A 133,901-nucleotide genomic window follows, 5' to 3' on the forward strand; every position below is an offset into this window, starting at 1 on the left:
AAGAAGAAGAAGAAGAAGAAGAAGAAGAAGAAGAAGAAGAAGAAGAAGAAGAAGAAGAAGAAGAAGAAGAAGAAATCAGTAGCCCTACTATATACAGACAATAAAGGAAGGGACTGAGGAAAAAAAATCAGAGAAACATACATCACCTTTTACAACAACCACAAACAACATAAAACATCTTGGGGTAATATTAACCAAACAAGTGAAAGACCTGCATAGAAAGAACTTTGAGTCTTTAAAGAAAGAAAATTAAAGAAGATATCAGAAAATGGAAAGATCTCCCATGCTCTTGTATAGGTATATATAGGTAGGAGCAACATAGTAAAAATGGCAATCTTGCCAAAAGCAATCTATAGAGTCAATCCCCATCAAAATCCCAGCACAATTCTTCACAGACCTTGAAAGAACAATACTCAACTTTATATGGAAAAGCAGAAGACCCAAGATAGCCAAAATAGCCCTGTACAATAAAGGAACTTCTGGAGGCATCACCATCCCCGACTTTAAGCTCTTCTACAGATCTATAGTCCTGAAAACACCTTGATATCAGCACAAAACAGATAGACCAATGGAATCATATTGAAAACCCTGATATTAATCCACATACATATGAACATTTTTTACAAAGAAGCTAAACTTATACAATGGAAAAGAGAAAGCATCTCCAACAAATGGTGCTGGCATAAATGGATGCTGGTGTGTAGAAGACTCCAGATAGATCCATATCTATCGCCATGCACAAAATTTAAGTCCAAATGGATCAAAGACCTCAAGATAAATCCAGCCACATTGAACCTCTTAGAAGAGAAAGTGGGAGGTATCTTTGAACAAATTGGTACAGGAGACTCCTTCCTGGACATAACACTAGTAGCACAGACACTAAGATCGACAATTAATAAATGGGACCTCCTGAAACTGAAAAGCTTCTGTAAGGCAAAGGGCACAGTCAACAAGACAAAATGGCAGTCTACAGAATGGGAAAAGATATTCACCAACCCCACATCTGAGAGGGGGCTGATTTCCAAAATATACAAAGAATTCATGAAGCTGGTCACCAAAATACCAAATAATCCAATTAAAAAGTGTGGTACAGAACTAAATAGAGGAATCTAAAATTGCTGAAAGACACTTAAGAAAGTGCTCAACATCCTTAGGCATCAGGGAAATACAAATCAAAACAATTCTGAGATACCATCTTGTTCCTGTCAGAATGGCTAAATTTAAAAATTCCAAAGACAGTTTATGCTGGAGAGAATGTAGAGAAAGGGGAACACTCCTCCATGGCTGATGGGAGTGCAAACTCATCCAGCCACTTTGGAAATCAGTATGTTAGTTCCTCAGGAAAATGAGAATCAGTTCACCTCAAGACCCAGCAATTCCACTCTTAGGCATATACCCAAAAGATGCACATTCATACAACAAGGACATCTGTTCAACTATGTTCATAGCAGCATTATTTGTAATAGCCAGAATCTGGAAGCAACCTAGATGCCCCTCAACTGAAGAATGGATGGAGAAAATGTGGTACATTTACACAATGGAATACTACTCAGTGGGGGAAAAAACAAAAACAAACAAACAATAGAATCTTGAAATTCGCAGGTAAATGAATGGAACTAGAAGAAACCATCCTGAGTGCGGTAACCCAGTCACAAAAGGTCAAATATGGTATGTACTCACTCATATATAGATTTTAGACATAGAGCAAAAGATTACTAGCCTGCAGTCCACACCACCAGAAAAGCTAGGACTCTGAGACATACATGATCCCCCAAAGAAGGGGAAAAGGACAAGATCGCCTGTGCAAGTTAGGAGCATGGGGGGGGGGGGGAAGAGAAGGGGAGGAGGAGAGAGGAGGACATGAGGGAGCAGGAAGACTGATTCAGGGCAAAAATACAGGAGAACAAGTAAAGAGGTACCATAATAGAGGGAGCCATGATAGGTCTAAAGAGAAACCTGGCACTAGGGAAATGTTCAGAGATCTAGAAGGATGACCCCAAGTAAGATTCTAACCAATAGTGGAGAGGCTACCTTAAATGCCCTTCCTTGATAATGAGATTGATGACTACCTTATATGCCATCCTAGAGCCTTCATCCAGTAGCTGATAGAAGCAGAAGCAGACACCCAGAGCTAAACACTGAGCCAAACTCCTGAAATCCAGGTGCAGAGAGGGAGGAGTGATGAGCAAAGAGGTCAAGACCAGGCTGGAGAAACCCACAGAAACAGCTGACCTGAACAAGGGGGAAGCTTTTTACCCTAGTCTGATAGCTGGGGAACCAGCATAGGACAACCCAGAGCCCCTGAACTTGGGTGTTAGTTAGGAGGACTGGGCAGTCTATGGGGCCTCTGGTAGTGGATCATTATTTATCCCTAGTGTACAAATGGACTTTGGGAGACCATTCCACATAGAAGGATACTCTCTCAGCCTAGACACATGGGGGAGGGCCTGGGCCCTGCTCCAAATAAGACAGACTTTGAAGATCACCCATGGAAGTCTGCACCCTCCCTGGGGAACAGAAAGGGAATGAGATAGGAAGTCAGTAGGGGACAGAGTAGGAGGGGGAGAGAGAGAACTGGGATTGACATGTAAAACAAGACAGTTTGTAATATAAAATTAAAAAGATTTTGGGGAAAAAAAAAGGAGAAGTTCCCGGAAGCAGAGTCTTCAAAGGAAGGCTCAAATGTTACTAGCCATAGAAGCATTTATGCTTACTGCCAGCTTGGTGGTGCCTTTAATCCTAGTACTTGGGAGGCAGAGGCAGGCAAATCACTGAGTTTGAAGCCAGCTTGGCCAGGACAGCCAGGGCTACAGAAAAACCCTGTCTTGAAAAATCCAAATCAAAAAAACAGAAACAAATAAAAGGAAAAGTCATGTTCTAGGAGAGTTTGGACTTCAGAGATACCCTCTGATGCTTGTGAGATGGAGATAACATTTAGCTATGTGGCCAGCCACATGCTAATATAGTGCCCCACTCGGGTATTAACTATGCGCTTGGGCTGATTTGCTTATGGTTGGGGGCAGTTCCAGACCCTCCTCTCCCCCAATGCTTCATTTACCCCTCCAGTACAGAGACCTCCAGCGACAGGCATGTGCCAGGCTCAGTGGATACATTATTGAAGAAGACATACACCCCTTCCAGGAGCTTCCAGAGAACAAAGGGTTCTGACCCCAAAGAGATGAGGTACACTCCATCAGGGAACACAGCCGAAAACTAGTTTAGGGATTCTGGATTCTACACAGGCCCAACTACCTGGGTTTTCTCCTTTGGCTTTGTCCAAATTCCAAACCCCTGTCCCTCATCTTCCATGTCATATAGCAACTGCAGTGGTTGTTGCCACCTCTGCCTCAGAGATGGAGAAATCCCATCACTGGGTAAACTGATGTCACATGCCTGAACCCAAGCTGCCCATTAATTGAATTCTCTAACTATATATGAAATAGAATTAGCTGATTAGAGGGCCTGGAATCTTCATTTAATTTTTCTGTGTAAGTTTAAAAACCCAAGCAGTAGAAAATATTTCTCATCTCAGAGGAACTTGTTTTGTTCAGAACACATTTTACCCCATCTGTTGATGGAGTCCAGCTTAGTATTGGGACTGAGGCGTGCTGAGTGGACAGATGTTGCATTTGAAATGAAATGCCATAAAAAAAAAAAAATGTAAAAACGGATTGTTCCTTGCTTTCCTATTGCTTACGGGGCGATGTGATAATATTTTGAATGTGTCTGATTAAATATATTTTTAAGTTCTGTTAGCAAAATTAAGTTCACCTTTTTAATGTGGTGCAAGAAAATGTAAAATCATAACTGTGGTTCTAATTGCACTCCTACTGAATAGCAGTGTTCTTGGGTCTGCCTGTGATGGGAGGCACTGGCCTTCCAGAATCTATATCACTCAGAAAAGGACAGGTTTGGGTCTGTTTATGTGTGTGTATGCCACTCATATCTGACAACCCGAGTTCAGTCTCCTGAACCCATGGTGGGAGGAAAGAATCGAATCCTGAAGGTCATGCTCTGACCTCTACATGTGTGCTGTGGCATGTTCACACCTGCCCTCCCCCTGTCCTCTCTCTGTCTCTCCCTCTCTCTCTCATCACTATCATCATCTTGCCCTTTTCTCCTGTCTGTCCCAAACCCCATGCTTACACACTTGCTGGGCGCTATTGGGTCCTGCTAGTGGCTGCCCTGGAGCAACAGATGCCCATGGCGGGGCTCCCAGTCTGAGACTTAAGAAGTCCCCTCTGTCTCTCCCACCTCCCCACAGGGAATATAGATGACATTCCCTAAAACCAAACTCACATTAGGGTCTCCTGACATCTGGGCAACTGCTTTGGTACAGGAAACTACTTTAGTCCCTTTTCTATTGGGAACCTGAAAACTATTGTTTCTGTAGATAGACAGACTTAAGAGCTGCGAGTCATCCTAGGCTACTGGGTTGGGGTGGGGGGGTAGCTCTTAACATGAAGCGGATGGGATCTGAGACAAAAGGAGGAGAAATGTGACTAGAAGAAGGCAATAGTATGGAGACAGAGCTAGGATTTGAGGACGCCAAAGTTTACACAATTGTAAGAAATACATGGGAAGAAAATGATGTGCAAATGTTTCATATTTTTAAAACTTTACAAAATACATTATTTTGTGAATATATTGGCAAGATCCTCCTATTACTTTAGAAGGAGCTGTTGTGTTTTGGGGTAACTCATTAGCCAGGACCACCATATGACACAGGGAACCCCAGCAGGAACAGCAGCAGGGAACTTATTGTGAATGCCAGTTCTCAAGGCACAAGCCAGAATTACTGATCAGAAACTCCTAACCTAGGCCTAGAAGCCTTACTTCCATCAGACTCCAGGAGACAATGGCATCCACTCAAGCTTGAGAACTGTGACACAGAGGTTAAATGTGTGGCTTCTGGGGTAAGACTCCAGGAGCTGAAAGCCTGGTTTTGCCCCATTCTGAGTTTACATTTATTGCTCACCTTGGCAAACCATTCAACCATGGTAGATCCCGGTTTCACCATCTTTAAAATGGGACAATAACATAATGAACCTCAAAATGGTCACTGTGTAGATAATGCATGCAGAATCGTGTTCCCATCCTTCCTCGTGTGCTTAGTGAGTTTCATGTGGCTATTGGGAGGGTGTTGAATGTAGCATTGAAGGGAAGGTGGGGGAAGAGCAGGTATCACAGAGGGAAATCTATCCCTACACTCACATAGGAGCTCAAAGGCAGCCTTAGCCGCCTTCTTGAAGATCAACTGTATGGATGCTCCAGTTTGGATCTGTTCTCCTGAGGAATATTCCTTAAAGGCTGGGTTTCCAATACGGTGATAGTGGGAAGGGGAAAGGACTCTAAGAAACAGTGTCTAGTAGGAAGTCTTCAGGTCATCGTGAATGCCCTTGAAAGGAGCCGCAAGACTCTAGCCCTTCCTCTCCATCCCTTTTCATTTCCAGGTCGTGATTCCACCACGAGGCATTGTGCTGCCATGGGCTCAAAAGCGGTAGGGTCAACCAAACATGGCTGGCTGCTCTGAAACTGTGAACTCTTTCCAGGCTGGTTCTCTCCCTCACCAAACAGTGGCCTTAAACCAGCTTTCCTTCTGGAGCAGCAGGTCGTATCTTGTATCTATCTGTCCTGTGGTTATCCTGTCACCATGACAGGATCTCAAATTGTTGCCAGTGGTCCTAGTCAAGTTTGGGAGCTCCTTGGTCCTTGGCCTCTTAGTCAAAGGACTAGAATAAGGACTTACATATCTACAAAATAGCAATGACACCTTATTCAAAGCAATGTGATGGGCCAGGTCAGATACATAATCAAGAGTCTCAAGAGAAGATACTCAAGGGCTCCTGGTTATTGTTTGTGGCTTTCTTTAATGGGATTCAGAAGGGAAGCATGCGTAGTTTCTTATATTGATTGACATATCAAATTGTATAATCTCCTTTTTACTGCATATGTTCTTTCCCAGGATGCATCTGATTTTGATCATATGCATGCCCAAATACACCCAGGCATGTGATGTTAATAGGAGAGCTCTCCAAAGTTCACTTAGAGGACAGAGTTTGCCTTATTGTTCGCTCATCACCCAAAACCAGTTTAGGCTGGATCCTACCCCCAACAGATTTAATAGAATCTGAGTTTGATGGTCATTTAAGGGAAAAGAAACTGCATTGTACAGAGAGACATGTTCACAGAGCTTGATGCACATGGGGATACTAGGTTGCTAACACATTGATAAGTGCATTGTGTGGCATGGGGTTATGTGGACAGATGTGCAGGTAAAGGTCTGAGGCTTACAAGAGCATTATTAAAAGAGGAGTGTGTGCATTGTCCAAGCCAAGCAGAGTCCTAGGAAGCTAAGCTGTTCCCTATGCTTGTCTGCTTCAGAATCATAAGCCTCAGGTGAGGCACATCTACAAGGGACTTTTTAGATGAGGTTTAACCTTTGGCCCAGCCTGTGAGGGATTATTGTGATTAGGTTTATTGAGGTGGGGCCTCACCAGTACACAGTCTGCTCTCTAGATAGAATAAAAATTAAAAAATGAGCTGAGCTCAAACATTCATCGCTCTCTGTTTCTTGACTATTGCTGCAATGTGACCAGCTGTCTCAAGCTCCTGCTGCCACCGCCATGGTTTAAAGATGGACCACACCTTTAAACTCTGACCCCAAATTATTCTTGTTACTCTTCTCAGGGCATTTCATTACAGCAAGAGGAAAACCAAGACAATTCCTGCAACCAAACCCCTGAGAAAAGCAACTTAGAGGAGGAAAGACTCATTTTGTTCATGGTTTTGGAGGGTTCAGTCGGCGATTGCTTGGTCCCCATGTACTTAGGCAAAACTGCATGGTGGCCAGAGTGTGTGGTAGAGGCTGTTTCTAACAACTTGGTGAACAGGAAGTGGTGGAAAGATGCTAAGGGGGCTAGAGAGAGATTAAGAACACTGCCTGTTCATCCAGAGGTCCTGAGTTCAATTCCCAGCAACCACATGGTGGCTCACAACCATCTGCAATAAGATCTGGTGCCCTCTGCTGGCCTGCAGAGATACATGCTGGAGGGACACTGTAGACATAATAAATAAATAAATAAATAAATAAATAAATAAATAAATAAATCTTTAAAAAGAAAAAGACGTGCTACAGAAGATACAGCTCCTAAGGACTTGTCCCTACAAATAGATCCTGCCTCCTACCTTTCTCCACCTCCCTATAATGCCATCATATTAGGAATCCATCAAAGGACTGGTCCATTGATTAGGTTGGCCTTTCATGACCTAAATGTACTGGAATATCTCTCAGTAGTCCCAGAGCATGCTGCACTAATGTCCTAAACACTTGTCAATGCAGTCACACTGGCATGATAAGCTCCTTCCAGGATGGCTGACCAGTGTCTCTCTTTTTCTGGTCAGGTGTTCTAACCTGATAAAATTAGTATAGAGTATGCAATGGGATTTTTCCTCTGGGGAGTCACACAGTGGGAGGTAAGGGTCCAGTTCTAGAGGACTGCCCTCACATACCCTGTACTTACTAAGTTGGCTTCCGTGTCATGGAGCCACTGAAACCTGGGCCTGAGGTTAGCATCTCAGAGCTCTTGGGGGTCGTACATGCTGGACACTCAGGAAATAGTAAAGAAGGAAAAGTGGAAAAGGAAGGGGCAGGGGAGGCTGGTCAACCATATACCTTTGGGTTATGTTATTGATTTGTTACATGTTTTCTGAACCCAGAGTCATACTCAGGCTCATATTCCCACTAATGCCTTCAGTTGTGCACTTTCAAGCCTGGTGGCAAAGAGTAAGATTTGGGACAGGGACCACCTTTCAGCATCTTTCACATTACGAAGAGTTTTCAAACTTCTCTTTTACATAAGGGAAGCTCTACCAAAAGACATTTACGATCCCAAAAGGCCCATTTAGTGACTGGAGATTATCTAGTGCAGATAAATGTCTAAATGTGGTTTAATCAGAAAAGCAGACAAGCCAGGGGCATGTGCATGACATATTAATTTCCAGCCTGCTTCTGCTCATCACTGAGCTTATGAGGTTTGTGACATGTTTGTGTTGCATCTGTCACCCAGCTGCAATTTACAGTGATTCCTGGAACCCTGCTTTGAGTTGACTGAGGCAGAAAGAGATTCACGATGACAGCCTTTGTGAATGTGGGCATCTCTAACCCCACTGATGATGGAAAAATGAATTGGAAAGAAAATAAGAACAAAGAATATCTCTTCTCTGGGATGAACAGAACGGGTGGGGTGTGAAAGGCAAGACATTGCCGCCAACGTGGAGACTGTTGCAGGTCTATTTTTGGGATTCTGACCCTCTACTCCTATCAGAGCTGGGGGACTGTGCCTGAGTGCACAGCGGTCAAGTCTGTCTGACCTCTAGCCCTGAGTGTCCAGGTTAACTAGTGTGCTCATAGGAGAGGCCAAATGTCAGGTGGGCATCCATCTAAGCAAGAGAAGAGACAGTGGCCACGAAGACTCTGGGGGTTGGGCTATCAGTGTGTTCTCAAGTCTTCTTGGGTCTGAGTCCGCTGAAGTTTGGGAAGTACTACCTGCATGATTTCCAGTAAACTCAGGGTCTCATTTCCTTACCCGTCTACACAAAATTGACTACAGCTGATAGCATCTTGTTTGGGAGGGAGGGTATTGGAAGGAAATTGATGGAGAATATTGATGTGGAGATGAAGCGGGGCTGGATGGGAACACAGGGGCCTCCTGGTTCCTCCTTCCAGTTAGAGAAGAGAACCACAGGCGCCAGGGAGAAACCCGGCCTCAAACTGGCCTCTTCCCCGCCCCTTGCCTTTGACCTGCTTATGCAAAATGTGTTCGTAAAGCCTCTATTAGATCTCTGGCTCCAAGACAGGGCCTCAGCCATTAATAATGCAGTCCTGCACAAAACGCCTGGGTGCTTATTTTATTCTTTTTACACACACGCTCGCGCGCGCGCGCGCGCACACACACACACACACACACACACACACATCCCAGGTCTATTTCTGGAACTTTTTAAGTCACTAGTACGTCTCAGGGCTGCTCTGTGAGTCAGCGCAGGCTGTGCCTTGCACATTTCAAGAAGACATTCACAGACACAGCCTTACCTGGCTCCTGGAGTTGTGTGACACTGTGACCATGATGCTGGTAGGTGTTCCTGCCTCTCAGGACCTGACTCCTGCTGGCAGCTTCCCTGTCTTCCTCTCAAATTGGCATCACTTCATTCAGGCCATTCACTCACTCATTCATTCATTCATTCATTCATTCCAAGGCTGACCTACTTCACATTTTGCCGGTCAAAGGGTTGCCTCTTCCTGCTTCCCCTTCTCCAAGGAGCCTTCAGGCTATACCATCCTATACTTTCCTGCTTGGAGAGCCAAGAACACTAGGTTTTCAAGGTTGGGAGCAGAGTGTCCTGTGAGCTGTCTCATCCTTAACTGTCCTAAATTCCCTCAAGTAGTGAGGAAAGGGAGAACCTTCTGGATGAAGCCCTGCATAGTCATTAAATGGGTTCTCATGAGAAGCCACAGCCTTGAGTTTGTTTGAACAGAGTGAATTTGAGAATTGCCTGGGAGGGGCATCTCTGGCGCTAGACACTGGGTAGAGGGGGCAAACAATGACTCTGGCCAACTGTCAGGCTGTGAGCCTGGTGAGGGGCTGAGCAGGTGGAAGGAGGCAACCGGATGGGCTGAAAGCCACACCCTAAGTAACTCCCAACCAGAAGACTCCAGGCTTCCTGCCCACAGTACCTTTTCTGTCTGTATTTCTTGCATGGGCATAGCTTGTGAGTGTTCTGGTTGCCATTGGAAGGAGACCAAAACCTTCGCCTTGAATGAAACTCAGCCTTTATCCTGTACCCCAAACTCTACAGTCCCTGCTCAGTCAAGAGTCCAATGCATAGGCCTAACACAGGATGTTTGTTGCTAGTTCTAAGGGACAGGTACTTCCCCCCCATTGGGACCTACAAGACAGGGTCATTGAGCCCAAAAAGCACTTTCAGAGAATACACTTCCAGTGCCTACCCCTCCCTCCCTGAGAGGAAAAGCATCTACCACAGCACTTCATTCTGTGTTTGGCTGTTCCGAGCCACTAAGGTTCAACACACACACACACACACACACACACACACGCACGCACGCACTTACATACACACCACTGCACAGCCCCCATCCCCATTCTCCTTTAAAGTAAGAAGCTTAAGATTTTAAAGAAGTGAGACACTAGGCTTGTTGGAAGAGGCATTGGATAGTGATTCCCTAATCGCTACCCAGATCCCCTAGAGTGCTAGGGAAACATGGACATGTTCTCAGAGTTTTCGGATTGCAGAGGTATGGGAAGGGACCAGGGGTTAGCCTTTCCTCCAAAGCCCCAAGTCATGCTGACTCAGTGCGTGGGTCCAGGCCACACTGAAACTGTCAAAACTACTACAATAGAGAGCTTACGACACTGGCCGTTTTGCTCCAGACTGCAGCTGTTAATCCCCATCGCCCTCCTTACTCCCGTGACCTGGAGTGGGATAGCGTGTTAGTGGGTAAACTGTGTGTTTCTGCAATTTGGCTTATGCATTGTGAAAATAATGATGACAGCTGCATCTGCCCCGAAGGACTTTCTGTGAGCTGGACAGCTTTTCTAGGAAGCACCAGAAGTGCATTTTCTTGGCTCTGAGGGCCTGAACAGTGGCGCCACCTTAGGAAAGCGCCTTAGGTCCTAGGAAGTGCAGGGCTGGCCATGTTCCAGAGATGAAAATAGACACAGAGCTGGCTGGGTTCAGACCTTGGCAGCAGGTTGCCAGCTCCTGATTTAGCAGAGACAAGAAATGTCTGTGAAAGTCAGCTTGCTGCTAAGAGCTGTCTGGAGAGGGGAGCGGCCACTGCCCAGGCTGTGTGGTGTCAACACAATGCCTGGCTCTCACCTCAAAAAGAGTAAGAGGGACTTTTAGTCTAGAGTCAAATATGTGTGACCGTGGCCCAAGAACACAGCCTCGGGTTAACTCAAAGCCCATGGTCCAATGTGGTGACATCAGGTAGATGGGTTGCCCCAGAGTGGGCTAACCTCTGCTGTGGGCCTCAGATGCTATTGGATGACATATTTAGCCTTTAGGTTGCCAGAATCCAGGGCTCTGTCAGTACATTCTGAAAGGACTGCATGAGACTGAATGGCCAGGTCCAGCACCATAGTCCACTCAGACAGCAATGCCTATGGGTTGCGTTTCACCCTGGGACTCAGAAAGAGACATTTAGTGGGCACATATTCCTGTACACCCAGGGTGGTTAATTTTTTACGTGCGTCTTTGGCTGGGACACGGGGTGGAGGGCAAAACATTTAACCCTCCTGGGTGTTTCTCTGAAGGTAGTTTCCTACCTTCCTACCAGAGGGAGGATCCTGAGTGGGTGGGCCTTGTATTATCAGTTGAAGGCCTAAATAGAATACTGACCCTCCTGGAAGTCGCAGGGAATGTCACTTGCCTCAGGCCTTGAGCTGAGCCAGCAGAGGTTTTCTTTGCCTTCAAACACGGAGAAGCTAATTCATAAACCAAATGTTTTCAGAATGAAGAAATTAGGTAAGATCCTTACTTAGGCTAAAGTGTGGGTGTTCAGGTAAGACCCCCTAGAAATTACTGCTAGGTTGGAACTTAAGAGGCGTGTTGTAAGGTCCATGCATTATCTGTGGCAAAGGGAGAACATGGGCCTCAGGGGCATGTCTCCAGATAAGGGCTCAGCCTGGATGGAGGGCGTGACGCCTAGCTAGGGAAAGTGCCCACAGTTTGATGAAGGGGCTCCATTCTGAGGCATGGGGGAGACAGGGTAAGGAAGGTGGGCCACCAGCCTGGGGCTCAGAGAAGGCAATGCAGAGGCTTAGACAGTTAGTACAAGAAGCAGATGTGGGCTAGGAGATGAATCACACCACTTCCAAATGCACAGCCACAGGAGAAGAGCAGAAACCTCCACCTTGTGTGTGTGCACACGTGTGCACATCTGTGGTGTGCACAGACCCGAGAGCAACAGCGTATGTCTTCCTAGATCACTCTCCACTACAGTATTTGTGATAGAATCACTCACTTAATATGGAACTCACCCGCTGGCTAGGCTGGCTTGTGATAGAGGCCCAGGGAGGATCCTATTTCAGCTTCCTCAGTATTTGGACCCGAACTTAGGTCTCTGTGCAAGAACTTTACCAACTAACCCTTTACCAACCATCCATCAGCCCTAGAATCTTTTTGCACCCCCTGCCCCCAAGGCCTGGCTCTCATTCCAACCACCACCATCCCTGGCCAAACACAATCCTGACACCTTGAAGTATAGGGGTAAGACATTCACCCACTCCCCAACCCACCATACAGCAGTGAGCTAGGCACATGATGCTGAAGAGCTGCTGCTGTGCACAAGGGTAAGAGGGATGCAGAGGGATGCATGAGGGATGCAGAGGGATGCAGAGGGATGCAGAGGGATGCATGAGGGATGCAGAGGGATGCATGAGGGATGCAGAGGGATGCATGAGGGATGCAGAGGGATGCATGAGGATACAGAGGGATGCATGAGGGATGCAGAGGGATGCATGAGGGATGCAGAGGGATGCATGAAGGATGCAGAGGGATGCATGAGGGATGCAGAGGGATGCATGAAGGATGCAGAGGGATGCATGAGGGATGCAGAGGGATGCATGAGGGATGCAGAGGGATGCATGAGGGATACAGAGGGATGCAGAGGGATGCATGAGGGATGCAGAGGGATGCATGAGGGATGCAGAGGGATGCAGAGGGATACAGAGGGATGCATGAGGGATGCAGAGGGATGCATGAGGGATGCAGAGGGATGTATGAGGGATGCAGAGGGATGCATGAGGGATGCAGAGGGATACAGAGGGATGCAGAGGGATGCATGAGGGATGCAGAGGGATGCATGAGGGATGCAGAGGGATGCATGAGGGATGCAGAGGGATGCATGAGGGATGCAGAGGGATGCATGAGGGATGCAGAGGGATGCATGAGGGATGCAGAGGGATGCATGAGGGATGCAGAGGGATGCATGAGGGATGCAGAGGGATGCATGAGGGATGCAGAGGGATGCATGAGGGATGCAGAGGGATGCATGAGGGATGCAGAGGGATGCATGAGGGATGCAGAGGGATGCATGAGGGATGCAGAGGGATGCATGAGGGATGCAGAGGGATGCATGAGGGATGCAGAGGGATGCATGAGGGATGCAGAGGGATGCATGAGGGATGCAGAGGGATGCAGAGGGATGCATGAGGGATGCAGAGGGATGCATGAGGGATGCAGAGGGATGCACGAGAGAGTCATAGCCCATAGGAATTCTAAAGGACACTTGGTACAAGCGGAAATTCTCTGTCAGGACTTGATACCTGGGACTCGCTCTCAATTATGCTTGATGCCCCTCTCCAGATTGCCCTTTGTTGTTGGTGAAGTTTCCTGTCCTGACAGCTCTCAAATAATCACTCAGAGGCTTAATATTAATTGCAAATGCTCAGCAGATCGCTCAGGCTTGTTACTACCTAACTCTTACATTTAAATTAACCCATATTTCTTATCTATGCTTTGCCATGTGGCCCATAGTTTGTTACCTCATTTCCTCCACATCCTGCTTCCCTGGCAGCTGGCTGGCTGGCATCTCCTGTGACTCCACTCTTCCTGCTCCCAGCATCTCACTGTACTTCCTGCCTGGCTACCAGCCTGTCAGCCTTTAATTAACCTATGAGAGTATGTATATTTACAGTGTACAGAAGGGTTATTCCACACACTTCATCTTCTTGGACAAGTAGTTTCTGTTTACAGTCCACAGAAGATCGAGGGTCCAAAGAACTTTTCAAATTTTGTGTTTTCTTTGTGCCAGTCAATTCCAGTGTTTCTGGCAGTGTAACTCCCAAAGACTTTCAAGTCTGCCTCATCTGCGTTTGTTTGCTTACTCATGAAGGAGTCAGAGAACAAAGACCCTGATCCTGGATATGTGTGTGTGGATGCGTGTATGTAGAAACATGCTCTGGGCAAGGGGTGAAGGCTGTATTGTCTGTGTTTATGTGGTGCATGTGTGCATATGCATCCAAAGGTATGTGCTTATGTGTGCAAATATGTAAGTAGGTGCATCCATACATATAAGTAGGTACATGTATATGAGTTCTTGAATGTGCTGAGTGTGTGTATGTGTGTGTGTATGTGTGTGTATGTGTGTGTGTGTGATGTGTGTGCGTAGCTTCTTCAGGGAAGAAGCTGTGCATGGCAGGCACAGTTGTATGATAATGAAAGAAGGCGAGGAAGTGCAAAGCCCTGGGAAGTATTTCCACAGGTTCAGTTGTAGAGAGTGTGTGAGTGTGAGTGTGTGTGTGTGTGAGAGAGAGAGTGTGAGTGTGAAAGTGTATGAGTGTGTTAGCAGCAGGGGACTGCAATTCAAGCTCATGAGCAGGACCTTTGCTGAAGAAACGTGAACATCTTGTGAGAACTCTTTTCCATCAGAAAGTTGAAGACAGCCTGGGTTACATAACAAGTTCCAGGCAAGCCTGGGTACACACAGAGATGTCTCAAAAATGAATAAATAACATTTTTCAGTAGTAAAATTTATGTATACATATCATTTAAAAACTAACATAAAGTGGCAACTGAAATTAAGGACAAATGGTTTATATAAAATGCTGTGTCAACATGTTTACTCACAGCTGCTCTAGAAGACACAGTGGGTGAGAGAATGTACTCTTGGTGGGGCTGCAAGTGTGACAGCCATGTGTTACGCTGTCAAGTCAAACAGCAGTGCTAAGCATTTCTAAAACCTTGGGAATATTTCAGACAAAATCAATTGCAAATCATTCCTTGATTTCCAGAACTGTGATCTTGAAGTTTTAGTTTGTGAAAAATAAAAAGAAAAAAAAAACCCTTTTGTTTATATATAAAACAGAATATGGATTTAGTTAATTAAGGGCCAGAGATATGGTTTGATGGTTAAAAGCACTTGCTGCTCTTGCAGAGGACCAAGTTTGGTTCCCAGTGCCCATATCAGGAGGCTCACAACCACCTGTTACTGTGGCTCCAATGCCCTCTTCTGGCCTTTGTAGGTATCTGCACACACACACACACACACACACACACACACACACACACACACACACACAGACCAATTTTCCACCTTCCATTTGGCCTGTTAGGACACTCAAAATGATGCAGGTTGTGGACTAATTCCACTGTGATTTCTGGAGCTGCTAACATTTCCTCATGCCCAATCTGCTCCAACGCAGTAGCCCCTCCTCTGATCAATACAATTCCAGAGTCTCCTAAAGTTCCAAAGGGTTCCCTGAGGGCCTTAAGAGACTCCTAGGCCCAGGCCCAGCCCAACAACCAAATAGAGAGCTACCACACAATGGTGTCTTGTGGGAACCATGTGGCTAATGGTTCGGTTGGTAGAGTGCATGTGCACCTTGCCTTCACGGAGCTTCCCGCCACTGGCACACAGTCCTGTGTGGTGGCAGGCACAAGTGTGTAATTCCAGCACAACAGAGACCCTGTTTCCAAAAAGAAAGTCTGAGCAGTACTTGTGCAACTTAAAATTCTCCAGAAGTAAAATGAAGCGATTAAAAGTGACTTTAATAGCATCTCTTATATAACCCAGTTTGCTAAAGATATTATCACTTCACCACCGTAGTTCATAGCAAATTGCTAGGGGTCTTTATACTTCTTACCCAAGTCTTTGAAATCCATGGTGATGTGTGTGTGCCCATGCATTTCAGCTCAGGGGAGCCACACTAGGGGCTACATGCCACAGGTGGCTGGCTGCTGACTTTCACATTGGATCGTGTGGTTCGTGGTTCACTAGCGTCTCATGTCCCCTTCTTGGCACAAAGACATCATTTTGAGCTCTTTGTCCTAGAATTTTTTTTTTAACTTAGAAAACACCGAGTAAGGCTTCTAGCCAGGCATGTGGGCCTTGCAATGAAGGGCACACACTGTTCAGAGGAGCTACAGGGGTGAGAGCTGGACTGAGTCACACTGTCCATCTTTCATGGAGAACCAAAAGTCACAATTAACACATGGCGGAGGACAGGCTGCAAACTGAAGGCCCCTTGGAAATGATGGAAACAGATGTTCTGAAGACGGTGACCTCTCTTCATTAGTCTCAGAATATACATGCCTGTTAATTTCCCCCATTTTATTGCCGAGCTCCGTATAGCAGCCTATTCAGTGTCAATGGGAATATCCTTTGGGGATACTCAATATATCAAATATGAAGGTCCCGGGAAGTCAGGACACTGAGAGGAAGTGGGGGTGGGGACAAGAGAGCGGGGTGAGGGGGCACCTTGGGGTCCAGGGAGAGGCTGCCTTTGCCTCTAGCTATGGTTGAGGTCTGAGAAAGCACCAGCCTGGGGCACATACAAAATAAGAACTCTGAGGAGGGCAAGAGCCCGAGGAAGACAGTGGGATTTCCAGAACATGATTCCCTCTGCACATCTCATGACCTAACGCTAGCCATCAGGCATCAGTCACCAGAGGGCATGCCACGGAGACTCCAGTCGGGCAAGCAGGTTCAATTTCTTTGCACAGTGGGGACTTCATAAACTCCAATTTTCATCCCCTCTCTGACCTACTCCCACATTCCACAGACTCGGTTGAGGGAATTTATAGTTCAGTGACTTCAGGGACCTCCCGGCACTATCTGGGAAACAGAGAATGCAGTCCGCCAGGAAAAGAATCAAGGTGACTTTCTACATAGAGCAGAGGCTCCAGAAAAGCATCTTGGCTGAGGACAGCCCAGCTCCTCATATGTCCATGCCTCAGTGTCATTGATGATTACTATGAGCAACCGAGGGAAGGAGATCGGCAAATACAGAGGTGACTCCGTGGATTCTCTGTTGTCACCCTAGCATGATTGCAGAGGACAGTGGCAGCAGCAGGAGCACATGCCGGCTGGGCCCTGCGGGAGAGGTGCACCTGCCACCACCAGTTACCTCAGGCACACAAGGACATGTACTCACCCCTTCTCATTGAGCGTTTGCTGAAACCCTGGCTAAGGACTGAGATGTCAACCATTTTCATGCAAAAGCATGATTTATAGTCAGTACTCCAATAGGAGAGGACTCAGTTTCCTCCACAAAAGGAAGCTCTCCTGGGCTTTTAACTTTCCTCCTTTATGGAGGAAATCAAATGCCCTCAGCAAACCTGCAGGGACTCAAACAAAGCTTTGGAGAATGTCCCAGTCCTCCTGCTATCACTTTTACCCTTGTCTCCTGGTCTACTCCCTGGAAAGGACAATAAGGAGAGGAAAGACCTTCACCCAGAGACCCAGCATAGACTCACTCTACCTGGGAGCTGCTCCCCAGTGGGGTGCAGATGCTGCTTGTGAAGGAAGAAGCTGCCCTCCACACACGAGCCTTGGGCCACCTTTCCTGACTCTGCCTCTGCAGAGGGCAGTGCTCTGCTCAAGTCCTCACAGGGCCTTTCCTTGCTGTATACACAGCGGGAGGCAGGCCTGTTCCATTTCCTTCTGAGCTTTGTTCCTGATCATGAGGGTTCCTATCTTTCTTCATGAGAGATGGGGAAATTTGCAGCTCTGATTCTGACACGTTGCCTGGTTGCAGCAGAGCTGGGAGAATGGGCCAGCCTGGTCACGCGGAGACTGGCTGCCTCGGCTCTGCAGTCCAAGCCACTGCCCCCGACTGCCCGCTTATGAGCAGGAGTTTCACTTTGTCTTCCCTGAACTGAGGCAGCCTCCAGAGGGACAGCGAGTGACAAAGCATTCCATAAACTACACGAGAGCTGGAGAAGAAGGGAAATGCCCAAATCATGGTAGTTCTGGAAGTGAAGGAGATGATTTGTCACCCAGGGGAAAGAACAAAACTGAAGGGTGTCCTGTCCCGTCTCATCTGTGATGACAAGATCATTCCTGGGGTCACTTACTGTCAGAAGCCCCACTTGATAAATGAAACGCTGCCAAACTCTGTAACACAGGGCAAAGGAGAACTGAGCCCAGCTTTTCTCTATGGAAGACTGAAGGAAAACTGGAACTACTCCACTACATATGGGCCAGGGGAGGGGTATGATGGTGCAGGCTCACATTAAAGATTTGCTTTCCATATGGCAGATTCAATCATGGACAGGTGCAGGCCCATCAGGGCTCAGACCTATGCAGTCAGACCTATGAATTCCTAATGTGATGTCGCCATCGGCAGATGCTGAGAGGTGGAACCTGGTTGGAGGAAGGAGGCGTCTGGGAGAATGCTGTTCTACCTTGTGACTCTCTGATTTCCTGCTGCTGTGATGATGTAAGCAGCCTCCTCTTCCAGAATTCTGCCACCACAGTGTTTGGTTTCAGCACAGGACAACTAAGTAGGAGAGCTTAGCCAATAGCTTAGGTGGTTCTTAGCTAGCTCTCATAATTTAATCCATTTCTATTCATCTATGTGCTGCCTCATACCTTGTTTACCTCATCTATGAACTTCCCATGATGCTTCTTGTCTGGCTCAAGACTCCCAAGACCCTCCCTGCTTCTTCCCAGAATTCTCTCTGCTACTGGCCAATGGGCGTTTTAATAACAACGAGAGCAACACCTTTTCACAGTGTACACAAGGGTTATTCTACAGCATGATGGGGCTGGACACAGGGTTAGTGATGTGTGCAAAAAGGGTGCTGTATTTATCCTATACATGCTCTAAAATGCAGACAGTAAGGCTGACCTAAGGGTATAGATGTAGATTCTCTGGCCTTTGAACATATCCAGAACAAAGCATCTAAGACGTGCTGTCGAGTTTACCGTGGTTGGATTAATCTGTGTATGAGCTCCCCTCTGCCACATTGAGATGATCCTCACTGAAAAGAAGAAGAAGAAAAAAAAAAACTATCTCTAAGCTAGAGGAGGCTGCATAGAGGAAAAGATAACACTGAAGAAACAAAAACTTAAGGCATGGGAAAAAATCCAGGATAAAATAAATGTAATTAAAAGTACAAACAATAACAAAAATGGACACTCAGACGAAACTACAAACCTTTTCTTACAAGATTTTATTATTTCTGTATATACATGTGTGTCTGTGTGCGTGTGCATGTGAGTGCAGGTGCTCACAGGTGTCAGAAGAGGGCATCAGATGCGCTGGAGCTGGAGTTCACCAGTGTTAGGACATGAACTTAGTTCCACTGGAGAGCAGCTGTTGAAGGCAAGGCCAAGCCACGATTTTCCCTGGGGCTCTGATGTATGGAGAAGGAACACAGTTCCGTGTCCAGAACCAGGAATATTCTTAGAAAGGCCAGTAATGGCCTGGGGCCTGGGCCTTGAGGGAGCAGTGGCTTTGGATCCTGAGAACCCAACGCTTCCCCACTGAAGGGATAGGGTTATCAGTCCCAAGGCCACTGTGAGCTGGATCTGGTATATACTGTGTTTCCCTGTGCTGCTGCTTGATTAGCTCCCTGCTGACTGTTGTCCACTGTGGGATAACTCTGTCGTCTCTGTCTCATTTTCCCTGGCAAACTGTACATAAGATGCTGCACTTAATAAACTTGCTTGGCATAAGACAGAGATAGTGCAAGACCTCCTGACCCCAGCTTCCTCATCTTTATTTTCTCATCCCCTGGTACTTTCAGGAATCTGTCACTGCAGAATGATCTGCTGGTTCAGGTCAAGCAGCAAGTTCTCTGAACTGCTAAGCCTTCTCTCCAGGGAAATCCCGTGCCTAAGAAGCAATGGATCGTCCACCAAGCACCATTTCCCTCACCTCTAGAAGGACTCCCCCAGTCTTTCTGGAGAACATGGACATGGAGATGATGTTTTAAACCCTAAACTGATGGCAGGAGATGGCTCAGCAGGAAAAGGCATTTGGTGCTAAGCCTGAAGACTGGGGTCCAGTGCATGGAAGCCACGTGGGGGAAGGGGAGAGCCCACTTCAGCAACTTCCTCTGTCCTCTGACTTTTCACACGTGCCATGACATACTCACCATAACATATGCATGAACACCCAATGAAGAAAACACTAAAAACTTTGAAAAATTAAAACCATAAACTGTTAGAGATTGTAAAGAGAGACTCCACTCCAAAAAAAAAAAAAAAAAAAAAAAAAAAAAAAGATTGTGATGAGAGACTGCAGCGGGGACAAGGGGCTGACCACAGGTCTGCGAATGCCTCAAAGGCTCTGTAGAAGGGTTTTCTTAATTGGAAGAAAAGGACCCACCAGTGTGGGGACTGAGACAGCAGGCAATGGGATGGAGCAATCGAGCAAAGGATTTACCCTTCAGCCTGCCAGTTCTCAGGGCGGACTGTTCCAGAAAGGGATGTTCAAGGTTGTTCATGCTCGTAGGTGAGTTAAGATCAGGGGTGTGGGGGAAGCCTGAAGTTTATTCAAGTTAAGTCAATGGCTCTTTAGTTTGCTTGGTCAGTAGGGGCTGTGGAACCCACTAATTGGGAGTCTACAGGGCTAAGGCTGCTCCACCCTCTTGGGTTCCCACACAAGCTTAGGGTAACACACTCTGTCTAATGGAACAGAACTCAAGTTGGACCAGTCAGAAGCCACCAGCTAACCTCTAACCAAGATGCCCTGCTTTAACCAATCATATGCCTCCCAGCCACTGTGAGATATTTTAGGATCCCATTGTTAAGAGTCTTTAAAATCAATTATGACTTGCACTCAGCAGGCTTATTTAGATTCTCAGTATTTAAGCTGTTCCCACAATGAAAATACCAAGAAGGTTTATTCAACATTATGCACCAACCGCAGGGAAAAAACATTTTCATAATTGAAGTGACTTCCAGTTTATGTGTTCAAAACACATTCAGGATGAAAGAAATGCCTCCTGCCCATCCTTCATATCATAAACAAACATTTCCTCTTCCCACATAGAAAGACAAAGAGGAGAGAATGAAGTCTCCACACAGATGGGTTTTGCGGCGTGAGTATAAAAGAAAGGAAAGTGTTGTTAAAGGCCAGAACTTATCAGTCTCCCCCAAATAGAAGCCTCTGTCCTTCTTGTCCACAGCAATAGGAAGAACTGAAGGCTTGTTTCTCAAATAGTTGAAAATTGACTCATTTTCAAGCAACACATTGAAATCTCTGCATGTATAGCCTAGATGGGTCAATAGAAATCTGCACATATTTGTTCCACTTTAAATTCACAAGGGAAAAGAAACAGCAAAATAGTCCTGGAACACACTGTATACCTACTGTAAACTGAAGTTTCTAGAAGAAACCATAGTTGTAATTCTACTAGGCTAATAAGAGTCACCACTGTAGTCTAAGGCTATTCCACACCGAATGCCTCTGATCTGACCTTGGGAGCTAAGCAGAGTTGGAACTGGTTAGGACCTGAATGGGAAAACTTTGGATTGTAGAACATACGTATATCCAAATCCTTTAGCCCCTTAGCAGTATTCTGCACCCATTTTCTGTCTGATGTAATGGCCTTGTTTTAGGTAGCGAGTCATTAGCAGGCCTAGAAGTCATTGAGTGTGGACACTTTGCCTTGGACCATACCTGGCATGTCCCTGGTAACACATTAATTTTAAGGACAAGAAAGTCTCACAAGTGCCCTCCTTGAAATACCTATGAAATGAGGGAGGAAACCATAGTTGACTTGCACCAAGATTTAAAGTGCCAAACAAATGGGGGAGGGCAGGGCTTGTTGAGGCCTGTTTAAGGGAAGACCACTTCCTCTTGGTAAACTGTATTGTTTCATAGATTTCTTTTTTTCTTTTTCTTACCCGCAAGTGTTACAGATCTGGAGGGAAAGGTATCCTGACCTGTTGGGAAGTCAGGCTACACCTGAAGCTGGGGTGCAGTGGGGAAAGGTCTCCCGCAGGATGTAGCAACCTCGCTCCTCTCTGAGAGAGAGCTGTTACAGCTGAGCTCTGCTCTGTTCCCCCGAGGGAATGTTCTAGCAGAGCTACCTGTTTCTTCTGCTCCAGTCCAAGATGTTATTTCTGCTTCACTGTGCTAAAGGGGGAAACCCTTGCAGAAGTGAAGCAATCTCCGCCAACTCTGGCAACAATTTGTTACTTTTTTTTCTGCTCAGCTTCTCAGCAAAGGTTGTTGTGGTATTTCTGATTTAGTAAAGCTTGCCTGAAGATTCAGAAAGCAAAGTCAGGGTCAGGGTGGGTTTCTTTGGCTGGCCCTTTTACCCCACACTTTCTATTGCACGATTTTTGGCCAGAAGAATGAGATCTGAGTCCCTATCCTGGTGACATTCTAAATTGTTCAAAAGATTGTTAAGCCTGCAAACACAATATTGTCCTTTCAAGAGTTAATTGAAGTGGACCTGTCAACGACTTACGCAGGAAACCACCCTGTAAGAATGCTCTCTGGTTTGTAAACTTCAAAAAACACAACACAACTGAAAAGAGGCTAAGCTGGTGGGGAGAATAGTTATCCCTTCCTGATGAACCCTGGAAGTGCCTCCCTCCATGTGGCTGCTTAGAGAGCTCCATGGCTAAGCCTGTCCCCTTGCAGTCAGCCAGAAAACTATGACTTTTTTCTTTTCCCTCTCTCTGTCTCGCCTTTTGGATACTGGCCAACATCCTAAACCTGCTTGCCCTGACACTTGGGGCATTTTCACTGACCCTGAAGACTGGCCCCTAACCTAAGTCGGCAGCTCACAGGCTCGCCAAGCCCGCCTGATTTTCTGAACACAAAACTCAGAGCGCATGACTCTCCTCCATCCCCCTCTTCCTGGCAGGCAGCTGCCGGAGTCTTCACCCAGTCTGTGCTGTTATTTTTCTCTCAAACCCTAACAGAATTGTCTTTGAGTCTCTTTTTGAGTGAGTACATTTAAGTCTTTTGTCTTTGAAACTAACTGGCAAAAGTGCCCTGCCTGGGAACACTTTCAAATATCAGGCAAAACCTTTGGAAAGGATTAGTTAAGCAGTCATTGACTTCTGCCAACCCTAAATCTAACAATATTAGCTGAGACCCCATGTTAGTGTTCCTACCCAGTGTTACCACCAATGTATTTAGTGCCTTGTTTTATGATTTCCTTTGGCTCTGTGTTTATAAAACCTCCAAGCATTTTACTTTCTCAGTGGAACCTGAGAGCATCAGACAAGCCAGTGCAAAAGCCAGGAGCCCTGACTCTTCTGACACTGTGGAAAGACAGCGATTGTGTTCATATTGTTTCTGACATAGTTTGCTATGGCAACGGTGCTTTGCACTGACATGAGTCAACGGTATCCATGAAATACTTGACCAGCTGAGGTAAGGGTTATCATCTCTCCACAGAGCCTATGAGAGCCAATGTAGGATAAACTGAATGCTTCCCTCCTCTCTCTCCACCCCTGCCGCTGCCTGCTTCTTAGAGATGAATGTTTTAATTTTGCTGCACCTGAGGAGCCCTGATGGGAAATAAAAGCTGGCATCTAAGATACTTAAAAGTTGTAAGAGCTTCAGAAGATCTCTATGTTAACATCTCACATATGGCCACTAGAGATGCCATCATGCTATTTCACAATTATTCGTTAACCCTTTATACTTCAAAAACAACTAAAAGACTCCTCAATCAAGTGGGCAAGTTTAAGAGAAAACCTGGCTATGTTAACCCTTTAAGGGAATTCACAGTGATTGTGAACATTCAGATTCAGGATTGAACCCATTTAGCATTGTCATTAGCACAGCATGAAGATTAATTAGGCAATAATCTCTTTACCAGCTGCCCAGGGGTGGATGACAGGTTCGCTATCTTAAACTACATCTTTACATTTAAGCTCAATCTGTGATGGGGAAGGTTCTAGGCAGTTGGCTGACAGCAGCAGCAACTTTGACAAAGCTGATTACTGCTTCAAATGGCTCTTGATGACTTGTGACAGTTGAAATTCTTAAGGACTGCACAGGAGGAAGCAGTATCTGGCTCCTCCAATCTCTGTCACATACACTAGCCCAGACAAATCACGTGGTGTGAAACTCCCATTACCCACGGAAAGGATATAAAAGCCAGATATTCTTTCCTTTGTTTTAAAGCAGTGGTTCTCAACCTTCCTAACACTGACACCCTTTAATACAGTTCCTCACGTTGTGGTGACCCTCAGCCATAAAGCCATTTTCCTTGTGACTTCGTAACTATAATTTTGTCCATTATGAACCATAGTGTAACTACCTGCCTTTTTCCAGCAGTCTTTTTTTTTTGGGGGGGGGGGTCATGACCCAGAGGCTGAGAACCACGATTTTAGAGGCTTTCTTTGGAGGCTCTCCTCGCCCCTCCCCCATCGCCCTATCCCTGACAGGTCTTTCATTACTATTATTTTAAGCTAAGTCATCTCTTCATGCAGCTCCTCTCCAGGCTTCAGGAAAAGCCTGTTCATCCTGTCACACTAATGTATTGTGTGTTCCCATCTCAAGGCCCAGTATCACAGGCTTGAGCCCCTTCTCCCTAATGAGGCTAATTCAGAAGGGTAATTATGTGTCTGTGCCTTTCCAGGAGCCCACTCATCACAGTTTTCTTTCTCTCTACACAATAGTTCTTATCTACATAAAACAAAATGGAACCCAGAATTTAAAAGGAAACAAGACTTCAGCTCACTCCAGTGGCTCACGGAGAGGCCACTAAACTGCTAAACGGGCAGCCCAAAGAGGCACTGTCTCCAACCTGAACCAGCAAATTCCTTCTCTGTTGTGTTTTTGAGCCACCTCTCCTGGAGGTCTCTGCCATTTCCCACGAGAGTTGCTCAATTCATGACTTGGTCAAATCCATGCTTTGATGGTTCAAATTTTGAGGTTGGGGATATTGCTCATTTTGTAGAATGCTTGTTTAGCATACATGAAGCCCTGGGCTCAATTTCCCCAGCATGAAACCAAGTCTGGTGGCATATACCTTCAATCTCAACACTTGGGCGATGGAGACAGGAGTGGAAGGCCGTCCTCAACTACATGTCTAGTTTGAGGTCAGCTCGGGATACAGGAGACCGTTTCTAACACGCAAACAAAACCAAGCTGGTATTTTAACAAGTTTGGAAAATAAGCACCTAGTGTCTAAATATAGAAAGATGTCACAGCATGACAGGAATATAATGTACTGTTAAAGATGTGCTAACATTAAAAAAAAAAAAAAAGGATAGAGACTGAGAAATAGGATGAACAAAGTCATTTTGTAGAATTGACATTTGATGGAGATGAAAAACAAGTACACACAGGGAAAGGAGGCTTTGGGAGAATTGTGAGCAGGAGACAGTGTTCAGGGTAGAGGGAGCAGCAGTTGGCATTCACACAAAACCTGTTGCGTGAGCACTGTGCTGTCGCTACACCTTTGTGGTTATGGCAGCACTGAGGACGGACAGGAACCCTCCGAGTTCACAGACTGTCAGCCCGAGGCAGGAAGATACAGACTGCAAGAAGAACGAGGACATGATGGAAAGGGGAACTAGGGAGAAGGCCCATTTGGGAGCAGGCTGAACAGTGTCCAGTGGAGAACATGAAGCACCCACAGATTTTTTAACTAGAAGGGAAAGTCCTGGGAGCCTAACATGCTGCAGCCAGGGTCCCTTTCTCTGTAGCTAAAGTGATGCTCAGAGGGGCAGTTTGCACAGTGTCCCTGCGACAAAACTGAGAACAGGGGAAGATGATAGGACTGTGACATGCCTGGGTATCACACAGCAGCCAGTGACTACGGAACGGTCCACAGAAAATGACAGCAGGAGCAGGTATTGTCAAACACTCAGTTGAGTTTGCATCCAAAACATGGGTATTTATAGAGAAAACAAGTAGCAACGGTAATGCATTATTAAGTATAAAACAGAAATCCGTGAGTTCATACTGGTAAGAACGAAGAAACAAATGGCCGAGGAGAGCTGCTGGAGTAGAATTCTGGCAAATGTGGGAACTAGAAAGCAGCACTTAGCAACCACCACAGCAATAAATAAGAAATAGACAACTGGTTTCCTTTTATGTCTATGTATCTTTTTATCTCCAGTTAGTTTCAAATATTTGTTCTCTCATATCTTATAAGTAACATGGGGTTACTTATAATTACCGTCTTTAACTGGAATACTTAAATATATTATCATGTAATATAACTTATGAATATACTTGTATTTTATTAAAAAGTTTTGTTTTGAGACAGGGTGTCACTACGCAGCCTTAATTGTCTTGTAACACGCTATGTAGACAGGTTGGCCTAGAACTCATAGAGATTAGCCTGCTTCCTGAGTGCTGGGAGTAAGATGTGCACCACCATGCCTTAGACCCATCCTACCTGGCCACAATTCCATTTCTCTTCTGCTTGCCTTTTAGAACATGCTCGAGTATCTCTTATCACTCTATTATCCCACGCTGTGCCTCCTGGCTTCACAGTCCACACATGGTAAGGCCAGTTATCTCTACAGCAGTGTTTTGTCCTATTTCAGTAACACCGGGCCTAAATTTAGTAACATTTATTCTAAAAGCCTTGCTGTGGTAAATTCACACTATCACTTGCCATAATGGACAATCACTTAAACATTAATAAAGGTTATAGCCTTGGGGAAAACGTCCACATTCTGTTCCAGATCGCAACACGGAGCTAGCTGAATGTAAGTACTTACGTCAAATAAGAAGTCAAAAATTCAGTTCCGGTTTCAAGTGTTGACCACATTCCCATGAGGCTACTGCATCAGGCAGCATACATACTACTGTGATAAGAAAATTCCAGAACATGCTTCTAACAGGCAGTCCAAGGAAGGAGTGTAGGGTCACAATGTTAAGGCCTGGCCTTCCACAAAGCCTCCAGTTTTCTTCTAGAGGAAATCATAATTCTGCCAGATGGGCAAAGAAGACCCTGGGTTACAATTATTCAAAAGAACAACACTGGTACACTTAATAATCCTGGCAACATCTTTGCTGTGTAAACCTCCCATCTGCCCAAGTAGCGAGACTTCAAGTCTCCTGTCCCTTTGCAAAGTATAACCTGGGGCCAGGACCTGAGGAGATTTAAGGATGACTGCGAATAAAACACAGAAGCCTAAGGTACGCACAGGCTAGCAAAACCTTTGATTCCAGGCTGACTCTTATTTGGTCTCCAGCTTTAGTGAAAAGCTCTTCCTTCTCACTGGGAAGCATGTTATTCCTAGAACAGCAGCAGCAGGCATGGCCTCCCAGAGTCCTTATGCAATCTTCAGAGAAGGAAATATGAAACCAGAGACAGTCCACACAGGCTCGTGGTTTTAACAAAACCCCATGAAAATCCAAGAGCAAATTATAACATTTCTTTTATTATCACCTCAGTACCACTGGCCACCCAAATTCTTTAACCTGCAGGCTATTCTAAGTCTTCCTAAGAATCTGCTTCGTGAGTTAGAGATGTACAGGGAACAAAGTATTCTAGAATTTAAAAAAGCAAATTTTACATAGGAAGGAGGGACAGAGGAGCTCAGCATGCGATGCGGTTAGAGCTTCACCCTCGGAGGACACGCTTGCTTCCACAAGTGCAGAGCTGGATGGGAAGCACACCCTCCACTACCTTCACACGCATGCAGCTGTCCTATGCTGAGTACAAAGTAGGAAAACACCGGAAGCACGTAACTATACTGCTGACGGTACATGCTTCTAGGTGTCTAGAGTTTGATTAATAAAGAGCAAGGTAAATCTACAACAAGGAAAGGGAACATACATTTATTAAAAATAAAATAGCACAGTCTCTGATAATGAACAATTAAACCCCATTCAATAGTCCAAAGACTTCTAATATACAATGTAGCAATGTACATGTGTAAAAAAAATCCCATGGAGTCACTTATTTTAGAATTTTCAAAAGGAGAAACGAAAAACCCCACTCAGGCTTCCTCATGGTGGAGACGGCCTCCATCCAGGTGCACACCTTAGACCTGCGCTCCTCAGTGCTCTGTACACAGCACCGCAGCATGAGCAGCAGCTCCCATCAACGCTGCCTTCTGGACTACGGTCAGTTCTGTATGATGACCCTAAATAAAAACCAGTGCTTTTATTTCATAGAAAGTATTCACAGGCTGCAGAAGCAGGCATGACCTGGTTCCCTAGAATCTTCAATTTTAATGAAGATGCAGACGGAATTACTAAATCTAGATGCTTTCACATTATTTTGGCTGAGTGTCCAGTACTGTATAAAAATTAATGTAAAATTTTAAATGAACCAAAACCGATGTCTCTAAAGATCAAAGTTCTTCATTCCTGTCTCTATATTAGCAATGCTTTCAAACTGAAGAACTTCAAGGAAGATTCTGCACTGCTGAAGACAGAACCAAAGAGCTGCCCAGACTTTCGCCTAGGACACACACAGCTCCTGCTGGATGCTGGACGGTGCTAATTTACTGTCTGCAGTCTTTTCTTGTCCGGGGGCTTGACAAGTGGTCTTCCTCTTAAATAACCGAAGGCTCAGCCGAAGAAGCTCATTGTCTACCATCGGGGTGTTTGTGTACGCCTGCTTCACAGTTCCCTATTTGGAGAAAACAAAAGCAACAAGCTGCATATTGCTGGGCCACAATGTGGGAAAAGACAGGCAGGGCAGCTCCACCCCAATCCCAACCCCAGTGTTAGCTGAGCACTGACTCTGGACTCTGCTGATGTTAAAGCAAAATTAGGACTCTGTTCAAGACCAAGCAAGCAAGCTTCAGAGGGCACCCTGTCTAGCTTTCACTAGAGTGGGGCTCTTCAACAGTTCCCAACAAGTAATTTCTAAGGAGAAGACCAACACTGGAGTGAAGCAGAGGCAGTGTGTGCGGAGCCTCCGCGTCTCCCGAGGAAGCCCTACTGAGCAGCACCTGTACTCAGTCTTGCTATGGCCTGGCAAAGTGAAAATTCTGAAACAAGAATCACAGCTTCTTCCTCATTTTTCCTTCACAGGTCAAACATTCTTCACTGCTTCCTGGTCTCATTGCACTTGGGCCTTAGAACTGAACACATCTTCTACAAGACTGTCATCACTATGCTAAGGAGCTAGAGCTACTGCCTCATACAGAAATGTGTGTCTGTTCCTGCAGCTTAAAGTTACGCTGGCTGGGACAATTAGTGTCAAACAGTTTGTTCTGTACCCCTAACTACATATAATGAAAAGGGCACTATACTATTTATTACTCTTATTTTCTAGGACCCCACATACAAATGACTGTGGATGGTTTCTGAACCACGTTTGCTTTCTTTCAAAAAGTATTTTATTTCCTAAGATATGGTAGAGTAAAAGTAAAATTTTATATGCATTTCTATGCGGTTTAATATAGATTCATGCAAACACAGCAATAGTCAGAGTAGACAGGGTCTTTACTTAATGAAGCATTCACACCAAACTCTCAATGATGTCTCCCATATTTTACAGAAATACAGTCCAGGTCTAACCTCTAATGTTAGTTCCTCTCTTCAGCATAATGCCTTTAGGTTCACGCATGCTGCCCAAGGTGCCAATAGTCCAGTTATGTTTTGTTGATAGTAACTATCAGGGTTGTGTTACTGTTCACCTACTGGATAATGAAGGACACTAGAGGTGGTTTGGAGGGAGTGTGGTCAAGTTTTAAGAAGTAAGTTTTTTTGGCAACTCATCTAGGCAATTAATAGGATTTCACTGCAGCCTTAATTTACATTCCATTCATGTGCTTAATGCTATCCACACTGGAATAATGTCTATTTAAATATCCCACCATTTTGGAAAAACTGAGTTGTCTCCTATTAATTCTTGAGGGTATGTATCTTCACATATTTAGGGTATTTAAGAAGTATATTCTGTAAGTACTATCTCCCACTGTTTGTCTTTTCATTTTCTTGCTAGTCTCTTAATTTATGAAGAGGATGGTTATTTCATAATATGAAACAATTTAAAAAAATCAAAACTATTTTATACTCTCCCCTGCCTCTCTTAACTGGTAAATCTGTGTCTCTCTACTTGTGAAATCAGCTCACTTCCATTGAACTGAAATGACATTCTTTCACCAATACATTATTTTAAATACGTCTCATAGAAACTCTTGAAAGAGTAGGTAAATTCTCCCATTTATTTTTTTTTAGTGGTTTTGTTTTGTGTAAAAGACATGACCAGACTCCACATAAATTCTAGAATAAGCTTGTTCATCTCCACAAAGAGATCCTGATTGAAGTTTTATTAGAATTCTGCTAAATCTGCAGGCCAGTCTTGAGGAGAACAATAATCTTAGCTAACACTTGATATGATCCTGTATTTTTCTTTTCAGTCTGATATGTAGTTCACACCGAGTTATTTTAAAACACTAGTCAGTCACTCATTCCCAAGGTAACCCGTATTTGATGGTGGTACAGGGTTCACTTCATATATCACTAGATTAATTTCCCAGCATTTTTGAGCATCTTAGGACCATCTTCGTGAGAGATGAGCAGTTTTCTTGGTGTGCCTGCAATGCCGGAGCTGTGACATAAGCTCCTGCTTCTTCACCCTTTTGGAAACACTGTGTGGAATCAATGTTCGTTTTACTGCTTTTTAATTTTTTTTAAAGCTATTTAGCAGATTTGCAAGTATGACTGCCCAGGAATAGAAATTTCATTTTTAGAAGGATCTAAACCAGAGGTTTTCAATCTGTGGGTCTTGACCCTTTGACAAACTTCTATCTCCAGAAATATTTACATTACATTTCGTAACAGTAGCAAAATTACAGTTATGATGTAGCAATGAAATGATTTTATGCTTAGGGGTCACTATAACATGAGGGACTGTATTAAAGGGTTGCGGCATTAGGAAGGCTGAGACCAGTGATCTAAACTAAACTGTACATATCTCTGTATTCTTCTAAGGCTATTTCGAGTTTGAAGCCATGTTAGCCCTGTCCCTTCCTTCCAGCTTGTGCTGCTATTTGTAACCAGGATCTCAAGACCGCCCTGAGCGGAATCCACAAGCCTGAGCTTCCAAGCTCCACTAGTGCTGCTGACTTCATCACTGAGAAATATCAACACTCAAAATTCTTTCTGCAGACGGGTTAAAACATTTATAACGAGTAATTAAAACTTCACAATGTGCCCTACAGTCTGTTAATTATGTGCACTTTCTGTAACGAGTATGAGGCTCTAAGTAATTGCCATGAGATGTCTTTCAGGGGTGTTTGAGGTGCTACCGTTTTTGAGGGACACAATGGTGTATCAGGTGAGGGACCAACAAGTACCGTAAAATATTTTTTACACAGAGTGGGCAATACCCTAAAGATACCGGTACTCCTTACTGGAACTAGCTTTAACATGACACGAGTGATCATTTGCAACTGAGTAAGGATGATGGTGACTGTTGTTAGTGCCCAACTGCAAAGAGGACTCACTACATACATGTTTAGGGATGGGGGGTGGTAATACTCTCAAGAGAAATGCTGAGTTGAGAAAGGCTGCCAGGAGAGATGGCCACCTAGGCAGAAGAATGAGGAGATATTAAGTATATGCAAAACAGAAATCATAAAGGAGAATGATAAACTTTGTCAAAAGTCATTTTGAGCCAGTTCTTTTGTGAGGAAGACAATAGATAGACAGACATGAAGGCAGACAGAGAGAAAGAGAGAAGGGGGAGGAAGAGACAGACAGAAGGTGGGAGAAAGGGAGAGACTGACAGAGGGGTGGAGGAAACAGGAAGATAGACACACAACACACACACAACCCGCAGAAGCCACACACACAGACACACTCACCCCACAGGAGCCACGCACATTCATTCATACACATACACCCCCACAGAAGCCCCACCACTCACACACACAACCCACAGAAGCCCCCCCACCCACCCATAGAAGCCCCATGCACGCACGCACGCACGCACGCACGCAATAGATGGCTATGAGCCACCGACATAGGTCCCAGGAAGTGCACTCTGGGCCCCTGGAAAGCAGCAAGTGCTCCTAGCAGCTGATTACCTGCTGAGCCAGCTCTCCAGACCTGACTTTCTAAACTGTCTCCCACTCCCTACATATGTGTCCATACTTGTCTCCAGAGAAGACGTCACTTATTCTCAGTTTATAGATTTAATCCTCCCAAATCTGCCTATTTTTTTTATAGCGATGTTAAAGAAAGAAAACACAATGTTTTTCTACCTACCTACTCCTGTAAAAATCTTAGTAACTTTTCTAACTTTACAGAACCAATTTCTTTGTCGTATTGCCCATATCCATCACACTCAACTATAGTCCCAGCTCCCCAACTTTAAAAAGCCCAAGACTCTTTAATTGCCCATCAGCCCCTTCTTAAATCTCACTTTTGACTTTTAAGGCCTCTTCACTAGCCTCTAGTAAGTGCTTGTATAAACTCTGATAAGTCTGCTTATCCCCCAGAAGCTTTTTCACATTAAAACATTTCACATAACAAATAAACTTTTTATGTATAAAGTTTGGAATAATTATCATTCACAAAAATTATTAATACTACTGAGCATGAAATGTGAATTCTTCCTTTACGTGTCTGGCAGGCAGACTAGGAAAGCAAATTCACAAGAACAGTTAAGATGAAATATGCTATTCCTACCACCCACTATGTGGTACCTTTTCATTCTTCACAAGCTGCTTCCGGATTGCAGAGTCCCGTCTGAAACATAATGCTTTACAACATGGTCCCAGGTCACTAAGAAGACTCGCTCGCTCTTCTTTTCGAAGTAAAGCAGCCATGTTGAGAGCCCCTAGTTCATGTTCGAAAAGGCTGTCTGCATCTTTCAATCAAAACAAGCATGTGTTAAGTCTCCCTAAATGAGGGAAGTATCTGCCAGGCATTTAATCCCAGCACTCAGGAGGCAGAGGCAGGCAGATCTCTGTGAGTTCCAGGTCAGCCTGGTCTACAGAACAAGTTCCAGGACAGGCTCCAAAGCAAAACAGAGAAACCCTGCCTCAAAAAAAACCAAAAAAAAAAAAAAAAAAAAAGTGTCAGCACTGACTTAACTTTAACTGAACTGGTTAGCAAACTCAGTGAATGACTTACCAAGGCTAGCAGCAACGGTCCCTTGTGAAGAACTTTCAACACACAGCTACACTGCTAGTCTTACATGGAAAGCAGCAGAGTGATGCTGTTTTGAATTTAAGATGTATCAAAAGCAGACTTCAGAGGGACAATGAGGTCACTAGTCAGGCGACTGCACCAAATGAAATTCTGTGTCTTGCCCAGCATTAGATACCACATACAGTCCTGTATTTTATTTCAGGGCTCTTTTACAACAAGACACAACAAATGTAGTCTCGCAGAGACAGTGAACTCTATAACCCCAGTAAAGAGCAGTTAGGTGTCAGCCAAATGTCTAAGTCACATAAACACCTGGAACAACGCGTTAAGACACAATAAATTAGTTTTAAATCATATCATGCAAGAGAAAGAGAAAGCACTTAACTTGACAAAAAACAAAACAAACAAACAAAAAAACCCAACAATAACAACAACAACAACAGTAACAACAACAAAAAAACCAGGAAAGTTTTTATTAAAAACTTGCTGGGATAAAGGAAACAAACACCTGGAGTTAGCAGGAGTAGCTTTCTGAGGACCACAGACCTAACCAAAGTAAGCCAAGAAGCCCCGGGCACTTTTCAGATTACAAAGTGTTCAGCTACAACTTAGTAGTAGTATTAAAATTGACAACTTTACTGATTATGGGGACAGGCAAAAGGACATGGACTATGGTACTTTAAAAACTTTTTTTCTCTCTCAAGTACTTTTTTTTTTTTTTAACTTTTAGGGACTTAACATAAAACTGTTAAAGAACGGTGTCTTCACTTTCTGCCTCCCTCCCTGTGTTCAGGCACCCTCTCAGCCTCTCACTGACAGAACTGTCAGTAAGCTATAGAACAACAGAACAAACCCAAAACACCAGACTCCATAAATTAAAAAGTTCAGATTTGCCAAAAGTTATACCAACGTGAACCACAATTGAGATGAAGTGTTTTCTGACAAAACACTAGCAGTCCAGACACAATTCTATCCCAGCGTCCTGCCTGTAGTACCAGCCTGCTGCTCACTGCAGACAAGGGACAGTGGTGACAGAGCAGAGGGAGATTAGGTGAGGGTGGAGTGCTCTCGGGAGCAGTCAGGGACTCTCCCCACCACACCTAAGGCTCAACCTAGACATTCACATTTGGGTACAATCCTCTGCTTGTCACCCACACTTGGCTTAGAAACAAACTACTGATTTCATGAATAGTTTTGTTAGCCCTGAGCAGACCTCTATGCATTCTGACACGAACTCATCTGTTAAAAGGCATCTTCTCTTTTCTGCAGTGCCGGAGTTCAGCCCAGTCAGTGCCTGTGCTTATGCTCTGCATCGAGCTAAACCTTCAGCCCTCAAAAATATTTGATACAGGAAATTCATTTTCTTTTCCAACTTTTTTTTTTCAAGAAAATTAAGCCTTTCTTGAATTTAAGAACTAATATAACTCCTTAAAATAGTTCCTAGAGCTCAGGGTCTACAAGACAACCAAACGGACTCCTTTCCCAAGGGCACACTCGTGGTTACAGCATGTTACACAGGTAAAGCAAAATGAAATTACCTTTGGGCTTTTCTAGAAGTTGTTGACATGTTTCTTTCACTTTCGCAAATAGCTCAGAACCTGCCAACTTTTTAGAAATCCCAACCCGCAGAAGAACAGCTCCGGGAGTAAACTTTAAGAGCGCTGCCCCAGGCTCTCTTGGTTCTTTTGGATGCTTTGGCATAAGTCCAGACCAGTCCACATCTATCACATCTAGTGGGTCTGTAAAAAAGAAGAGCAGGACTTTACACCAAGAAACTGCTGTCCTGAGGCTCGCGAGGCGACTCAGCAGGTACATGTGGCTGAAGTCAAAGCCACCTCAGTCTGATTCCTGGAACTCACATGGAAGAACCGACTCTCAAGAGTTGTCCCTCTGAGCTCCACACAAATCCCGTGACATACGGCCCACCCCCAACAAATGAATGAATGGATGAATGGATGAATGAATGTACAAGAGTAATACAGTGGATATATTATGCACACAGCAAATAAGCTATTGGAAATGGTGTGACAAATTGCACCTATAAGGACAAATGAAGTATATTTTATATATCCAAACCTGTGATAAAAACACCAAAATAAAAATAAACAAGTGTGGCAGCAAATGCCACAGGGCTTGGGGAGGTAGAGGCAGGAGAATCAGAAGCTCAAGACCATCCTCAGCTACACAAGGGGTTCGAAGTCAGCTTGGGCTACATGAAAATTAAAAACAACAAAAGAGAATCAAATGAGAAGTTGCACACTGAGCCTGACTGAGGCAGTGGCTCCCTGGGTGTCACGGGCACTGCCTCACAGCACTCACAAGCGAGCCGGGCAGTGCACGGACCACAGGAAGGACAGTCACAGAATGGACACATTTCAGAAAAGGAACCTTATCAACTGTGTTCAAATACACAGACTGTCTGTTTTTGAAAGTTCTTTATAAAGTTGGCTCAGGACACCACACTTGTAAAATCCTCTACCACACACCTACCATGTTGGACACCGGCAAGCAGCTGGAATTTGGTGAGGTTCTGGGTGAGTTAATAAGAATCTTAAACTCTGGAAAAGAAATGGTCCAATTCTGCTTTTCCCTTGGACACTCTTTCACAGGCAGAGTGATGAAAGAATACAGATGCATGCATTATAATTATTCTTTCCAATGGCTTCCCTTAATTAAGACCTGAGAGTCCAGGTGACCCCCCTCACTGCTTCTTAGAGCATGGAAGAGAGCAAAAGACACATTCACCCACACTCCAGTTCTCCTGTGGACGCTGCAGTGCATTACCTGGCATCTTCTCCTCTTCCTGAGGGTCTTCTCTCTTTTCTGCATCCCCGGCCAGAATTTCGTCTAGTTCATCGTCACTGATGGGCTCGTACCCTTCCCCAGCACCAGACCCCAATGAATGTGCGTCATCTAACTTGGACTCATCATCTCCTGCTAAACAGACAATTTAAGCTTATGTCAAAATAAATAAATAAAATAAACAAACAATAAACAAATAAATAAATGGGAGTGATAGTGGAGCTGAAAGGCAGAGACTATTGGGCATAATCAAAGGATGTAAAAAACTTTTTTTTTTTTTTTTTTAAACCAGAGAACTACATTTCTTTGGCAAGCATTTGATAATTTTAACCTGAAAGGTAAAATTTAACTAGTTATATTTTTCATATTAAAAACACAGTAGCAGTATCCAAACACCCTGTAAGGTCACAATTAAAGTACCAGATGCAATGTTGAGTATGTATACTGTATTAGCTGCCAGTTTCACACATGTACAGACTGAATTTATGCCATTTTCACCCTGCTTCCTACCTCCCCTGCCCTTTCTGTTCGAGGTCTTCTTCAGCAAGTTCCCTTCTTATTTCATGTCTTCTTTTTTGTGTGTTAATTTCCAACAATAACTTTTAAACATTCAGAAAAGTCTAGCTTCAAAAAGGTACACTAATATTTTACCTAAATAAACCCATTTTAAAATCTCGCAATTCACAACAACGAATCTTAAATCTATGATACTCAGCTCATAATATGAACTTTCTAATAGGGAGGTACAGATGTGAAAGTTGTTAATTTCCCTGCCCCTCGCTCCCGCTTCTCTGTCTCAATGCTATCATTTCCTTACTGAATGAAATTTCTGGAAGAATATTGTTAATAATACACTAAGGGCTTTTGATGGCATCAGTAGTATAAATTCTATTTTGCTATTTTATTGACTTTTCCCCTCAACTGTTCCTAGGCTAAGCTTTTATTTCCTGCTGAGCAAGTTGTAAACCTGGTCCCCAAACTGTAAATATGCTTAATTATTTCTAAGCTACATATTTTATGGATTTATAACCCTTGTTTTCAAATGGTAACAACAGGCTCATGGGTATGCATCTGAAGCATAAAAGTATGAGACTATGAAATATTTCTAATCACCCTAATAGTTTTCCCTACATTTTAGAAGAACTCCCCATATGTACTCTATTATTCCCAGTAATAACACCCCATGCTGGTTTATGACATCACTGCACACCACCTTAGTGGGCTTGCATACAGTGAGAATACTTCCCTCTTTGGCTGTGCTGAGCAATGAAGCTGCTACTAACAGGAGAAGTGTAACCCAGGGTTTTCACCTTCTTGGTCAGTTACAGTTTTATGCTATGTAACTTGATTGGTCATCAGGGCTGATTTCAGATTTTTTTCAGTTTGAAAATCTTGACTAGATTAACCCATTTGGTCACCCTAATTCTGGGCACACCCCAACACCCGTTTTATCTCTGAAATCAATGGCCCCCAGACTGCTACTGCATCAGCTGGTCTCTGAGCCCCTGGTATATGGTGAAGGCCTTCTGAAGACCTCCACCAAAGCCTCCTTTGATGGTGATACTCAGCACGTGCTCTGGGGCACAGGCCATAGGCACACCAGTTAGTGCTGGACTCGGTGCTGCTCTCCGCTGAGCACACCACAGAAGCACTGGTGGGTCTCACACATGGGCACTGTGGAAAAGCCCATGCCAGCATGGGCAACTTAGGAAGCTGCATCACTGTGGCCCTCTGCACAAATCTTCCACAGAAGAGCCTCCTCCCCCAACAACAGTTTACTGATTATTCTTTACTATAAAATGCTATAATACTCTCCCAATATCCCCACCAACACATCTCCAAGGTAACAACTCTAATATCACCATATAAATATATTCCTAAAACCAAAATACATAATATTAGAGTTTAAGTTTTCACATTTATCTAACACACTTTTTTCTATACTGAGTGAAATATTTACATGATACAGCAAGTGATTCACTTCTAAATGTTTATACTGTACTATCTGTTGTCACAGTAAAGAAATGGTATATTTAAGATGAAGACAGTGACTCCAGTTATAAAGGATCTATTATAAAGATTAGTTCAATTATATTCAGTTACACCCCAAGGTTGGACTGTCATTAGAACCATAACCTGTGACCTGATGCTACTGAAACTCAAAATTGAGATGAAAATTTAATGTGATGAAAGCTGAGATAGATGCTTTTGTTAAATAAGAAAATAGTCGAGTCAGACTTAACAACAACCTTTCTACAAACAAACAAACAAACAAAAATCAAAACAAAACAAAACAGGGATTTGAAAAGAAAGGTTAAGTCAGAACAATGATGTAAATCCTGACTGTGAAACTGGAGAGTCCTGGGGAGACAGAATTTTCAAAGAATTTTCAGAAGCCATCCCTTGTTAACCTGGACTACACAGAATCCAGGCAGGGATACTATGTGGAGAAGCACACAGGCAGAGTATCGGCAGCACAGCATGTCCTGATACAGTCCTGATGACAAAGGAGGGTATGGGGAAGAAGACATGGGGAAGACATTCTATACAGAGCAAGGATGCTTACACAAGACACACAGCACAGTGAAAACTCACAGAGCAGCTGCTTGTACAGAAAACTCCAGAAAGCAAGTAATATAATACGGTTTTGATCTGAGTAAGAAAGAGATGGTAACAGGGAAAAGGAAGGATGAAAAGGTGAGAGACTGGAAACACCTGTGTCAGTTTGTCTATGGCCTGGGGATGAGTACATGAACAACATTTTATTGTTACTGAATTGCTGCAGGACAACATTTAGCCTACAGTAAAATGCAGTGACTTAAAAAGTGACTGTTTACATTTCTTGGCTATCTGATTAGATAGCTCAATAACACACACACACACACACACACACACACACACACACACACACACACACACGACTTAACGACATTTCTACCTTAGCTTTCTTCCTACTACATTTCACCTCAGTTTTGAGTATAAATAACATGAAATCATTAGTCATGGTTTTAAAGGAGGTTTAGTTTAGACTTTCTGCATAACTACACTGGATTTACTTGAACTGCATGCAACAAACTGAACTGATCGTAATAACTTTCTTTTTACTGAAGTCACTATCCCTACTCTCTAAAAGAGTCAGTTTGTCTGGCACAGTGGAATGAAGGGTAGAGAGGAGAGGACTTGACTGGCTCCGACTGGGCCAAATGGCTGGTAAGGCCCTGTGTTCTTACTGGAAGAAAGGGAGCAGCATCAGGCTTCTATAGTCAATCTACCATCAAAGAGTGTGTGGAGTGATGTTACGACACGTTCATTTTTAACTGCCCTGATAAAGAGGGACCACTAAAAGCTATTTAATTACTCACTTCTATTTCTGTCACATGTTTAGACAAGGTCTTGCTATGTAGGCCAGGCTGACCTGGAACCTGATTGTCCTGCCTCACCCTACCTGGAGACAGGCCTATAGGTATGAGCCATCATGCTCAGCTGATTTTTTTTTTTTTTTTTTTTTATGTGTAAGAAAAAGATGTGATGTTCAAAGCTACAGGTAATGCACTTAAGTGAGCTATCAGTTCTATTTTTAAATTTTTAGGCAGCAACAGAAGTGCCTGTTCTATCTTTTAATGCTCTGCTCCCTACCTTTTACTTCAATCATTACTTCTTTATTTCATTGAGGGCTTTTACAACATTACTGAAATGGATATACTTCTACTCTCACGGGCCTTCCTTATTCATCTACTTCCACCATAACAGAATGGAGTCACTTCATCTACTTAATCACGGACGACGTCAAAGGAGAGCACGGCCCTGTAGGGAACTGGGAAAGGAGCGGGCAACACAAGAGAGAAGAGCGACGCTCTCACCTTCCAGACTCTCTGTTCTCTCAGCTCTACTCACATCTTCAAAGCCCTGCACAGAACCCAGGTCTCTATCCATTCTTTCTTTGTCCATGGCTACCGAGTCCCGGGAACTGCCATCCAGGTCTCTTTCGTGCTCACTCTCCAGTTTGGCTTCACTGCGTTTCACAGATTCTGACTGGGAAGTCTCAAAAGTTCTGTCTCGGTCTCTGTCCCTGTCCACAGGTTCGGCAGTCAGTCTCTCTCTCTCTCTGTCCAAGTCTCTCCTTTTGTCTCGCTCTCTGTCCCGTTCCCGCAGTCGATCTCGGTCCCGGGTTCGCGGCCACTCTTTATCAGCTTCCCGGTCCCATTCCCTCTGCCTCGGGTCTCTCCGGTCCCTCTCTCGGTCATGCTCATACCTATCTCTCTCCTGAAGTCTGTCTCGACTGTCAAATGACCCAGACCTTGAATGGACCTGCCGATCCGACTCAGGGGAGCTTCTTCTTGAGCTGTGGCTTCTGGAATCCTGGCGATCTAAAGTGAGTATGCATATGAAAGTTAACACAAGAAACAGAATGCTTCATTTTACAGTCCCTTACATTTATGACTTCTCTATTCTCTCTCTCTCTCTCTCTCTCTCTGTGTGTGTGTATATGTATGTATGTGTGTATGTATATATATATATATATATATATATATATTTGGTTTTTTTTTTTTTTTTTTTTTTTGGCTTTTCGGGACAAGGTTTCTCTATGGCTTTGAAGCCTGTCCTGGAACTTGCTCTGCAGACCAGACTGGCCTTGAACTCATAGACATCCACCTGCCTCTGCCTCCTGAGTGCTGGGAATATGTTTTTGATGTTGTTTATATACTCTGTATTTCTAGATTCTGTAATCCCATATATACAAAGACTCAATTAAAGTACTAATTAAGTTTCACTTATAAGTTTTTATTCACTATAGACCAAAACACCAAAACACCAATACAGAAGACCAGGCACTAATACGGCTCTTGTCTTTGATCTCTTCCCTATCTTACTTTCTATGGTGGAAAAATAGTTCTGGCTTCAGGAGGGAGAACGAGCTATTATAAAATACATAAGCTCACTTCATAAAACACGTCACTAAGATCCTGTCCTGACTAACACTTCACTGCGCATACTTCATTACAGGTATTGAAGGGCCACAGAGGAAATTTTTAATGAAATGGTTTGAAGTTTTTGATCTGTTTTGAACTTCCATGCAATTTCAGGCAGCACGTAAAATAACTAGTTTGCCACTGCTTTAGAGTTATAATTTGGATGCAATACACTACCACAGAAAACATTAACTTTATTACCTGAAGAAGTACTTCGACTCGGTTCTCCACGCTTTAACTGATCAATCCTAGATTTTCTCTCCCCCGTGAGTTCCAGGCTTTTTGTTTTCTCTCTGTCTCTGGAGCCACTATGCAGCACTCGCTTTCGACTACCCTGGTCATCCCCACTTCGATGGGCAGAATCATTAGATGGGGAGCGCAGGCGGCCAGAGGTGTGGCTACGGTGACTTCGATTGCTTCCAAGGCTGCTGCTCCTCTTTTGATCCAGCAGCTTTCGATGTGGTGTGTCTTCTAGGGTCACATGAGGGGCTTCTGCTTTCTCCGCTCGTGTCCTGTGGCATTTTCTATGTGAGTCCTCAGAGGCACTGGCATTGGAGGTGTTGGCAGAGCTGGGAACAATGGCAGAGGTGGCGGCGGCAGCAGCTGAGGAGGCAAGAGCAGTGGCTGAAGTACTGGCAGCAGCCACAGGAGGCGGGGGAGGGAGAAGAGAGGACAGAGGGGGAGGGGTGCTGCCAGGAGTGGCAGTGGCTACGGAGTGTTCAGGGTCCATGCCCTCTGTGCGCTCAGGCACGTCCTCATCCGACCAGTCACTAAAGGCTGTATCTTCCTTCTTCAATGGATCCTCGAGCATGCCATCCTTATCGGTGGAGATGTCAATCAGTTCCTCCTTGACGGCCAGAGGGGGCGTGCGTGGACCTCTCTTCTTCTTGCTCTGCGGGGCCACCTCTTCATCAGAGACATCAGAGTCACCTTTGGATCTTTTACGCTTTTTCTCAATGCTTTTCTTCTTCTGCCCTTTTTTTGGTGAAAACACTTGAGTATCTTCGGATGTCTCAAGGCTACCCCTTTCTAGCCCATCCTCCTCCTTTTTTTTCTTAATAGGCTTCTTTGGAGCTTTTGCTTTTTTCTTTTCATCATGGGCTCGATCAGAGCCGTCTCGGTCTCGGTCTCGGTCCTCAGGCTGGCGGTGGCTAACCAGGTCTTGTGTACGCACTCTTGAGCTCTCCATGCTTTCAGCTTGCTCTCTTTGCCTATCGCCAGAAGAAATCCTGTCTTTGAGTTCTTGCTCTTCATAGCGCCTTGAACTCTCTTTTCTTTCTGATTTACGATCCTCCTCTTTCCATCTACTCTGCCTGTCTTCTGTGAGGTGAGATGGGCTGAGAGAACGAGAGTCTTGTGGTCGTACAACCTGGCTCAAGAGTCTATGTTTTTCATCTATATAAAAAAATAAAAGCAGTCATATCTCTATTAGGTCAGTAAACAGAACATCACATTTAAACTACAAACTCACTTTTCTTTTCAAAACCTTCAAAATGGCAATAAAAATAAAACCCCATCTCTAACAACCGAAATAAGGAAAACATAGTGGCCTTGTGTAAAATGGATTCCTGACACTCTTAGCTCACACCAGGAAACATTTAGCAGCATAGGAAAGGGGCATTTTTCAAAAGCTCGACTCATCAGTTGCAATTAATGTCAAAGGATGGGCTCACACCTACAACGAGCATGCGCAGACAGCAAACAGGCACTCACTTTTGTCATCCCCACTGTGGTAGGCGTCACTGTCCGGAGAATGCTCCCGCCGGCGCTTAGGGGACTGCCGGGGGCTGGGACTCCCTTCATTTCTATAGCGTTTCCTAAATTTGGAGAAATACAAGTTATAAAGTCCCACATAGGAAGAAAGAGTTCTACACTCTGCTCTTTACTGGCATTTCTTCACTCAAGTAGAGGTACAACCTCAGGAGGGCAGCTGTCAGAGCTGTACCCACAAAGGGCATGTGCGGTTATTAAAATTTCTTTTACTTCATTTGCTAAAATGTAAAACTGAGTTAAAAATCCACAGGGACATTTCTCTCACCACACACATGAGACACTCAAGGGAAGCTTGCCAGGTCTAAATGTTACAAGCAGAAAAATCAATACAACAATGTATTCTACAATACAACTTGACAAATCTGGAATTACTTTGGAAGTTAAAAAAGCTGTGAGTTTGACTTATAGCCACATTACTTTCATGGAACCTAAGTAAGTTCCTTGAGGTCCCCAAATCTTAAGTTCTCTCACCTGAAATGGGAGAAAGACCAAAAGCCCTTTTCATGAGGCTAAAGGGAATTATATCAGTTATAAAAGTCCAACACCAAGAGGGCACACTGTTCCCTTATTTTCATATAATTAAATCACTTGCTTAATGACAAATCAAGAGATAATTCACATACTTACTGTACTTGTTTTTGTAACTAAACTTTAACTGAGTAGGAGCTTAAGCACCTTAGGTAAACTATCCTCGTGTGTTCTTATATGCTCATGCATAAACTCTGACCTTTTTTCCATTAAATTCTAACTCTTTAAGAGCTAACACTTAGATACCAGGGTCAAAAGCTGAGAAAGAAGAACAGCTCCTTTCACACGAGTGAACATGAGAACAGGGGCAGTCTCAGGAACAGCATGACAACTCACAGGACCCAACGCAGGCAAGTCACTGTGCAAAGCTTCTTCTACCAAGAGTTGGCCTGTTTCCCTGTGTTTACGTCTGTGTTGGCTCAAACTACATTATACACAAGAAAATGGAATATAAGTCACGCTATATGGGTATGGAGAGGACAAAGGGCTTGGGGTTTCAAGCCTGTGCTAGTGCAGGCTACAATGGGTCATGTGGGGGAGAAAGGAGACCCTAGGATTGCTAGACCTGCTACTGTGGGCCCTCCAGGCCTTGGTGAACTTTCAAGTCAAGAGCAGATGCATTCGCAGTGCTGAGTGACACCAGCAGAAGACACTCTGCTGAGCCCAGGTGACAACCAAGAGAAAGCACCTGCTCACTTTTGGGGTAAACTGTTAACACAGCAAGGGGTAGCTGATGTATTTGATAAAGCAGAATTTAAAACACAAGAAAAACCATTTAAATTACTTTTAAGAAAACCTGAAATCAGAATAAAACAAACACTATGGTAGGCAATTCAGCAATCCTACATAGAAGAATGTTTGCTTTTTGTTTAAGTTCTAGATAAGACCAGCACATTGAAATGAGAAATCAATGAAAAAAAGAAGTTATTAGTCTCATTTAACTATTTTTAGTTATAGGTAGCATCTTTTCTAACTTTGTATGTTCAATTTTTGAGTTGGTTAGATATGAAATCAGAAAAAAATTGCTACTATAAGACAGTAGATACATGAAAAAAAATTCATCAAAGCATGAAACATAAGACTTAAAATTTTTTATCTTAAGAGACAAAATTAAAGAGAAATGTACATTTGCCTACAACATCTGAAGTTTGCATTCATTATTCTTAATGTAGAGAGAGGGTCAGAGAACAGAAATAGACAAATGTGGAAAAATATAGCCCTGGCATCCACAAATAGAATTCAGAACTATTAAAACACCAAATAAATACAAGTACGGAATGTGCATGCAGTGCATACACATGAAGCGACTGCAGGACTGCATGTGGAGCTGCGGTGCAGCAGCAGGCACGGGCGGAACACGGGACTCTACGGACACTGAGGGCCCCGCCCTCCTTACTTGGACTTCCTGTCCTCGTGGCCGTCTCTGAGGGTCCGGTCGTCTCGGATGTCCTCGCGCTTCTCCCTGCGGTCATCGCGGCCCTTGTCTTTGTCTTCCCATTCTCTTTGCCGCTCCCGTTCTTTCTCTCTCTCTCTTGCCCTTTCTCGCTCCCGCTCCCGCTCTCTCTCCCGTTCCCGTTCTCTTTCCCTCTCTCTCTCTTCTCTCTCCCGTTCCCGTTCTTTTTCCCTCTCGCGCTCCCTCTCTCTTTCTCGCTCTCGATCGTGGTCACGATCCCTCTGATCTCTCTCTCGTTCTCGCTCCCTCTCCCTCTCTTTTTCTCTCTCCCTCTCCCGCTCTCTAGCTCGCTCTCTTTCTAGTTCTCGTTCTCTTTCTTTCTCTCGCTCTCGATCTCGTTCCCGCTCTCTCTCGCGCTCCCGTTCTCGCTCTCGGTCCCTGTCTCTGTCTCTAACCCGTTCATCTCTTCTCTCATCCAATCTGTCTACTCTCCGCTCTTCTCTTCGCTCATCGCGCTCAAGCTCCTCACTCCTTCCCTGATGTCGAAGAGGTGAGCTCGGTCTTTGATCTACAATAAAAATCAAGTTTTTCAATGATTGATCTGTCATATAACCTACAAGTAAGTCTTAATTCTTATCTGAGTACAGAGTGCCAGGTCATAGTAGCAACAAATTATAGCAACAACAAAATTGAACTTTTAATGTTAAAAACTCAACCTTTACACACTATTTTCTTAAACACGATTTTCATTTGCCCTCTAGTGACCCTGCTTTCTGCTTCCCCTCAACCCCACCCTGTACTGATCCAACTTTGATCTTACCCCATGTTCCCTGCCCTGTCTGCTGACTACCACGAGTCTGCTCTGTCCCCCAGCAGAGAGAACACTGCTGGCCAATGACAGGGGCAGCGGGAGGTGCAGAACATAGGCATCTCTAATTTCAGCCCCAATTATACACACCCCAAAGTACAGCTATCACCTGAGAAAATAAAGACAAACCGATGTTTAAAACTTGTGGTTGTAATATTAATTTTGAATAAGCTAGAACTAAGGGTGGTGATGCCCCCAACTCAAAATAATCAAATTTACAAAATTCCATACTATTGATGTATTTAAAATGACTGACTCATTGCCTCTTATGTATTTCTCCCTCCCTCACTCCCAGATCTAGTCTTCACACAAACCCCATGAACAGAGAAACTGAATACATGTTGCTCAAATGCCTGGCTGAACAGGAAACCAGTCTGGGTCACGGCTCCAAAGAGATAGCCACTTTTAACAGCAAATAGTAATCTAAGGGACTACTCTCATATAGTAATGCCTACTGGCTGGTTAATCAATAAATCATGCCTCAGTATGTTCGTATGTTCTACAGACTGGCAACTAGAAAGTCTATTAAGCAGATAATTTTAGAATATTTCTAGGTTCAATACAGAAATGTGAATTTGCCATACCCTTGACAGGACAAAAAAAAAAAAAAAAAAAAAAGGAGGGGGGGGATAAATAGATAAATAAATAAATAAGGTTTGTCTACATTTACTCCTTAAGAGTCTCTAGGTAGCTTTCAAAAGTTCACAGACTTTTAAAGCTCAAACACAATGAAATCCTACTTGGTCTCTCTACTGTTATTTCTATGGAAATGATTCTGGTACCTTTGCCAGAGTTAATCAGAAATATCAAAACCAAAAGTCTGCTTTTTCTCATTCCTATTTACTTCTGCTGAAATCCACTACAACTTTTTTTCCCAGCAGACCCATATTCAGGGGGAATTTCTGGTTGAGTGACTATAAACAAATTCTTCATTATGAAATAACCTAAAAAACAACAACAAAGCACCCGATACGGCAATTCCCAGCAGTTGCCACCTGTGACCTCAGATGCAGCAGCACCTGAGTGTCCGTCACTTCTTGGCAGATGAAACCTTCATGATACCAGCCAAAACTTCCATTCTTAAAAACTTACAAGTGCCACAGTAGCACACTAAACTGTTACCTTTCTATTGTTCCCCTAAAGTGTACTTTTCAAAGGTGTGCTGCTTCACCTGCTTCCCAGTCTACACAGGTGTACCCACTTCATTCTAACACCTCCTTCTCTACAGCCCCATCTCTACAGTTGCTACATGAATGCAGGCGATGACATCATCAACAGTCTAAGTGGTCAGTACCTTTGTCTTCAGTTCCCTGACATGATAGATGCACAATGTTTCTCATGAAGACCCAGACCCACATGCTTAAAGGCAGTAACAAGCAATGGAATTAGACCATTCCAGTCTGGCCTGGTGGTTATGCATAGCTGTGCTATAGTCCCTTTTTAGTCTTTTCCTCCAGCGGCTCTGCTACCAATTTCAGGAGCCCATACTGCAAGCCCTTAGCTTCATGCTTGCTACTTGGGAGCAGACAAGTAGCACAGTGGGAAAGTGTAGAACTGGTGCGTGCCACCAGTGCCAATTCCACACGCTCCCACTGCTCCCTGCAGCAAGCTTACACTTTCTCTGTGCCAACACTGGCAATACCGCTTGACTTGAGGCAGCTTTCTTGACATTCCACAGATTGTTCCTTTGCCTAACAGAACTTTACACAGTCCTGGCAATCCCCCATCTCAGCTGTCTGTGTGTACTGTACTCAGACTGTGAAAGCGAGGACAAGATATCCCTGGGCACACGCCCACCCTCAGCCTCTCTTGCGCTTCCTCCTGCTCACCATACTACAGCCACACCAGTTTTCTTTCATACTCTGGGACATGCTAGATTAGCATTTCCCATTTCAGGGAATTTGTTCCTGCTCTTTACTCTCAATAGAATCTGTTCATCACGTTGAAAAGCTAGGTGCTTCTCTTGCCTTTACATCTCTGCATAAATACCTTTCCTTGATGTTTAATAAGCTCTCTAAAGTAAGAAGAGTGTCTCACAGACTGTTCTGCATCCAATCCTTATGCACTTCCAGTAATTCTGCTTCAAAACTGATTTAAAGGTCATCTCATAGAGCATGAGGAAACTTCTATAAGATGTACAACAGAAGTTAGCTGCACCAAGTATAGCTTCTCAGGACAGAATATCAACATCATGTCCTCAATGATCCTCAGCCCTATCACCACCATAGCCCCCTTTTTCAACACCCCCCTTCTCTCATCCCCCCCACCTTTAGCTGATCTCTGATACTCTGTAAATTACTGACAACAGCTAATTATTGAGTAGCCAGGACCTTTGGCTACAGGGGTTTAACTGATAATGATACATAATAATCTACATTCTTTAAAAAGCTACTTACCATATGCAATAAGGCAACCCCAGCTCTTCAGATTTGCTTATTAAGGTGCTGGTAGCTAGTTACATAACCACTTTTGTACCACACAAATATTATGTGAATAACTTCAAATATGTTACCTGAACCATATTTCTGTTAACAGTGACCTATCAGTTTGAAGAACAATTCCCCCAGCTGTTGAGCACGAAAGGCTATAGCGCCATCTGACCAACCTCGTTCTCGGTTGTCTCGGCGGTCTCTTTCTCCATGCCTTCTCTCAAAGGAAGAATCCCTGACTTGATCTCGAGTGTCTCTCTCAGGGTATCTGTCTCTCTCAGGGTAGCTGCTGCGAGTTTCCCAGCTGTCGTGGTAGTTGCCGCTGCTACTGTGGCTATCCATTTGGGAACTTCTTGTGCCTCGACTTCCTACACAAAAGGATGTTCAAAAATATTTAACAGAAACATTTTGGTGCAACAAGTATATCAGACACAACCTTTCCTAAAAGCAGTATGAAGTTTTAAATTTTTCTTAAATTCTAAAATGTTGTAAACACTGTCAAAGAAACCAAAACAACAACAACAAAACCCTATGTGGGCCAGAGAACCCAATCTAAGGGCTGAGTACCCCACAGTAAGCTAAGCCATAGTTTGTCCTATCTGTAAGGAAGTCATCTGATAGGAACATAAAGCTGTAAGACTGACTTAAACTAACGCCAAAAACAGTTAAAACAAAACAGCAGCAGCAACAACAACAACAAAAAAACCCTTCTTCATACTTAATATAGACACAGCATAAAAACTGAAAAAATGGGAACATATGTTATTACTTTAATTGTACATTTATTGTGAAAATATTCTAATATAGAACCAAGGCAATTTGACAACATGAAGTAGTAGCTAAACTTTATTAAAAGATATGGTTGAACAATCCTACAATCCCAGCACCTGAGATGATGAGGCAGGAGAAGCAGGAGATCAAACCCAGCACAGTGAGACCCAAGCCTCAAAACAAAACAAAAACCCAACAAGGAAGATGTGAAAAAGTACATGTTCATTGTTCCCAGTAATGTAACTGATGACAGTCACTAAACTGGAAGGTACCTGACCTTCTCTCAGCAGCAAAGGGTTAAACAAACAATGTACATCTACCATACTATCACACTTTGTCAGAAGAAAGAAGACTGGCAACAAATTGGGTGTACCCTAAGAAGACTGTGCTAGGTGAAGAAAAAAGCCAGCGTTGACAAAATGCATTCATGAACCAAGAGACCCGTTAGAGGTTACTAGGAGTCCAGGATGGGGAAGGGATGGGTGTGGTTACAAAGGAGTAACATATGGCACTCTCCCTCAGCAGAGTAACGATTAACCTTCTTAGAAGGCGGTATGACTGACCACTCATGTGACAGTATGTACACACTCGCACATGCACACAGGCTCTGTGGCCATGATAGTTTCTTCTCTTGATGTTATGTTAAGATGTGAACACTGGCAAAGACCGTGCACAGACGCTTCCCTTTCATTTCAGGGTAATATCCTATGAATCCTTGATTCCTTCAAAGTAGATTTTTAGTATTTATTTATTCAGGTTTTTCCAGGCAGGGTTTCTCTGTGTAGCCCTAACTGTCCCGGAAATCACTCTGTAGACCAGGCTGGTCTCAAACTCACAGAGATCCTCCTGCTTCTGCCTCCCAAGTGCTGGGATTAAAGGTGTACACCACCACTGCCCAGCTGTGATTTTTAAAATTTAAATATGCATAAAATCTTAATGGGAAAAGGTATGAATTGACATGCTAAATATATTTTAAATAAAAATTCAACAACTTTTCATGATGTTGCAAAGTTTTCTAATATTTACACAAAAAAAGTAAAGGAAGAAAAGCCAAGAGGCTAGGCATAGTGGTACATGTCTACACTTCCAATACTGGAGAAAAAGGGGCAAGGAAGATCTCAAGTTCAAGGTCACCTTAGGCTATATATCCATACCATAACAAACAGAAAATTAAAACAATAGCCAAGACAATTATAGAGAAGCCAAAAGACCTTCACGCTTGATTGTGAGTCTACCCAACAGGCCTAGAGCAGAAGCCACCAGGAGAGATGGGAGTCTGTAGTGCTTGGGAAGAGGATTGAGGAAGGGAAGAAGAAAGAGGCCAAACTAATTAAATCTCAGTAGTTTGGAGACAGTCAAAAATATTTCACAGTTATTTGCTGGACAGTGGTGGTGCATGCCTTTAACCCCAGCTCTTGGGAGGCAGAGGCAGGCAGAGCTCTGTGAATTTAAGTCCAGCCTGGTCTAAAGAGCAAATTCCAGGACAGGCTCCAAAGCTATAGAGAAACCCTGTCTCAAAAGCAAACCAACCAACCAACCAACCAACCAACCAACCAACCAACCAACCAACAAACAAACAAAAAAAGGTTTGAAGCAAGTAATAAACACATAAATCAATTATTTTGACATCAATTTTGAAAATACATTATTTTAACTCCACTTGAATGATCATTTGATCACATAAGCAATACTAGTTTATTACAAATAACCTTGCGATTCTGTTGTATTTGTATCAATTTTCATAGTATTTATTTTACATTAGTCAATAGAGTGGGCTTGACTCACCCAACTCCATTTAAGTTAGTAGTAAGGTTTTCCCACTCAAGTTGGTAATTCCAATATGGAATTCAACTGTAACACAAGAAATAAAAGACCCAGAGACTGGTATTGGGGTTCAAGCTTCAAGGCGAAGATCAGAAAAGCAAAGCAGCCGGTCACTAGCTCTTACCTCTACCTCAGCTCAGATCAAAGGGGTGATCCTCTCAGACTGTTCCGGACTTCACTGCTCCTCAGATTCACTCAGACTGTTATATTCTCCTCAAGGTGGCTAGAGACTTAACGCTCAGACTGAATGCCAGCTCTGAGACCTTGTTCCTGGCTTATATACTTTCCTAATGATGGGATTAAAGGCCTGTGGTCCAGGTGTTGAGATCACCTTTGTGTTAGCTGTTTCTTTTAGGACTGGATGGATTTCCTATAGTCAGTGTGGCCTTCAACTAGCAGATTCATCTACCTCTTAATCCTGAGCCCTGGGATTAAAGGTGTCTGTCTCCACTGCCTGATCTCTATACCTTGAGGCTGGCTTTGCTTTCTGAATCCATCAGGCAAACTTTAATAAATCATAACTATCACCACATTCAACTGACTGCAAATTACTCTCATAAAACACTAACAATAAATACATAATAAGGCATTTAGAAAAGCAACATTAGATATTTAATGCTTTCTATATGAATACTCAAGATACAATTCATTAACATGCCAAAAACCTTACCCTTTTCAGGCAATTCTGGACCTCTCCCCCTACTTCTGCCCATCCGGTCATTTCTAATTTCACTTCGAGACTCATTTCTAGAATCATTCCTTAGCTCAACTCGAGAGCTCTCCTCTCTCAGGTGGTTTCTGCTGTAACTGCGGGCTTCTTCCTGGTATATATCCTCCTTCCGGTGACCATCCCGAACGTCGCGAACATCCCGTGCATCGCGTGCATCGCGAGCGTCCCGTGAGTCACGAGCGTCACGAGCATCCCGAGCTTCCCGAGCATCCCGAGCTTCCCGAACTTCCCGAACATCCCGAACATCCCGAGTTTCACGGATATCCCGAGCCTCACGGTCTCTGTAGTCATGCACATCCCGAGCTGACCGGGAATCTCTGGGATCACGGCTCTCCTTGGTATCTCTGCCATAGTCCCTCAACTCTCTGGAGTCCCGGATGTCTCTGGAGTCTCTCAGTTCCCTGCGATCTCTAGTATCTCTCCGGTCTCGGCTGTCTCGAGGTTCTCTGTCATCTCTGTGGTCGTGTTCAGATTCTCGGTCTTCTCTGGCATCCTTTTCTCTATCCCTTTTGCCTCGAGTTTCTGTTAACAGTTTAGGAAACAACTCTAATTCTGTTTACTATTTCAGGGAACTAGATGATACATTTCACACACACCTTTTAAGATTGCATTACAAAAAGAGATTTGTGTTTTAAACAGAAAAAGAGAGAATAAGGGTAAATGTCAACATTAAACCAGAGGTGGTGGCACATGCCTGTAATCTTGGTGATGGGAGGTGAAGACAAGAGGATCCCTGGGGCTGTCTAGACTACTTGGTGAGCTGAGGTTCAGAGAGGGTCTCAAAAGAAGACAGAGGGTAATAAGGAAGATGCCCGACAGACATGCACTCTGGCCTCCATGTTCACACATGCACACCCAACTGCACATGATGTGCACACACAGGTGAAGATGTATGCATGCAGACAGAACAATACACAAAGCATGCAAAGAGATGAAGGCTATTATTCTAGACCTCATTCAGCCTGAACTGGCAGAGCACATCAGCCTGAATTTTAATTTCAGGGATCCGGAAAGAAGACTTCTCTTACCGGCTGCTGGGAATCAAGCTTAGGACTGATTGACACACAGGAAGGACTCTCACCCCTGGGCTATACTCCCAACCCTAGAGATTCCAGGAGTTAACTGCACCGATCTTGTGGGAGCTTCCCCAGCCCTCCCTCCTTTATCACACCTTCCCAGAGCTATTAAACTTAGATCAATTATCTGCTGCTTTCCTTCCTTTGAGCTTGCTTGCGGTTGTCTGTTTTGTCTGTCTGTTCTGTGGTGCTGAGGACTAAACCTTATGGTCTCACAAATACTAGGCAAGTGTTCTACCACTGGAGTCCCCACCTCACTTTTCTCCTTGTTTAAAAAATACAAAAACAAAACGTAAAGTAGAAGATAATACATTAACACTCCAATGGCCAAAAGTACTCATTAAACTTCCATCCCTCTAAGTGCCTACTTGTGCATACTTAATATTTTACACATTTCTGTGTCTAAGCTTTGGCTACTGACTCAGTCTGCATTGTTACAGAAGACTCAACACAACAAACCCACTTCTATTCCTTATGTGATGATGAATATGGGATACAATTTTAAAATAAAGTATAAGAGCTCTTTAAGAACAAAAAGCTCAAGCACAGAGTATACCTTCCCTCCTTTCATGACGCCGGTCATGTGACTGTGAAGTACGTTCATGATCATGCCTCCCTTTCTCTCGCATCGGAGAGCGATGTCTTGGAGGACTCTGCTTTCTCTGAGGAGATGACAGACAATGTGTTGGATAAGGAGAGGCAGAACGTCTTAAAGAAGGAGTTAACGTCCGCTGGTAGGATGGGGAAGGAGTCCTTTTCCGACGAGGAGAAGGAGAGTGTCTCTGAATCGATGACCCTGACTGTGAGGAGGATGAATGATGTCTAGAAGACAGAGGAGAATGGTGCTGTCCTGGGGAGGAAGACCTAGGAGCAAAACCAAGAAACTTGTGTAAAGTTTTCAATTCCAGCCAGGGAAATCCTCAAAAAGCTGGAAATAGAGGTAATAACCCAGGATAAATTTTAATTCACAATGCTATAAAATTACCTTTTAAAGATATGTGATTTAGGAGTCAAGTGCAAACAAAAGCTCTAGGAAAAATCTTGGAAACTGTAATTGTCACTTTACTAAACCAGAGTTACTGTATTCTAAATATTTGTCAGTATACCCACAAGTGTAACAGAGAGAGAAAGGGTTTGTAATGACAGAAGACCACAACCAATCAAAATGCAGAGTTGCAGAGCCCAGGCCCAACAGATACATTAACAACACAATTCCTGTATCTAAGGCTCAGGACCAGTGCAGGAGGAGTGGAAGTTTTAAGAGCCAGAAGATGATGGAGTTTGCTGTGAGACTCTATCCCCTAGAAATGTCGTAAGTTATGCACATAAAGTCTCATTAACATGACTGTCTAAATATGACCTGAACAAGGAAGATACCAAGAGACATGCTAACACGGACAGGGGTGTAGTGGCATCTTGTCACAGCACACAAAAGGACATTCCCCATCACAGGAGTGAGCTCATGAAAAGTAACATTATACAGACTTAGAAGGTTGTATTGCATGCACAAGTATCAAAGAAAAAGAGGGCATATTTTTTTTTTTTTTTTTTTTTTTTTTTTAAAGACAGGGTTTCTCTGTAGCTTTGGAGTCTGTCCTGGAACTAGCCCTATAGACCAGGCTGGCCTCAAACTCATAGAGATCCACCTGCCTCTGCCTCTGCCTCCCCAGTGCTGGGATTAAACGTGTGAGCCACCAACGCCCATCGAGGACATGAATTTTAAAGAGAGCAAGAAAAAGTCATGGGAGGATTTGGAGAAAGAAAAGAATAGGGAGAAATGATATAATTATACTATGATCCCCAAAATAAATATTGAAAAAATAAAAAAAAAATGATGTGTGGGAGAGAACTGTGTGATGAATGCAGTTTCAGATGTACAGAATGACATTCTGGAGATCTGTCTCACATTGCCATCTTTATACACATGCAACTTTATACATCTAACATGGTTATCATTGTCAACTTTCACTTAAAGTAAATACACCAAAATTAATTTGACATTAAATTATAACTCATTGTAGAAACTAGTAACTATAATACACATGATTGAAAACAACAATAATTTTAAAAAGCCATCCAACTATGACCCACAGTTTCTGCACAGTCAGGAGTCTTGGTTTCACATAAATATTGACTAAACAATACACTACTTACCTTGGCTTGTCTCTTTTTTCTCTTTGTCTTTCAAAATCCCGTCCTCTATCCTTTCCATCTCTTGGTTTTTCTTCTATCCTGTCTTTCACTTTATACTTTTCTTTGTATTTTTTCCCCAAAATGATATCTTCTAGTATAGGAGGAGGTGGACTAGGAGTACGTGGTCCTTTCTTTTTACTTTGGTTGCTTTTTGAAGTCCTGAAGGTACACAAAACTATAGTTAGAGGTCTCAATATTTCTGGAGCCCCACCTGGATGATTTTAAAGTGCTTTTAAAAGCAGCAACATTCTTTTCAATTACTTGCTCTTTTACTATGCTGTATACTAATAACTAATATCCAGAGGGAAAAAGTGAGAAGGAGCAAAGAATTTAGTTTATTTTTTAAAACAATGCTTATTAGTTATATCACTCTAAACAGTTTCTAAGAGAAGTTAGGGACAGTGGAAGAGTTTCAGGAAAAGGCATTATTTAAAAAAAAAAAAAACTGCTAAAGTTGCATTTTTTTTAATAGCTCATATAGAAACATACACGAAAAATGTAAGCATCACAGACTGGTGATGTATGCCTGTAATCCCAGCACCTGGGTGCTATGGTGACATATGCCTGTAACCCCAGTACTAAGGAAAGACTACTATGAATTCAAGGCCACCCTATGCTTCACAGAATACTAGGAGTGCCATGACCACAGAGCAAGACCCTGTCTCTAAACATTCTTCCTATATGAAACCAAATACAAAAGGAAAAGCACTACACCAATAAAACTACTGTAAAGACCGTTAACACACCCAGAACTTCTGTGTCTCTTCCTTTGCATATGTAGTCATTTAAAACCAGATATCCATGTATAAAAAATGAAGCTCAACTTTTATCTTGTATTATATACAGAAGTTAGTTCAAAACGTATCAAAGAACAAAACATACGACCCAAAATTTAAAATTCCTAGGAAAAAACCACAAAGGATAAACACTTCACTTGGCAATGATTTCTTGGCCACAACATCTGTGTTGTCGAAAAGCAACAGATGTGACTATAGCAAGCAGCTTCCAGTTGCTTCTACCAGAATCTCAAATTTGTCTTTGAGTTGAATATTTTTAAGTCACAACCATTCTACTAGTTCCATATTTAATAATCTCAATGTACATGAAAATCCTTTCTCGCAAAATGTCTTTACACAGATTTTTTTCCAATAAAAAAAAAGCCTGTCAATGCAATATTCTTATGAATGTATCTAAATTTATTCCTGTTTTCTGTGTGGTTACGCCATCTGCTCTTACTGTCCAATGTTGACTTAGGATTGTAAGGAGCCCTCGTCTTCCACTTCTAGTGAGGGTCCATTGGAGCGTATTTTATGTGACCTTGAGTTTTCTGCAGTCTCAAGATTCATTTAATATACTATTATAATGGAAAGCATAGTTCTCAGAATTGCCAGTAACAATTTTAAGAAAAATAAAAGCATAAAAGCATCTGACTCATGGTTAGCCTTCAGAAAATTGAGCTCTCTTGGTCTATACCCTTTTGTTATTAGTGTAGAAACAGCCACTTCCATAAGAGATTCTTAAAATCTGATAACTGAATCTTTGCATCCTTGTCTTCCACCAACAACCATAATAGCCATAAACTTCAATATATTACTTATGAGACTATAGAAATCCTTATGTATAATATGCTAATAAATATCTCTATTTTTAAACTTTTGTCCATTTTAAAGACTAACTAGACAATACTTGTCATTTGTGCTAAGATTTTTAAAGATGAATATATGGAGGAATGTCTCAAAAAGTTATTTCCACATTACTGCACATCATATAGACAAGCTGGATCTTTACCAATGTTCCTCCTGGCCTCTCACTGAACCATACTCTCTGAAATGACACTTCAAGGATTTCCATATACCAGGCTACTGTACACCACGTGTGGAGGCTAGAGCTCAACCTCATGTGTCACCCACTGCCCACCTTCTTTGCAATGGGGTTCCTCATTTGCATGTAGCTCACTGATTAGGTTAGACTGGTTGGCCAGTTAGCTCCAGTTAGTTAGGTTCACAGTCAGGGACTACAAGAGCACACTACTATGCCTGTCTGTTTCTGTGGGAGCTAGAGATCCAACTCAAGTTTTCAAGCTTGCAGGCCCAGCACTTTAGTGACTGGGCCATCTCTCCAGCCCAGAAACATCCATTATGATTCTATATTCCATTTTGAGTCTCTATGCCTGAGAAACTGCTGCTGTGTTAAATCACTAACATCTTAGGATTAGCTATTAGTGTGGCCAGAAATGCCTTAAAGAAGTGAATAAAATAAGGGTAGCACTAATGTGTATGTGTGAGGGAGTTATGTGTATGAAATAATATAAAAGAGGTCACGGAGTTGAGAGAGAGTGAGAGGACATAGAAGGGGGGAGATGAAATGGTACAAATATAGTATACTCATGTTTGAAATTCTCAAACTTAAAAGTAATAAAGTTGAAATTTCTTCATACTGCCTTCAAAAACACAGGGTTGGAAAACAAAACTTTATTATAGTGCATTGTTTTCCAAACGAAGGACTGAGCTCAACAAGATCTTTCACCATTTTAAAGTCTATTGCTTATTCTTTCAACAACATTAAAATCAATATATTTTCTATGCATGGCATACAACCCACTGTCTACTTTTATCATTTTTACACCGCTCTGTAACTATTTTTAAACAACTTTAATCACATTTCATATTTTTCTTTACAAAATTATCTATACAAAAAACTTCTCCTAGGTTAAAAAAAGCAAATGATCAAAACAGAGAATGCATTTGATTCTAAATCACATTGTAATGCACACCTCCAGGTATTATCATACTAGACCTTAGAATGAGCACCAAAGAAAGAAGTCAACTTTCAGAGAAAAGTCTTATTTTGTCAGTAATTACATTTGTCCATTGCTACGAGTAGTTTTCCCTCCAGCCTGGTCCCACAGCCATGTCAGCCCCAAATAACACTCAGAGATGCTGTAGTATAGCCTGTTACTAGCGTTTCTTATTGGGTAGCTCTGTCTTAAATATTAACCCATTTCTATCCATCTAAGTGTTTCCACATGGTCTGATTGTACCGGAGAGAGGGTCTGGACCTCTGCTCTCTTGGTCCTACATTTTGAATTTCCCTCTACCTCTCCCTGAATCCTCTTTGTCTCCTACTCCTGCCTACCTTGCTTTCCTATTGGCCAACAGTGCTTTATTCATTAACCAATAAGAGAAACATATTTACAGAATGGCATCTCCCATCAGTCCCTCATGCTAAGCTAAAAAGATCAACAACTCTGTCAATTAGCTGATTTAGTACTGGCATTGGCTTAAATAACCTATTCGATTTTAACACAAAGTCCAATCCTGGATTTTAATATGTCTTCCAAAAGTATAGTATGACTCAGCAATGGTTACAGATGTAGCTCAGAGATACAATGATTACACAGTACATCCAAAGCCCTCCATTAACTGTTAGCAATACACGCACATGCGCATGTACACACTGACCATCTGATAGAGTCAAGGAAATTTAATACTACACAAAGGCTGACAAGGTAACTCAGCAGGTAAAAGTACTTGCTGTATAAGCTCAATGATCCCAGGGACCCATGTGATGGAAGGAGACAAATAACTACCAAAAGTTGAAAGTGGCCCTCTGACCACCAAGTGCTTGGCATGCTGGTATGAGCATGCCCACTCTCCCATACACAATAATAATAAAAACTAAAAATAAACACTATACTTGTGTGGGGTGTGTTGATACACATCCATGTGATCCCAGCACATGGAAGATAGGGGTAAGCCCTGATACCAGTTCAAGGAAGCTTCAGAGGGGAGCAATTATAAAAAAACAAAACAAACAAACAAACAGAAAAAACAAACAAAAAAAACCCCTTCACTTAGGGCAGCAACATACTGGAATACAGGAAATATAGTACTTAAATCACTATGATGAAATTCAAATCAATAAATCAAAAGGCGATTTATTGATTGACAGTAAAAGATTATATGAAACAGGATAAAAATCAGCCCTTTATATCTAAATAGCTATTAAAAATTACTATGAAAAAAATGAACTTCAAAGAAATATAAAAAGAAAGGTAAGAAAATAAAGGTTGCTTGGGTGATATAATTTGTTGGACAAATGGATGAACATAGGGTAAGCTGTACAACTAATAGTCAGGGGAAGAAGAACAAGCCGGGATGCCTCACATCTTTCACAGTATCACTGAAACCAAGGAACAAAGACAGGATCCAAGAGCGCTTGCTACAAAGACAAAGCTCTAAGCAAAGAAGAAGCCATAGGAAGATGGAACAATGAACCATCAAGAACCAATTTTCAAGAAGCTTAAATTTAATAAGGGTTGTAAAACACACATGCCATAGCTGAAATAGAAAGCAAACATCAAATAAGATGTAAAGAAATCTGCACAAATTTGGATAGGGAAAAGAAATTATGTAGAGTAAGGGAAAATGGGGAGACCTAACAGAAAATTTAGAACTTGAGCTAAAGCCTTCAGGATTGAGTACTGAGAACTAGGCAGACAGGACAGAATTAAATAAAAATATTAACAAGGCAGAAAAGGTCAAAGCATAAATGTCATTCTTAAGGAATTTGAATTTCAGTTTGAGAAGAGAAAACCAGTTTTCAACAGCATAAAATTTACCTGGAATTATTTATTTATTTATTTATTTATTTATTTATTTATTTATTTATTTATTTTAAAGATTTCTCTTACAACATCTACAAAGCAGATGGTTTGGGGTCTCTGATTGAAAATATGTATAGCCTGTTCAGAGGTGGATGCCACATTACATGGGCAAAGTCTGAGTTATGGTCTGAAAGCAGGAGGTAACATGACCTTTATTGTGGATTCAACTAAACAGGATTTACCAAATAGTCAATATTAGGGCATGATTTTAGTAAGTAAGTAAGTAAATAAATAAATAAATAAGAATTACTATATGTGCCTTAATTCAAACTTACATTGTAGAGGGATATTTACATGTCTCCTGTCTTGTTCTTAGTCCTTGATGCAATTATATTTCATTATTTCTATTTTTATTTCTTTAGCTAACTGCTATATCAGATATATAATACATTTAAACAATGCACATACTGCTGAGTGCATACTTTAAAACTTCTAATCTCCTGACATATAAACAAAGAAATGCGAAGAATACTCCCTACATATAATTTATAATGCTTAAAAACCAAAAATAAAAATGTTGGACAGCAAAAAGATAAATATGTAATATAAATACTAAAAGCTAAACAAAGTTAAGAAAAAAAAAGGAACCTAAACAAAACAAAGAAAGTTGGATAATATATTTGTGTTCCAATTCAATACACAAAAACAAATTACTTTGCAAGATGATATATCTTGGCAAAAGCATAAAAAACATAGCATACATTATCACACACACAAAATCCCAGAATTAGAAAGCTCTGGTGTGTGGATGTGACATGGATATTTGTTTCATGTCTCTACAACTCTAAGAAACAAAGGGATTAGACTAATGCATCAGAATCACCTTCTATACCAGGTTAGGTAGTTCTGTTAGCAGAGACATCCTATTCCCCAGCACTGCAATCACCCTACTGACCTCTGCTGGTCCAGCAGTGGGGAAGCCACCACAGCAGCCTTCCGCTCTTTCTTGCCAGCTGAAGATGCCTTGGGGCTTGACTTTCGCTTTGGCGATTTACTGGACTTTCTCAGAGAAGGCGATGGAGACAATTTTGATCTAACCACTTCTGGGGAAACCTGTCAATGTAATTTATAAGTCATTTCAGAAACTCATGGGGGGAAAAAAAAATCACATATCTTAAAATAGTCGTGTGTGTGTGTGTGTGTGTGTGTGTGTGTGTGTGTGTGTGTATAAAAAGCCTGAGTAAAAATTAAAAACCAGAGCAATCCTACCCATTGACATGAGTCCAACTCCAGGATCCATGCTTATAAGTTAACTAAATAGCCCTAACAGACACAGATATCAAAAAAAGACACTTTAAAGTTAAAATTTTTCAAAATTTCCTCAGGAAAACCAGAAATCATTTCCAAGTGAATTCTATTTCCATACTGGACAGGGCCATCGAGAAACAGTACAGGCCTGACATGTATAGAATTCACTTTGTATCAGGCTGATAGGTACAAGAAGTGGAGTGTTAATTTGGTTCAACTGCAAAAACATTTCCAACTTAAAAAAAGTCATGTAAAGACTGAATGATTATCTTTTACGGTACAGCTGGTATGTGGGGAACTGAACAATTTATCATCTGTTAGTATGAGTTATGCTACAGCATGGAGCTGATCTGTGATCAATATCCATGTCTATGTTAATAACACACTCACTTAAACACATACCTCCTTTTGAATGATAATTTCTTCTCTCTTATCCATGTTTTCTTGTTCCAACTTCATTAATTCTCTCTGTATTTTCTGGCGCTTCATTTCCAATGACAACTCATGAACATAATCATAATTAATGTCGCCATTGTCAGAATCTTCAAAATATAAATTTCATTATTTGTTAGATACTATTATGTGTAGAAGATTAGACTTTTCAGCTAATTTTTATAGAACTTTTAATAGTGTATTCTTTCCTTAGAATAATAATACTTCTATGAAGAACTTAATTGCTTCTGAAACTAATACTAAGGTTTCTATATTTTTCTGAAAGTGACTTACGGTTATCAGATGTTTAGGTTTTTGTTACAAGAGATTTTTAACAGCTAGTTCATACAGGATAAGAGGACCTCTGTCTTTGCTAGACTCAATTTACTAAGGTAAAGAAAGGTTAAGCCAGGTGTTTGGAACATTAACTCTCCAATTCTGTCCTTTCTATTGTGAGACAACTGATTTGTGTCTAAAAAGAAAGTTAACTAATTTTAACACTAATGTGTACTAAATCTAGCATTCTTATTCCATTGACTTAAATTATCTCTTTATAGAAGAAACAACCTTTCATTCAATAGATTTGGTGTCATCTTTCATGTCTAGTCTTTTCTGATGAAAAGGATGAGGACTGTTTTTGTTTTTAAGAGAGGAATGTGTGTGTGTGTGTGTGTGGGGCACTATTATAAAGATCTTCTATTGCAGCAAACAATAGTTCTCAGTAGTTACTGGCACTCAACCCCTCACCCAAGAAATCTGGAGGAAGGAATCCATTGAATTCCAGTCTAACCCTTTACCATATTTGGCTTGGCTACAAGCCAATGTGCTTCCTCCACACCCTTCACACTTTAGAACATTTGTCATCTAGAGGTAAATAAAATGAATTTTTAAAAATAATCATTAAACATAATCACACTTGATTTATTTTAAATACAAGAAAAATAAATAACACTGCTGCACTTAGTTCAAATGCATTACACCACCAACTGTCCATCCTAGTGTGGGGGGGGGGGGCTAGTAACTGTGTTTACTACCTGAGTGATTGATTGCACAGCATATATATGGAGGATGAATCTTTTTTTGTCCTTTCTCTCTCTCCTCCCCTCCCACTTTGGTTTTACAAAACAGGGTTTCTCTGTGTAGCTTTGGAGCCTTTCCTAGCACTTGCTCTGCAGACCAGACTGGCTTTGAACTCACAGAGATCCGCCTGCCTCTGCCTCCCCAGTGCTGGGATTAAAGGTATGCGCCACCACCGCCCAGCTGGAATATGTTCTAAGTCATTGGGAAAATAGTATATGCAATGACAATAGTATATTTAACACAGCAGAAAAAGTTAAAATATGTAACAAAAAAATGCCAATACAATAAAGGAAGGTTGGCTTTATTTAAATAGATTCTTATTAATTAATGGAAAAGAACATTGAGGCCATGGACAAATCAATTCACACAAGCAGAGACATATAAATGAGTTTTCTATGTGTTTGTTGAACATTTTAATTACATCATTGTTTGGTAAGACACAAGTGGGCATCTAGCGGTAGAATGGAAGTTAGTACATCTAGCCCATAAAATGATTTACTAATATGGGTATAAGTCTTAAGAACACTCATATTCTTTAATATATCAAAACCGTTTCTATTTATGATCTCAAAATAGGTCTTATAAGACCTTAAAGACTAAATTTCAGATTTCCTTTTCTTTTTATGACACATTCTCACTTAGTCTTAAGCAAATCTGAGTACAAAGGGAAATATGACATTTTTTTCAACTCCTCAATGGCCATTTTCACACTGTCACCACTGCTGACAGCTTAGTGTTGTGTACATAAAATTCTCATTACAGCAACCAAACTGCCAGGCATACTGGTTCACACCTGTCAATCCAGCACTGGGAAGGCTGAGGCGGAAGGGTAATGAATTTGAGGCTAGATTGAACCACTCAAGATCTTGTATCAAAATGAAGAAAGGAACAAAACCCCCAACAGAACTACAAATATTGCCATATACACAAGGTCTCCCCAGGTCATACATACAGCTCAACTATCTCCATTTTAGTATCTGCAATGCATCTCATAAGCTAAGTACATTATGGCTCACATGGCCAGTCTCCTAAGGGATGCCATGTTTTGCTGCTATACACAGGGCTGCAGCAGTAATTGCCTTGATTCGGAGTGCAAATATTAACCTATAAAGTTTCTCAAACTAGGTTTGCTAGAATCAGCATATAATTTCTGTTTTTACTATGGCCAAACTGAACTCACAAACAAATTTACCAATGGAAACTACCACTTAAAAACATTAGTATTTTTCATTTCTGTGAAACTGATGGGTAGACAATTCTCTTTGCTTTTATGAGCCTTACCCTGCAGTAAAAGCTGAACACTTATTAACTATTTCTAGTTCTTAGGCATTAACCATATAAAATCTCACTTTTTTTTTTATTTTACATGTCGATCCCAGTCCCCCCCCCCTTATCCTCTCTGCCCCGGTGTCACACGCACCCTGGCCACCCTCCCATACCCCCACCCCAATTCCATATGTAGGGCAATGCCATCCAGGTGGGGTCATGTAAATCCGTCAAGTCATTTGGAGTAGGGACTAGGACTTCTCTCCTGTCTCTAGGTTAAGGGAGTATCCATCCATGGGGGATGTGTCTGCAAGGTCCTTTTGTGCACCAGGGATACATTCTGGTTCCACTGTCTGAGGTCGCTTACACTGCTCAGTCCTTCTGGCTGAGACCCATATTCAGGGGGCCTGAGTCAGTCCCATGCTGGATTCCCAGCTATCAGTCTGGTGGCCCATTAGCTCCTCCTTGTTCAGATCAGCTGTCTCTATGTGTTTCTGCTGCCTGGTCTTGTCCTCTCCCTCTGCATCTGGATTCTAGTTCGACTCAGTGTTTAGTTATGGGTGTTTGCTTCTGTTTCCAACAGGTACTAGATGAGGGCTCCACGATGGTGGATAAGTTAGTTGTTAATCTCACTATCCAGGAAGGGCTATCTTCTTTATCATCCGTGATAGTTCATTATGTATTTATATGGTATCTTTATTAATGTTTACTATTGTCAAATATTTTCTTCTGGTATAAGATCTACTTTTAATTTCTTCATTTAGTTATAGAACCATTTTTAATTTTTATGTATTGAAGTCTTTTGTAGCTTTGGGGTTTTATAGTCTACTTTAGGATGATTAATCTCTCTCCAAGATAATCAAAGTACTTTCATGTATTTTCCTCTCCTGTAATGATATGTTTATTTTTTTATGTTGTTCTACATGATGAATAAATAAGGGAAGAATTAGGAAACAAGAAGGAAAAATCACAACCATCATGGGAGAGGGAACAATGGCGGCAGGCAGGCACAGCGCTGGAGCTGACATCCTTACCCACAAGCTGGAGGCAGAAAGAGCTAATTGTGTATGGCCTTGGGCTTTTGAAATCTCAAAGCCCACGTCCAGTGACACCTCCTCCAACAAGGCCACACCTCCTAACCCTTGCCAAATAGTTCCACCAAATGGAAACCAAACATTCAAATATATGATCATATGGGTCATTCTCATTCAATACCCTTCTCCATACTTGCAGAAGAGAGCATATAATAAATGCACTAAACTGATGAGAAAGGAGAAAATCAGGTTTGACTTTATATAGTAATAGAAAGGCTTTTTACATAGAAGAGAAATGAATCCTTCAATATATTAAGTAATTCATCAACTACCAACAGGGTATTATATACCTTTCCTGCTATTTTATAGAAGAGGTATTATAAAACCCCAATGAATTAATCATAAGCAAAACTTCTATATGTTCTTAGAAACAACTTTTTAATAGAGAATCAGTAAATACTGATTTTCTAATCAGAGGACCATTAGAGACTTTTCTATCTTAGTCTAATAGCATCCTGAAATACAGTCGTAAGTACTTTAGTCTTGTGAATTCTTGGTCCTTGTCACAGGACTCCACTCAGCACTGTAACTCAAAAGTATGTAAGTAAACGGGCAGGGCCTGTGCTCTGGGGCAAGTTTACCTTCAGTCCACACATTGTAGTGTCTAGCACTGGTCTGCTTTCACCTTATATTGCAAGAGCACTATAGTTCTTAAAGCCAAAATTCTTGGGTGAATATATGTCATATTAAAATGCATTCAACAAATGTTGACTTCTTGGTTAGTGTTCACTCACCAGAACATCAAAGAAGTAGAGAAGACAGATTTTTATGAGGCTTATTTGGCAAGACAATGAGTCAAAGATGATTTTTCTAATTTTCATAAATAAATATCAGGATTCAATTTTTATGTAACTTCACTGTCTTCTGAAAACTTAAAGCCAACAATTTCTTGAAAATAACTTTAACAGTTTGATTTAAATTATTTTATGTAAAAATTTAGAGTAGATTCTCATTTTTAAAACTTAGTATTCGGAATTTGTAAACTTTAAAGTTTACAAATAGAAGAAAATCCCAAAGGATGCGATAAAGTTCTGGAAGTGGGGGAGAAAGAATGAGCAAGTTGAAGCAGGGAGTATTTTCTGCCCCTGAACTGCTACTATATATCCGTTTCTGCCTGATAATTCAGTTCTAACCCATAGGATAATCTGAAGCAATGTGAAGACCACAGTTGAAAGGTATCTCAAAACCCACAGCAGGCTAGGCCGGTAGATAATGAAGATTCTATAAGCCAAGCAAAGACTTTCAAACTCACCATCTCTGTTAGTCTCCCATTCTACATTTTCTTCTTCACTCTCTGGAGTTCTCTCCTTAACAATTTTTATGTCTTCCTTGTCTCTATGTCTCCCTCTTGAGGATTCTTTCTAGAAAGGACATATGTACACACTCAGGTTACTATATGTTTAAGACACTATGAGGTCATCATTGGGTACACAGCACTTCCCTCTCATGCAGCTTTGCTTCTGGGGGGAGGAGGGTTTGTAAGTGTCATTATCTGCAAACTCCAGTGCAGCCACAGGAAGAGAATTTATTTACTAAAGAATAGCAAATGATGAATGTAAGAAGTATCTCAGATATTTTAAAATTGCAAAGAAACCCAATACCTTGATGTTCTGCTCCATACTAAGATTCTATGTGAAAGTTCACAGGTAAAAACCAGTTTGAAATGAATAAAGTACAATGGAAAGAATAGCTAAGTAACCACATATAAAACCCAACCATACAGGACTAAACCATTGAGCAGACTTTTAAAATAACCATCTAAAACAAATGTCCTAAATCACAGCTACTTTTCTAATACCAAAGAATGCAATCAAATTAAGTTTAACTATTTTATAAAAGCTTTTTTGGTTAAAGCAAATGGTATTTAACACAATTACTATACAAATCTTTAATAAAGGGGCAAATCTGATGGAAAATATCTAATTTCAAGTAAGGGATTTTACTGATCAAGGATACAGTCCATCAAAGAAATAATTCATTAAGTGGCCTTCATGAAAATAGAAAAGTTTCACATTAGGAAATATACTGTCAAGAGAATGAGAAAACAAATTTTAAAAATGAGAAAAATGTTTGCAAAAGACATCTGAAAACATACAAAGTATGTTATCTAAAATACAGAAGGAACACTTAAAGAGTCAACAACACAAAAACCCGATTAAAAGAAAAGTGTATCATCAAAATGAAGACACACAGATGTCAGACAAGTATATAAAACGACGTTCAACATGGAAAGTCACTGTTAAAATTACAAGGAATAAAAAAGTTCATACTAGGCACACATTTCTGAAAAGATAAAATTCTATATAATACACCACTAAATGCCAGTAAGCTGTGGGCAACAGAACTCATTCACTATCAGTGGGCATGCAAGATGAAAATCCGGGGGACTGTTCGGCAAAGGCAGCTTTTATTGGGAGAGGGTCTATTTCCTCCCCTGATCCCTGCCGTGTGAGTGTGCGTGTGCGTTGGGGGAGGTTACTGAGGACTGTATCTACGGTAGCACATAGGCTCAGCTAAGCAAGTGCTATGCCAGAGATATATCCACTCCATTCTTTTGTTTTCTTAAACAGGGTCTCACTAAGTTACCTAGACGGTACCTGAACTTGCCACTGTCATGCCTTAGCCTTCCCAAGAAGTTTGTGTGAAAATCCTGTGTTGTCAGACTGGGCTAAACTAGCTTCTTCCACTACCATCACCAAAAGCTCTTCCTTTCTTTCTTTTCTTTTAATTCTTTTCCACACAAATCCAGCAGCAACATTTCCTGGTGTTTAACCAAAGCATTGTGTCCACATAAAAATCAGCACCAAAGTCTACAGAGGACTATTTACAATTGCCAAAACTGGGGACAATCAGTACACCTCCACTGGACAAATGGTTAAATAGAGTATGGGCATCAGTAATGATGCACAGATACATACAGATAGTCACAGCTGCCACTCTGGTGGGACACTGACAGCAAAGGGCACACAGCTAAAGTGAGACACAGTACTCAGGTCATCTCTACACTTTCTATTCAGTTTTCCTGTGAACCTAAAGTGCTCTAAACAAACATTAAGTTTTGAAAAGAGAAATGAAAATTATTATACTTGCTATCATAAACAAAATGTTATTGCAGGCTGAGCATCCCTAATTCAAAACTCCAAAATATGAAATGCTCCAAATTTGATCCTGTAATTAATCACTAGCACAGGCCATGTGGGAACCTACAACTGTCCTCACATCCTCATATAAAGGTTTCACTAAAACCCAGCAAAATTACCTTCAAGTTTCATGCATACATTACATGAAATACAAATAAATTTCTTATTAAGACGGAGTTGTCATCCCCAAGATAGCTCATTATGTATAAGCAACTATCCTAAAATCTGGGGAGGGACCTTAAAATTTGAGACACTTCTGCTCTCTAGCTCTTTCGGATTAAATCATATTCAACTTTTATCCCTAAAACGTGGAGACTGAGAAACAGAAGAAACTGACAAGGGGTAGGGATGATGGAAGAGGAAGAAATATGGATAGAGTTCACAGAAAAACCACATTTAAGATATATAAGGATGTCTAAACTTCACAACAGAAATATAAAAGCCAACCCAACACACCATCATTTCCCCTATCTTGCTGGAGAAACAATTATGGCAAGACAAACCAAAGAAGCAAAGGAAAACAAATAGGCCCTGCACACACCAGCAACAATACAAGACTGCCTAGCCTCCTCGGCCTTGACCCTCTAGCACAGCAGCCCTATTTCTTCAAATATATCTTCCTCTAAGACACTTTTAGTACATAGTCACTCAGCACAGACCTACAGCAGGAGCAACCCTGAAATAACCTAAATTCCCATGCACAGAAGACATGGCCTAGTCAGACAATGAAACAGCACACAACTAGGAAAAAGCCTAAGGAATCCATATATTGCTATGGAATAATCACCTGTAAGTTTAAAAAGTCATGTGAAATCTAAGGTCACCTTTTATGTATGAAACATATTACACACAAATTTATATGACTATACATGTGTCTATTAACATATGCATTTAACATATGTTTTTAACATATGTAAATACACAAGTGCACATAGATACACATTCAGTATATTTACAAAATCAAAAAAGAAGCCCCAATACTTAAATTAAAATGACACAGATTAAATTATGCATGTGTTGATTTGGGGTTTAAAATACAGTAACTAGATAAACCCCTATCAATAATATTTAACAAATAAGGTATATCCTAAGAACTGTTACAAAGAACTTTAACTCTCTATGACAAAGTCTAGACAACACACACACACACTCACTCACACACACACACTCACTCACACACAACCCCAAACACTGGCGTTTCTTCTGGCTCACAGTTCGAGAGTACAGCTCACAATAGCAAGGAAGGAACAGAGATCCAACCAGAGACCAGAAGTGGAGACCACACAGGAAGCAGGGATGGGCTAGAACCCACTAGGCCCACCCTCAGTGACCCACTTTCTCCCGTGAAGCGCTACCACCCAGCTCCCCATCGGGGCGTGTCCAACTTGCCGGACAGAGGTACAACACCAAATCATGGTCCGCATACCCGGGAGCAGTGGCGCATGCGCATGTTCATAATGGCAGTGCTGCATAGGCTGAGGCAGGCTGGGCGAGAGCTCAAGGTAGCCTGGCCTACACAAGAAGGAACAGGCTTCGCCCCCGCCCCATCATAAACTTCATTGAAACACTATAAAAGGTTTTTTGTTTGCTTGCTTGCTTGTTTGTATTTTTAATTCAACTGCCTGGCTCTGTGATGAATTTTGTAAATGTTAAAGTGAGCTGCAATGTCAAAAGGCCAAACACCCTACAATCCACCAAAACTGCCCCCAGCTGAGGACCAATTTTCCAAATACATGAGCCTGTACAGGACATATTACATGCAAACTGTAATACCTTACTGGTAATAATAGCATCTAAATATAATATAAAATGTGTAATAATGTAAAGACGGACTAGAATTTTCTGCTAAGAAAGCAACCCAACTGTAAAAGTCCTGAAATCCCAAATGTGAATGATTAGAACTTGTCTGTTTTTAAGAGAAAATACAAACACACTTCCCGATGTTTAGTGAAAGGAGGCCTTGAAAGCCATGACTAATCTAACAGTAGTAAGCCTCTAAGTGAACACATTAATGGAAACAAAGGAACTACCAGAGATTACTGAGGAGAGAGGTGTCAAAACAATACAAGATAAATGACAAAGAGAGCCACACACTGGGAAAACACATTTGCAATACAATACATATATTTCCACAAAGGTCTGGTATCCAGAACCTAAGATTTACCAGCATGTACTAACTGGTGAAGAAAATACACCACAAAAATATACCACAAAAACAAAGGGCCAATAAAAGGTAGGTAGGTGTGTGTGTGTGTGTGAGAGAGAGAGAGAGAGAGAGAGAGAGAGGGAGAGAGAGACAGAGAGAGAGAGAGAGAGAGAGAGACAGAGAGAGAGAGAGAGAAGTTATTAACCCTTGGTACCCAGCCTTCAGGTGAATGGAAGCCCAAGCTATCCACATAAAGAACTGAGGCTTCCAACTTTTGAGACATGTGAATAGATGCCCTTCAAACGATTTCAATCCACATTGTTTCAGTCCTTTGCTAAGGTCCATACACCTTAGCAAGTCAAGATGTTCATTCTTGACCTTTCTGAATGTGGACAGGATTCACTAGTACAGCAAATGTTCAATACTATGTAACCATGTGGGATTTCTTGTGAAAGGAAACTATGCATGATAAAAACAATGTCATAATTATCCCTGTACTGTTTGCTATGAAATTTCTAACAAGTAATGTTTTTATAACTCTGCTTACATGCTTGCTCCTAGCCTCCTCTTCTGTCTTAAACACTTACCTGATCAATTTACCCCACAGCAATCAGCTTCCTGTTACCTTAGTTTCTTTTCCACTCCATTTTGCACGTGGTTGTTTCATTCTTTCTAAAGCCTTCCTACTTGTATTTGCCCACTTAGTTTTTATATAACTTGTGGCATGTGGGAAAACAAGGTCACAGGCTTACTGGGGATATATATGGTCGGTAACTGTTAACCTTCTACCTTAAAGCTTTCCACTACAAGAGTCCTCCTTAATGCAGTAGCTATGGAACCATCCCCTCCCTTCTCAAACCAGGGTCACACCTACCTCAGTGAGTCAGAAATATAAAGATGTAGATAGAAGAGGAACAGCATACATGGCTGGGGTTAGGGGTGAGGAAGACAGTTAAGGAGAAGACTGTAAAACAAAACTAGTAGTGAAAGAGTGCATTCTTGAAGAAAGCTCTCTGAACACAATGCACTCCATAGTAGAAACACAGTTTTAACTCAGGATAGGACAGAACATGCAACTAAGAGTAGGAAAAGATCTAGTGTAGTATGTGTATGATGTCAGAATAGTGCACTTAGAATAGGCTACATGTTGGCCAATCATCATGAGCTCCACCTCCACAGTGAAATCTGAAAAAGTAATTGAAATATTGGCCAATTTAAAATTAGCCAAATATTAAACTGACCTACGAAAATATCAAGTCTAAAGCAGATTCTCTATCTCAAGATAAGTAATCAGGTGGAGAACAGAAAATTAAAGCAACTGACAGCTTTGGAGAGTGGAAAGGATATATCACTCTAAGTTCCAGAAGAAAAATCTCTGAATTGTTCATTGCAGGAATTAGAAATGGTCATACAAATGACAGAATTATTGAACATCTAAATTAACATCAAAGCTGGGCATGGTGGCATTTGAGGGGTTGAGGCCAAAGCACTTTGATTTACAGTATCAGAGCCCAGCTCAAAACAAAGGCCACTAAGAAACACGACAAAATAGAACAAGCTTCAAATGACAAAGTTTTGTATTTTGCCACAATAAAAAATACAGAAAAAAACAATCAACATGTAGAAGAAAAGCTAAACCACTGCTTTTGTTCATCTGTCCTGAGGAACGGGTCTGTGTAAACAAAGGGAACACCCAGTGAGGGTCTCTAAACTCTAGCAGATACTTTCCTATTGTGATGAGTTAGTTAACCAACTCTGAAATGTGGCTACACAGCTTCTCTTAAGAGATAGCTCCCAGGACACATTTGTGCCTTTATCATTAACAAATCCTTGACAATTCTCACTGACTATAGTCAAGGGTCAATTCTGCTCTCAGTAATAACTTTTTACTGTGTTCAAATTCTGTAAAAAGTATGCTTCTGTTAGATAACAGAACATAATTTGAAAGGTTCTCTAGATTCATTAAAGTATGACTAAGCCCCTCACTGAACTTCAGGTCAACTGCATTACATTCAATTCAGATCAACAAGGCTGCCCGCTCTAACAGAAACACGCAAGCACCCTGGCAACCTTACAGCTGTTCACTGCTGTATCAGGGAAAGAAAAATAAAGCAGGTAAAATTAAAACACTAATATATTTCATTTAATTCAATGTACCCAAATCAGTCACTTGTAATCCAGTAGAAACCGAGATTTATTTACTTTTCATACTAGGTATCTGAAACTCAGTACACATTTTATACTTACAGCACATTCCAATTGAGACTGAGGCTGCCCCACTTCTGCTTAAGTGAAGGGACCAGTACCTACTCAGCCCCCATCTTCTGTATCAATGCTGTAGCGGGGCACAAGCACACAGCATCCCAGCTCCTCAAGCACGGTTGTAGTCCTTTAAAGCTGTCCACAGTTAACTGCATCATTCCCTCCCGCCCTCCTCGTCTTCTCACCCACATACCCATCCCACCCTGTGCCATGCTCTGATTCTGCAGGGTGTTGTTTACTTTGTCCACTGTGCACTTTGCTTGCATCTCTGACACTCTATCACATACTATGGAATTACCCTTTGTTTACTTATGAAGCTGCCTCCCCACAAAATCAAGTGTGATGTAGAACCCTTATAAATTAGACATATTAAAGTAAATATCAGGAACAAGGAAGGAGTCAATCTGTTACACCCTGAAAACTCAGTCTACCTCAGCTCTGCCTGTGTTATCCATAGGATGCTGTCCTTAAAACCAATCTGATCTCTGACAGGAAGCCCTACATGAAGATCAGCACCACACTGCTGAATACATCAGTGATAAAAAATCATTCATTGGCATGCAAAACACCAAACAAAGCACAAACCTGAAATTCTACCAAATTACAAGATGCAAGTTTACTTAAACAGTGAATTCTCCCAAGCCTGACCACTCTTAGGTAAATATGAAGCTTGGTGCTTTTGAGGACATCCTCATCTGTAGAAAGCAAGAATCAAGCTTTATTTGTTTTTCCTGTACGGTTTACTAATTTTATGCAAATAAGTACATCACTTGCATGACTGGTGCTCTCACAGGCCAGAAGAGACTGGTGTTACATTCAGTAGTGAGTATCATGAGGGTGCTGGGAATTGTACTCAGGTCCTCTGGAAGAGCAGCCAAGCTCTTAACTGCCAAGCCATCTCTCTTGCCTCAGACTTTAAATTTCTTAACAACCAATTTTGCTATCTAAAAACATTATATAGATAGATAGATAGATAGATAGATAGATAGATAGATATAGATATGTGCTAACAACCTAAATTTATGTTCACATCCAATTTCTAGTAAGAGACTAAAGTTGATTTAGAGAACAGAAAAGGCCATTTTACCATTAAATCATTAAGAGTCAGCATAAAATGGCCAATCCTGACCCTTTACCATAACATACCAACAAAACCAATTCTTAATTAATAGACGAGGAAACTGATAGCAGAGTTTAGCTAACAATACCTAGAGGTACAGTATTCACAGTAAATCCTTGTGCCTGTCCCGTACACTAACTAATTACAGTCCATCTAGTCAATGTGTGTCATGTGAACTCACACACACACACACACACACACACACAGGAGGAGGTTCAGAACACATTTCTTTAGTATTTTAGGACACTTTACTCTTGATATTATTTACATTTTAAATGAAACATATAGAGAACAGTCATAAATCTTTATGATCCTGTATAATCAGTTTCTCAAATGACTCCCAAAGAGAAAGCAACATTAAATTAAACAAACAAACAGGTAAGCTGAATTTCATAAAAATCAAAAACTCCTGAGTTTTAAAGAGCATGGTCAAGAATTTGAAGACAAGGGACTAGGGGGATGGTTCATACAGTGCTTGGTGGACAAGCATAAAAATCGTGAATTCTGCTCTCTAGCAGTCATGTAAATACTGGGCACAATGGCATACATTTGTAGCCCAGTACCATGGACCAGAGACAGGTGGATCTCAGGGGCTCAATGTCTACCAGTCAAGTTACAATGGTGAGCTGTGGGTTCAGTGAGGAACCCTATCTCAAAACCAGGCTGTAGAAATGCCACACAGCACTAAGTGGACTTAGTGGGTCAGAAAAAGAGCACATGAAGTTGGGAAGGAAAGGTTATGTAGAAGGGTGGGGGAGACAGAGAAGAGCGGCTGCTGGAAGAGATCGGATTAAAACGTAAATGTGTTAAAGAAAGTCTTAAACAATTTTTAACCTGCTTTTTGTTTGTGTTTTGAATATAATGGAGAATGACAGAGGAAGAAACCCAATCTCAATCTCTGGCTTCCACACATGCCCACACAGGCAAGTGCACAGCTATGTACACAGACAGACAGACAGACACACACACACACACACACTAATGACAGCCGTGTCTGATACTGACAGCCTATACAGTACCAGCTGGAGAGGCTCAGGCAAGGTCACCTGAGCCAAGAAGCCTGGTCTAAGCATAGGTCAGGTGGCATAGTAAGATACTGCCCCAACTTAAAAAAAAAAGGAACGACAATGCACAGATTGGTAGAAAACTTGTTTTAAACACCTTAAAGATGAAAGCAAACATAGGAATTGTATGTTAATTCAGAATAAAAATAGGTAAAGGAATAAAAACAAAATTTTAGGATCAGTAATCTTATTTTTTGCTATTTTTTACTTAAAAGGAAATTTGATGACATATATAGTTATTTCAAATTATTACTAACTATAAAAAAAGTGGGAAACTTGAAACTTCAAAGAATATATTTTACCTGTACTCAAAATATAAAGAACTCTTACAACTCAATAAAGACAGTCCAATTTTAAAAACAGGCAGAGTATTTTCAGATATGCATGTACACAATGCTCAACATCCTCAGCTATTAGGGAGACACAAAGTAAAACCACAATTACATTAGGAGTTGGCAAAAAGTATGGGGAAACCAAAACTTTTATATCCTACTGTCTGGAAGTAAAAAGGATGCAGCCTCTACATAACAGTCTAGCGTAGCAGATCTGTGGGTAGATCACATATTTACATTACAACTCTAACAACAGCAAATAGGAGCAACAGAAAAACTTTGAGGCTGGGGGTCTGCACAGCATGAGGGACCGTGCTACTGTATGACAGGACAGCTCAGAAGCTCTGCTTTAGCAGACCCTCAAAGGTGGAGACGGCATTCACTCTGGCTGCTAACACTGACTGTCACCTGGAGACGCGGCCGTGAGGGAGTTTCTAAGCTGGCCAGCTCAAGTGGGGAACTCCATCCTACGGACTAGGGTCCTGAACTAGACGACAAGAAGAAAGGGGTCACAGCACAGCACTCACCATTCTCTGCTTGCTGGATATGGACGCCAATGGCCTGTGCTCCTGCCTCCACATAGCCCTGACATGGTGCGCACTTCACCCTCAAACTCTGAGCCAAAATATAACCCTTCCTTATGTTGTTTCTGTCAGATATTTTGTCACAGTAACAGGAAAGTAACTAACGAACCACATCTTCAGCAATTCTGTTCCTGAAGATTAAGGCATGAAAAAATGAACTCATATGCTCACCAAAAACTTATACATAAATGTTCTCACTCACATTCTGGTATGGGGTGGAAAGAGCCCAAATATCCATCGATGATAAGTGAAGAAACAACATACAGAATACTAATACACTGGATTATTTTTTGAAAAAAAATAAAGATAAGAAAGTCATGTACCTTATAACTTTCCATAAATGTTAAAAACTAGGTGCAGGAAAATAGTCACAAGAGATGACGCATCATACAGAGCATGAAGGGCGGACAGTGTATAAAACAAGAAATGACGTCATGACTGACTACCCAGGGCTTCTGGGAGGAGGGACGACAGCAGTGACTGCTAAAAGATATGACGTTTCCTTACAGAGGCGTGAAAGCTGGCACAGGGTTAGCCACACAACTGTGTATGCCCCTAAACCTATAGCAGCTACTTGAGCTCTGAAACTGTACATTTAGTGATTCATTAGTCCCACGAGTGTACAAAACCTTTTGAGTTCAGCCTGAACTTTGCTGATCAATCCTGTTCCTTTTAAATACACACAAGAATGGACATTTTTTCCCTGCCCCTCAAATTACATTTATTCCAAGACCAGCCTGGTCTACAGAGCAAGTTCCAGGACAGCCAGAATTACACAGAGAAACATACTGTCTTTAAAAAAAAAAAAAATTACATTTATTCAAACAGGACATTGTAATATCTAATATGGATTTACCACACTGTGTAATATTTAAAACGAACATTATCGACTAAATGACCAGCGGGATTGAGGTGGGTTAAATTTCACGCCTACCCTAACAGGTGAGGAGGACTCCTCTGTGTTCCGCTTCTGGGACTCAGGGTCCACATCCTGACGCTTATTCTTCATTCTTTCTCTGAGGTCACCTGTAGGTCTTTCTGGTGACCTTTGATACAAAACGAAACAATTAATAACTGTATTTACATTATGTTTTATAAGAACAATATAAATAACTTTATAAATACTGATGTAATTTAGCAGCTTGAGCTACCTCCCTGTTCACCACATAGATGGAGCAGTCACATTATAGATAAAGAATAATAAGAGAAAGGTTAAGTTATAAAGTAGCAAATTTATTCCAGAGGCCACAGGGATATATTACCAACTATTTCATGCACCTTAAAAATGAAAGACAACGGCCATCAAGATGGATCCATGGGTAAAAGTGACTGTCATTCAGGCCTGAAGGAACAGACTCCCCAAAGTTGTCCTCTGACCGTCACATTAAAACATGATGTGCTTGCACACAAACACACTTAAAAAAAATCTTCAATGGCAACTTTCAATTTTTTCTAATGCTGTGGCAAAGGAATTGGCACTCACAATTTCAGGACTAGGTAAATTCTGTTTACTGATGAAATTATTTCTGTAAAAAATAATGTATCTATTACCTTTAAGAGTATTACAAAATCATCATAAAGGGACTAAAAAAATCTTTGTTATGCAAATTCAGTTTAGCCAAGTTTCTATAAAAGGCAAAATTATGTTCTGCATAGGAAATGTTTATCCACATATAAACACACTTAAAATTATTTGTTTGTTTGCTTTATGTGTTATGGGTGTTTTGTATGCAAGTACATCTGCATACCAGTGTGCCTGGTGCTTAGATCCCCTGGGACTGGAACTACAGACGGTTGGTAGGCACCATGTGGTTGATGGGAACTAAACCCAGATCTTCTAGAAAAGCAGTCAGAGGTCTTAACCACTGACCTATGGTTCCAGTCCCTATATTAACACAGTGACCTATGAGGTTTGGCAAATAGATTCTATAACAAAGCTTGCAGAAGGTACAAATTTAAAAGGCCTTTAGAAAATTACAATCAAATCTTATTTAAATTTTACTGAGTTAAGAATGAGTAGTCTAAATTTACTAAATTTACTAAAAGTGAATTCTCACACCTGTAAGCTCTGCTTAAGCAGATATTTAAATTGGGGCAGTATAAAATAGGGGACTTTTTAGGAGCTGTTCATCCCCAGACTCAGTCTCCTCACGGGTATGCACTGATTTGAATATACATTTTGAAAAAAAGACCTTTTACCAAGACATGCAAACACGTACACTTTAAAGCTGATGTTTTATTAATCTTAAAAGTAGCAATGAAAAGATCTTGCTAATCTATGACTGTTAAAACTACCCCCAAACAGAAAATCTGACCAAATACATGGTTCAATTTCAGATTTTTACACTAAATTGTAAAAGGTGATTTTTAATACTCTAGAAACTGTTTGCATTTGCAGTTTACCTTCTGTAATTGCTGCTGTAACCTTTCCCACGAGGTGAAGGGCCATGTGCAAACCTACAAGTGTTTCCATAGAGGCAGCTGCCAGTCTTCAGCCAGTTACGGCACTGTGTCTAGGAGGCAGATATTACTATGTGAATGTCTGAAGAAAAGATGCTACCAGGACAAAATCAAATCAGAGCAACCCAAATGCCAACTAAGCACATGCTACTCCAATAATAATAGTACTATCATAAGGGAAGGACAAACCACAAGAAAGTGTGGGGGGGGGGGAAGGTGGTGGTGTTACTGGAATGAGGCATGGATAGGGACAAAATACATTGTATATATAGAACAAACAATAACACTGGATAAGAACGAGAAGTTGCAAACTTTAACTCCTCTTTCATTTCTCTTCTAAAGTAAAATCTGCCAAACCAACCCCAGGGAAAAACAACCTATTTTCCTTTATAATAACAATTAGCATTTCAATAACAGTATTTGAGGCCAGGCATTGGTGGTGCAAGCCTTTAATCCCAGCACGGAGGAAGAGGCAGGGAAATCTCTGTGAGCTGGAGCCCAGCCTGGTCTACAGAGCTAGTTCCAGGACAGGCTCCAAAGCAATACAGAGAAACCCTGTCTTGACCCCCCACCCATCCCTGTCTCCCAAAAATAGTATTTTAAATGTTTCCCCTGTGCACAGGATCAAGGGCTGGACCCCTTTGTACAGGTTAGATAAGGGCTCTGCCAGTGACTCACACCCCTAGTCCATTCCAATAAGCACCCTGTGTCCACAGTAGGGACAACTCACCTCTGCTGTGCTGCCAGTGCTGGGTCCAAGCCTCTCAAATACACTAGGTCTTCTGGATGTACTCTCGGATATGGTCTTGGTGTTTTCCACTGTGACCTTCCTCCTAATTTTTGACATTTTGAACTACTTTAACCAAAAGAGAGAGAGTTAAAACTGTAAAATTTTGCAATTTTACACACCTGAGTCTAAAACTTATAACCAGTCAAAGCTATGGGTAACACTCTAAAATCACAAGTGTTTTCTTGAGGCCAGGGCACGGACAGGAGAATACAAAAATAGACACCAGTGAATACGTTGCCTGCTATAGCTCACCTTCTAAGTCTAACAACTCTGGAATCTGTGCGCTGGACCTGTACCTCCTCTGCACTGGACATTGTACTACAATTGTTACTTTGTGAGTTAAAAAAAACTGTTGTGAGTTAAAAAAAAAAAAAACATAATTAAGTCAAAGTACATGGGAAATAAAATCAGGTGAAATATTAATTGTGAGTAGAAACATCTGTTTATACTGTTTAAGTGGCTATAGAAGTACTGTTTCAAATGAATATGGAAATATCTGGGTGTGGGGCTGCATGTCAGTAATCCCATCCTCAGGAAGCTGAGGCAGGAGGGTCTCCAGTTCACAGCATGACCATGTCCAGAAGAAAATCAAAAATAAAACAAACAAGCAAACAAAAAAACAGTATGGAAGAAAAGTGGGTAATATTTAAATATTCTTTGTAGTGGAGTTCACAGAAAGGCAATTTGATCAACAATGTCAATTTTTCAGTAATACAAAAACAAAACAACAAAAAACCCCTCTCCAACGTATTTCTATAATACAACACACACCATGAAAGTCAAAGGGCTAAAAGTAAGAAATGGGTTATTATTAGCAATAAGAAAGAAAAAAGAATATAAAAAGCTAAACAAAACATTAAAAAACTAAGACTATACTCACAGCACATGTTAGGAAACAAATTCTAGACCAAGTAATAATTGATAACGATCTACTAAAGGAAGAAAACTGTCTCATGAACAAAAGCAAAAACAAAACAAAAACCCTAAACTACACAACTTTACACCACTTAAGCATGAGCAGAAATCTTAATTGTCAAATCATTAGAAAGAGCCATGACTACTAAAAAGAAGTAAATTCTACTTGGTATAGTGTGTGTGTGTGTGTGTGTGTGTGTGTGTGTGTTCAGCCATCTCCAGTTCTGCAATTCCAAGAATGTACCACCATGCCGGCCTGGTTTGTATGCAGTGCACAGGGACCAAATACAGGACTTCCCTACATTTTCGACTAACTGAGCTACATCCCCAGCAACAGAACCAGCCTTTATAAAGGTTACAGGTGCTCTTTAATATGGCTTCAAATAAAGATATATTACTGGACATGAAATCACATTAGCACCAGCTGGGTGTGTGACAGGGCGTGCCTGTCAGCCTACCAGAGCAGTGTGCTGTGAGTTTAAAGCCAGCCTGGAATAAATAGAAAAATCTTGTTTTGAAAACAACAATAGAAAAGGAAAAATATCCTGGAATAGAATATCAAAGCCAACAATTCAATAGTGATTATAAAAATATTCCATTTAACTAAGTCATTCAAGCCATTTTCTGATAAAGATTCAAAAAGTGAGAACAAAGTTTGGCAAGTAAAAAAAGATAGCAAATCAAGGAGAGGAAACCATAAAATGATACATCAAGGTGGATTTAATTGGTAAGTTTATATTATTAACTCTTTAGCATAAAATGTAACCATTCTGTTACTACAACAGAAGTTGAGAAGTAACTCAGAAGTAGTAAGATACTTTCCAACAGTGTAGAATGCCACATAGGTGAGCAAAATCAGTTGTATCAGTCATTCTCCAAGAAAAGAGAACAAATGAGCCAAACATATATTAGTATCAACATACTGTGTACCTTTAATTTTTCTTGAACTCATTCTGAGCCCAAGCAAAAATGTGCAGGGGAAGATACTGCAAAGCCATGTCATGTGTTCAGTTGATTATGGAAAAGAACATAAAAGAATGGAGAACTTAGAGAAGTGGTTCAGAAAGAGATCTAGGAAATAAGAGCTTTGATTAACTGAGAAAAACACCCAGAAATATACAATTTCTATCTATGTAGAAGGTAATAAGAAGTAAAGGTATGTTAGCTAGGTGTGGTAGTTCACACCTTTAACCCTAGCACTTGGAAGGCAGAGGTAGGTGAATCTGAGACCAGACTGGTCTACAGAGTGAGTTCTGGGACGGCCAGGGTTACACAGAGAAAATCTGTGTTGAAAAACTGGAGTGGGGGAGGAGGAAGATGGGCAGAAAGGTTTGAAGATAAAAAATGCATCTTAAAGTTCCATTATATTACTATCAATCGGTATATGAGTACACATCATGATCCTCGACCATTTAATAAAACTAGACAGATTCTAAGTTCTCCGGTGAACTTGCTATTCAGAACCTAAAGAATGAAAATCTTTTTCCTCATAAGTAGATGGTCTCATCCTACAATACTACCTCAAAAAAACCTCACTTTTGAACTTTACATTTCCCCCTCCATCATCACTATCAGCACAAATAGGTGAGTTCTGTCCCCAAATTCTTACCCTCAATGTGACTCTATTGCCCCCAACCCCAAAAATAACATTCTACCAATACACGAAGCTATCTGTGATGGCTATTCTTGGTTGTCAACCTGACTACATCTGAAATTAACTAAAACTTGGGGGGGGCTGAATACATCTGTGATGGATTTTTCTTGACTGAATTACATGAACTTGGAAGACCCGTGAATTATATGAAGTTGGAAGACCCATCATCCTAAATCCAGATGTTTTGAAGTGGAAGATCCACCTTAAATGTGGAGCACGCCTTCTGTTGGCAGCTACACAAAGGACAAGAAGAAAGTATCTGCTCTTTGACTGCTTGCTCTCACTCTTGCTTCTCTGGCAACAGATCCGACTTCTTCAGGATTCTGATGTATACTAAAGACCAGCTGAGACATCCAGCCTTGTGGTCTGAACTGGTTTCTTGGACTTTCTATTGGGAGACAGCCATTGTTGGCTAAGCTGGACACAGCCCATGGACCACTTTAATAAACCACACTCACATATATACAAACATGTGATACACATATATCACACACATATATTTATTCTATCAGTTGTTCATCTAGAGCAGTGGTTCACAAGTTGTGGGTGGTGGCCCCCACAGGGGTCACCTATCAGATATTTACGTTATGATTCAAAAAAGTAGCAAAATTACAGTTATGAAGTAGCAATGAAATAACTGAATGGTTGGGGGTCACCACATATGAGGAACTTTACGAAAGGGTCACAGCATTAGGAAGGCTGAGGACCACTCTCTAGAGAACCCTGATTAAGACACTATTTATGACTACATGTGAGGTACTGATGGCCTGCCATCTCCTTTCTTGGCCTTTTAAAGAATCCCGAATCCTCTTGCTCTACTATTTTCTCTATACGGTGCCATCCCACTTAGATCAGCTACTCTCCTCCCTTGACTACTGGGAATGCATGGCTACATCCCGTTGGAATGTTACACCAAAATGAAGTAAGAACTGCAGATCGCAATTTATAAGTACTCTAACCAGGAAAAAGCCACTCCCCATACAAACAGAAATTATTTGCTTTTACAGACAGCATGAAGAAATGACTCAAGATTCATCATTCACCTGTAGGGGCTCGTCAGTTAAAAGAACACGTTACTTTTGCAGAGAACCATCATTCAACTCCCAGCACACACACGGTAGCTCACAACCGTCTATAACTCCAGTTCCACAGGATCCAACACCCTCTTCTGGCCTCCTAAGGTGCCAGGCACATAGATAGTGCACGCACATACATCTGGACAAAACATTTATATGCATAAGTCAAAAATAAGAGAAACAATTAAAAGAAATTCGCCCACAGGGTAATTTCCAAGAATTTTTATTCCCAGCTACTACTTAGCCTTCCAAATGAAGGGGGAAATACAATGAAGTACAAGATATATTCTCCTTTTGCCTCAGAATCCTACAATGCCATGTTTTGTCCTATAATTACACTTTATTTTGATGACAGGTCTAGATTATAGAGATGACTAAAATATGAGGCACAAAAGGTAAAAACAAAACAAAAATTAAAGATAACCATCTGGAATGAATTTTCCTGCATCAGCTTCTCAGGTTCTGGTATTACAAGTGCATGCTACCACATGGTTCTGGAATGAGCACCTTTGATCATCTGCTAAGATTTGGATGAGTGCCCTCCCCCCAAAGGCTCTCAGTACAGGCTTGGGCCTCAAGGTGGTGGTAGCAGGAGGTGCTACCTTAAAGGTGGACCTTTTTAAGGAATAAAGCATAATGGTAAATCCTTGCATCATGAGGCAAAGGAATGCTTTCAAAGGGAACTGCAGAACCTGTTTGTTCATCTCTCCTTATAACGCCACTTCCTAGCTTGGGACACCCACCCAAGAAGCCCAAAGCAATGGATGCAACCCTGCACACAAATCTCTAAAGCAGTAAGTTGAAACTGGCTTTCCTTTCTTCATAATTCCTGTCTCAGGAATTGTATTATAGTAATACAGTTGATTAATACATTGTCCACCTAAGAACTCCTGCTAGCAGTCCACAATACAATATTGTCCTCAACATTAGAAGACACACAGTTATGATTCTGCATGAATAAACACTTTGTTTGCACAGGAAATAATGTACCTTAAAACCTCATTTGTCAGAAAATAAATACATCTGCAACACATCAGAAAAAAACATTTCTTTTTCATATTAAACTATGTAACTCAAAACCATGTAATCAACTGATGTGAAAGCTCAAAAACTTCATTCCTAAATGCTGGATTCAAGGAAAGATAAATACCACAACAGAATACAGATTTGATTAAAGGACAAAAACCATTAATGAGATGGCTATGAATGCTTCAAAGTGGAGGAGAAATAGTAGACACAAAGAACTAGAATTGTAGATGCCAATGTCTTTCCAATCACAGAAACTGTAAACCAGAAACTTATTAGTAAACTGACTCTTGTCTGAAGATGTTCCTTCATTTGGTATTCAAATTATTCTTTGTTTTAAGCTGCCATCGCCTATATCATGTCTTTCTCAAACATGAGTTACCAAAGCCAAATGACTATGCTGCTATTATTTTCTTTTACCTATTCTCCTTTGGATTGTAATAAAATATAGCTCTCATCATCTCCTTTCAATTAAAAAAAATAAAATTCTGGGGCATTAAGCTGAGCCTATTAAGACAAAAAAAAATTTATCTCAAATATGAGAACTGTTCCCCTTCTTCAGGAACAATGTACTCAAAGTTCCACACCATAAACACAGCTGAGAAAGGAGCATCTCAGAGGTGGCTCTTCTTGAACAAGTAATTACTTCCAAGGCCTGTTAAAATGTTGCCAGTAAAACATGCTGAGACTCCCCTTAACCTAAATGTATATTTTATACTCAAAATTTGGAAATTTAAATATCTCAAGGATGTGATCTAGGTTTAAGTTCAAAATTCATACTTATATAACACTAATGATTGAAAAAAATGTATTGATATATGTTACACTGTGCTTTAGGATTTTAAATTTATATTAGAAACATCAAACTGAGGTATGCGTGTACATCTCCAATCCAAGCATTTAACCAGGCCAGACCCTGCTTAGCTTCTGAGGTCTGATGCATTCAGTGTGGTGTGGCTGCGGACGTGGTATATACTCAAAATAAGAAGTTAATGTTCACTTTGATTCACCAGTAAACAGAAAGCAAATAAAAAGCCAGTATCCCTGGATTGAAATATTCAGGAAAAAAAAAAAATACTACATTAAAGTTTAAAAACCTTTACTTACATTATTCCTAAACAATCCAGTATAAAACTACTTATATAGTATGTACATAATACTATGCATTAGAAGTATAGAAATGATTGAAAGAACATGCTATGTGGACATATTCAAAGACTGCACCATTTCCTAGAAGGATTTGAGTTTCTGCCCATTTGGGCATCTGAGCCACCTGCTATGGGTGGATGTCACTCTGTGTTTTGTCATACAATTTCATCCTACCAGACTGTCACACTAAACTAAGTTTCAGAGCACAACCTTTTTCACACAAACTGCTACATGCCTACATCAACTTGCTAAGTCTGCAGTTGAAACTGTCATCTGATACACTGAAGTCATTTCGTACTTGGGAGTTGTTTGAAAATCTATACATTGTGTTGCAAAATATTGTTGCTTTGATGCTAGCAATGTCAAAATTACATAGCAAAACTGAACACATAGGCAAAACCAGAGTCATTTAGATTTAACTGAGCAACTATATCACAAACTTTTCTAAAGGGGTTTTGGTTGTTTTGCTGTTATGGTTTGTTTTTCGAGACAAGGTTTCTCTGTGTAGCTCTGGCTGTCCTGGAACTGGCTCTGTAGAGCAGACTGGCCTCCAACTTACAAACATCCACCTGCCTCTCCCTCTCGAATGCTGGGACTAAGGATGTGCGCCACCACTGCCCAATATCACAGACTTTTAAAGCCTTCAATGCCAGACTTTAAATTCCAAACTTCTCAAATAACTTCCTCAAAAACCCAAAAACCAGAAGAGATTCCACACGTCCATAATAATCAAAGTTCAAGCTAACTGAAGACTCGCAATAAAACTAATCCTTCACACACAAGACCCTACCAATATCATCCAAAACTTCTCAACTCGGAATACTTGTCCAGTCACATAAATGTTAACCTACTTAGAAAATGATACCGTCAGACACACATTCTCTTTTCATTCTACCCTCCCCTGCTTCTGATAAATAGTTACCAGAACTGACTAAGGACTGTAAAAGTAGCGCTCCTACACTCCCAATTGTATTTACCACAGTCGGGAAAGAAGCAAAACCAGAAACAATCAAAAGTTAGACTCTCCTTTCTCCAGCAGGTCTAGATTACGTGACGAAGATAACTCTTAAATCCAAGACCACACCGCGGCACCCTCTCATCACACACCAATGAGACCACCGCGCCAGGGTACCCAGGTCCGCCAGCCCTCTGTCACCGACTCCAGAACCACAACTCGGGCAACAGACACATCGAAGCACTGGGAGCTACTGCAGAGTTAAGAGTTCAGAATAGCAAGGAGCACAAGCCGCGAGGGGATGCAGGGCTCAGCGCCAACCTCCCACCTGAGCCCGGCGCAACGCCTCTCCCCATCAGCTCCTAGGACGCTTACCTCCTCTCCGGGCACCCTTAGTAAGCGCAGTCCTCGGTCGTCCCTGCTGCGTCCGCTCCAAGGAGCTGGGGAGCCGACTGTCCCCGCGCCCGGCCCCGGGAGGACGACGAGGAGGACGTGCACGCGCGGCTCCCAGGAACCGGCCCTCCGCAGGCGGGCGGACGCCGGGAACAGGGGACAGCGGGGCCGCCCGGATCCTCGCCAGGCTCCAGAGAGCTCGGGACGCAAGACGAGACGCGCAGAGGCCGCAGCAGGGCTTCGCGTTAGCAACACAACCCTACCAGGCCGCTGGACAGGCAGCACCTAAGCACTGCCGGAAGTCGCTAGTTTGCCCCGCTCCGCCACAGGCCAAGCGGTTTCCGGCCGCCAGATTAGACGTCAGCGAGTAAGTCCCGCCCTTCCCAGGCAATTGCCCCACCCCCAACTCCACCCCCCAGGCGGCAGGGGCGCGGTGCGGAGTGTGGGCACCTCCTACCTACTGACATCTGGGGAAGGGAGCTGAGAGTCTCAGTTAACTGAGAGGTTCTCGATTTAACGGTTTTCCGGCGCGTAAAGTGCCACTTTGTTTCTGGCACTAACCACAGCCTGACAAGTTTCTGAGCTGCAGAATTTGACATCTGCCTTTCCCCCGCCTGAGCCTATCGCTGGAGCAAAAAGCTGTGCGTGCCTTGTGCTTTCAAGAACACGAGCAGAAACTGACTGAAATTTTGGAGTGGAAATCCTTAAGATGCTTCAAAGTGCCTTTGCTTTGCTACTTGGATCCAATGATCTGCATAAAATTAGTATTAATGTTGCTTAAGAGGAGCTAGAGACCAGGTTTGGTTCCCAGCACCCAAGTGGCTGCTAATAGCCTGCTGTAACTTAAGTTCCAGTGGAGCCAGCTCTTTCTTTGGGGTCCAACACGAACTAGGTGCTTAAACTCGCGCAGGCGCACACATGCACACATGCAAATCTTAAAACTGCTTGAGATAGCTGGTCATCATAAATCAAGGGGCGAGGGTGTTGTGGGTCAGTACTTGGCCCTTTACAATAAAAAGACTGAAATACACATGAACCATTGGCATCCTTAAGCTCAAAGTGTTATGCATTTTATTCTTTGACAAAACCAAGAAACTGATTAAACTTAGAAAGCTAGTCCAACAATTTGGTATTAGTAAAATAAAAACACCCGGAGCAGAGGCAAGGGCATTAAACATTCCTGATGACATGCCAAGCTATTTTGGAGACTGCAGCCAGAGCTTCCGTACAAGTGGGTTTGATGTATCTTTCGGGTAGCAAGAATCCATATCTGCCTTTATCTCGAAGTTCAATCGTAAATGAGTATTTGATACCCAAATCATAGATCCAATCATCGGAACCTCCAGGAGCTAGGTCTAAAAGAAGACGAAAGAAAATATTTTGAAAAAAAAAATGTATTTATTTCAATTCAACAACAGTGAAACATTTTTTTTTAGAAATAAAAATAACTTTGCTTTCTTCTGATTAAGTTACCTAAATTTCCTATCCGAAAATTGCAGACTCTGAAAAGAAAACAAATGTTGCCCAGAGCTCAACAATGATTGATCTGATCATTGAGTAATAAGTGCCAATAACATTTTAGTGCATTTTACAGTGCATGAATTTTCTGACTTAATTTTTATTACATAAAGTCACACAGTGCCTACTTGATATTTTGTAACATTTCTAGAGGTAATTTTTATTGTAACATTTCCAAACGTACTGAGCTTGAATCTACATCATTTGTAATTATTTTATAGGATTGTTTTGTAAAGCTACATGTGAGATATTTAAATAATTTTGTTGATAAATAACTTAGTGTCTTTAGAATGAGCACCTTGCTTATAAATCAACATTTATTATTTCAGAATATTTTTTAGAGGTAGAATTACATGTCTAAGGTTGTGCACCTTTAACAGTTACCACACTTGCTACCAAGTACTATTCAAAAGAATGGAACCTATTTCTCCTAGCAGGGTATGAGTACACTCATTGCCAGTTCCTGCAATCATTGACAAGAATCATGCATCCTGGCAATTTTCTGAGAAAAAGTAATGTGCAACTGTCTTTAATTTAAATTTCTTTATCAGCGAATTGTATGCTCTTATATATTTGTTGTTCATCATTATCTTTTTTCCCATCAATTTTCTTGATTACTTTATTACACAGTTCATTTTTATATACTGCTTATAAGAACGGCATTAATGTTATAACATCCATGTAATGTGTGAAGTTTTTTAGATTATGGTGGGGTTTTGTATTTTAATATTTGATCAATTTGGCATTTATTCCAGCAAAATATATGTTAATAATTCAATTTAGTTTAGTTTTGTTTTTTTGAGACAGAGTTTCTCTAACAACTCTGACTGTCCTGGAACTTATTTTGTAGACCAGCTTAGCTTCAGATTCACAGAGATCCACCTGCTTCTGCTTCTTGGGTGCTGGGATTAAAGGTGTGCATCACCACGACCACCTAGCTTAATTCGGTTTTTATTCTTAGTGACTTGTCAGTTTTTCTAGGGCTGATAATTGAATAATTCAACTGGCTTGAGAGTCTCCCTTATGAAATACTAGATCTCCCTATATTTTTAAATATCTTTCGGTGCCAATTATTTCCTTCTAATATCTGTCTCTTCCAGGCTGTTCTACACTATCCTAATTATCCTGTGCTTATAACATGCTTCAGTACTTCAGTAGGGCAAATTGTTCCTTATTAGCCTTATTTTCAACATTTTACATATCCTTTTATCAAATGCTTCCAAATTAACAAAGGTTCAGGCAGAAGGCTTACAGGTAGGTAGGGATTGGCCAAAGATGTCTGAAGGCAAACAAATCAGTTCATACATACATCATTTTTTTATGGCTCTTTATTCTTCAAAACAGTTCTTCCCCTTAAGTTCTCTTGAAAAGTTTCTCTTCAAAAGTTCTCTCTCAAAAAGCTCTATTTAAGATTTCTTCTCAAAAGTTCTTTCTAAAAGTTTCCCTTGAAAAGCTCTGTCTTAAAGTTCTCTTTAGAAGTTTTTCTTAAAAATTCTCATAGATCCTATAAAGTTCCCAGTTTATATACCCACAGACACTATTAGCAAGGATACCAGGCATGCATCTCTCTGAGTCAGGAAGGCAGATAAAGTCTTGACAAAAGCAAGGAGACATGACTTGTAAAATGTCAAGGGAAACTTAAGTCTCAAAGGGGACATGACTTGTAAAAAACAAAACAAAAAACTTGTAAAAACATGAGGGCAAATTTAAGAGGTAGGCTACATGAGATCCAGAAGCTTCAGCTCTTATTGCTGACACCCTGGTGAGAAGGAATTTCCTTTCTCTGGGGACTTTTTGAAAATATAAAGCACCCAGTATATATTCTGCATATCAAAGTATACAGCCAAATTTATAGCAACATATATTCTGGAGTCTGTATTTCTTGCAGACTTTATGAGGAAAGTTTTCTCCATCAGAAGATAATTCTGGTGGATTGATACCTAGAAAATTAATTGTTATTTCTGTAAAATAATAAAAGCTCTCAGCACTAAATGAATTTCAAAATAATATTTATAAAATTACATCAAATGTACAAATCAATTTAGGAAAATATTATGGTATATTATTTTAAGGTGTGTTACATTTGTTTATGCTATGGAACATTTGTTTCATGATGCAAAGACATGTTGTATTCTTTTATGTTGCATTTGTTTAACTCTGTGAAGTTATGTTACTTTGCCTGTCTAAAATACCTGATTGGTCTAATAAAGAGCTGAATGGCCAATATCAAGGCAGGAGAAAAGATAGGCAGGGCTGGCAGACAGAGAGAACAAATAGAAGGAGAAATCTGAGAGGAGAGGTCAAGGAATGAGAAAAGGAGGAGAGAAGGACATCAGGAGCCAGCTATCTAGCTACACAGCAAGCCACCGAGAAAGAAGAAAGGTACACAGAAATAGAGAAAGATAAAAGCCCAGAGGCAAAAGACAGATGGGATAATTTAAGAAAAGCTGGCTAGAAAGAAGCCAAGCTAAGGCCAGGCATTTACGTGTAATAATTATATCTTCGTGTATATTTATTTGGGAGCTGGGTGGTGGGCCACCCAAAAGACCAAAAGGAAACAGTAAAAAAAAAAAAAATCAACAGGAAAATTTACCCACCACAAAGCATGTAGGCTTCCTTCAATATTATTGAAGTGTCCATGGAATTGTGCCAACTATACAAATCAATTAGAAAAATTTTAATAGTATTTTCCTATTGCCCAAAACATGAAGAATTTGCCTATTATTTGTCTTTCTTTAGGTAAAAGTTTTAGATTTTCTTGTAGGTGCCACAGATTTATTGTGTGTTTATATATACACATACACACATTTAACAACCCATATGTATGTGTATGCATATACACATATATATTCATAAATGTTATGGCAGGTAGTCAGATCTATTCTGTGTGTGTGTGTGTGTGTGTGTGAGAGAGAGAGAGAGAGAGAGAGAGAGAGAGAGAGAGAGAGAGAGAGAGAGACAGATCTGACTATATAGCCCAGGCTGGCCTGCAACTCACCTATAATTCAAGTTCAGCTCAAGCTAGTAACCTTTCTGACTTAGCCCCCAACCTACAAGTGTTGAGAATTCAGGGGTATGCCACCATGCCTTTTTTTGTTTTCTGCCTGGAGATTATATATATATATATATATATATATGTATGTATGTATGTATGTATATATATATGTATATATATATATACATATATATTCTGTAGTGCCTCATGAACTATATTACAACTATTTTGCTAATAGTTTTGATTGATTTCCTAAAGTTTTCCAATTAAGAAACGATATAATGTGCTTCTTTCTGTCTGTGCTTGGATTGTTTGTGAGGTTTGTTTACTGAAGCATACTTATACTTTTGAGACACAGTCTCATGTAGCCCAGGCTGGCTTCAAACTCTCCATATAACCCAGAATGTCCCTGAACTCTCGGTCCTACTGCTTCACCTGCTGAGTGCTGAGCGCTGATATTATAGATGGTTTGTGCACAATTTCCAATATTTTTAAATACCCATGAACAGTGGCTTATTTAGTCATCCATAAGTATTTCTGATAATTATGAACAAACAAATGCCTAACATTTATGGTTCCAGCTTCTATCTTGTGCTTACACATGACAGAGAGAGAGATGCATCCTGAATGAATGAGTGTGTGAAGAAGATGGTCTGTGTCAACAAAGGCATCCATGGGCCAGTGACTCCAAAGGACAGCGGTATGTGTCCCAATCTGACAGACAACCCCACAGATGCCTGAAGACAAAGGAAGAGCTTGGACTTCCTGCTAATGATACTTAAAGGGGTATTGAAAAGAATTTGGATGTAACTTGTTATAGCCTTGTGTCAATCATATTTATTAAGTGAGACCCTGGGCTTTCATTATATTGTCTCAAAATCTTTTTCACGACTTTATACAATGTATTACACTATCATCTGGCAGCTACTTAATAGTTTTCCAAGGACTGCCTTGCCAGGCCACATTAGCCAAGTAGCTCTTCTCAGCTACAATAACTCTCAAACCTAAAAGTCTACTTTATTTTCTTGAAATCACTGAGGGAAATTGCACTTTATTTTGCCATGTGTTTCCATCAGGAATTGGCAAGACTTTTTTTTTTTTCTTCTGAAAAAGACAGGATAGGAAATAGTTTGTTTTGTGAGCCATCTGGTCTCTGTTGCAATTATCTTGGCTGTCATGAAAGCTGCCATAGATAATATGCAAATGAGTGAGCACAACTGTGTTCCAATAAAACTATCCATGGAAACAAATATGAATTTCATATAATTTTGATGTGTCGAGATTTAATTATTTTCATGCTTTTTTCAAACATTAAAAAATAGGAAAACCATTCTTAGTTCAAAGACTATGAAAAATATGTGGCCTAGACTTGATCATTGAGTTATAGTTTGCTGACATTTGTTTACATGCTTGTTTTCTATTCTCCTAGATACAGCATTCCAGCAGTGTGCTCCAGAGTTTCAGCTTCCCAAAGCCATCACCCATGCTGGGGTGGGCTTTGTGTGATATTTCTTTTGAGTCATTTATGCCCCTATTAGTAACCCTCCTCCATATTTCTGCAAGCAACCTCTAAATTCTTTGGCCCACCAAACTGGACAAAGGCGATACCTCTACTTTGGTCAGTTCCCTTGTCTAGAGTGAGTAGACCTTTGTTCCTATCTCCCCAGGAATTGTGTCACATGACACCATTTAGCCTTCAGTCTCAGAAGAATAGAATGGATGTTTGCCACCTATGCAGGGGTTTCTCAATAAATATCTCTCCTTAGAGGTGGGTCAGAAACATTCTTTGAATTTGCCACAACCAAGCTCTCACTATGATCCAGGAAACAGGCTGTCACTTAAAAGTCATGCATGGTAAATGATATCTTTTGGTTTACATATCACAGGCTAGCTGTGGGCATCTTACACATTCTTTTGACCCTGGATGGCCATTTCTTCTTCACATAATTACTATGATTACTAGTTAGATAACCCCTGCTCTATAATGTTAAGCTTCATGTCTTAAATACCACTTTGGCTTCTTTTGTTGTCACACTGAATGGATACCTCTGTTGTGCCTCAAGGTTTAAGCTTAAAGAAGGAACACTGCGCCACAGGTGTCCCTCAGTACCAGTGTGCTCATCCAGCATACCTAAGACCATGGGTGTCATCCCCAGCACTGCAAATAGAAGGCAGAGATGGAGTAGAAGGAAGAAAAGAAAGGGTGAGGGGAAGAGGAAGAATACTTACATAAACTTTCTGAGCCACTGCCATATGTATACCTGGTATTTCTATTAATAGTTTCAATCGCATGAGCTGCTTCACTGGCCACTAGAGACTAGAAGTGATGGGATAGAGGTGTTGGTCAATTTGAAGCTTTAAAACAGGCGAGACTGAACTTTCTAACAAACATAATCACATGAATTGAATCCAAACACACACACACACACACACACACACACACACACACACACAAACACACATCCTGGATTTATTGTAAATTAAAAAGAATACATTAACTTAAGAAAATGTTTTCCCCCTATGGAAATCGCAACTGAGTGGCTTAAGGAAAAAAATTCTATCTCTGCCTGCCAATACATCGAATGTTTTCTTTAATTTGCATTTTAAAAACCTGACAGAGCTTTTCAGGAATTAATTTCTTCTGTAAAATGAACTAGATATTTATAATCCTGGGAGCTATCCCATTCCTAGACAAAGTTATCACCAGACTTCAAATTCCACTTCTCTAAAGTACACACATGCTCCTGCTTGTACACACAATTTGATTCTCACAACCTCTGTTGTGTGTTTGTCTAACAACTTCCAAAGACTCTTCAAATGAAGGGCCACACCCCTGATATGAAGCAGGTTCCACTACATGTAATTCCTAACTCTTATAAATAGTTTCTAGGAGCTGGAGGGATGGTTCAGTGGTTCACTGGCTGCTCTTCCAGAGGTCCTGAGTTCAAGTCCCAGCACTCACATGGTGCCTCACAAACCATCTGTAATGAGACCTGGTGCCCTCTTCTTGTCTGCAGGCACACATGCAGGCAGGACAGAGTACATATAATAATTAAAAAAAATTTTAAAAAAGAAAAGAAGAAGTTCCCACTTAACACTTACTTTTTCTAAAATTGGAGCTAGCATGATGGTATCATCAGTTGCTTGAGGACCCAGAGGAATATCCAAGGCTGGTTTGTTATACCTCTGTGTGTGTGTGTGTGTGTGTGTGTGTGTGTGTGTGTGTGTGTGTGTGTAAATGGTTTTAGAACCCAATGGGATGGCTCTATGGGTAGGTGAAGGTGCTTGCTGCCAAACTGACTACCCGAGTTCAATCCATAGGACCCCCATAGTGAAAGGAGAGAATCAGCTCCTGAAAGTTGTATTTTGCATGTATACTTTCATGTGTGCATTGCACACACATGCCCACACACACAATGAATAAATGTAAGAAAAATTAAAAATGAGCTTCAGAAGCTGGAGAGATGGATTAGCAGTTTAGAGCAACTGGTTTTTCTTACAGAAGATCTACGTTGGATTCCCAGCTCACAGCTGCCTGTAACTCCAGCCCTAGTGGAGTTTATACACATCAAATAAAATAAAAACTATTCAGTGGTACTTCATTATCTATATAATAAAATGTAGATTGGCATTCAAACACCTTCACACACTAACTTCATCTACTTACTTGGGTCCCCCACAGTCCCCTAGTGTGTTCCCTGGGAAACACCATCTCCTCACAAAGGAGTCCTCCCTTGCCCATAGATATCCCTCAGTGCCTGGTGGCAATGGTGTCTGCCCCTTGATATCAATAAACTTCATTATTCTTGTTTCTGTTCCCCTTAGTGAACGATTTGTTAAGAATGGGGCTCATTTTTTCCTCTTACTTTCTTGGCATTCCAGACAGCAATGACTTCTATCATTGTTGCACTCATGTAGTAATGGAGATGCATCATGTATGAGTTCAGCTGTCTATGACACTCCTCTAAGCATATGGAGTTATCCTTAATTGCAGGGCTTACTTAACGTTTCTTTGAATGCTGACAGAATATATAAAGTTTTACCCAAAATAAGTAGTTGTGCTGATAGCAACCACCAAAGAAGGCAAAATCAGACCAGCTCTACATCTAAATCATAGTAAATATCCTTTGATTTCTCTCTACCCAGTGCTAATAAATAAATTAATAAAATAAATAATAAAGTGATACACATTTCTTTAAAATGTTTCCTTTGAGAATTAAAAAAATAAATAACAAGCATGTTTTTGTTTCAAATAAAAAGTATTTGTCATAAGTTGAACCTACCCAGGCATACAACTATAGCCTACCTAATACAGTATACTTTCCTCTGTTAAGAGAGCCAGGGATCAGATGCAACAAGCACAATCCTTTAAACAGAGATCAGCCTTTGCCCATGCCAGGGCACATCCATTGTCTGGAAAGCGCCTGGGACAAGGGCTTGCTTGAGTCTAGGTATGAGTCACTGAGAATCCTGCATTCTTGACTGTCAATCCCAATAGGGCATCTGGGACCAAAATGTCATAAGAGAATAGCAGACTGTGTAGGCCTTCATTGAATATCCTGTGCTGCCCACTACATTCCAAATAGGTCCGTCTGAGAGTAGACACTGATGATTCTTGGGTAGCACCAACCCTTGGGAGTTGAAAAGGGCAGTACATAACTAGTTCTCATGGCTGGCATCCAAACGAGTGAGGGGCTAGGAGTTAACCAGAGGCAAGTTGCCTTCTGGTGTCCAAGTTAGTGACCACCATGTAAGTCAAATTGAAGAGTTCCCTCCTGGCCTCTCCAAAGTTCATCTAACATAGAGCAGCCATTCCCTGGGAATGAAGTTCCCATCCCCAGGTTAACAGCAATTCTTGGAATTCTCTTAGCGACCCAAGCTAATTCCTGGCAGAGTTAGAATGTAGATGAAAACACCTACCTATTGTTCCCTAAGGGAAAAAAGGCTTTCCTTCTATTTTGAGTCTTGGACAGAATATTGTTTTATTTCTAAATGCTTATAATACAATCAGTAAGTAGTGCTTACCAGTTCCTCATGGTCCCTGCTTTTGCTTCTGTTATAGGAATAGGGAAACAGTATTTGTTGGGAGTATGAGTGCATGCTGATGTAAGCTTTGATGTGATTGATATTCCTTCTCAGGAAGTTGGCCACTGCCTTCACCTCCGGCTCTGACTCCGGATAGAGTCCACAGTAGGTTTCAGAGCAGGAGAAACTTGATGCACCTTCCTCTGTAGAAAAATAGTTAAGGTGACATTATTAGAAGTTGTGAGTTCCTCTATGCCTTGTGCTTCACCTTAGATCTAGAGTGTAGCAATGCAGAAAAATGGACAAGGGAAGCCCTATAAGGAATGCATTTCTGATGTTCAGTAATGTTATCTGTGTTTCTTTTGAAGTCAAGCATTTATAATAGGTTTGCTAAGGGCCATCCTAAGTGGGTCTCCTTTACCAGGAAGGTCTCAGCTGTTACTTACTCCAAACATTTGCTTAAATGAGGAAAAATGAACCGAATTTCTTTAGTCACTATAGATGATTTCTGATGGTAATGGCTCAAAAATCAGCATACTTCATAAAAAAAAGTCTCCAGGTCTGTTTTACAGTTAGATACATGGGTTGTAACTTACAATATGACTACGACCGTGGTATTTGGTACCAGACTAAGTTTTACTAATTCATTTAAGAGGTCATAGTATGTGTCCTTTTGTATGGTAGACTGCTACAATGGCTATCCTTTGTTATCAAATTGACTACATCTAAAACCCAAGGGGCTGGGTACACTTGTGAGGGACTTTTCTTAACTGAATTATTTTAAGTAGAACACACACACACACACACACACACACACACACACACACACACACACCTTGTTTTTATCATTCTATCAGTTATATTCCTTTAGAGAATCCTAACTAATACACCCATCTTTCAGTATTTCTCCTCATGTCCCTAATTCACAGGAGTGAAGCTTCAGAGAGCCATGTTTTACCCAAGCCACGTGTATATAATTTCAATATGGCAGAGGGTTGAAGCTTATTGTATAATTTAGAGACTTGTTTGTAGTTTCTTACAGGGTCATGCTATATGGCCCAGTCTGACCTTGAACCCTGACACCTGCCTGCCTCAGCTCAGGATGCTGGAGTAACAGATGGACACCATCCCTCCTGGCATAATGAGCTATAATGTTGGGTGCAGTGAGAAGAAAGGGTGAGCTTACACCTGCCTCCCTGAGAGCAGACTGTTTCCATGACCATGCTCACTGAGCGCCTCTGTTCATTCAAACCAAAGGATGACAAATTCCCACTGTGCCTGTCTTTGTATCATTTTTAAAACATTTTTGTTATTTCTTATTTTGTATTATTCATGAAATGGTGAACTTGTTAAGAAAGGCAACATCTGAACATAGAAGAAAAAATTTAAAACACTACAAAAATACACATGTACCCCGTACAATTGAAAATGAGAGGGTATCCCCTACCCTAGTGTTTGATGCCCTGATGATGAAAATGACATGTTAAAGCAAGATCTCTGATAAGTTCCTTGTTAGTCTGAAATAGCATTTTTTTTTTTAAATTTAGAAGCTGAAAGAGACCTTTAAAACTGGTCCTTGTTGAGTTCTCACCCTTCAGTTCTCATTTATGTCAATTCCTGCAAGGAACAGGGAATATTGCAAAAGATGCAGGAGAAAGAATGTAAGACCCCAAGGATTCAGAGAGCTCGGAAACACTGTCTTCTGGACTGGACAGGGACTCACAGCAACCATGGTTGGCTGTACACACTTGTACAAGATCAAACCAGTCAAAACTCCTATCATGGATGTGAGCAGGACTCACCGGTTCCCATTTCCTAGCTGAGGAGCCATTTGCAATTGATGGCTGCAGGGAGAAGGTTGCCATTTTTCTTTGTGGGTGTGGCCATTGGTAGGTTCCCTATCCTCATGCAGGTGGCACTAATTGGACTCTGAATTAGGAAGAGGAGGAAGGCAGAAGAAGATAGGAGAAGCACTCGTTTAGGGCAGTTTGGGGAGAGTGAAGGGAGTTGAAGATGGATATAATCAAGACACATTGTCAATATGCGTGAGATTATGAAAGAATAAATAAAAATTAACTGGCTCAATTTCCTTATTTAAAGACGAGCCAACAGCTGGCTCCAGTCACAATCATAGCACTATATTGATTTCAGATGCTCCTTATTAGATTTGTTCCTGATTCAGGCACACCTCCCTGCAGTTACTTTGAATTTGTGGACATCTCTCACCATTTTCATGTAGAAACACATGAAGCAAATGCTTACCACACCAGTGTTTGGAAGCAAAGTTCCTGTTCAGGTCTGTGCCCACACATCGGTTGTTCTTGTGGGCCGAACGGTTCTTTCTCCACATTCGGTTCTATAGGAACCAGATGGGGACAGGTTATCAAGCTGGCCCATCCTGTCTGGGCCATGGTCCTCTCACACAGCCCCATCTCCATCCAGGTCTCAGCCGCACTCACTTGAACTGTTGGCCTGAGCCAAGTAAAAGTGATATCTCATGGATTTTGACATCTACACATATGAAAATTCATTGGTTTCCACTAAGCTGCTCACTGAACTTCTCATTTAGCGCCACCTCCTTTAAATTAATTTCATGGGCAATTTTGAACTCTTCAAAGAAAAGCAAAATAGCTTGTACCTCAGCTTGAAACTATGAGCCATGTGTTTCAGTGATCTCTCTGCACTGTGTCTTTTTGTTTGGGATGTGTTGACTGGTTATTTGTTTGGTTGGTTGTTTGGTTGGTTTGTTGGTTGGCTGGCTGGTTGGTTGGCTGGCTGGATGGCTGCTTAGTTGGCTAGTTGGCTGACTGGTTGGTTGGTTGGTTGGTTGGGACAGGGTCTTACACTGCAGTCCAGGCTGGCATACAGAACATGATTTAGTTGAAGCTAACCTCAGACTCCCATCGATCCTCCTGCCTCAGCTTCCCAACTGCTGGGATTATAGACATGAGTCACCGCTACAACAATGAGCTTTTATTTTTTTTTTAAGAGTTTCTTTCTTTTTGAGATTCACAATGAAGTGTTGATTAATAAAACAATGGTACAGTGTCTTGGATTCTCTTTAAAACAGTATGGGTAAAGTAGAAGGCAGTAGAGGCACAAATGAAGCACAATGGACCTTGAGCTGTGGGGTGGTTTGATCTGAAACATTCCCCATGTGTTACAGGGTTGGCTGCCAGCCTTCAGCTTTATCAGGAGGCAGGAGAAGTGGACTCTAGCAGGAGAAACTGAACTCACTGCAGAATGTGTGCTTGCAGGGGACATTGGCTCCCCCGCCTCCACCCCCACCCCAGTCTCACTCTTAGCTTCCCAGCCTTCATTACAGGAATAGTTTTGTTTTACCAAGTGCCCCTGCCATGACCTCCTGTCACAAGGCTTTCTTCCTTCTAACGTTTACTCTCAGATATTTCGTCACAGCAACAGAAAGCCAATCGCCATCACTGAGGCTGTAGTCAGATGTCTGGGGGTATGCAATTGCATTTGTTTTTATGGATGTTTGAAATTTCCCTTTTTTCATAGCAAAACCTTGTTACCAAGGTCCAGGATTGCATGAATAATTCACACTGCATCTCTGTATGCCTCAAACAGGTATGTTTTGCATCCCTTGTCTTAACCCACCGTTTTCCACGTGTAATCGTAGCCATCCACATTCATCACTGGCATAATGTAGAAATCCATGTGCCTCAGAAGACTGGTATACAACGTTTCTTTCCCGTAGAACTGGGTTACCTGCATGTTAAACCAGGTAAGTTTACTGGCTCGTTTCAGGTCCTTCTAAGCTTGCTCCAGACATAATACCTTTTTCACAGAGCTATTCCGTTGCCTGCCTTCATCTACGTCTCCTTCTCTTAACTGAGATCTGTGTGACAATCACAACTCCTTCTGAAATCTCAAAACACCTTGCTGTGGATACCAGTTTCTTTAAGTGGCTGAACTTAGGGCACTCTGATGCCACACGAGTCAACAGAAGCCTTCCTATTTAATAACAATAGAAACAGAGAACTACCCATTTCTAAGTTCTCCTTCAAATTCCAAGAAAGAAAATCCTTTAAAGTCATAAAGCTCACAACAAGGATTTAAAAAAAAAAAACCTTGTATAGTCCAGCTCCTTTTCAATAATCCATAGTAACCAGAGCTCTTCCTAATCTTGTTTTAGACTATTTAGACCAGTGGTTCTCAACCCACAGGATGGGACCCCTTTGGAGCAGGGCAGAGGAGGGGGAGGGTCAAACAACCCTTTCATAAGAAATGCTTAAGGCCATCAGAAAACACAAATCTTTAATTTATGATTCATAACAGTAGCAAGTTATGAAGTAGCAATGAAAATTATTTTATGATTGGGGTCATCACAACAGGAGGAACTGTATTAGAGGGTCACAGCATTAGGAAGGGTGAGGACCACTGTTTTAGACCCAGACTTAGTTAGATGATTATCTAACAACCCTTAAAACTTGTCGTAAAGTTTGTTTCCAGTTCCTTTCCCTCACATGTCGTCCCATGGCTTTAAGACCGCAGTCTGAGTAGGCACTTGTTCTGAGTTGCTGAGACTCATCATCTGGCCCTACTGCCCCCTCTGCTGTCTCACACCCAGCTTAGAAGTACATCTTTCAGCACAGTCCAAGGGTATCCACAGACCTCACTCCAAAATGACCGAAAATACAGGCAGAACGTTCTTTGAAGTTCTCTAGTTAAATCAGTTGCCTAGAAAGCTTTGGTTTAAAATTTTCATACTGTGGTAACATCGATACATTTTAGTGTGGGTATTAGTTTAGAATTGGTTGTTGTCTTAAGCACAAATCAAGAGATATTGACAAGAAGCAGGTTTTTTTTCTCATTATTAACTTTTACAAGTGTCTTTTAAAACCTACTAAAGGGCTGGAGAGATGGCTCAGCACTTCAGATCATATACCCGTGTCAGATGCTAGCATCCACATCAGGTGGTTCACAGCTACTGTAATTCCAGCCCCTAGAGCATCTGGCACTTCTGACTTCCATGGGCACCTGCACACATGCTAACACACACACACACACACACACACACACACACACACACACACACACAGACCTACCAGCAGTCTTGCAAGGACACTTATAGGTTATCCAGTTCCGAGTGATCTTTCCTAAACATATACACATATAAGCAACACTAAACGAACTCAGCAGGTTGTGTGTGTGTGTGTGTGTGAGAGAGAGAGAGAGAGAGAGAGAGAATAATGATTAAAGAATAAAAGCCTATGAAGTTGAGAAGGAGTAGGGGGAGGAGACAGAAGGAGTTGGGAAATAATGCCAGTATAATACTCATATATGAAAACTTAAAAATGTATTTATATAATTGTGCTGTGCAATAGCATCAACATCCTTACACACACACACACACACACACACACACACACACACACACCTCCTATTTATTTCTCTAGGGAGGAGAATTCACAAGTGTAATGGCTGTCAGAAGTAAATTACTTACATATTAACGGTTGCTGCCAGGTTGATTCCTATGAAAGGGTCAGTGAGTACAAGAGTGAGCTGTTGGTGAAAGCACCGAATGAAGTGTGATGCTTAGTGTGTTTACTGGGCCGCTATGATGATCAGACCATGAGTTGGGGCTCAGCTGTGATGATGCAGGCATGGACACACCAGTCTCAGCTTCTGCTTTCGCAGAAACAGAACGGATCCAGTGAATTAGTGAGGGGCATGACTGACCCCGGGCTTCTCAAAGTGAATCAATACCTTCACTGGACTGGGTTTTACTGGGTTTTACAACAATTATTAAGGTCTAGGAAAAAGTAAAAGACTTAAGAGCTAAGGTGTTGATTCCCCCTTTGACTCTAGTGACTTTTAAAAGTAGCATCTGCCCAGGCCAAAACATGTTTTGAACCTAGAGCTATTGGAATAATTAACCACCGAGTTACAGCCTCAACCCCACTCAAACCATTTGAAAGTATTTGAATCGACTTTTCCTCCTGCAGAGGTTTGAGGTATTGTAAGAGTCAGTGAACTGGGTTTGTTTTAGGCAGCCCAGGCTGGAACGTCTTGAATGCTCACTCACTCAGTGGGAATCACTGATACGATTATTGACTTGAGTAAAAAAGGATCTACAGAGTACTATTAAGATAAAATACTTGATGGTAAAATCCTCAAGCCACAGTTTGTTCCCCATCACTCCACAGTGTAGGTTCTCATGGGCAGTTTTTAAATATTTGTAAGCTGGAACCGGTCTCATTTCCTCCAGATATTTTCAGCGGTGAGTAGAAACTGTTCAGTAGACTCAGGTATGCTGCAGTGCTGTTGGGTAACAGTATCCTTAGAAGCTCTTTGAAATCCAGGAAGTTCGAAAAGAAGGGTCAAGCAGGGCTGGAGAAATGGCTCAGTGGTTAAGAGCAGTGCTTTTCCAGAGGTCCTGAGTTCAATCCCCAGCAACCACATGGTGGCTCACAACCATCTATAAGGAGATCTGGTGCCCTCTTCTGGCCTGCAGGTGCTCATGCAGACAGAACTCTGTATACAAAATAAGTCTTTAATCCCAGCATTCAGATAACTCAAAAAATGTGGACACACAAGGTCCCTTACTTGCCTAGTAAGAAGGATTTCTGGGGAGACAGAAACCAGATGAACTACCTGGATGAAGATGAGACTAGACAAACTCCCCACAAGAGACACTTTTCAACCCGTAGGGCTCCCTGAGAGGTGGAAAGGGAGCACTATGTTCCAGGTCGTCATGAGCTGTCAGTGCTGGGGTGAACTTTCAGTGGTTCAGTGGTAATAGTTGTCTTTGTGTCATTCCTGTTTGTGGAAGTAATCCTTCACCTATAGTCCACCCATAGCCCCACAAGGAACCCCATTCACTCGTTCTTTTTTTTTTTTTTTTTTTGTTTTTTTTTGTTTTTTTGTTTTTTTTTTTTGTTTTGTTTTGTTTTTCAATACAAGGTTTCTCTGTATTGCTTTGGAGGCTGTCCTGGAACTACCTCTGTAGACCAGGCTGGCCTCAAACTCACAGAGATCAGCCTGCCTCTGCCTCCCAAGTGCTGGGACTAAAGGCACGTGCCACCAATGCCCGGCAACTCACTGGTTCTTGAGTCATATCCTTATGTTGGTCTGTGGTTGCTTTGATTTCTGGATTGTGTAGTCATTTATTCACATCTCCCCAGGAACAGTTTCCCTGAGACTCCTAACAAACTCGAATTTATTGGAAAGGGGAAGATGTAATTCGGGTGACAGTGGTTAAGAGTGTCACATTTGTTAGGACCCAGGACAGGCAGAAATAGCTTTACATTTGATGTGTTCCATTTGTTCAGAGAGATCTAATCAGTGATGCCTTAATGTGCTGACTGATCTATTTCATGTTACAGCCTTTGTGAATTAGTGTTATCAAAAAGGTATGCAATTTGAATTTCCTAGTACAGGTCTCCTTGTATTAATCAAAATGGATGGTACACTTGCCCATTTTGTAGGACTTGAAGCATAATCTTACTGTTTTTATTCATTGTGGAGGTTTATAGCCTTCCTACTTTTCATTTTTATGGCATACTCTTTGTCTTATATATGGCTTTTTCTTAATGCCAATCCCTTCTTCAAGGACAGCATTCTTTATTATGACACATGCAAAAGCATTATCTGATCTGTAAGTGTGGGCCTCATGTTCGGTTCCCAAGGGTGGGATGTGGCAAAAGATGTCTAGACAGTTCAAACCAAAATGATGATTGATGATGATGAGGAGGGCCAAACAGATAATTCCAATATTTTTTCTAGTTTAGGAAGCTTCTCACTTAATACAATATTGTTTCTTAATTATAACTCAATGTGAACACCGCATTTTTTCCAAGCTTCACTGGTAAAACTTGAACCAATAATTCCAGGATGTGATGTGGGAGAATGCAGCTTAATCATAAGCTTGAAACCCTGACCTATGAGGAGTACTTACATAGCCTATGAACCACAAGCAGAAAGCAGGTGAGATCCACTCTCTGGCATGGATTCCACAGTCGATCCAGATGGCATTTTTAGTGGTTCTTTTATCTCCTGAAACCTGCAGACACACAATAAATAAATAAACAAACCGACACACAAGTAATATATCCCCATCCTGTCTTTTCTTTTATTCAATCCTTTTAATGGGCTTACTGCACATGCATTGTTCTTTGTGTTACTTAGAAAGTTTTCAGAGCAAATTCAAAAGCTGGTGAGTTGAAAGGGCAGTTGCTAGGTTTGATGCATATGTAATTGGGAATGAAGCTGAAGCCAGGACTCCCACCCCTGCACAACTTAGGCATGGGGGTGAAGGAGGAGTAGAGACTGCTGTTTAAGTATGTCTTTACTCCTTAGGAATAATTGCTGTTTGCTGTGGGCAATTGTCTGCAGGAAGGATAGAGACTTCGGGAATACAAACTTCCTCATAATTTCCCCCATGGAATACATTTTTATTCATATACTATTTCTCCACATCACCCCCAAAGGATAAACATATCACCACTTGATTCATAAAACTGGTCCTATTAGACTGGGGACAGGAGCATTGATATGACATACAAGGTTGAGGGCTAGTACAGTGTGTCAAATCTGTGGAGCAAGGAGAATCAGTTTTTACACAGTGAATCTTTAGATGGATTCTCAAGGTCAAGTCAGCCAAACTCCCAGCATGGATGGAGGCTGCTGATGTCCATTGAAGAAGGGAGAGTAAGTTTTCTTCAGGGATGAGGCCATGAAAATCTACCAGTAATGAAAATCATCCAGTAGATGACCCTATATCCATGCACATATAGGCAGCACTAAGTGGTGACAGAGAGAGAGAGAGAGAGAGAGAGAGAGAGAGAGAGAGAGAGAGAGAGAGAACATGAAGCTAGGAAGGAAAGGGGGAGAAATTGAAAGGGAGGGAGGGGTGGATTTCACCAAAACATGTTATATTCATGAATGGAATAATCAATGAAAAAGAATTCTCAAGAACATTTCCAAAATCAATCATAACTTATTTGACCTACAATGTTTTTCCTTATTTTTATTTTATGTGTATGGGTTTTCCCTGCAAGTATGCTGTCTGTACCACATGTGTGTCTGGTACTACCAAAGGAGAACATTGACTTCCCTGGGACTGGGGTTGCAAATGGCTGTGAGCCGCTGTGTGGGTGCTGTAAATCAAATCGGGGTCCTCTGAGCAGACAGCCAGTGCTCTTTATCAGCAAGCCAGCAACACAGGCCTATACATTCATTTGAGTCCTTAAAATTAGTTACAAAAATATATATTCAGGGCATGAAGAAAAGGGGAAAGAAAGTAATTTACATCATCCTAAGAAGGTTTCTGTGCCGGCTAGTCTTAAGTCAACCTGACACACAAACTAAAGTTGTCTGAAAGTAGGGAACATCAATTGAGAAAATGTCTTTATAAGATCCATCTGTAAGGCATTTTCTTAGTGATTGATGGAGTAGGTGCCGTCCCTGGGCTGGTGGTCCTGGGTTCTATAAGAAAGCAGGCTGAGAAAGCCAAGGGAACAAGCCAGTGAGCAGCACTCCTCCATGGCCTCTGCATCAGCTCCTGTCTCCAGGTTCTCATCCTGTTTGAGTTCTTGTCTTGATTTCCTTCAGTGATGAACAGCAATATGAAGTGTAAGCCAAATAAACCCTTTCCTCCCTTGCTTTTTGGTCATGGTGTTACATCATAACAATAGAAACCCTAACCAAGGTGCCTTTCCTAATACAATATCTAAATAAAGAAAAAGGAAAATGGCCACTGATATTCAAATTATGTAGTCAAACAGCTGTGGATGATTCCATCTCGTCAGTGTCAAAGTCCTTACTTGTCCAGGTTAGTTGCCTTACTTGATCTTTCTTTCATTCATTCATTCATTCATTCATTCATTCATATTTACACACTGCAGCTTTAGGGATAAATTGTCTGTTGGTTCAACACTGACGACATTGTGGGTCTGCAGACATTTACACTGTGTGCACATTCTCAGTTAAGTAAAACATGATGCAACAAACCAACATGTTCATTCAGCTTCCAGACATCCAGTTGCAGGATGCACACAAGAAATTGTCATGGGTGGGTGTGCCAGGACGGTTCCCATGGAACTAACCTTTTAACTAACTGAATAGGTCCCATCTCTGCCTCCAGTCTGCACCAGAAATCCCTGGGCAGGACATCCAGAACCTGAGCTATCCTGATTCAAAGTCTGGCCTTTGAGCAACTGCAAACGCTTACCCATTACAAGTGATTATGCACCAATTCTGTGCCAATAAAGCAAGTGTCTTTTTCTATTCTGCAGAGTGTTTCCTTAAAACTTTAAGTGAGAGAGTGTGGGAGAAAACAGAACTATGGAATTGGAAAGCGTTCCCAGTGAAAGTTGTCATGGCCATGATGCCTATGACTTTTCTAGTACTCACATTCACTGATCTTCCCTAAGCAACACCTCAACCAGGGCCATTTTCCTCTCTCCTTAATTTGGATATTGGTAACTACAGGTTTGAAAAGAAGCCCTCCTAGAATGGCAATATTTCACCCTCTTCTCCTCTTGTTTTAGTTACTCTAAGTATGTGTTAACTTTTATAACTCTTGTCTCTTATTTACATATCCTGTATGGTGATATCTTGTTTGAGCTCTAACAAATAAAGCTTGTCTGGAGATTAGAGTGCAGAGCTAGCCACTAGTTAACCATAGAGGCCACGAAGTGGTGGCACACACCTTTAATCCCAGCACCTGGGAGGAGGAAGTAGGAAATGAAATGGCTGAGCAGAGAGAGGAAGTGATAAGTCAGGGTGGATACAAAAGCTTGCCCCTTTCCAGTTGAGAAGTTGGTGAGGTTAAGAAAGGTGGCTGTGGCTGGCGCCTTTGTCTCTCTGACCTTTCAGAATTTACCCTGATAGCTGATTCCGGGTTGTTGTTATTAAAACCAATTAGAATTTGCACTACAATCTTGAAATTATTTTTGCACGTACCTAATTTTTTAAAAACCAAATGTTCTTCGACAAGATTCTGCAACTGGAAGTACGTAGCCACATGGGTGCCGACCCAGGCAGCTGCTGAAGTATTGCCCTGCTCCCTGTGTTTAACTAGATGGCGGTTCCGCTCCTATTTTGGTTTCAAAAGCTGGGCTACTGTTTATCTAAGAAAAACTCAAGATAAACAATCCTGCCTAGCCAATCTGAGGTGGTGCTGAATAAAAGCAACAAGGACTTGAGGATCCCAAACTACTCCCGTCATTTTATGAGTGTGGCCACTGAAAGCCACAGAAACTGACACACCTGGTTGTCTAATGTAACGCGAACACAGGTGAGTTTGACTCTAGAGGTGTTTTTCACTCATGAACACATTACTCAAAGGAAAAAAAAAACATAAAGGTCATTTATTCCTAAGTAGCTGGATATTAAAGTTAAGATTCACCTGAAGTAAAATATTTCCAGAATTCAAAGAACAGTAGAACTAAGCTATAGCAAACACCATTGCGTACTTAATACCCCCCTCTAAGCAACTCTCCTTATATACCTTTAAAACGTATAGTGGGTACTTCTCATATGATGAACCAATGTAGATTTTCTGGAGCATTCCAGGATACCGTTCCGTTATAACGTCTATCCAGGAATATATCTATGAGAAGAGAAACCACAGGTTAGTCACAGGACGCGTTCACAGGACATCCCTGATCATAGGAAGTAGGCAGCTTCCTTGCAGACAGGAGATTCCTCTCCATTTTCTGTATATGGGAGAACTGAAGAATTAAAAACTCTCGGGAAATTTCCTCTGCTGAAAAGAAATAAAACCAGAGTTTTGCCGAGTTCTAAGTATTAGGGGAAAAGTGAACCGGCTCTAAGAAACGTACAACAAAGAGTGAATCTTTAAAATGTGGTCTTGGAAATTATTGGCATTTATTTAATTTTATATTATGTCTATGGGTGTATGTCTGTGCACCACTTGGGTGCTGGTGGAGGCCAGAAGGGGGCATTGGATCCTCTGAAAAGAGTTACAGACAGTTGTGAGCCACTATGTGGGTGCTGAAATTGAAGCTGTGTCCCATGGAAGAGCAGCCAGTGGTCTTAACTGCTGAGCTAGCTCTCCAGCCCAGACATTATTGTTTATTTATTTTCTAGTGCTGGTGATCAAATGCAGGGCCTTGTATGTTGTAGACAAGCACTCTACCTCTGGGCTATGCCTTGTGCTATTTGTTGTTTTGTCTTTTGAGACAGGATCTTATTATGTAATCCAGGCTGGCCTTGAACTTGTGATCTCCCCACCTCAGCCCTCTGAGTACCTGGGTTATGGTCTTGAGCCGACATACCCCATTCCAGAGTTCTTTTAAGAGGCTTATCACCTTCAGAATCTTTGTGGGGTCTTCCTACTAGCATCCTGGAGCTACCATTATGAGGCCTAAAAAAAGAAATTCAGGGCTGGGGATTGCTGTTACTATGGTGGTTGCTGAGCAAGCTGGAGGACCTGAGTTCAGATTCCTAGCACCTGTGTAAAACTTGGGGGCTACAGTATGCATGTGTAATCCTAACACTGGGGAAGGGGAGTATGTTGGGAGGGACAGAGTTAGGCAGATCCTTGGAGCTCACTGGCCAGCTAGTCTAGCTGAGGTTCAGAGATTATGTTTCAAAAATTAATGTGGAAAGCAATGGGAAATGATAATAACAAATGTAGATCTCTGGCCTCCAAATACATACACATGCATGGGCATGTACACACACACATACACACACACACACACACACACACACACACACACACACACGCTTGCACACACATGTGAGCACACACACACACATCTATAAACTCACTTTTTAGGACCAAGGCAACCTTGGCACCATTTTTGCATAGGAAAGATGTCAACATTATTGTTTCCCACCACAAACCTAAAGCAATTGTTGTGATGACTACCAACAAATATGAGGATAAGCTGAAGAACACGGCTCCACCATGAGATCCACCATGAGAAGTGGCTTCATTCTGGGTTCTCTTCAGCACAGAATTCTGGTAGAATTTGAGGCTCTATAAAAACTACAGGGGGAGGAAAGAAATATTTTCTGGGGCTGAGTTTAGTAACTCCTTTAAAGCAGGTGTTGAATTACCATCTGATTTGGGATAGCTGGGACAAAACTTGGTCATGTCTTAATTCAGGCCCACTTCCCAGGTACTCTTGGACCTTCTGAACTCATGACATTCAACTCTTTGGTTTTATTTATGAGACCTTTCCTGGTGATGATTTTCATACAGCCTTCCTGACTGATGGCAACTACAGCATCATTAAATTTCAGTTCTGTTGCGGTGGCATAATCAGCAAAAGCATGTGTGAGTTCTTGTATCAATGGTGGGGACAAAGATGCTCCTGAAAGGCCTGTCACCAAGTTCTGTCACTGTTGTTTCTAATGCATCAATAGACATTCTATTTCCTGTTAGTTATCTGGGGGTAAATGCTCCCAAGGAAGCTAGTTCATGGATTAGTTAATGTTGTAGCACTGGTGGCTCAGCAGGCTTCCTTCTGCAGAGATATATGGAGTCAGCGTCACTGATAAACTTAGTAGACCATCTTGAGTAGACAGCATGTTCAGGTTATCGTAAGTAGAAGAAGGGAAGAGGTAAAAGAATTTCTTGAGAATAAAATCACATTTCCCCATGAGTCTCTTAGAAAGTATTTAAAGTAGGGAGAGGAGAGATTTTAAATGCTTTCTGAAATAGCATGGTGATGGTATAGTGTATTTTCCCATCTGGCATGTCGAAGCCCCTATGCACAGTACCATAGAGAGTGACCATGCTGAAGTTCAAAGGAGGCACTGATTCATCTGACCAAGATCCTTAAAAGAGGGGATATTAGGACATAAGGAGGCACATAAAAATGTACAGAGAAAAGCCACATGTCCTGGTTTGGTTTTTGTCAACTTATCATAAGCTGGAGTTATCTGGAAAGAGAGACCTGAGTTGATAAATGCTTCCATCAAATTGGCTGTAGGCAAGTATGTGGGATGTTTTCCTGATTATGGAGAGTTCAACACAGTGGGGCTAGTGCTACCCCCAGGTAGGTAAGTGGTTCTGGGTGGCATAAGAAAGCAGACCAAGCAAGCCACAGAGAGTAAGCCAGAAAGCAGCATCCCTCCATGGCTCAGTCCCTGCCCTGTCTTGCCTACATGATGGACTGAGACCTAGGACACACAAACCAAGTAAACCCTTTTCTTTCTGAGTTGTTTTTAGTCATGGTGCTTACCACAGCAGTAGAAAAAAAACTAGAACACCATTTGAGGATGAGGAAACAACTGTCTATAAACAAAATAAAGAGACCTCAGAAGAAAACCAAAGACTGTCAACACTTTGATCCTAGGCTTCTTGCCTCCAAAAATATGATCAAACAAACTTCTACACAGTCTGTGTCATTCTGCCATGGAATTCCTAACAAATGAGTGCAGTCATGGAGTTGTTTGTTTATGTGTTTGCCATTCCAAGTCTTTCATGGGACTATGGTAAGACAACTTAACTTTCTGGAATAAAATAATTAAACAGTATTTTGACATCCTTCTGGTTAATGCATTCCCCTTTGCCCAACAAGCTCAACATAGCGGTGTCACATTGTCACATTCATTCATCTTCTGCTTTTTGAGCCACACCTAACAAACCTATCTGCATCAAGTTTGTCATACATTGCTGGTGATAGGTACTAAAAAGAAGTGGCCCAAGTAGAATAGCCAGGGCATAGGATCTAGAAGCATACTGAGTTCTAGATTAGCCAAGTGGAAAGAAGCAGATGATTTCAAAGGTGCAATATAAAATTGGTTCTTATTTCCTGAGCTTGGCTGTGGTCCCTGCTAATTTTTAGGCACCCAGGCAAAGACATTATGGTTTAAAGTTTTCTATTCAGAAGGATAAAATATATTCATTCATAGAATAATCAGTATAAGTGAGCATACCACTTTAATTCTGTGAAGTAATCTGGTGATTACTCATTAAGAATAAATCTCAGGTAATGGTCCAAAGAGACAAGAACAATTATAATTTTTGTGGCAGTTTCAATGTGGCAGTCCTATTCTTTATTTTCTGTTTATCTCAGCATTCAATGTTTTCTTCAGTGTTATCCCTAGAAGTGTGAGATACTCTTAGCTGTAGATACACATGCTGTTGTAGAGCCAGTTTATCAAATAGGGGCAACCTTCCCAAAGAGACATCAGCTAAAGGATGAATTACCACCATTTAATCAACCTAAGTGTGAGTTAAAAAAACAAAACAAAAAACCCTTCTCTGTTGGTTACGATTCTTTGATAATTCCTAGATGTTGAAAAAGCAATGCTGGTTAATGAAAACAGAACCTTTGAGGAATTGCATGGTGACTTACTTCATTCAGCGAGTGATACTGCTCATAGTATGATGAGGAGGCTCGGGGGCTGATGGTATCGTTGGATGTCTGCTGCTGAATTAGATCCTCCACATTATTCATCAGGACACTGATGATGAAGCAGAAGGTGAGTAGTTTCCAGGCACAGTGATAGCTTTCCCACATGGTTCACTGCAGGCACAGTATGTGAGTTTGGGGGAAAGTTGCCAGCGGGTCTCATAAGCACTTCATCAAGTAAAACAACACAGCCATACATGGAGACAAGATGACTCCACAAACCTCTTTAGCAGAGCCCCATGGACACTGCGGAGAGAGTGTGAGGCACAGCTTCAGGACTGCGCAATCCTACTCTCCTCTACCAAAATCTATGATTCTTCAGTGTGTTTTGTAGGAAAACCATGATGGCTGATTTTGGCTGTCAACTGGGTACACCTGGGAAGAGGGAGCCTCCACTGAAGAACTGCCTTTACCAGACAGGCTTTTGAGCAAATCTATGGGGCATTTTCTGGATTGCTGGTGAGGCAGGAAGGCCCAGCCCACTATGGGTGACTCAATCCCTAGGCAAATGGCCCAGGGCCATTTAACAAAGGTAGTTGAATGTGAGCCTGAGAGTATGCCAGTAAGCCGCACTCTAGAGTGGATATCGCACTACAGCACTCGCCTGTGGTTTCTGTTCAAAACTTCTGCCTTGAGTTCTTGCCTTAATGTCCCAGAAGATGAACGAGAACATGTAAGATTAAATAAGCTTTTTTCCTTCACAAGTTGCTTTTGATCCTGGTGTTTATCACAGCAACAGAAATCTGACTGGGATATAGAGATTGATGGACACCCACTTCAATCCAGAGCAGTATCTCAGTCTTTAGTGAAGACACAGGAAAGGAAGCTACCTTTCTTTCTTGTGTGTCACTGATGTATCCCAGATGTTCTGCAGTATGAAAGATGATCAAATACTTTGCAAATCAAAATGTGGACAAAACATAAAATCGCGGCTATTAGTTTGCTTACTCTACTAACTAGGCAAGTACTTTGCCGAATTATCTATCAGCTGGGATGAACAATTTGGAATTAGTTCTCGTTTTGATAAAAGTTCCTTTATTTAGGCCAATGGCTAAAAGCCAAGACTTTGATGTCTGATGTCTGAATGTTCTGAGTTTGACTTCTGCCTCCACCATGGTTCAACTGGCTGACTTTGGGAAGTTTCCTTGTAAGCTAAAACAACAACAACAACAAAAAAAACAAAAACAAATTCCAGGGCTGGAGAGACAGAGCAGAGCACTGGCTGCTCCTGCACAAGACTGAGTTTCAGCTCCTAGCATCCACATGGTGGCTCACATTCATCTCTAACTGGTATCTGAAGCCCTCGTCCAGCCTCTGTGGGTACTGTACACAGGTGCATACACATACATGCAGGCAAATTACCCATGCACATCAAAATCAAATAAAAAGAGTCTTTGAACACTTTTCCATCTTTATCTGGAGAAAGCATCTATTTTGCATAGTTCTATAATGATAAGTGAAACAATGTGTGGGGTGGCTCAGTTCAGTTCCCAGAAGAGGCAGTAAATACCTCTTATAAATCAATAATTCTTCCCGCATGTTATAGAGGATATCCACCAGCACACATAAGGCCCTGGTCTCAAGAAGTACATAAGGTCATCAGGGGGGACCTGGTTCCAGGCAGAGGATCAGGAGAGGAGAAAGTTAGAGAAACTAAAAGAGGGAATGGGCACCAAACAGAAACAACACTCAGTAAACTGTTTTTTAAAAACCACCTTTAAATCATTTAAGATACAAGGTCAGTGTACATTTGTAATTATCTCCAGTTTACATGTGTAATTCTTACAAGAGCACAGAGGTGACTAAGTGGCAGGGCCAAACGGCAAAGTCAGACCATCTTTTGTGTTGAGGGCTGGATCTTCAGAAACATTCACTAACTTTAAGAAAGAATTGGTGACAGATTTGCCTCCTTTTTCAAGAGATATCCTAAAGCCTATCATGGTGTGAGGGTTCATATTGTCAACCTGACAGCCTCTAGAACAGCAGTTCTCAACCTGTGGGTCATGATCCCCGTTGGGGTTGCCTATCAGATACCATTTACGTCATGATTCACAACAGTAGCAAGATTACAGTTATGCAACAGCAATGAAAATAATTTATGGTTGGGGTCACCACGACATGAGGAACTGTGTTAAGGGGTCACAGCATTAGGAAGGTTGAGAACCACTGCTCTAGAATCACTGAAGATTTGGTTTCTGGGCATGTGAGGGGTTTTCTAGATTACGTTGACCCAGAGGAGAAGACCCATTTTATATGTAGGTGGCAGTATTCATGGACTGGGCTCCAGGACTGATTACAAAAGAGAGAGGGAGTCAGCAGCAGCACTCATTGCCCTACTTCCTGACCGTGGACGCAGTATGACTGCACGGTACGACCCCGGATGCAGTATGACTGCACAGTATGACCCCGGGTGCAGTATGACTACACTGTACAACCCCGGATGCAGTATGACTGCACAGTATGATCCGGATGCAGTATGACTGCACGGTATGACTCCGGGTGCAGTATGACTGCACGGTATGACCCCGGATGCAGTATGACTACACTGTATGACCCCAGAGGCAGTATGACTGAACAATATGACCTGGATGCAGTATGACTGGCTCCTGCCACTATGCTTTCCCTGTCATGATGGACGATGTGCAATAACAAAGCCTCCCATGATGGCTATTCTTGCTGGTCAACTTGACTGCATCTGCAGTTAACTAAAAACCAAAGCAGCTGGGCAATCTGTGAGGAAGTTTTGGTTAATTAGATCAGATGAAGTAAGAAGACTCATCTTAAATCAGGATCATCTGAGGGAAAAAGGCCACCCTAAATCTGGGCTACACTATCTGGTGGCAGCCTATATAAAGGGCAGGGGAAAACCTCCTTGCCCTCACTCTCACTGACAAGTTCATCTGTCCTGCTGCTGAGGCATTTCCTCACAGGTATTAGAGCCTATTTCTTCAGGATGCCAAAGTATACTGAAGACATGCCAGTTCCTCCTCTAGCTCTGTAGGCACCAGGAAGACACATGGTGGTGCATAGATGTGCATTCAAGAATAACACCTATGCATATAAAAGTAAATAAAAAATTCTCTTCACATACGCCCATTATTGTATGCATGTATATATGTATGTACGTACGTAGTACGTATGTTTATTCTGTCAGTTCTGTTCCTCAATGAACCCCAACTAATACACCTTCCATCTTTCCCTGGGTTTCTTTAGTCATCTTTTTAAAAATCAAAACAAACAAACAAAACCAAGGAGACAAATAGCCACAGTGAATGAGTTTTGCCCATTAGATCTAGGACTAGAGAATGAATGACAAGTTCTGAAGGCCACTGAGTCCCAATTCAGACAAAGGACTGAAGTGATAAGTGGTTAAACCACTTGTCACTGAGTTGGGTTTTAGGTCTTGTCTCCAGTCCCTCAGAGACTACCAGGCCACCATTTTTAATACACTCGATTTGCCCACAAAGCAATTAGACTGTTTCTTGGTCACATGCACCGTAGGCATTTATCACAGCTATTGGATGGATGTAGCAAAGGATACCCACCTGAATGGAATTCTGCTCACATTTAAATGGGCTTTCACACTGTCCACATCAGACTCATTCACAAAAAAATGGACTTCTTTTTTCTTTTCAATGAATTCAGCGGTCACTGGCTGCCAGAGAACGACCTGCAGTTTCCAGGGGAGACTGGTAAATTGAATGCAGAGTTGTTCACACCGTTTGCATCTGTAGCTAAGCCCATGAAAGCCTTGTCTCCAAAAGGGCTATGACAAGGACACCTCTCAGCCATACCACAGTCTCCACCCCACACTGCAATATAAACATTCATCTGGCAGGGAGTGCTTTCTATTCGCTGTCATCCTAGTTGCCAAATAGGCCTTGGAACACCTCGGATGCTTAATATTTGATGAGATGAATACATTGATGACTCTACTGAGGAGCTGCGTATGTATTTCAGGTGTTTAAAAGAAAAATGAAATTCTCTCTAGGAAGGAAGTTTGATTACACATTGATTTTGCTTAGTAAAAATTTCATGTGTTTCAGTTGGGCAGTGGAGGTTCGCGTATTTAATCTCAGTACTTGGGAGACAGAGCTAGTCAGATCTCTGTGAGTTCAAGGCCAGCCAGAGAAAACCCCGACTCAAAAAAAAAAAGCATGTGTTTGATATTATTATCACTTTAGTGTCTCTTTCTTTCATTTAATGCCTCTGAATATTTACATTTTTCTCATTTTACTTCTCTAAAGTGCTTTCAGACTCATTTCCTTTGTTCATTAGAATACAACTTTGATACCAACCAGGCAGATGTTATTATTTTCTTTGTAAAGATGAGCCAATTAAGGATCATAGCTAATTTGTCTAAACCCATATACCCAATGCCAGAATAAGCAATGAAATTCTGAGGTTTAAATGAGACCACAGTACTGTGAACTATGTATGAAAATGTCACAACAAAACTCAGCTTTTTTGTAAGCTACCCGAACAGTGAAATTAAAGGATATGTGAGCAGAATAAAATGAAATCCATTTTGAGCCGGTTTTTTTTTGACCCTTTCTCTGGAGATATTTTATTTTTATCTTGTGAAAGGGCCACTGACATGTCCCACTTAGTTCTGCTTCTGCCAGAGGCACAGTGACTCCTGGTGGCTACCCATGTACTACCCCCCAGGCTGAGGCCATGCTACCCCTGTTACTTATGCCACCTGCACACCGTGAGTGTGTTCACGTGGAACCATTCCTTCCAGAGGATTCTTCTAACAAAGGATTTTGCTACAGAAGTACTCGAAGCTGCCCCTGCCTGACTTAGGAACTGCTCTGCAGTCTGAGAACCACCATCAAGGGCAGCCATCCTCCACTCCACCCCACCCCACCCCTACCCTCCACCCCCACCCCAGTGAAGGTACCTCCAGCTCCCTCCCTCCTCTTCATCCTTAGCAAGCACACCCTTACCGCTGGCACCTCCAAACTGCTCTGACCTCTGTCTCTTAGAGAACACTAACAAACCCAGGTTCATTCAGTCGCCACTGCCAGCCAGACTTCCACACCTCCAACTTCCTGGACAGATGGAATCCAGGAACAAGGCTTTTTAATAAAAGTTCCCTTGTGGCTTATGTGCCTACTTTGTGGCTAAGAAACACTGTTGTACAAGCAAAACACTGTCAAACTTCTGATACCATAACAGCTTTGTGCTTACAGCTTTGAGGTCATACCATGAAAGTGGCTGAAAAGCTAATCATACTGATAAAGTTTTGATTCTGTAAACAAAAGGTCATGTGGTTATGGCTAGATACAGATAGATAGACTGGAGGGAACACACTTTCCAATGCACACAGACAAAAAAAAAATAAAGCTAATGTAAATGTAAGTTAGAAGACATTACCTCATAAGTTGTAGTAACATTCTGAAGAACTTGAACTTGCCTAGAGGTTCTGGGAAGGGCAGATAAAACCTGGCCACTGGGGAGGAAAACAGGGTTTGGGTTAAATGATGTGAAAGCAGCTTGCTTACTGAAGCAGCTTCAAGGTCATTGTAAGATAGAAACACTTGAGTATTAGCACATACGCAGACTCTGTGGAGAGGTCAACAGCATCTCTCATAGTCTGTACTCCTAGACAACCACAGAACCACAGCTCTCAGGTTTGCAGAGAACTGACCTCTCTCCTCTCCCTTCTGTGTATGCAGACTTGTGTGCAACAAAAAGGCAACAAATAAATTTGCTTTTCATTTTGCACATGGAGAAGACAGAACTCTAGTTTGTTGTTCCTGGGAGTGTGAATTAGTAGAGCCATTATGGAAAGCAGCACAGAGTTTGCCCAAAAAAAATTACAGACAGAGCTAGAATATGATCTGACAATCCTGCTGGGCATAAGGAAATGAAATCAGCCCGTCACAGAGATGTGCACATTCTTATTTTTGTTGCAATATTCCTCACTGCTGTGGAGTCAATCTGAGCATCCATCAGTAGATAAGTCGATAAAGGAAATGTGATTTAATAAGCAGACACACACACACAACAGAATGATATCCAGTCATTAAAAAGAATGAGCTCCTTAGGGCTGGAGAGATGGCTCAGTGGTTAAGAATATTTGTTGCTCTTGCTGAGGACCCGGGTTCAATTCTCAGCACACACATGGCAGTGCACACTCTAGTTCTAGGAGATCTGACATCTTCTGACCTCTTCAGGTTTCAGGCATGAACATGGATGAACATGGTGCACGTGCATACAGGGCAGAGAAAGCATTCACACACATAAAATAAGTAAGTCTTTTAAAAGGAAGATCTGGGGCTGTAGAGATGGCTCAGTGGCTAAGAGCACCTGTTGCTCCTGCAGAAGACCAGGTTCAGTTCCCAATAGGCACATGTCTCACAACCATCTATAACTCCAGTTCTGGAAGATAAAATGCCCACTTCTGACCTCCCTGAACACTAGGAATGTACATGGTACACATACATACATGCATACATACATACACACATACATACAGGCAAAGCATTCATACAGCCATCAAATCTTGGGCCTTGAACATATTATATATTTTATTTTATTTTATTTTGAGTCAGGGTCTCACTTTGTAGCTCTGGCTGTTTTGCTCTATAGATCAGACTGGCCTCAAACTCACAAAGATCTGCCTGCCTCTGCCTCCTGAGTGCTAGGATTAAAGGTGTTAACCACTAAGCCCATCTAAACACAGTTGTTTTAAGAAGAAATGTCTGCTTGGGTGTGGATTGCTCAAGCCTTTAATGCCAGCACTTGAGAGGCAGAGGGAGGCATATTTCTGTGAGTTCCTGGGCAGCCAGGGCTATATAGAGAGACAAAACAAACAATAAAGGAAGGAAGGGAGGGAGGAAGGGAGGGAGGTCTAAAATGTTTCAAAAATAACTAGGTTATTCAAGTGATGTGGAGCTATACAGAGAGACAGAAATGAATAACAGTGTATAAGAGAATGGCCACTGACACACTAAGGAGAGTTTTCTTCCAGTGCCACAGTTGCAATTTTTTTCTCTAACTTCTTTCTTTCAAAAAAATAAAAATAAAGAAAAGTATTAAAGAAAACATTAAAACCCTCCTTGACTAAAGAAGTCACCATATAGATCCCAGGGCTGTGGGGCCTCTCTCTTTGTCCCTCATTACTATAATAAACAGACTGCCACCCTTGCACAATATATTTATCTTAACATGTCTCATTCTATGAATAGTTGCCCCCAACCCTGCTTTAATTCTGCTATTTTTAGTTTAGTTAGCGCAAGCCATTGTTTTCCCCAGGGGCCTAAAACCAACATTGCAGCATGCCGGGACCCTCTCCAAGAACCTGACTATAATGTCAAATCCATTAGCATGGCCAAAAGCACTCCCTTTAGGAAACAGACACTTTCCTTCACTGCCAGGCTATGACTTTAACCCTTGAAACTGTCCTGGAAGCCAGGCAGGGAAGTGAGCCAGTGTAAGATCTTCTGCCACAGAGTGGAGCTTCCTGATAGCAACAGAGCCGATGAGACCCCTCCACTGTCGCCTGCGGGGTGGCACCGCTCACATATCAGCAACAAGCTGGCCACAAGTGCCCTAACGAGTAGCAAAGCTGGAGCAGTCGCCAGAAAGATGTGACCTTCACTGATCTCTGGGGTGAAGAGAACACAACATTCCCGGGGCCAGGACAGACGAATAGAAAATAAAAGTATTTCTCAATCTTTACAATCCAAGAAAACCAAAGATGAGCAGTGAGAGGGACTGAAGGCAAGCTACCACAATCAAAAGTCCTAATCCATTGTCTAGTTTCCAGACTTCCTTGCCAGATACTCCCAAAAGATGCTCCAGTACTGCAAGAAGTATCTAATCCTCAGCCTATGGGTCACAACCTCTTTGGAGGTCACATATTAGATGCTTAAATTATGATTCATAACAGTAGGAAAATTACAATTATGAAGTAGGAATGAAATAATTTTGTGACTGGGGGCTCACCACAACCTGAAGGGCTGTGTTAAAGGGTCGCAGCATTAGGAAGGTTGAGAGCCACTGGTCTAAAGGGATCTTGACCCCTTTCAGCAAGAGTTAACTCAAGCTACTCTGAACACCACACAAAGGACACGTGCAAATATTCGAGGGCCATTGGCTGCAGGATTCATACTGACATTCCACACTAAGTGCTAGACTAAGTCCAAATCAAAGTGGGTGCACTAGACCCCCAAATCTAATAAGGATTTCCCCAGCCCCCAAATGTGTAATCACATGGGAATTGACCTAGCTTCCTTGCTCCTAAGGTAAAAGCTATCATGTGTGTACTGGGGGAAGGATCTGAAACTTCCTTCTCACCAGCCCTGATGGGAAAATTTAAAATGCACCAGTGTGGCAGGGGACAGAGAGGAGTGGTGGTGGCCGATCTTAGCAGTGCATTTGTGGTGACAGTGACAGCATCACATTTCAACACCTCCCCACTCCCACCCCAAACTCTCTTCCTTCATTCCTCCACAGATCTGGATGACACCTCTTTCCAGGAAACTGCCTGCATATCAATCTCCATCTCAGAGTCTGCTTCCTGGGAATTTGGCCAGAAACAGATACAACTCTACTCTGTGAGATAAATCGCAAACAAATGCCACAGAGTCTTACAAGAGAGTCGGCTACAAGAATGCAAATTGGTTGCACATGCAGGCCAACAAAATCTAATCTAGGAGTTCTTGTTTGCTTTTGGTTCTTCATTTTCAGTGGCTGAGGTTGAGTCAGCGTCAAACAGCAGCTGAGGTTAAGCCAGTCACAGGCTGCTTCCTGGTTAGACCAGCTGAAATAGCAAGCAGGCAGTCAGTCAATAAACCACACTCTTCCGTTCCTGCAAGTCCATTTTCTGTATCTAACAGGATGGTGCCCTCTGACCACGCTTCCAGTGCTGGGGAATTTGCAAGATGCTCTCTTCACTCCGATTAACAGACTCATTAATAAACCTAGCTTTTCTTTTAACAAGAAAGTCTGAAAATTTTGAGCAGTGCCTTTACTGGAGAAGGTATTCTAACTTATGAATGGAGACACTTTGCATTTTAATATAATCCAAGGTCTGTCAGTTACTTCACAGTGGTCTGAGAAGCCATGAGATATTTCTGACCTTCTGTGCTTCGATGAGGAAAAATAATCCCACTATGCAACATGCCCAGGGACAATGACAGATGAAAAATAAAGGTGTAATATGTTGAATCTCTTCAGCTACAATTACAGCATTTGCACAAGAAATATCTGAGAAAAGACTTACACCAAAAATAGAATAAAAAATGTAAGCACAGAGGATGAATAGACAGATGATAGATACCCAGGTATATAGGTAGATAGACATATTGATAGCAGATGGAGATAGTTAATAGAGAGATGATAGATAAGTGGATGGATGAATAGATAGCTGAGAAAGATAAATGATAGATTAGAGATACATAGACAGACACGTTGATAGCTGGCAGAGATAGATGCTAGAGAGATGATAGACAGGTAGATGGTAGATACATAGATGGGTAGTCTCAGGATGTGATGTTATGTGTTTTGCTGTGTTCGGGGGCCACTGGTGGTTTGAACCTTGAGATGAAAATAAGTTGTCAGTGGAACTAAAACTGAAAGGGAATAACTGGTATTGGGGACCCAGCCAGAACACGAGGGCAACCAAAAGAACATGTGCTGTGGTGTGGGATGTCCTCCATGTATCCTCTCTAGGCCTGTCTCTTTCCCGTCCATGTTTCTCCTATTACTTTTTTCCCAATGGCCTGGGTTGGCTGGCTGCACTCAGATAATCATTGTGCAATACAATTAATGACTTTGTTTACAAGATTCTCGCTAGTATTTTATTTTTACCGTTTCTAGTATCTGGCCTCATAAAATCAACTGAATATGGAAATGTGGACTTCAGCTGTCTTCCTTTTCAGCATATGGTATTTATGCCTTTTTAAAAAGCCGCTTTGTTGTTGCCGTTCCAGGGCATTTCACTGATGAGAGTTATCAAAATGCACCTGACAAATCAGCCACGAGGAGATTGCTCACACACACACTTATTAGGAAAATGGTCATGGAAAGGAAACAGCAACAAAGAATGGCTTCAGGGAGATGCCAGCTGGTTACTGCTTTTCCAGGAATGTTTAAATTCTAACCCTCCAGAAGTAAGGGCTTATCAAAGACTGTCACTCTGAGTGAAATTAGATTTCTCTTTCAGATGTAGTATAGGTTACTCCAAAAAAAGCAGACCTTGGAAACACTGGGTAGCGGCTCATATTATTTCTAGTGCAAGGGTGAGCGTCCAGCACTCAGAGATGCTTCTGTATCCCATGAGTTGCTTCTTCTCTTCTCTCTCACATGTGGGCCCTCCAGGTTTGTACGGGTGCCAAACATTTTTCCAGGTAGTCATATTTGGTTCAACTGTCTGGTATATGAGTAAAACACTCCCAAATAACAATGGTTTTTCTCCCTTTCCCCTCATATCCGATGATGTTACCTCTACAATAAGCAACTTGGAGATGGTATTAATCAGATTTGTTCCTTCAACCTGCCTTTCTTTTAACAAAAGACAATCACCAAGTTGTGGAATATTAGAATAACAAAGATCTTAAAATCATACTTATTTGACTATTAACAAAATATAGGCACGCGAGTACCAACTGTTCTGGCAATTCTGATCCTTATATCAACTCACTAAGCAACCAGTCTTCACAATGGGATTTTCTGTTGGTGCGTGACAATCAGAATGAACAAGACAGAATCAATCAGCTATTATAAACACAGCTCCAGACATACAAGATTGCCTGAATGGTTGATTATCTTACAGGTTTTATGACAGACAATGGTCTTATGAGAAGAATTTCTTCACCTATATATGTTCAGGTGCCATTTCTCACTGTGATTAAGTAAGGGAAGACAAGGACCTATCTCAAAGACAACTAGAAGAAGATTATAGAATCAAGCCAAAGAAAAAGTAAGACAATTTCAAAATTACATATATAAATTTAAAAGCTTAGATTTGACTAGCTAATTATAACATGACATGTATGCCGCAACTCCTTCTCCATGTGTTATGTGTACTCTAGCATGCATTCATTTGTGTTCTAAGCAATCGGCAGTCAAACATCCGCAGGAAATCACTCTACTAAGCAAATGAGGAAGTAGCTAAGATTTCCTATATGTCCACTGTACTTTACCTTCCTTTCATAGTCTATGCTCAATAACTGGGCATAACCCAGATCCATGTCATATTTCCACTCGCTTTCCCCTCCTGTGCTCTATGTACAAGATGAAAATAAATATAAATCATATGATATGGGAAGATACCAGTATTTCATCAAGATTCCATTTATATATTTAATCTCCACAGCCACTGAACAGACCCATCACACTGGTAAAAATGAAAGCAGAAAATGAAAAAAAATTCTAGGGATATCCCATCATCCCGAAATTAATGTTAAGTCTCTGAAATAACTGGCCTTCATACAGTAACCCTTTGTTCTCCAGCCCAGGACACTGCTTCTGCTCTGTGAGAGGAAAACAAACAATCAAGAAGGAGCCATCCCCATGAAGCACCTTGGTGTTACCTCTGAAAGGCGAAGCCATGCTGCTCACAGAGGAGGATGGCTACCAGGACTCCAAGGCTATAAAGCTTCATCCCAACAGTGGCTTGCTGAGCAACAAAATTCCCCAAGGGAGAAAGTCCCAGATAACGATTGTGTAAGACTCTTCTTTACACACTGGTTAAAGTATAACACTGGGTTCCTCTGGTTGCTGTAGCTCAGTGGACTCAGAGTCTGTTTCCACAGTCTAAAAGAAATGCACACACATAATTAGGCTGCTTGATAGCTAAACCTTAAAAAAAAAAAAAAAACCACTATGATGAGCACTACCATTGTGCTTAGTTTAGACAATGTCAACCCTGACACTGTGACATCGTATACAAAGTTCATGCAAGTGAGTTACAAAACAAACTCAAAACATTTCATAATGTCCCAGCCTCGTTCATAGCTATTCTTGGCCTCTTATAGCTACATGTAGCCTGTGGATAGCAGGGTAGACACACCTAGGAGAATGATTAATCCCTTAGAGAAGAAGGCCTGGAAAGTTCTGTGGCAGGGCATGGTCTGAAGATTCGCAGCCATGAAGAATCGTGGGGTCATAGCCCATGTCAAAGGAAGGACAAAGCTATCTTCCCTGACATTTTCAACATAGGTAAAGATGTAAGGAGGGGGCTCAAAGTTGTGGTTTTATAACGCTGAGTAGCAGAGTCTGTGTAGGGGATTCTAGAGTCCCTTAACCACAAAAATGACTGGCCCACCCATCAGGGCTGTCATGGGGGCTGGTACAAGCAGTAAGAAGTTTAGGCAGCTATGAAGTACATTTGTTCAGAGAAAGTCCTCACAGTGGCCGCCATTTGCAGCAAGCACCCACCACCCATCATTTGGGAAGTGACGCCATGTAACATTCTGTCTCGTGTCAGGCCACACCTGCACTCTGTAAGTGGTTAGATTCCTGACAGCCCTCCCCATGTTCCTCCTGGTAAATACCTTCAAATGTTCCTGAGGTTAGGGTAGGAAGGTTTTCAAACTAGTCCTCAACAAACCCTTGAGAGTGGAAAAAGAAATGATTCTATGTTTCAGACTCCTTCTGAGATTTAAAAACCCCAAAACAAAGCCAGTGTGTTAAGCTGACCTCCACTGAAAACAGTTTTGTTTTGTTTTTGTAAAGCAAAAAAGAAATAAGAAAATATATGCATATTTGCTCATTTTAGGGAAGAAACACAGGAAGGATAGGTTATAAATTGATGGGTTTGCTCTCCCACAGACATGTGTGGAAAGATAACACATTGTTTCAATAAACCCTTCGAATAGGTCCATGCCATGTTTTCACACCCCCAAAACAAAGGAACATAAATTTGAATGATGAACACAAGAGCAAATAAATAATAGACACAGCCGGGAGGAGCAGAAGGAGCAGAAACTAGCCCAAGTAACTCTCTTCAATTGAAAATAGACTTTTTTCATACAACAAATTCTGGTCCTGGTTTCCCCTCCATCATCTCCTCCCAGATCCTCCCCACCTCTTCACCCTTCCAACTCCATGCTTTCTTCCTCTCTCTCTTTAGAAAACAAACAAACAAAAACAAACAAAAAACCAAAAGCAGAATAAAATAAAACAAAACAAAGAAAAAGCACACACACACACACACACACACACACACACACACACACACACAATACATACACTAAAACCATAGAACAAAACCAGAAACCATAATATACAAGCAAAAACAAAAACAGTAATGGTAAAAATGTCCAAATGGCCAGGCTGTGGTGATGCATGCCTCTAATACCAGCACTTGGGAAGCAGAGGCAGGTTGATCTCTGTAAGTTCAAGGCCAGCCTGGTCTATAGACCAGCCCTGGCTACACAGAGAAACCCTATCTTCAAACACCAAAAACAACAACAACAACAACAAATCTACAAAGATACCATTGAGTTTGTTTTGAGTTGCCCATCTACTGCTGGGCATAGAGTCTGCCCTTAAGTGTGGTTTGTATACTCATTGAGACTCCATTAGAGAAAACATTTTTTTTCCATTTTTTTGAGCCATTATCAATTGGAGATGTCTTCTTGGCTAGGTATGGGCGTTCCTGTCCACTTTGCTCTGCCAGCACTGAGACCCCATCTAGCACAAACTGCTATGCAGGGCCTGTGTGTGCTGCCACAGTCTCAGAGAATACCCATGGATTCAAATGTGTGCACATGTACATGTGTGCCCAAGTTTTTCTTTGTGTTAGCACAAGAAGTAACTAGCTAAGAGGTAAGATATTCTGACAAAGATAATAAACCTTGTCCTATATATTTTGTGTTCTGTGTTTCCTAGAATATAAAAATCAATATATTTTGGATTACACCTGTTTCTGCTGAGTAATCTAGACATTTCTTTTAGCAGAAATCTACAGAGTGGCATGATCATCATTTACGTTCTATGTATCTATATTAGTTAGGGTTCTTATCGCTGTAATGAAACCCCGTGACCCAAAGTACCCTGCAGAGGAAAGGGTTTATTCTGCTTATATACACGGAATCACAGTACACCGAAGGAAACCAAGGCAGGAATTCAAACTGAGCAGGATCCTGGAGGCAGCAGCCATGGAGGGGAGCTGCTTTCTAACTTACTCCGGGTGACTTGCTCAACCTGCTTTCTTAGGAAACCCAGGACCACCAGCTCAGGGGTGGCACCGCCCACAGTGCGAAGGCCCCTCCCCTTCAATTACCATGGAAGACAATGCTACAGGCTTGCCTACAGCCTGATCTCACAGAAGCATTTTCTCAGTCGAGCTTCCCTTCTCTCAGATGACCCTGGGTTATGTCAAGTTGGCATAAAGTCATTCAGAATGCTGACTTCAACTTCCTTCTTCCCTCGGTCCCCAGCACTAGTCTAGCTGCACGTAGCACGTGTAACAGAGGCTTCTTGTCCCACAGCATCTCTTGCCCCGATGGGACTCTGCTGACAGGATCATCGCTGCTCCTGGGCAGGCTAGCTGTCCTTTCTTCTTCTTCTTCTCCTCCTCCTCCTCCTCCTCCTCCTCCTCCTCCTCCTCTTTCTCCTCCTCCTTCTTTTTAAAGATTTTATTTATTTATCATGTATAGTGTTCTGCCTGCATGTATGCCAGAAGAGGGCACCAGATCTTATTATAGATGGTTGTGAGCCACCATGTGGTTGCTGGGAATTGAACTCAGGACCTCTGGAAAAGCAGTCAGTGCTCCCAACCTCTGAGCCATCTCTCCAGCCCCTGTCCTTTCTTCTTGGTGCTTCTCAGATCTGTCCCTCTGGTCTAGATGTGGTTTCACGTTTTATTATCCTTTGATTTGAGGATTTAGGTGTTTCTCCAGTTTTAGAAAAAACACTCTTCCTTCTTCAGCCGTCACATCTTTGCTAGTCTTAGGCTGGAGCTTCCACTGGAATTTGCCACTCACTCCTTCACGTCCTGTATCTGTCTTCTCACGTTTTAGAAAACAGTGACATTTGTCCTTCTATGTTCCATCCTGGGTGTATTTTTTCTGCACTACCTTCAGATTCAGATTCACTATTCTGGCAGCAACCACAAAGTCACTGGAAAATTATCTCAGCAACGACAGACCTTTCATAGGGAGTTTATATGTCTACCAATTCTGTTTTTATGTCGCTACTTTAAAATACTACGTAAAACTACTGTGTTGCTCAACCTTTTACACTAAGATTGCTTAAGTCACCTCTCCCTTTTTCTACCCCTCCCCCTGCCTTCCTCTCTCCTCTCCACTCTCTTTCCACAGTGGCGGTGCTGGGAATAAACTCCCTATGTTTGGCAAGTGCCTCGCCCCATGAGTTCTAAATCAGCTTCTCCTTCAGATCATGGAGAGTACTCAGAATATTTCTTAAAGTCGATGTCACACTGCTCTGCCAGGTCAATGGCATTCAGAGTGAATCATCTGTCCCTCCTGCTTATTTTGTTGCTGCCCTCATTTGCATCTGTGTTTTCAGGGATACAGTCCTGATTTGCAGGCTCATTTTCAGCAAGGTGACTTTCACGTGGGAAGTTTCTGTTTCTCTCTTTCTATACTCACTTCTTGCTGTTCTGTACTCCCCACTACCAGCCCCAAGTAACTCCCCCACCCTACCCCAACCACACACAGAGGGCTTCTCTGGGTACCCCTGGCTGCTCTAGAACTCATTCTGTAGCCAGGTTGGCCTGGAACTCAGAGGTCCACCTGCCTCTGCATGTAACTCTTTAATGTCTGGCTTATGCCAGATTTTGGATTTCCTATCTCAGAATGATGCTAATGGCTTTCAAAATGCAGGCACTAGGCAAGGGCAAAGGGAAACCTTCACTGATTTATGTGCTCTTTTATTGCCTGCAAACCAGCAGCTATTTGTAAACTACTCTGGGTAGCAGTGAGCAGTCCTCTGAGATTCTTTTGATGGTGGCATGTGCAGAAAAACACACAGATTTGTGAAGCTGGATTCGCCTTACAAAATGTGTGTGCTGGAGTACAACACACCCCATCTAGGTACAGCAGTGTAACCCTATCTGCCTCAGTCAGTTTCTCTTATTGCAGCAGCGTCTGCTACGATTCTTCCTCTATAATGTAGCTTTATCTGCTCTGGAACATCAAGAGTGATCATTCAGGAGCTGTCTTTTGCCTCAGGCTTCATTTGTTAGAGTGTGTTAAAGAATCTTCCCCATCATTCTGTGCACTAGTAACTGATTTTTTTTTTTTTTCTGACTGCTGGGTGGCATTCAGTTATAACTGTAACACTGTTTATTCAGTTCTTTCATGAAAAGAACCTCAGTTTGGGGCTATTATGTATATAATTGTTTTGGATATTCAACTACAAGGCTTTTTGCATGAGTTCCAGGGAACAAATATGTGTGTTGTTAAAGTCGTAACTGTTTCACATTCTTCTCACAATTCCAGTGTGTGGTGTTTTCTTCTTCCTTTTTTAAAGGAACTTAATTATTTTTGTACGTACAGTGTTCTGCCTGCATGTAGGTCTGTACACCAGAAGAGGGCACCAGATCTCCTTGTAGATGGCTGTGAGCCACCATATTGTTGCTGGGAATTGAACTCAGGACCTCTAGAAGAACAGTCAGTGATCTTAACCTCTGAGCCATCTCTCCAGCCCAGTGTGTGGTGTTTCTTGGTTTGGTTCTAGTTTACATTTTCATGGTGATATGTTTGGAAATATTTTTCTGTTCCTGTTGACCACATGTATGTATATGCATATACGTATGTGGAGAGTGGTATGTGTGGTAAAAAGGAAATATATAATTATAGTATATATCTGATATATTGTGCATTTACTGTGTATATGCATTTACTTAGGCATAGGCAGGGAGAAGTGTTGGTTTCAATCATGTGTCTGATTTTGTTTGGGATTTCGAATGGGTGGGGCATATGCTACTATAAAACTGTGTTCAAGAACAACTTGCATGAGCTGGTTCTCCGTTCCCACAATGTTAGCCTCAGGTATAAAATTCAGGACATTAGTCTTAGCAGCAAGTACTTTCCTTGGCCTGCTGAGTCACCTTGCTGGCCCCTATTTCTTATTTTTAATCAGATGTTTGTCTTATTACTGATGGGTAGGAATTATTACTTCTGGAACTCAGTACTTTGGCTGATATACAGACTATGTATATGCTCACACACACACGCACACACGCAAACACACACACACACACACGCAAACACACACTCAGGGACACACACACACACACACACACACACACACACACAGAATCTCTTGGTCTCTTAGAAGTACCTCTTCTGAAAACATAAGATTAGTAACAGCCTATGCCAGAGAGTGGGGTGACATTTGAAAGAGACTGCAAAGCAGGCATTCAGCATGGCTCATTCACATAGAAGAGATAAGTGAAAATGTGTGAGCGTAGGCCAGTGTATGCTCCACTCAGAACCTTATCTGGCCCACCACGACCCCAGAACAGCTAAGTCTCACTATTTTAGGCCGTAAACTACCATGCAAAGAATAACCTAGCCAATACAGCACATTGGATCATGGCCCCTCTGTGGGTCAGTTCTCCAGCTAATTTGGAATATTAGGTGGCAAAAGTCACCTAACAAGGATTTCTGTAAGCCTCATAATCCTCTGTCTTTATTAAGGCAGAAGCTTCTTCAGCAATGGCTGCGTTGGAGTTTCTTTGACTTCAAGCAGCGTGAGAACAAAGGCCAGGACCATGGTGGCCTCAGTCAGCTCATCTCAGACAATGCACTTCAGCCCCACTGTTAGGGACACACTCAGAGCCAATTAATTTGATGCCTTTTTCCTTTTTTTAAATTATGAGTTCAGGTGCAGCTTGATTTCCAAGGGTTCCTTTAGAAATTACTCAGCCATTAAAGCTGCACAATCTTGGGAGGCTTTGAAAATATAATTAAGAGATCTTTTTCTGCTTCACACATTTTCTCTCATGTTTATTCATAGAAAAAGATTATGTGTTATAATTTACACCAATTCTTAGGGTGTTTGGCCTCTTCTATTTTAGAAGGGGAGGAAAGACGGCACATGGTAAAAGACATCTAAAGAGCTGGAAGCAGACCTCAATCCTGGGTTCCAATTTCCTTGCTCTGGTGACAAAAGACAGAGCATGAGCTCTGGAGCACCAGGAGGGTGCTGATTGGCTGGCTGGTTAAAGTCAAGGAGAGAGCAAAGCTTATCTTTGGGAATTCTGTGAATTCATACTCACTTTGACATTCTGCTCACCTGCTGAGATGCTCCAGCCAGACCTTCCCTTCAGAGCAATACTCCAGACATAAAACAGTAGTTCCCAAATGTCCCTGTACATTCAGTCACTTGGGGATCATTTCAGTATCCATGCTTAAAGCAACTGTATTTAAACATTGGGGCAGTGATTGTAGGTACAAACTTCTCTAAAGTTCCTATGGTGATTCCAAGGAGCAGCCAGGGTGCTGGCAGCTGACCCAAGTCAGCCAAGCCCCCTCCAAGTGTGGTGTATGAACCACAAGCTGTAGAATCACCTGGGGCAAATTACAAGCCCCATCAGTACTGTAGGAACTGAGTCTCTAGCCGGGCATTTGCAGCATAGAGCTTTAAAATGTGAACATCTCCCCTAAGCTTTTCCCTTGCCCATCTGTTTCCCAAGATAGGGCAGTTCCCACTCCCAGTCATACTGGTCTTTGTGTGTGTGTATGTGTGTGTGTGTGTGTATGTGCGCGTGCACACGCACGTGCGCGTGTGTGCGTATGCACAAGGAGATGAGAAGTCAACCTCCTCCAGTGTCGTTTCTTGTGTGTCATTCCTCAGGCACCTTCCTCTTTATTTGAAATCTCTTGTTGGCTTGGGACTTTTCCAAGCAGGCCAGGTTGGCTGGCCAGTGAGCCCCAAGAATCTGCCAGTCTCAATCTTCCCAGTGCTGGAATGCCAGTCACACACCACTAGTCGGGCTTTTGGCTTCTTAGGTAGGTTCTAGAGATCAAACATCTGTCCCCACACTTTACCAAGTGAGCCGTCCTCCCAGCACTGTACCGGTCTGTTCCTCACAGATTCAAACCCTTTCCCTCCTCAGTGCTTTTTGTGTTACACTACTTAGTAGACACACCTCCTCCTTCCCCTGCTGGCAGTGATTTGGCAGAGATTAAAACAATGAAGCTGTAACCCTGGGAGTCACTGTAAACTGCACATTTGGGGAAAAGAAGAGAAATGATGGAAGTTTTGGGACAGGATGCTCATCAGGTTACTTAGCTGTCACTGGGCATTAGATAGGCCATCCCAGAGATGGCCGAAGAAAAACATCTGAGTGAATGTGAGCTGTAGAGAGACAGAGGGAAGGTTTGTGGGATTAGGTGTAGACTAGGTCAGATCCATTAACAAGGCAGCCACCAGGAGCCACCATTAACAAGTCCAGCTCCCGGGTAGAAGGTAGGACCCAGCCACCAGAGGCAGGTGGTACCCGGCCACCAGAAGCAGGTAGTATCCAGCCACCAGAAGCAGGTGGTACCCGGCCACCAGAGGCAGATAGTACCCGGCCACCAGAGACAGGTAGTACCCAGGCACCAGAAGCTAGTGCCCAGCGACTGGGAGAGGGTAGTGATCAGTCTTAGTGAGCTCAGGAGGACCAGATGACAGAGCTCTCAGGACCTGTGCTGAAGAGGATGCTGTAAGAGAGGGAGTATGGAGGAGAACGGTGAAAGGCAGGGTTGGGCTGTGGAGGATGTAGAAATGGAGGTAAGAGGCATATGTGGGGAAGTGTAATTTAACCGTGCCTGAGTTCATTTTCTATCAGTTGTACATCTTTAGCGAGCTCCATGCTCCTCTTAGTGTCTGTCCAGCTTTGACATGAACCTGAAACATCTCAGTCCATTCTCATGGTTGTACTTGAACACCTCAGCCTGGGAAATTCATAAAGAATATACTTTTATTTCTTCTACTTATAGACCCTGGGAAGTCCAAGAGCGAGGGGTTCATCTGCTAAGGGTCTTTTCTATAGAGTCCCAAGGTGACAAGACTCCTTGGTGAGATTGAGCAAGCATGGCCAAGAAAGCTTGCTTGTTGTTTTTTACAGTAAAGCTATTCCTATGATATCCCAGTAATCTATGAGTCACTTGATCTATATATGAGGATAGACCCCTTAGTGTACAAATCATCTCCCGTCTTAGAGTTTTATTGTTGTAAAAAGACACTCATGACCACAGTAACCCTTATAAAGGAAAACATTCAATTAGGGCTGGCTTACAGTTCAGAGGTTTAGTCCATTATCGTCATGGTAGGAAGCACAAGGACATGCAGGCAGACGCGCTGCTGGAGGAGCTGAAAGCTCTACATCTGGATCAGCAGGCATCAGGAAGTGAATGTCACACTAGCCTTGGCTTGAGCATTTGAGACCTCAAAGCCCACCCACTAGTGACACACTTCCTCCAACAAAACCATAGCTACTCCAACATGGCTACACCTCCTAAAAGTGCTACTCCCTATGAGCCTATGGGGGCCATTGTCATTCAAATCACTACACTTCTCAAAGACACACCCTCAGATAGCTTTGACATATGACCTTTGGGATTACATTTGCAGCAAGTGAATCTTTTGGAGAAATGTTCAAACCAAAGCATGAATCAAGTGGGGATCTTTGGAAACGCAGATCTGACTCAGTATAATTGGGGAATGGCTGAGCCCCAAATTTCTAAACAGGTTCCAAGTGCACCTTGTCCAGGTACCATAACTGGAATAGGAAGGATTGGATATTTGGGATTTATAACAAACAGTGTGGCTTTGTTGTAACTGTCTATAGAGTCATTCAATTTTATGTCAGATTCCATAGAGCGTTAGAATGAAATATTGGCTTGCATCGTAGTTTTCTAAAGATTTCTGTTCCAAAATAATGTGTGACAGCTCTCTATTAACCAAGCTACTTATTTAAATGGAATTCTTCAGTTTCCAAATGTCAGATAATATAAAAATTACCATCATCTTGTCTTCTTGTCTCTGAACTGTTGACAGCGAGTATGCATTAACTAAATTGCCTATGATTTGTGTCTGTCATGATTTTTTTGTTTCATTAAAATCTTTTCCCCCTTTCATTAAAAACTGATTTTTTCCACATAATAGATCCTGATTATGATTTCCTCTCCATTTACTCCTGTTTTTCCCCATTTTCCCTCCCATCTGGATTCACCTCATTCTGTTCTCTCATTAGAAAGCAAGCAGGCTTCTAAGGGATAGTAAAAAAATAAAATATAAGATAAAAACAAAAACTAATACACACAAATAAAACAAATGGAAAGAGCCCAAGAAGAGAAAAAAGAAACAATATAGACACAGAGATCCAATCATTCGAATACACAAGAGTCCCATAAAAATACTAAACTGGAAGCCATGATATGCACCCAAAGGACCTGTGCAGGCCTTGTGAGTGTTGCCCAAGTCTCTGTGAGTTCATATGAACATTGATCCTGTTGATTTAGAGAGCCAGTTTTCTTGGTGTCCTCCATCCCCTCTGTCTCTTACACTCTTCCAGTCCCTTCTATGGTAGGGTTCCCTGAATACCAAAGGGAGGCATTTAATTGAGACATCTCATTTAGAGCTCAGTGTTCCAAAATCGTTCACTCTCTGCCTATTATCTGGCTGTTGGCTTCTGTATTTGTTCCCAGCTGCTGCAGGAGGAAGCTTCTCTGATGGTGGCTGAGCAAGGCACTGACCTATGAGTATAACAGAATGTCATTAGGAGTCAATTTATTGCTGTGTTCTTTCAGGAGAGCAGTAGTATTTTGTTTTACCATAGGTTCCTGGGCTATCTAGTCTTAGGTTCTTTAGTCACTCAAGCAGTATCAGGTGTGGGTTCCATCTTGTGGAGTGGACCTTCCGTCAGGTCAGATATTGGTTGGTTATTCCCACAAGCTTTGTGCCACCTTTGTGCTAGCATTTCGTGCTGGGTCCATGTTTCACACTTCTTCTTTGGTAACATACAGAGTACCTTTCTGTACTGTAGATGCTTGCACATAGGGTGAAGGCTCTGTGTAGGCACCAGTCTGACCTCTTCATGTTCAATGAATTGTGTGACTGTTGTCTTCAGCAGCAAGGACCTTGTCATTGCCGTTTGTAGACAGCAACCTCTAGTCCTGGCAACAGGCTGTGTTGTTTGGGGAGTTCCCATTACCATAGATTTTTAAACATATATAGGCATAAGGGGCCAGCAAGATGGCTTGGGGTAAGGGTGTTTGCTGCCAAGCTTGACAATCTGAGTTCAATACCTACAATCCACACAGTAGAAGGAAAGGGTCAACCACCACAAGTTGTGATCTCCACAAGCATGGCATGGCACCTCTCACACAAACATACACAAATAAATCAATTAAAAACCTAAAGATACATTTATATAGACTTAAAGCATAAGAAGCTTAAGCTCTGTCTTTCAGACAGAGTAAGAGTGCCATTCTTATCAGGAAGGGTAGGGCACTGATTTCCATTACCAGAATTTTAATAGGAAACTCCCAAATGTGACTGATTTCACAAGAGGATCAGACAGCATTGCCCGTTCTGAACATCCAGCTGTCTTCCTCGCTTTGGGGACTGCAGAGCCTCACTGGGTAAAACAATGTCAGGTTTACAAGGGAACACTGAAGGCCTTTACTCCAAGGCTGCGTGCCTTCTACCGATGTGGATGGACACTAAAGTTTGAGGCAGCAGATGCAGTGACTGGAGGGAGGTGGCTGCAAAGGCTGTCCCAGGGACACCAGAGGTACATGGACATGCATATCATTCACAAAGCATCCATGTGGCATAGGTCTAGGTGACCAAAGGGTTCACACAGTCTGTGAAAGTGACTGGTGGTGTGTCCCTGGGACAGCCTTGATGAGCATGTGTGTGGGGTTTATGCATGGCTAAGTGGATACAGTTGATAGGTTGGCTGGGACTTTGCAAGTCACCCAATCCAACCATTGCATCACATAGGCTCCAGAGTCCTAATTTCCAGGCAGACAGCAGGGCACTCTATGCTGAGACCTTTCCTGGTAGGTCCATTTCATAACTTTCCTTGTAATCACGTCTGTCTGTTCAGTGTTTCCTACAGTCAGTAAACATTGCTTGTTATTAGTATAACTCAAATTCAAAATCGTTTCCTTGCTCTTACTAAAAATTGGGGAATGTGCATGACTTTGTAGGGAGCATTGACACATGTAAGTCCTGTCTGCTTCTCATTCATCAGACCTGAGCTCCCGCATAAATGTTTGTGGAGCCTTCATTCAGAATTGAGTTTTGAGTTCCCACAGTACTTCATTCATAGTTTGTTACATCTTTATTGAAGTCTACACTTTATCTTAGTCTTATATACAGGCATGTGTGTTGCATTATCTCTTTGTCGTATTAACATCTTTGTTTAGATATAAAATTGAGAAGTTGGGATTGGCTCAACTATTTGTCTCAGGTTCTATGCAATATAATTCAAGGAAATGTAAAAAAATCTCTTTTGTACTCCCCAACTACATAATGAATTGGCTAAGTCAGAAATTGATAGAAACCTGTTTAATTAAAATTAAATCTATGCTCAAAGGGTACGTACTCTATTATTCATTTGGTCTTATTTGCTAGGGTGAAAAGACCAAGATGATGTAAGCATCCATAAGGTACCAATAAAATCCAGCTTGTACATGGATACAATGCAAGGATTGAGTTTGGTCTCTATGTAAAGATAGGGCTCCGTTTCCAAGATAACATGTTAAGTGGCAAAGAGTAGATAAACAGTAAAGCATTTTAGGATGCAGTTTAGGATTCCTGGGATGAAAGTAAGGGGTAAGAGCATTGATAACTGGGCAGGAAATTGAGGAATTGAGACAGAGGCAGTAGCACTTTGAGAATCACACACCCTAAGGGTAGAACTGGAAATTCCTGTATTGTAAACATCCCTTTGGGCCAATTTTAAGCTGACACTGTTTTAATAATAGCCGGACAAAATTCAGTTGCCTCCAGTGAACTGATAGGAGATAGCCTCAGAACACAACCCTAGCATGG

General features: G+C 41.8%; 2 protein-coding genes across 6 annotated transcripts; both read right to left on the minus strand.

Moving 5' to 3' along the window:
• Positions 1-27,511: 27,511 nt before the first annotated feature.
• Positions 27,512-85,330, minus strand: Zc3h13 (zinc finger CCCH-type containing 13). Of its 5 annotated transcripts, XM_051195371.1 has the most exons (20): positions 85,002-85,330; positions 77,792-77,917; positions 77,005-77,114; positions 75,536-75,647; positions 65,206-65,314; positions 60,484-60,623; positions 59,729-59,886; positions 54,129-54,326; positions 52,531-52,838; positions 50,839-51,420; positions 47,750-47,941; positions 44,280-44,844; positions 42,296-42,399; positions 40,784-41,977; positions 39,473-39,979; positions 35,595-35,747; positions 34,349-34,549; positions 32,363-32,526; positions 31,167-31,242; positions 28,180-28,329 (listed from the first exon to the last, which is right to left on the minus strand). In XM_051195371.1, exons 2-19 carry the CDS (start codon positions 77,906-77,908, stop codon positions 31,171-31,173), a joined length of 4,986 nt encoding a protein of 1,661 aa, XP_051051328.1. In that variant the 5' UTR covers positions 77,909-77,917; positions 85,002-85,330; the 3' UTR covers positions 28,180-28,329; positions 31,167-31,170. The 5 variants fall into 5 exon arrangements, with proteins under 5 accessions (XP_051051326.1, XP_051051327.1, XP_051051325.1 ...); XM_051195369.1 differs by lacking the exon at positions 31,167-31,242 and having other exon boundaries at positions 27,512-28,329; positions 77,792-77,914; positions 85,002-85,328; XM_051195370.1 differs by lacking the exon at positions 31,167-31,242 and having other exon boundaries at positions 27,512-28,329; positions 35,595-35,744; positions 85,002-85,328.
• A 734-nt stretch (positions 85,331-86,064) lies between these two features.
• Cpb2 (carboxypeptidase B2) lies at positions 86,065-121,589 on the minus strand. Its single transcript, XM_051195374.1, has 11 exons — positions 121,466-121,589; positions 115,299-115,374; positions 113,465-113,589; positions 109,863-109,971; positions 106,034-106,135; positions 102,479-102,583; positions 98,176-98,286; positions 96,820-96,913; positions 94,558-94,760; positions 91,762-91,849; positions 86,065-86,374 (listed from the first exon to the last, which is right to left on the minus strand). The coding sequence occupies exons 1-11, from the start codon at positions 121,534-121,536 to the stop codon at positions 86,190-86,192; spliced, it is 1,269 nt and encodes a 422-aa protein (XP_051051331.1). The 5' UTR covers positions 121,537-121,589; the 3' UTR covers positions 86,065-86,189.
• Positions 121,590-133,901: the final 12,312 nt, after the last annotated feature.

The sequence above is a fragment of the Phodopus roborovskii genome, unplaced genomic scaffold, assembly GCF_943737965.1.
Source record: "Phodopus roborovskii unplaced genomic scaffold, PHOROB, whole genome shotgun sequence".
NCBI lineage: Eukaryota > Metazoa > Chordata > Mammalia > Rodentia > Cricetidae > Phodopus > Phodopus roborovskii.

Excerpts from the sequence above, each read along its gene's own strand:
- Zc3h13 (XM_051195369.1), bottom strand. The coding sequence starts at position 77,908 with ATGTCAAAAATTAGGAGGAAGGTCACAGTGGAAAACACCAAGACCATA. Across the intron at positions 75,648-77,004 it reads TACAGCAGCAATTACAGAAG|GTCACCAGAAAGACCTACAG; the intron begins GTAAACTGCAAA and ends TTTGTATCAAAG. Across the intron at positions 47,942-50,838 it reads TCCAGAATTGCCTGAAAAGG|GAAGTCGAGGCACAAGAAGT; the intron begins GTAAGGTTTTTG and ends CCTTTTGTGTAG.
- Cpb2 (XM_051195374.1), bottom strand. The coding sequence starts at position 121,536 with ATGAAGCTTTATAGCCTTGGAGTCCTGGTAGCCATCCTCCTCTGTGAG. Across the intron at positions 115,375-121,465 it reads CATGGCTTCGCCTTTCAGAG|TGGCCAGGTTTTATCTGCCC; the intron begins GTAACACCAAGG and ends TTTCCTCCCCAG. Across the intron at positions 113,590-115,298 it reads ATGTTACTACAACTTATGAG|GTCGTTCTCTGGCAGCCAGT; the intron begins GTAATGTCTTCT and ends TGGAAACTGCAG.